The sequence below is a fragment of the Lathyrus oleraceus genome, chromosome 4, assembly GCF_024323335.1.
Source record: "Lathyrus oleraceus cultivar Zhongwan6 chromosome 4, CAAS_Psat_ZW6_1.0, whole genome shotgun sequence".
Lineage (NCBI taxonomy): Eukaryota > Viridiplantae > Streptophyta > Magnoliopsida > Fabales > Fabaceae > Lathyrus > Lathyrus oleraceus.
Genome location: NC_066582.1, coordinates 291,742,490 through 291,886,668, shown reverse-complemented (window position 1 = coordinate 291,886,668; position 144,179 = coordinate 291,742,490). Strand labels below are relative to the sequence as shown.

Genomic DNA, 144,179 nt, shown 5'->3' with positions numbered 1-144,179 from the left:
ATTTGTGGGATAACCCCTGAAGGTTCATTCCGATTACCTGTACTGACCCACTTTCTTTGATGATGTTAGCTTGGAAGGATCTCAGGGTTTCCCATTCCTCTAATTGCTGTTACTTCGGATCTTTATCCGCGTGGTACTTTTACATTTTTCCCGCATTTTACTGCTTTCCTAGCTGGAAGACCTCGATAGGAGGCAATGTTTTGTGTTTACCTCAAGATACATGTTTTGTGTTTTGTGTTCGTATCCCTGCAGGTAGCGCGGTTCCTTCATCAAGGACTGCCTTTTTGCCCTCGAGCATCCCAAACCCTAAAACCCAAAGCAACACGTTAACTCCTTCTACTACAGGCGAGTAAGTCTCCAAAGGTCGAGCATCCGGTAGATTGCGTAGTGACGTCGTTCGCCCAAAACCCAATCCATAACCCCGTAGTTAGCCGAACTACGTTTTGCTCTGATTCTCAGGCCAGATGAGATACGTAGGCATAAGATGCGATGTCTTAGCGAGCACACATCCCCCCAACCCATAGGTGAGCCGAGCTACGAAGACTCTGATTCTCATATTCAGATGAGATACGTATGCAGTGGATGCGACATCCGCGCGAGTCATTTTCATTTAACCCTTTTTTTTTGGCAAACAGCACAAGATAAACCCACACCCTTTAGACGAAAGCTACAAAAGTGGATCCCGTAGAGTACTACGGATGCGTAGGGGTGCTAATACCTTCCCTTCGCATAACCGACTCCCGAACCCAAGATTTGGTTGCGAGACCCCGTCTTGTCCTTTCCTTTTTCAGGTTTACTTCAAGCGTTTCCTTTCCCTCCCTTGGGATAAATAACACACGGTGGCGACTCTTCTGTCTTTTTCTTTCGCCGGTTGTGTTTTTTTCGCATTCCATTTTTCAAGTTGCGACAGCTGGCGACTCTGCTGGGGATAGACAGAAGTTGACCTCTTGCTGGTCCATCTGCCCTAAGCGAGTCCCTCCTAGCTTTTGTAGTTTGTTTGTTTGTTGGGTGTTCATGCTTTTGTGCAGTTATTTATTTACCTGCTTTACCTTATTGCATTGTGTATATATCATTGCTGTTTCTGTTGGCTGGCTGCTTGGTGATCTTTGTGAGATGAGTTCTATACCCGAACTCGAGTGCACTTAAGATAGGAGAATGGCATAGTCCTGTCAACTTGTGTGGAGTATTCCTTAGCGAGTTGACTTGCAAGCCCATTCACTTGGTGGAGGTCATGTTGAGATCAATAATGTCACATAAGTAAGTTGTGGTTAGACATTACTTGTTCCAATATAGACCTAAGAAGCCAAGGACCTTAGTTTACCAAACCCATCTTGGCCTATTCGTAGGACGTAGTGCGAAAGTCGTTCAAATGTAAGATTTGATACGATTGTTACGCGATACTACACTCATAAGAGTCTCTCTTGAGAATATTGTTGGAATACGAGTAGTCGTTCCTCTGATAATATCCGAAAGATGGGATTATGACTATGGGAACCTTTTGTAGAACATGTTTGGCAGGTTTAAACCTTAGTACACTCCTTTTGGGTGGTTCTTAACCTAAACTCCATGCTCGTGACTTGCAACAAACCCTTGATTCATGGTTAATCCGATCGGGTATCCTTAATATCAATGAAACTCGGGTGTTGATAAGGTGTAAACCATAATCCACCAAAATGGGTGGTTGATATTAAGGATAACATGATCCATCCCATGACCTTTGTTTGGTGTGCTCTTAATTTCTCTCCAGACAGTGCAACCTGACAGATGTTCAAGCGAATCCATCAATTCTGATTGACATGCCTTTGCATTGCATAACATCATCTGCATATTTGCATCCAACATCTCATGCTTATTCATTTGCAGGGTATTCCCTTTCAAAACGGGGGTGCCTTAAAACTGAACAAGCAGTGCATCGCATACCATGCATATTAACCCTTGTCTGTTTTGCAGGTGTCACCGCAGTGTCTAATGTTTGTTCCCTGTATCAGGCAGTTATTGGTCCCAAGCAAGTTCACAGATACCCGACAAAGGAAAACCGTCCACGACTAGCGATGGACCAAGTACAGAAAGAGCTGGCTGATATGCGTGAAAGGATGGATCAGTTCATGACATTGATGACTGGTATGGCAGCAGGCCAAGAAAAGCTGAGGGAATTGGTTGAGCAACCGAGGCCCAATCCAGATTTGGAGATACCAAATGTTGAGGGAAACCCTGGTAACCCTGGGAACGCTGATAACCCTGTGAACACTGGTAACGCGGGTAACGCAAATGCTGATGGAAACCCGGGTAATGTTGGCAACACAGGGAATGTTGGAAATGGTATTGACGGAAGGTACAATGTGAATCAAGGAATTCGGATTAACGGGCACCCCGTTACTGAAGATTATCAGTGTGATCAATTTTCTTTGCACGACGAGGCCCTCGAGACCACTCGCCGTATGGATGAGCTTGCTGAGAAGCTCAAATCTTTGGAGTCTCAAAATTCCTTAGGCTTTGATGTCACAAATCTTGGTCTGGTTCAGGGAGTAAGGATTCCTCACAAGTTCAAACCCCCTACTTTTGAGAAATACAACGGGGCTTCTTGCCCACGCACTCATCTCCAATCTTATCTGGGAAGGTTGGGAGCTCACACGGAAGATGAAAAGCTGTGGATGTACTATTTTGAAGACAGTCTAACTGGAGCTTCTCGTGAATGGTATTCTCATTTATCTCGTACTACCATCAAGAGCTGGAAAGACTTGGCAGAGGCTTTTGTCAAGCAATATCAATACAACTTGGACATGGCTCCAAATCGGACCTTGTTGCAAGGTATGTCCCAGACTGCCAAGGAAACCTTTAGAGAGTATGCTCAACGTTGGAGACAGATTGATGCGACCGTCCAACCCCCTATGTCTGAAAGGGAGATGGCGGACATGTTCATGAACACTCTTCAAGGCAATTATATTGAGAGATTGGCTGCTTGCCCGTCAATCAGCTTTGCAGAGATAGTAATTGCTGGAGAAAGAATCGAGAGTCTGTTGAAGATGGGCCGAATTCAAGACAATAGTGCTTCCAACTCATCAGGTCCCAAGAGACCGTTTGCTGGTAACGGTCAGCGAAGAAAAGAAGGCGAGACAAGCGTTGTGTATGCCGGCAGAGGCAGGGGTAGAGGACGCCCTAATTATTATCAAGATCAAGTGGCCGCAGTCACCATTCCAACATCTGTTCCTCAACCGCAATATCATCCGCAACAACAACCCAGGTACAACAATCAAGGAGGTAATCTGGGTCAGCAGAGACACTATCAACAACGTCCAAGGCAGGCGGACCGGGTCATCGAGCCAATCCCAATGCCTTATTCAGTATTACTTCCCAAGCTGATTGACATGAATCTGGTTACATTGAGAACTCTGGCCCCGCCAATCGATCCCAATAATTTGCCTAGAGGTTATGATGTCAACGCCAGATGTGCTTTTCACTCTAACGCACCTGGCCATACTACAGATAATTGCAAGGCTCTTTAGTTAAAGGTACAAGATTTGAGAGATGCCCAGGCTATCAATTTTGCTCCGGTGCCTAATGTTATCCAGAACCCGATGCCGACTCACGGCGGGCAGGGGATTAATGCTGTCGAAGTGGTTGAAGCTGGTAATGCCCAAGGCTGGGGCAAATTTGTGGAGCCAGTCATCAAAGAAGACAAGTTTGGATTGGGGTATGCTCCGGGATCTCAGAAGAATGAAGCCGGTACTTTCTCCAGCAGGGGCTTGGTTTCTCCCCACATCGTCAATGCTGCAGATGAAGACAAGGCTGACAGCGACTGTGACTTAGATAGCTGGATTCGCCCGTGTGTCCCGGGAGAAAAGCTCGACAATTGGTCATCTGAAAAAACCGTTCGGGTTACTCTACTGAAAGAGTGATTTTTATTGTTTTCCTTTTATTACATGCATAATAAAGTCTTACACTTTGCCCAAGGTGTAATGACTCATCTGTAGGGCCATCTATTTAGTTACATTTCGCAATTATTTTTATCATCAATAAAGGACGGCTTTTGCAAACAATTTTGTGTTCTCTTTCTTTCAGTTTTTTTTTACTTTTTACAAAAAAAATGGCAATGTTTCTTTTTTCGTTTTTCCTTTCTTTCAAAAAAAAATCTCTCATTCTAAGGTAAAGCATGATCCTCCATCATGCAGAGTCGACCACTCGGATCTCACTGCTAACGACACTGCTATGGCCAAGTATGACTTCGACAATCCTATCTATCAAGCCGAAGAAGGGGCTGAGGAAGTTTGTGAATTGCCTGAAGGGTTAGCCAGATTGTTGAAACAGGAGGACCGAGCTATTACACCTTATCAGGAGATGGTTGAGACCATCAACGTTGGTACCGAAGACGACAAGAAAGAGATCAAGATCGGGGCAAGTCTACAGGCCGAGAGGAAAGACCGTTGATCATGTACTTGACTGTGTTAGAAAGGTGAATGGGTTGTGTGCTCGGTCAGCATGACGAGTCAGGTCGAAAAGAGCATGCAATATACTACCTTAGCAAAAGTTTACCGACTGTGAACAAAGATACTCATTGCTCGAGAAAACTTGCTGCGCTTTGGCATGGGCTGCTCGCCGACTAAGACAGTATATGTTGACTCACACGACTCTATTGATATCAAAAATGGATTCAGTCAAGTATATTTTTGAAAAGCCAGCACTTACCGGAAAAGTTACTAGGTGACAAATGATACTGACAGAGTATGACATCCAATACACTTCACAAAAAGCCATCAAAGGAAAGTGTCTTGTCAGACTATCTTGCAGAGTAACCGATTGATGATTACCAACCTATGAGGTTTGACTTTCCTGATGAGGACATCATGTTTCTCAAATCGAAAGATTGAGAGGAACCACTCCCGGAGGAGGGGCCTGACCCTGAATCCAAATGGGTTATGATGTTTGATGGGGCGGTCCACGTCAATGGTCGCGGAGTTGGTATAGTGTTGATCACACCGGAAGGGGGTTCATATGCCATTTGGTGCCAGAATAACTTTTCCCTGCACCAACAATGAAGCCGAATACGAAGCCTGTATCCTAAGACTTGAGGAAGCCATCAATATACAGATTAAAACCCTGGATGTATACGGGGATTCAGCTTTGGTCATCAATCAAACCAACGGGAAATGGTGCTATGCTGGAACTACGTACCCAGAATTGACGTATCTCGGTCAGAGACGAATGAAGAAAGCATTTGGTCAGAAAGTGCGCCCTCGGGAGTATCGAGTCGGTGAATTGGTACTCAAAAGAATTCTTCCTCCCAACACAGACCACAGGGGCAAATAGACACCGAACTATGAGGGTCCATACGTGGTTAAAAGAGTTTTATCTGACGGAGCTTTGACGCTAACAACCATGGAGGGCGAAGGATTCCCGTCCCCTATCAACTCAGACGCAATTAAAAAATACTTCGCATAAAATAGACCCGCTGGACGATAAAAAGAATAGTCCAGGAAAAAAAAGGGCATCCCGACGAACCAAAAAAAAGAATAAAGAGGTTCGGGCAAAAATTAGGGATATATAAAAAAAAAGAGTACACCCGGTGAGTCGAAAACCCAAAAGGGCGGCTCAGGCAAAAATGGGTATCCCGGTGGATTGAAAACCCGAAAAAGGGGGCGATCCAGGCAAAAGTTAGGGAATAAGCGAATGACTGTGATCTGAGTTCATCAGTGTTATATCACCGTTTCATTCAATCCGGCAATCTTCGAAGGTTAAAGATCGACTAATCATCCACTTCAGAAAGCAAGATGAGCAGAGCGTCTTGAGGACATACGAGCCATAGCAGAGTCGAAACTCAGTGGGACCCCGTTTCCACATTGTCATTAGGATAGTTCTCTTTTTATAGCGATCACCTCTTTTCAGGGATCAGCTTCCTGATACCCTCGCCTATTCCTGGCACAAATTTTCTCCCCAGTAAGAGTCGAATAATTCAGTTAAAGAGCCTCTTTATTTTTCATTTATCAGTTTGTTTGCAAAAATGTCCGAATTTTTGATAAAACATATTACATATGAACATAATGGTGGCTTTTGCAGATGATTTGCACAGGAAAACATTTAAAATTGCTTTGAATGTGCTTAATCCCGAACGGTGAATTCAAACCGAGTAATTCCCCCGAGGCATACGTGTATTTTTGGTTGCAGGTCACAGGAACCGGACGCCAAGTCATGAATCCTCATCCCCAAGCAGTTGACAAAGTCTCTCCTCAGCAGAGCATGTTCCCCAACAGAGTTGACAGTATCCAGACTGTCTATCCCCAGTAGAGTTGACAGTATCCAGACTATATATCCCTAGTGGAGTTGACAGTGTCAGACTGTATCTTCCTGGCAACAGCGGAGTGGTTGCATAACCAACGGACAAGAGGGTGGTGTTCCCAGTGTTCATCTCATCCCCAGCAGATTATTTTTAACAGATTTGTTAATCCCCAGCTTGAGGGCGATTAGCAAGTTCATATCCCCAGCAAAGGTCGTTTCCTACGACATTTCCCCAGGAAGTGTTTTCCCCACAGACTCTCCTCACAGAGCCTCGCCGAACAAAGTTTCCATAGTTGATACTCCCCCCCGCAAGGTCAACTTTTCAAGCAGCCAATTTATTTTTGGTGGCTCATTGGTCCCGGCAGACGGATCATTCCCCACAGAGCATTCAAGGATTGATACAGCGATCTGTTCCCTACCGGAGTTTGCTTCCCCAAGCAGATTTCTTTTTACACCATGCATAACATTTGCATTTGCATGCATATCATATCAAGCATACACATAAGCTGATAAACAGGTTCTTCCAAGCAGACTGAAGAATTACTTTACAACCAAGGTCATGAGATCCAGCCAGAGGATCAAGCGTGAGTGATCCAGCCTGAGGGTCGTTTTGAAGATTCAGCCTGAGAATCGTTTTCCAGTGATCCAGCCTGAGGGTCATTTTGAAGATTCAGCCTGAGAATCGTTTTCCAGTGATCCAGCCTGAGGGTCATTTTGAAGATTCAGCCTGAGAATCGTGTTCCAGTGATCCAGCCTGAGGGTCCATTTCGAAGATTCAGCCTGAGACTCGTGTTCCAGTGATCCAGCCTGAGGGTCATTTCGAAGATTCAGCCTGAGAATCGTGTCCCAAGAGTCAGCCTGAGGCTCAATTTGAAGATTCCCTAGTGAAGTCGCCTACAAGCTTTATTTCCCCAGCAAGCCTAAGTCTAATTGAGGAGTCGTTACAACATGTTCTAGCCCGAAGAATATGTACGAAGCCCAAAAGTGGAATATTCTCGAAGCTACATATCTAATATGAAGGTTGGGTTTAGATTTCAAAAGAAGGTCAACCAGCGCATGCCTCAGATGCGGGATTCTAATGACGGGAATTTATCATCAAAACAATCCAGATCTAGCCAGAAGATCGAAGTAGATTCAGCCAGAGAATCGAAACAAAGGAGATCTAGCCAAAAGATCGAAGAAGATCTAGCCAAAAGATCGAAGTCAGGACTAGCCCGAAGACCGGAAATAGATTCAGCCAGAGAATCGAAACAATTCAGATCTAGCCAGAAGATCGAAGTAGATTCAGCCAGAGAATCAAAGGAAATAGATTCAACCCGAGAATCGAAACGGAGGAGATCTAGCCAGAAGATCGAAGAAGATCTAGCCAGAAGATCAAAATCGTATCCAGCCCGAGGATCAAAATTAATATCCAACCAGAGGACTAAATTGAGTATAGGTTCAGCCAGAGGATCGAAACTCCAGATTAAGCCAGAGGATCGGAAGAAAAATAAACAGCACGGTGTATTTCCGCGTTTTTGTGGTGTTCTCGGAGCGCAAATTTTCGGTCTATCTTTGGTATTCAATCACAGCTCACCCCGTTTGTCTGATAAGCTGTTCGCTTTCATCCTACTCGGTTTAGCTGATGATTGAATAGGGGCAGCTGTAACACCCCAAAATTTGCCCTCCTCATTCATGCATTCATTTAGCATTTCATATTGCATTTCATCATGTCAATCAGAATTAGATCCGGAAAAAAAAAACGAAAAAAAATAAAAATAAAAATAAACGAAAAAAAAAAAACGAAAAAAGAAAACGAAAAAAAAAATTATTAATTAATTAATTATTTAATTAATTAAATAAATAAATAAAATATAATAAAAAAATTTGGACTTGGACCTTTCTCAAAAGCCCATTAAGCCACCAATATTAGCCTATAAATACTAGAGTTTCATTGAAACAAAAGCCACACAGAAGAGGAGAAGAAGGGAAGAGAAGCAAAATACTCTGAGGTTTCCTTGGAATAAAACCCTGAGGAAAAAGATAGTGAGAGAAGACCTAACGGAGTTCAGAGCAGCCTCCAAACCCCGAAGGGAACTCAGCTACACAGAATCGCCTCTGCCTCACATAAACCCTGAAGATTGTTTTGTAAACCTCACGGGTGCAACTCAATTTCAATCAAGCTCTCCAATCAGGTTTGCCTTTATTCCCATTACCTTTTGCTTTGAAGTTGAATACTCTGAATGTATGAGGTATGATGGATGAATTTCATTAGGTTTTTTCGCCCATGGGTTTAATATGTATATGAATGTATAAACAATGCCTTGAATGTTTAACCGTTTAATTTTTGAGTGTATGCCACAGGGTTTGAGGTTTCTGAAACCATACTGTTATTCATGAAAAAAATGCTTATGGTGTTTCACTAACCCTTTTGTTGAGTTTTTGTGAGGGCTCACATGACTTTTGCAGGGATAACTTGCGTGGTTTCCCACTTTATTTGTGGGATAACCCCTGAAGGTTCATTCCGATTACCTGTACTGACCCACTTTCTTTGATGATGTTAGCTTGGAAGGATCTCAGGGTTTCCCATTCCTCTAATTGCTGTTACTTCGGATCTTTATCCGCGTGGTACTTTTACATTTTTCCCGCATTTTACTGCTTTCCTAGCTGGAAGACCTCGATAGGAGGCAATGTTTTGTGTTTACCTCAAGATACATGTTTTGTGTTTTGTGTTCGTATCCCTGCAGGTAGCGCGGTTCCTTCATCAAGGACTGCCTTTTTGCCCTCGAGCATCCCAAACCCTAAAACCCAAAGCAACACGTTAACTCCTTCTACTACAGGCGAGTAAGTCTCCAAAGGTCGAGCATCCGGTAGATTGCGTAGTGACGTCGTTCGCCCAAAACCCAATCCATAACCCCGTAGTTAGTCAAACTACGTTTTGCTCTGATTCTCAGGCCAGATGAGATACGTAGGCATAAGACGCGATGTCTTAGCGAGCACACATCCCCCCAACCCATAGGTGAGCCGAGCTACGAAGACTCTGATTCTCATATTCAGATGAGATACGTATGCAGTGGATGCGACATCCGCGCGAGTCATTTTCATTTAACCCTTTTTTTTTGGCAAACAGCACAAGATAAACCCACACCCTTTAGACGAAAGCTACAAAAGTGGATCCCGTAGAGTACTACGGATGCGTAGGGGTGCTAATACCTTCCCTTCGCATAACCGACTCCCGAACCCAAGATTTGGTTGCGAGACCCCGTCTTGTCCTTTCCTTTTTCAGGTTTACTTCGAGCGTTTCCTTTCCCTCCCTTGGGATAAATAACGCACGGTGGCGACTCTTCTGTCTTTTTCTTTCGCCGGTTGTGTTTTTTTCGCATTCCATTTTTCAGGTTGCGACACTCTCCTTTCTCTCTTATTTTTCTTATCTTATCTTTCTTGAAAACTGTTTTGTTCCAACAGTTGCTTATGTGCATTTGAGTATTCCTTTATTTTGTTCGTGTATTTTTTAATCTCCCACTCGTGTTTATTTTGATCACGTAGTTGTTCTGTTGTGTAATTGTTTGTCATATTGCAAATATTGTTGCATTTGACATGTCTATCTTCGTATATCTGAAATATATCCTTATTATATGTTTAGCTCATTTGTTTCTTTAGATTATCATTTATGTTACGGTTTATTTTTCTTCTAGGCTCGTTAACACCTATCTCTTGTTGATCTTGCTAACGAGGGAGAAGTTGTAATGTGAATCTAGATTTAACTCATGCATTTTATGTTGTTTCTTGCTTTTGTACAATGTTTTAGGGGGGGCTCGTGCAAATGAAGGAAAACATTGATCACACTTTGCTTATGCTTAAAGTCGACTCAATTCCAACTCCAAGCTTGCAAAGCATTAAAAAGGGGGAGGCTGAAGTTGCGTTGTCTCTGCCTCATGGGTTTATGTTTTTATTGCTTGTATTTTAGCTTTGTCTCCCCCTCTTGGTTTTATATTTTGATTGCTTGTCTTTTACCTTTTGGTTTTGTTTATATCATTATTGAGTCTCGTCACAATTGCACATCATATGATTGATTTTAAACCTGTTTTTACGCATGCATATATCAAAGTGTTTGGTTATAGTTTAAGCAATATGCTCTAAGTCAACTTGTTTAGTTTTTGGATCAAGAACTATACTTGAGAATGAGTTGTGTCATGACAATATTAGAATCTCAAAAACACTTTACATTTTACAAAAATTAAGATTATAGAAGTGTGATTTGAATCACACTATTACATGACTCGAATCAGGATTACAAAATATCCAATGATTGCTTTCATGTTGCCGTGATTGGAATTACAACATCCATGATTCGAATCACAACTGCTTGATTCGAATCACATACTGCCTGATTCGAATTAGACAAGACCGTATTTCCATGGTTTTGCTTATGTAACTCTGATTTGAATCACATGCTTTCATTACCTGGATCATGTGATTCGAATTAGGGAATGTGTGACTCAAATCATATAAACATGTTCTCATATGTTCTTGCTTCTTGATTCAAATCACTTGATATTTTGACTCAGATCATACACAACTTTCACTCATTTTTGTGTTAGATCTCCAACACATATAAAAGCATTTTCACTCAAAACCTTTCATAATGTTGGAAAACAAACACTTCCATTATTGATTTGAAATTTCACAACAAACTTGCTCTCTCATTTTCAAAAAAAAAATTGAATATGTTTTAAGTGTTTTGAAAATAAATTATTTCATCTTATTCCTTGTTCTTTTTTCGTTTTCGTGTGGATCTAAATCTCAACTTTTGAGTTATGTGATTTAAGGATATTATGTTATTGTGGTTAACCTTTCTTTGAAGAATTCTTAATTTTTTAGAGTTTTGCAAAGTATGTGTGATTGTGGATGGTTTTGACAAGTCCAACAAAATAGAATGAGGTTATTCTCTTTAGATTTACTTTGATAATGTTGTGTGAAAGCCTAGGACAAAGTGAATGTTCTTCTCAATCTTCGGACATGCCCAGACTTAATATACTAGTATGATGTGTTAGATGATAGACTTCGATCTATGGGGGGTGAATAAATCATAAGTTAAAAACTTTGAACAAAAACTATTTTGAAAAATTTATGGCGAGCAAAAGTGACCCGGATATAAATATCTAACCCGACTACTATCGAAAAACTCGGATATGTGTCATACCCCAAAATTTGCCTGTTAATTTTTATGATAAATTGATTCATGCATGGCATTCATTTCACATTTGCATTCATTCATTAGCATACATTCTCATATAAATTATAATTTTAATTTATTTAATTATGTGATACAAATATAAAAAATAATAATGATTTTGGTTATCTCTATGATATAAATCAATTTTATATATATAAATAAAATAGTTTTAATTTAATGATAAATAAAAATAGATTTGAATTTTAATTGTATAATTAAAATTTTAAATTAATTTTATTTGTTAAAGCTCGTTAAATTATAATAACTATTTTTTATAATTTAGTGACTCATGTTCCATTTATTCATTATTTATAAATAGTATTTATTTAGTAATTCACGTTTTTTACTTAATAAAATTTATTTATAAGAGTAACATTTTTTTAAAAGCCCATAAATTAAAATAATTTTGGTTGATATAAGTAAGAATAATTTTGATTTTTTTTAAATGATGAAAGTAAAAATAGAAATAGGTTTAAATTTTAATTCAATTATGTAACTAAAATTTAAATTAATTTTTATTTGTTAAGAGTCATTTAAATTATTCATTATTTATAATAATATTTGTATTTAATAAATATGTATTTATAATAATAGATATTTAAGACCAAATCCAAACCAAAAATATATAAATAATCATAGCATTATTTATCATATGATGGTTTTGTTTATAAAAATAATTTTGGCTCTAATTTAATAACAAAATTTAAATTTTAATTGTGCAATTAAAGCTTTAAATTAATTTTATTTTTGGTTTATCTTAAATTGCATTTTATTACAATTTAGAAAAGTGAAGTTTGAATGACTCCATGCCTCACGTGGAATTTGAACTTTTGAAATACCAACCCATGCAAAATGTTAGAGCTAACTCTCCTAAATTATATGGTGAGATCCTAAAATATATGAAGGGATTCAAATATTTAGCAAGGTTAAACCCTAATCCACACCATTATAAATACTTCATATGGCTGCAGCGAGAAAAAGGACGGAAAAGAGGAGAGATACAGCAGAAGAAGATACACAAGGCAAGGCAGAAGCAAGAAGATTCACGGGCAGGGAAAAGAGAAGCAATCATAAAGCACTCATAGCATGAATAAGAACAACACACATACAGTGAGCAAGCTAGAAGAATCAAATCTCCAGTAAGTGTTCATTAGGGAATTTGCATCCAGCATGATTACCTTGCAATACTCCTTAATTCATGCATGAATAATATTGGTTTAATATATATATTGAGATGATGTATTCATGGTTTGGTGGATGTTGATATTGCTTTATTCAAGTATGCATATGTTCTTGATATGTCATAGCATGTTGGAGAAATTCTGTTTGCATGATTAAAGAATTATATCAGCCATTTAATTATTATTATATGAGTGTTGTTTCTAGCATGATTATGTTTATTTCGCATGCTGTTATTACATAATAATGATGATGATGATATAATGGTGATAATATAAATCCTTGGTTGTCTTTAACATGTATGTGTAAGGTTTGTTTTTATCATTATCACTTGCAGTAAAGAGAACTAATACATGACTAAAATAATATAAGCTTCTTGATTTGTGCATGGCTATTTTTATTATTGCATGATGATTACATATGATCTTATTTTATGTGTGTGGTTTGATATAAGATGAAGTTACAGGTTTGTTATATTCACATGAAAGAAACAGCATGAGAAAAAATAAAGTAGCTTGCTGTAAGAGAGAAAGTTGTAACATGCATGGTGGTGTTGTGTCAGAATGGAAAAATCCATGTAGAATTAATATATATTTTAATGAAGGCGAATAAATAATGAATGGACCAACATGGCTCGTTGGTAGCTCCCCCCTCACTGCAACGTAGAGGTCCTGGGTTCAGTGTTTTTACTATGTTTACTCCCTTTCCACTATAATTAATTCACCATTATTTTTCTATTATTAAAATAAAACCCATTAATTAATTTTCTAATTAATATATTATATTAGTTATTTAAACTACCATAAATTCATAAAAAAAAGTTTCTATTATTATAGACTACAAATATTCTTAATTCATTCTTAAAGTTAATTTATTTATTTCATTTGTCATGAACTTTCTATGCCCTTTTAATTTTGTACTCGTTAATTAAGATATAGATATTTTATATCCCCTTTTAAATTATGTACCCCCCATCCCGAAGCCATGTAATAGCGTAATCTTATTTTTCGCACTTTAATTTTTCCATACTGTGAATATAACTGTCTACATGTATGCTAATAGGATTGCATGGAAAGATAAATAATTGAACTTAGATAAATTAATTCAAGATAATATATCTGAATCCAATCATTTCCACACTTGCACCTCTAGGGTAACCCTCTCTTTGTTGCCTTACGATATTACGATCATGTCCCGCGAATGTGGGGATACCCTTAACAAAGACCCTTTCGATTAAGTCATCATCATCCCTAAACAGATAAGTCATAGTCCCTTCGATCAAAAGGTCAATGTCCCTACAAGATAAATCATAGTCCCTCGAACGTTGCCTTCGAATATATGACCTTGTCCCTCGAACGTTGCCTTCGAATATATGACTTTGTCCCTCGATGACCCTTCATTGTAGCCTACGATTAAATGATGATCGTCTCTTTGAATGCTAAGGTATCCTTACAAATGTTGCCTTCAATGACCAATCGACGACCCCACGATGTCCCTTTACATCCAAAGGATAAGACTACTTACTTCTCAATAGTGAGGACAGTTTTACCCTCCTAAGGATAGGAAATACCTATAAAGACCTTGGTTAGGTATAACTCTTAAATGCTTGCTCACAGCTTAAAATACTTTTCACACCTCACACTTTTTAAAACATCTTTTAGAAAATCACCACTTGGTATACATTCGCACCAGAATCATCGCCGAGTTATATTTTTCTAAACATCTTTCAAAATCAAACGAGATAAACACTTTGTATACATTCGTACAAGAATCATTACAAAGTTAAACTCTCCTTTCAAAATATTTTCTAAACACACCACATTTCTCAAACACTTTCTCAAACAAGGAAAACATAAGTGAGTTAAGCAATTAAGAGCCCATGGATAACCATGGATACAAAGGGTGCTAACACCTTCCCTTTCTATAATGTACCTCCCGAACTCAAAATCTAATCAAGGTCTTTCCTGTTCTTTTCCGCCTTTCCTTATTGGATAAAAGAAAAGTCGGTGGCAACTCTTGCTATCCGCAACATAGCTTTTCAAAGCAAAAACACAAAGTCAATTCACCGTATCACAGAACTGGCGACTCTGCTGGGGAATCTTAAAAAGAGAGGTTACCTTAAAGATAAGATCACTTATGTTTTCGAATTGTTTCTTTGTCTGATTTACTTTTAAGGGATTGTTTGGGTATTCTATGCCAGAGGGAAAGATCCTACACCCGGATCTAGTGTACCTTAGGTAAGTAGCAAGAGATCATCACGACTGTCCGGCGTATACTGGAATGATTAAAATGATGGCTACGGTTAATGTGACACTTTGGATGTCCTGATGTTCCTCATGTTTACTTGAGGAAAAATTTGGCGTCTGCGTGGTGTCATCAAAGCATTAACCAGACCTTTAGAACCCTAATTGACTCATCCTAGCCATTAGAAAGTAGTGAGATAACTGACTTCGGTTCTGACTGGGGTTGGTTGATACTCGATACTACACTCTTTGAGATTGGACTTTAGGGAAATTTTGGTCAACCGCTTGGTGTTGCACTGAAGTGGACTTAAGGAAAGGTCAATGATTTGAGATCTTTCTAGAACCCGGTTACTATTCTAGGACAGGTTGAACCAACCAAACTTCAGTGGGGAGGGTACTTACCTATGGAACTCATGGAAGCCTTAAAACCTAGGAATGATTGTGGTGTGACTTGTTTGAGCTTGCTACTTACTTGACATCATAACATCATGACATCATGGCATTGTACTAACCATTTCGAGGACTTAGGGATTTAACTTTGCTCTGTTTTGTAGGGCAATGGCTTCCAGGAAGACCATCCGAATCAATTTTGTAGTGACCTCTCCTCAACTCAAGGATTTAGTGTCAGAACTTCCCGATCATGCTCAGTTCATCAAGAAACATGGTTATCTCCTCAATTTAGTTACCACCGGTTTCAAGGAAGATATGATGAGAGTTCTATTCCAGTTCTTCGATCCTAAACATCATTGCTTCACCTTCCCATATTATCAGTTGGTAGCCACATTAGAAGAATTTTCCAGGTTGCTTGGGATACCTATCCTTGATCAAACACCTTTCAGTGGTTTAGAAAAGATTCTGAGGTCTGAAGAGGTTGTCGCGGCTTTACACATGACAAAGTCCGACATTGAAACTAATTGGGTAACAAGAAGTGAAGTTAAGGGTTTAATTGCCAAATTTCTGATAAATAAGGCCCGAGAATTCCTAAAAGCCATGAGTGTCCACGCTTTCGAAGATGTTCTAGCATTACTAATCTATGGTTTGGTGCTATTTCCTAATCCGGATCAATTCATAGACATGAATGCTGTTAAGATATTTCTCACTCATAACCCTGTGCCCACCTTTCTTGGAGACATTTTGCATTCCCTTCACACTCGTACTATGAAAAGGCAAGGGACTCTCATGTGCTGCGTACCTTTATTATCTAGGTGGTTTATTTCGCACCTTCCTCAATCAGTCTTGAAGAATGAGCAAAATTTGAAATGGTCTCAAAGGATAATGTCGCTCTCCCATTCAGACATCCATTGGTGTCCCCAACCCAAAGAAAATGTTATCATCATTGACCGTTGTGAAGAGTTCTCTAACGTACCACTCCTGGGGATAAGAGGAGGTATTACGTATAATCCTGCTTTAGCCCTACGTCAGTTTGGTTATGCTCGAAGAGATGGTCCACATGAAATAATTATCCAAGGCACTGTGTTTGACTATGACAACGATTCTCAAGGTCTCCAACAAAGGTTTGTACGAGCTTGGGGCATGGTGAAAAGAAGTACTTTAGGACAGAAAAACTCTATTCCTATGGAACCTTATCTCAGATGGGTATGCGCCAGCGCTCGTGAGCTTATCATGCCATATCTTGCAATCGGACCTCTGATTGTTGAACCAAAAGTTGAAGGAGGTACCCCTCAGATCATTCCTTATCCAGATATGCCTACCAATGTTGAAGAATTGAAGAAATCTTAGATCCAGTTGAGAGAGGAAAGGGATACTTTTGAAGCTCAGTTCTGTGCTAAAAGGAAGAAAGTATTAGAGCTCACCAGCCAGCTTAATGAGGAACGAAGTCTCAATGCATATCTCCGCCCAAAAAGAAGCCGTCCCTGGGAGACTTGAGCTTTCATTTTTTCTTGTAATGAACATTGATTAAAGAAATTATAATAAAAGTTCCCTTTTGGTGGTTTACGCAAAGTTAAATTCCAAAAGTCCTTGAAAACCTTTCATACATTGCATAGCATAACATAACATTGCATAACAGGTACTCTAAAGGATCAATGTTCTCACGGTCTTCCTCTCAAACAGAAAAATGGCCCTCGAACAACCTGTCAAGGATCTCCAGGCTCAGAATGCTCAATTCCAGGAGATGATCTTGAACTTATCCAAGGGGCAGGAGGAACTGAAGACTCTATTGCTCGAGAAGAAGAAAGACAAGAAATTTGTGAGTTACATTAACCCGGGAAGAAGGCTTAAAGGACAGGCTCCAGGAGTCAAGATTGGAATTCCGAAGGATAAAAAAGATGAGACAGAAAATGATTCGGAAGATGAGAATGCTGATCCCTTCAACCCTGAGGACGACTATGAAAATTATGAAAATGAACAGTACTCTCCGAAAGATGATAAGTATAAGTTGCTGGAAGAACGTATGCTAGCTATGGAGGGTCAGAAGGCGCCCGGTCTGGATTTCGAAAGCTTAGGTCTGGTCTCTTATGTGGTCATTCCTCGCAAATTCAAGGTCCCCTCTTTCACTAAGTATGATGGTGCGTCTTGTCCTCAGATGTATCTGAGAGCTTATGTGAGAAAGATCCAGCTGTATACCACTGATAGGAAGCTATGGATCCATTTCTTCCAAGAGAGTCTGTCTGGCACACAGTTAGAGTGGTATTATCAACTCGAGAGCTCTAACATCCGCACCTGGACTGATTTAGCAACAACTTTCTACAAGCACTACCAGTATAATTCTGAATTAGCGCCTACTCGGCTACAGTTGCAGAATATGACTATGGGCTTTAAAGAAAGCTTCAAAGAATATGCTCTAAAATGGAGAGACTTGGTTGGCAGAGTCAAACCCCCTATGACTGATCGAGAATTAGTGGACATGTTCATGGGTACACTGACTGGCCCATTCTACAGCCATCTATTGGGAAGTTCCTCATCGGGTTTCACTGAACTTATATTGACGGGTGAACGTGTTGAAAGCGGCATTCGAATTGGAAAGATACAGGCGGATACCTCTGCAAGCACCAAAAAGTCCTATCAGGGGAAGAATGAATCAAATGTTGTATACGGTCAAAGGGGTCATAACAAGAAAAATCATGACTATACTGTTGGAGCAGTTACGATTGCAGCACCGCCATCTCAAAACTTCCAACACAGACAAGACAGGCCAAGAAGGCAGTTTACCAAGATCAATATGACTTTAGCACAAGCATTGCAGGGTATGCTAAAAGCAAATTTAATTACCCTCAGAGATCCTCCTGCAAATCCCAACACTACTTCTCCTCGTTATAATCCCAATGCCAGGTGTGCATATCACTCTGATAGCCCCGGGCATGATACAAACGATTGTTGGTTGTTGAAGAATAAGATTTAGGATATGATCGACGTTGGAGAAATTGAATTTGATCCTCCGGAGACTCCTAATGTCATCACTGCTCCTATGCCTAATCATGACAAGACTGTTAATGTTGTGGATGACAATTCTCACATTACTAATGTAGCTGACTTAGCATCTCCTCTCCTGATCATCAAGAAGAATTTATTGCAAGCTGGTTTATTTCCGGGTTGTGCTGAAAATTGCGATCTTTGTATACTCCACCCAATGATTGCTTGAAGTTGAGGAATGGTATTCAACGGCTGATGGATGATCGTATAATTCTCTTTGAAAAGATTCCTAAGGTGGAAAACCCTATTGAAGAAATATATGTGATTGCTAGGTCCAAAGTTCCAGTGAAGATTACCACTACTAGAGTGCCTGTGAAGATTACTGTTGAGCCCAAGGTAGCTCCCCTAATTATTACTGCACCTGGCCCAGTACCGTATTCCTCAAGCAAAGCCATTCCGTGGAATTATGGAGGTGATGTTTACATCCACGTCATAAAGCAAGATGATAATTCTGCTAATCCTAATGACGTTGACATTGTTGGGACTAGTAAAATTACTCGAAGTGAAAGGATCTTATCTCCAGAAATCTCACCTCCAGCCCCTGAAACTCGAGGAAAGGGACCAGTAATCAATCCTTCTCAGTCAAAGACACCAGTCGAAGTTACTACCGAAGATGTTGCCAAGCAGGAAATGGAAGAAATGCTGAAAATCATCCGTAAGAGTGATTATGATGTGGTAGAACAGCTGGGGCATACTCCGTCTAAAATTTTGATGTTATCCTTGTTGTTATCTTCTGAATCTCATGCCAATGCGTTGATAAAATTCTTGAAGACTGCTCATGTACCTCAGGAGACATCTGTCGATCAGTTAGAAAATTATGTTGCTAACTTGGCTGTTGATAATGGCATAGGCTTTTCTGATGCTGACCTGACACCAGTAGGAAAGAATCACAATAAAGCTCTGCATATCTCCATTGAGTGTAAGGGGATCATCTTGTCTCATGTGTTGATCGACAATGGCTCTTCTTTGAATGTGCTACCGAAAGCTGTGCTCGATAAGCTTGACTGTAAAAGCATTGAACTCAAACCTAGTGACGTTGTGGTGCGTGCTTATGGTGGTGCGAAGAGTGTTGTCCATGGTGAAGTGGTTCTCCCTATCAAGATAGGACCTCAAGTCTTCAACACTACCTGTTATGTAATGAACATTCGTCCTGCCTATTCTTGCTTGCTGGGACGCCCTTGGATCCATGGGGCAAGTGTTGTAGCTTCGTCTCTCCATCAAAAGCTGAGGTATCCAATAGAGGGCAAGATTGTCATTGTGTGTGGAGAAGAAGAGTATATTGTCAGTAGTGTGCATACCTTCAGATACGTCGAGATGGATGGTGAATTCTTTGAGACTCCTTTTCAGTCATTTGAAGTAGTTCCTCCGACCAGTCATGTCCTTAAGCCAACTTCCCGTGTGCCCAAGGTTATTCGTGCTCCTCCTGCTATGATTTCTCTGAAAGATGCTCAAGCCGTGGTTGAAGATGGTGGTCGTACTGGCTGGGGTCAACTGATCGATGTACCGTACAAGTCTGATAAATTTGGCCTGGGGTTTAGCTCTGAAAAGATAGTCAAAGATCGGATTAATGTTGTAGAAGATGCTGATAGCGATTGCGACTTGGATAGCTGGATTTTCCCAACAATTGGAGATGGATTCAATAATTGGAAGGCTGAAGACACTATCCCGATTTCCTTTAGTCATGAGTAATTGTTATTGCTTATTTTAGCGTTTCAAATTTTGTAATTTTTATTATGAACAATTGAACTTCTTAAAGCATTGTGTTTATGCCCGGGGCACAATAGCTAATTTGTTAAGGGTTTTGTCATTTTCATAAGCATATTCACATTCAATAAATCAATGGACTTTTTGCATTCAAATATTGCGCTCTTTATCTTTCCTGTCATCTTTCAAATAAGTTATGTTTTCTTACACACACTCATGTAACAAATTGCAGATCCATATCCACTCTGGATCCTGTTGATAATAATTCTGCTACTGTTAATTATGGCTTTAAAAATCCGATCTACCAAGCCGAGGATGGAAGTGAGGAAGATTGTGAAGTGCCTGGAGAGCTTGCCAGACTGTTACTGCAAGAAGAAAAGACTATACAGCCGCATGAGGAATCAATTGAAATTGTAAATCTGGGTACTGAAGTAGACAAGAAAGAAGTCAAAATAGGAGCGGGCTTGGAAAACAGTGTCAAAGAAAGATTGATTCAGATGTTACATGACTATGTAGAGATTTTTTCTTGGTCTTATGAAGACATGCCAGGACTGGATACTGATATAGTAGTACATTGTTTGCCGATGAAGGAAGATTGTCATCCTGTTAAGCAAAAGGTTCGTCGCATGCGTCCTGAAATGTCTGAGAAAATCAAAGCCGAGGTTATTAAACAATTTAATGCAGGTTTTCTAGCTGTTACTTCTTATCCTCAATGGGTTGATAATATGGTACCAGTGCCAAAGAAGGATGGTAAGGTGCGAATATGTGTAGATTACAGAGATTTGAATAAAGCAAGTCCCAAAGATGACTTTCCACTTCCGCACATTGATGTTCTGGTAGATAACACCACTCAACACAAGGTATTCTCATTCATGGATGGATTCTCAGGTTATAACCAGATTAAGATGGCACTTGAAGACATGGAGAAAACTACGTTTGTGACGCAATGGGGCACTTTCTGTTACAAAGTAATGCCATTCGGTTTAAAGAATGCAGGGGCAACATACCAGCGTGCTATGGTGGTTTTATTCCATGATATGATCCATCATGAAATAAAGGTATATGTGGATGACATGATAGCCAGATCTCATACTGAAGAAGAACATCTCAATCATTTATACAAACTGTTTGAGAGGTTGAAGAAATACAAGTTGAGATTGAACCCGAACAAATGCACCTTTGGAGTAAGATCCGGTAAACTCTTGGGCTTTATTGTCAGTGGTAAAGGAATTGAGGTTAACTCGGCTAAGGTGAGAGATATTCAAGAAATGCCAGTTCCCCGTACAGATAAAGAAGTTAGAGGTTTCTTGGGACGCTTGAATTACATTGCCCGATTTATCTCCCATTTGACTGCTACTTGCAAACTCATCTTCAAACTACTGAGGAAAAATCAAGAGATAATATGGAATTATGAATGTCAAGAAGCTTTTGACAAAATCAAGAAGTATCTCCAAGAACCTCCAATTCTGATGCCACCAGTTGAAGGAAGACCTCTAATCATGTATTTGACCGTGTTAGAAAATTCAATGGGGTGTGTGCTGGGGCAACATGACGAGTCTGGTCGAAAAGAGCATGCAATATACTACCTTAGCAAAAAGTTTACCGACTGTGAAATAAGATACTCACTGCTTGAGAAAACTTGTTGTGCTTTGGCTTGGGCTGCTCGCTGACTAAGATAGTATATGTTGAATCATACCACTTTATTGATTTCTAAGATGGATCCTATCAAATATATATTTGAGAAACCTGCTCTCTCCGGAAGAATAGCAAGATGGCAGATGATTTTAACAGAGTATGATATCCAGTATACTACCCAGAAAGCAATCAAAGGAAGCGTGTTAGCTGATCATTTGGCTCATCAAGCAGTTGATGATTACCAATCTATGAATTTTGAGTTCCCTGATGAGGATGTTATGCTTGTTACTGATTACGAAGAACCTGGACCGGATGAAGGACCCGAACTGGGATCCCGATGGACTATGGTTTTTGATGGATCTTCTAATGCATTGGGCAATGGTGTTGGTGTTGTAATTATTTCTCCCAAGGGTTACCATACGCCTTTCACTGCTAGACTATGTTTTGATTGTACCAATAATATGGCTGAGTATGAAGCATGTATTTTGGGACTCAGAGCTGCTATAAACCTGAGAATCAAGTTTTTGAGTGTGTACGGAGACTCAACCTTAGTAATCAGTCATATCAAAGGAGAATGGGACACTAAACATCTGAATCTCACCCCTTATCGAGAGCGGGTGTTGACATTAATCCCATACTTTGAAGAGATTACATTCGAACATATTCCACGAGAAGAGAATCAGTTGGCAGACGCATTGGCTACCATGTCATCTATGTTCAGAGTTAGATGGGACAATGAAGCTCCCATGATCACCATTGATCGATTAGATGAACCAGCATATTGTTATGAACTTAATGCTGATGAAGTAGAAGAGAAACCTTGGTTCCACGAAGTAAAAAGATACTTAGAAACTCAGGAATACCCTGAAGGGGCATCCATCAATGACAAAAAAATTCTGAGGAAGTTCTCCGTTAAATTCTTTTTGAGTAATGGAGTATTATACAAACGTAATCATGATTCGACTTTGCTTCGCTGTGTGGATAAAAAGGAAGCAGAAAAGATTATGAAAGACATGCATGACGGTATTTTTGGGACTCATTCTAGTGGACATACGATGGCCAAGAAGATTCTGAGATCAGGGTATTATTGGTCTACCATGGAAGCTGATTGCCACCATCACTCCAGAACTTGTCACAAGTGCCAGATCTATGCAGACAAAGTACATGTACCTCCTGCTCCGTTGAATGTGTTGACAGCCCCTTGGCCCTTTGCAATGTGGGGCATTTATATGATTGGAGAGATTAAACCTACTGCTTCTAATGGACATTGTTTCATTCTTGTTACTATTGATTACTTTATGAAGTGGGTAGAGGCAGCCTCATTTGCTTCTGTCACCAAGAATGTGGTGGCACGGTTCATCAAGAATAGTCTTATTTGTCGGTATGGCATCCCTGGAAGAGTTATCACTGATAATGGTACTAATTTGAACAACAAGATGATTACTGAACTCTGCACGCAGTTCAAAATAAAACACCATAACTCTTCTCCGTACCGGCCAAAGATGAATGGCGCCGTAGAAGCTGCTAATAAGAATATTAAGAAGATTATACAAAAGATGACAGTAACATACAAAGACTGACATGAGATGTTACCATTTGCTCTTCATGGTTATCGCACTTCAGTACGCACTTCGACAGGGGCAACTCCTTTCTCTTTAGTCTACGGAATGGAAGCCGTTTTACCAGTGGAAGTTCAGATTCCCTCTCTTAGAATTATGAAAGATGCGGGCTTAGATGAAGATGAATGGATTCAGACTTGACTCGATCATATCAATTTGATTGATGAAAAGAGACTTGCGGCTGTTTGTAATGGACAGATATATCAGAAGCACATGACCCAGGCATTTAATAAAAAAGTCAAGAGACGGGTGTATCAAATTGGCGACTTGGTGATAAAGCGTATCATTCTACCACAAGGTGATCCTAGAGGCAAATGGACTCCCACATACGAAGGGTCATATGTAGTTAAGAAGGTATTCTCTGGTGGAGCCATGATGCTTGCTACAATGGATGGCGAAGATTTCCCGCATTCCGTGAACGCGAACATAGTTAAAAAATACTACGCATAAAAGAGACCCGCTAGGTCGACATATCTAGGAAAAAGTAAGGGCATCCCGGCGAACCAAAAGGGTTCGGGCAAAAATTAGGGATAAACATATAAAAATGTACACCCGGCAAGTCGAAAACCTGAAAAGGCGGCTTGGGCAAAAAAGGGTATCTTGGTGGACTGAAAACCTGAAAAGGCGGTCCAGGCAAAAATTAGGGATTAAAGCGTATGACTATGTCTTGTTCTCGGTCAGCTTCACCAAAGTCAAAGAGACTGAACAAGCCAATCACTTCTATCCGACAGCAAGAGATGAGATGCTTGAAGACATAATAGCAGTAGTAGAATTAAAATCAATAGGACTTTTTTTCATAGCTATTTTTTCTTTGCTTTCTTGACAATTTCCTCTTACTAGGATTTCTGTCTCTTTGTATTAAAATTGTTTGTTTATAGGCCCTCTTTCAAAATCAATACAATTTTATTTCCAAAAAGATACTTTTGTTTTACTTTCTCCGTTTTGTTTGCATAAACGTCCATTGATTTTATTCGAATTAATATATGCATTTGAATATGATTGATGTTTACCGAAAATACATGCATAAAATAGAAATAGCAATTACTAAAAGACTTTAGGATCAAGGATAAGGTTTAACCATGCGTTCTAACAAATCCGGTTGCAAATCCTATTCGCCAGCAAAACCAGTTATTCCCAGAAGAAATTGGCACTACTAGACAGACTGGTCATCTCTTTTATCCCCAGTCAGGTTCTGTTGAATATTTCTACCATCAGACAGAAATCAAATATCCCCAGCTAAGTAAGGGTCATCAATACAAATATCTCCAACCAGAATATCGGGATTTATTTTCCCATGGCAAAAAATTTCAGACGCATAATTCATTCATGCATCATTTCACAGCATATACATGCATGCAATGTTCGCATTTATTTTCAAGAGCATAAAACATCTCATGCATCATGACATGGCATGAGGCTAACTCTTTTTTTTTTCAAGTTAATTATCCTCCTGATACAGTCAAAATAAAGATTCATCCAGACGGATATCTTTATCGATTACATTCAAGATTCAGATACATCTTTCAGATATAATCCATATGAATATTCATTCTGACAAGCATTCTGATATCCTCCTAATGATGGCATCTTTAAGCCCATCCCAGACATTTATTGCAAATACAACATATACAAATATTATCAGATATAGCCTAACGTACGACTCATTCTGATTCAGCCTAACGTATGGTTCCTTCAACTGTTCCAATACGGTCTAGCGTACGACCCATTTGGATATTCATCCCCTCATATACTACCTAGCGTACGGTACATTCTGAAATGTAGTCTAGCGTATGACTACCCCTTTTATCATCAGATACATCCTAATGGATGGCTCATTCTGCTACTCAGATACGATCTAGCGTATGATCCATTCTGATCTTTTATCCTCAGATACAGCCTAATGGACGGCTCATTCTGCAACTCAGATACGGTCTGTACGACCCAGTCTGGCTCTTCTCATCAGATACTACCTAGCGTACGGTACATTCTGAAATGTAGTCTAGCGTACGACTATTTTTTATCGCCAGATACAGCCTAACGGACGGCTCATTCTACTACTCAGATACGATCTAGCGTACGATCCATTCTGATCTTTATTTCTCCAGATACAGCCTAACGGACGGCTCACTCTGCTACTCAGATACAGTCTAGCGTATGATCCATTCTGATCCTTATCTCATCAGGTTCAGCTCACCCTAATATCACCTAATGGATGACTCATTATACGGTGTAGCGTACGACCCAGTGTGACACCCATGTCTTCAAATATGGTCTAATGTACGACGCACTCTGAAGCTCTCATCATCAAACTTTCTGGATGGCATCTTTAAGCCCATCTCCATCAAGACTATCTTTTAATTAACAAGTGCAAATTTTTGGGGCATTCTAAGTGTTCAATAATCTTCCACCTCCAGATCACGAATGGCGTACATACCATTCTAATTCTCTCGGTTTAAGAATATTGAACAGGGGCAGTTGTCATACCCCAAAATTTGCCTGTTAATTTTTATGATAAATTGATTCATGTATGGCATTCATTTCACATTTGCATTCATTCATTAGCATACATTCTCATATAAATTATAAATTTTAATTTATTTATTATGTGATACAGATATAAAAATAATAATGATTTTGGTTATTTGTATGATATAAATAAATTATATATATATATATATATATATATATATATATATATATATATATAATATATAATATATATATATATATATATATATATATATATATATATATATATAATATATATATATATATATATATATATATATATATATATAAATAAAATAGTTTTAATTTAATGATAAATAAAATAGATTTGAATTTTAATTGTATAATTAAATTTTAAATTAATTTTATTTGTTAAAGCTCATTAAATATAATAACTATTTTTTATAATTTAGTGACTCATGTTCCATTTATTCATTATTTATAAATAGTATTTATTTAGTAATTCACGTTTTTTACTTAATAAAATTTATTTATAAGAGTAATATTTTTTTAAAACCCCATAAATTATAAAATAATTTTGGTTGATATAAGTAAGAATAATTTTGATTTTTTTTTTAAATGATGAAAGTAAAAATAGAAATAGGTTTAAATTTTAATTCAATTATTTAACTAAAATTTAAATTAATTTTTATTTGTTAAGAGTCATTTAAATTATTCATTATTTATAATAATATTTGTATTTAATAAATATTTATTTATAATAATAGATATTTAAGACCAAATCCAAACCAAAAATATATAAATAATCATAGTATTATTTATCATATGATGGTTTTGTTTTTAAAAATAATTTTGGCTCTAATTTAATAACAAAATTTTAATTTTAATTGTGCAATTAAAGCTTTAAATTAATTTTATTTTTGGTTTATTATTAAATTACATTTTATTATAATTTAGAAAAGTGAAGTTTGAATGAGTATTCCATGCCTCACGTGGAATTTGAACTTTTGAAATACCAGCCCATGCAAAATGTTAGAGCTAACTCTCCAAAATTATATGGTGAGATCCTAAAATATAGGAAGGGATCCAAATATTTAGCAAGGTTAAACCCTAATCCACACCATTATAAATACTTCATATGACTGCAGCGAGAAAAAGGACGGAAAAGAGGAGAGATACAGCAAAAGAAGATACACAAGGCAAGGCAGAAGCAAGAAGATTCACGGGCAGGGAAAAGAGAAGCAACCATAAAGCACTCATAGCCTGAATAAGAACAACACACATACAGTGAGCAAGCTAGAAGAATCAAATCCCTAGTAAGTGTTCATTAGGGAATTTGCATCCAGCATGATTACCTTGCAATACTCCTTAATTAATGCATGAATAATATTGGTTTAATATATATATTGAGATGACGTATTCATGGTTTGGTGGATGTTGATATTGCTTTATTCAAGTATGCATCTGTTCTTGATATGTCATAGCATGTTGGAGAAATTCTGTTTGCATGATTAAAGAATTATATCTGCCATTTAATTATTATTATATGAGTGTTGTTTCTAGCATGATTATGTTTATTTCACATGCTGTTATTACATAATAATGATGATGATGATATAATAGTGATAATATAAATCCTTGGTTGTCTTTAACATGTATGTGTAATGTTTGTTTTATCATTATCACTTGCAGTAAAGAGAACTAATACATGAGTAAAATAATATAAGCTTCTTGATTTATGCATGGCTATTTTTATTATTGCATGATGATTACATATGATCTTATTTTATGTGTGTGGTTTAATATAAGATGAAGTTACAGGTTTGTTATATTCACATGAAAGAAACAGCATGAGAAAAAATAAAGTAGCTTGCCGTAAGAGAGAAAGTTGTAACATGCATGGTGGTGTTGTGTCAGAATGGAAAAATCCATGTAGAATTAATATATATTTTAATGAAGGCGAATAAATAACGAATAGACCAACATGGCTCGTTGGTAGCTCCCCCCTCATTGCAATGTAGAGGTTCTGGGTTCGAGCCCCCAATGTTTTTACTATGTTTACTCCCTTTCCACTATAATTATGAATTAAATTTTCATATATCACTTAATTAATTAAAATTGGCTATTTTGAATAATAAAAATCTAATTATATTTTTTTTCTCTTTTCTTTTAAAATTTCTATCAATTTAGTTTAAGTTTTTCCATAAATTCATAAAAAAAAAAGTTTCTATTATTATAGACTAAAAATATTCTTAATTCATTCTTAAAATTAGTTTATTTATTTCATTTGTCATGAACATTCTATGCCCTTTTAATTTTGTACTCGTTAATTAAGATTTAGATATTTTATATCCCCTTTTAAGTTATGTACCCCCCATTCCGAAGCCATGTAATAGCGTAGTCTTATTTTTCGCATTTTACTTTTTCCATACTGTGAATATAACTGTCTACATGTATGCTAATAGGATTGCATAGAAAGATAAATAATCGAACTTAGATAAATTAATTCAAGATAATATATACGAATCCAATCATTTCCACACTTGCACCTCTAGGGTAATCCTCTCTTTGTTGCCTTACGATATTACAGTCATGTCCCGCGAATGTGGGGATACCCTTAGCAAAGACCTTTTCGATTAAGTCATCATCATCCCTAAACAGATGAGTCATAGTCCCTTCGATCAAAAGGTCAATGTCCCTACAAGATAAATCATAGTCCCTCGAACGTTGCCTTCGAATATATGACCTTGTCCCTTGAACGTTGCCTTCGAATATATGACTTTGTACCTCGATGACCCTTCGTTGTAGCCTACGATTAAATGATGATCGTCTCTTTGAATGCTAAGGTATCCTTACAAATGTTGCCTTCAATGACCAATCGACGACCCCACGATGTCCCTTTACATCCAAAGGATAAGACTACTTACTTCTCAATAGTGAGGATAGTTTTACCCTCCTAAGGATAGGAAATACCTATAAAGACCTTGGTTAGGTATAACTCTTAAATGCTTGCTCACAGCTTAAAATACTTTTCACACCTCACACTTTTCAAAACATCTTTTAGAAAATCACCATTTGGTATACATTCGCACCAGAATCATCGCCGAGTTATATTTTTCTAAACATCTTTCAAAATCAAACGAGATAAACACTTTGTATACATTCGTACAAGAATCATTACAAAGTTAAACTCTCCTTTCAAAATATTTTCTAAACACACCATATTTCTCAAACACTTTCTCAAACAAGGAAAACATAAGTGAGTTAAGCAATTAAGAGCCCACGGATAACCATGGATACAAAGGGTGCTAACACCTTCCCTTTGTATAATGTACCTCCCGAACTCAAAATCTAATCAAGGTCTTTCCTGTTCTTTTCCGCCTTTCCTTATTTGATAAAAGAAAAGTCGGTGGCGACTCTTGCTATCCACAACATAGCTTTTCAAAGCAAAAACACAAAGTCAGTTCACCGTATCACAATATGCATATATTGAATCAAAGTGATGAAAACAACAAAAAATTAATCACAATCAATTGAATACAATACTACAAGTAAATACTATTTCCAGTGATAAAATGCACAAAAACATTATTGAGTCAAATTATCGAACACCTTATGTGCAATCGATTTCATTTGAAATATGTATCGTTTGGTTAATCTTCAAATCCAATCACAATCTAATTGATTGTGATCACCTCAACAAAACCTCTTTCAAGAGGTTTATAAAAAATTTATCCAAACGTATTGATCGCACAATCGATGAATTCAATAATTTTCAAGTGAAAAATAAAAGAGAGAGAGAGAGAGAGAGAGAGAGAGTACACAAGGACATGTTTAGGAAATTCCCCAACCAACCTTGCTATGGGTACGTCCTCCCTCAATTCAAACTTGAATTGAGATAATGAAATTAACCTTACTTTACAAAAGTAGTATACAAGAGAAATGTATCAATCCAACCCTAAAAATCCTAAGTTTGATGTTGATTATTACACTTTCTTTTCCCTTGATCTGAGCTTGATCAAGTAACCCAACAATGCCAATTTAATTCATCGTACCACACTACTCCTTTGCAATAACCTTTTGTTCTTCAAAGCCTTCACTCGACCGAATCCCAATTGTGAATTATTGTCACCCAATATTTACCAATATTACCCACCGTCCCACGCTACTCCTTTGTAAGAAGTTTTCTTTCTTCGAAGCCATCACTCGACCAGATCCAAGCGGCATAACCTTGTCCAAAATTTTCAAATCCCTAATTGATCTTAAAAGAAAACCCCAACTTGATTTTCTTATTTGAAACCATCAAAGATCTCAACCCAATTTACAATTCAATCAACTTAAATTGGACAATATCAACCGATTATATATGGCACCCAACGAAAGTATGATTATGTGTAGTTTGTTTATGTGTATGTATATAATGTAGGTTGGAGATGATGCGAACTATTTGAAATCCCGGTTTTGTGTAGGTTTACTCTAGAACCTTGCTATAAATGATGCATGCATGAAATATATATATATATATATATATATATATATATATATATATATATATATATATGTAGGCAAGTTGGAGGCAAAAAGGAATGCAAAATACTTGAAAAGGAATGCAAATTTTCAAGATTTTTAATGCATGTGTCGACCTATGTAAGTCATGTGACGACCTGTTCAATGCATGTGACGACCTGTATAGGTCATGTATCGACCTGTATAGGTCACGTGTCGACCTATGGAGGCGGCACATCAAACAAAAGCTACATGCTTAAAAATGAGGTACATGTGCCGACCTGAAACTCGTATGTGTCGACACATAGAAAAATATGTCTTCTATGTGTCGACCTATAACACGTATTGTAGCGGGGTTTTCGTTACCTTTAGGTTTATTGACTAAACCAAAAGTCAACATACAATTCGAGTCGTCACCGCACTTTTGTTTGTCCAAAGGAAAGGCTAAAAAGCGAACAAAAGTCAAGTAAGAAGTTTTTCAAATCAAAAACTAATAAAAATTTCAGAGATCTAGGTAAGGGGGTTGATTACGAAATGGGAAGGTTTTACGCACCCAAAACATCCTTAGTACTCTAAGGGAACCCTTTTTGCAAATATGTGTTGTAGGTTGGCATTTGTGAAAAGATTTGTACAAAAGATTAGAGGGATGAGAAAAGAATAGATTATATTTACAAATTTTGTTATTTGAATGGATGAACCCGTTGCCTACGTACCATCACAAAGGAGGATCAAAACCTCGTAGTTCGGGGTAAAAATCTCAAATATTGGTGAATTGATTTGATCAAAAGCCTTAAGGTCTTTTGTTATCAACGGGAGAAAACTCAATCTAAACCAACAATCCACCATGCGAGGAAGGCTTCAACATGCTAGTGAGGGATTAACCCTATAATAAGCATGGAAGACTTATAATCCAATCACTAAGGATGAGGTAAGATTTACATAAATCACTACGATAATTCAAACATATGACTAATAATTATGAAAAAATTTAACAAGTGGCCATTGGAACCACAAAAACAACTTGAAGTGAGTTATATTTACATGTTAGACTTATTTACAAAATGAAGTCAAGGTTTGGATTAACATTTATTCACACTGAGTATTTATTGAAAAGAGTTTTGAAAAGTCAATGGCATAAGGCCTAGGTTTCTAATTTGAAATAAAGTCAAAGTTTTGAAAATGATTTTTGGCTTGGTTAGAGTGGGGAGAAGAAGAGAAGGGCTAGTCCTAAAAGCATGCAAAGATAAGAGAGGAAAGATAAACCCTTGGAGTTCCTTTTCTTGAAGTCATATAGATGACTCAAGATGATCATTTCCTTTGGACTTAGCAAACAAATAAGCAATCATACAATTGAATTCAAGCTCCTAGGATCTCCATTTGGCTTGTCTCTCAACTTGACTACTCATGATAATGGTCCTCCTTTCACAATTTTAAGATGGGATCCCTATCACACAAAAACAAACATTAAAAAGTTCATAACACAATAAAGGGAATGGACAAAGAATAAGTTTTGGAGAAAAAGTCCTTTAAGATCAACTTTGAACTTTAGCATTCTAAAGGCATGAGGCCTAGTTGCTCTTCAACAATTTTGCATTCTAAAGGCATGAGGCCTAGTTGCTCTTGAACTCCTTTAAGCATAGGTAAGTCCTAATTCTAAGTCCTTTCTCCTTTTGCATTTGGTTCACACAAATCAAACACAAAGCAACACAGAATATCAATATATTTATGTACAATAATTGGCTCAAATGAGCAAAAGAAAAATGACATAAACATAATATATGTGCTCAAGTGAGCAAAGAGAAAATCAATATGAATAATGAGCAAGAAATAAATGTCATTAAAAGTAAATGACAAGAAATTAAAAGCTCAAATTAAAGTTAGTAGTTAGTAAAGTTATGTTAGCTTGTCATAAGACAATGTAGCGCTATGTTAAGCAATCGTAAGTGGAGTAATGTAGTAGTCACACCTATCTGAGGCCGGTCAATAAAAATATAGGCAAAGAAACACAAGTTAGAGATCATGACTAGTAAGTCAAGCTCCATAAACTTGTCATGCCAAAACAAAAGGGGAAGGGCCTTGTATTGACTTTAGGTTATTTGCTTGACCAAGAAGCAACCTATCTTGGACACAAAACAACTCACTTGATCATGGATCAAGTTGAGTTTGGTTTGGATCAAAGAAGGTTAAACCTCTCATTTGTCAAGACCAACCATAAGACTTTAACTCAATGACCATTGATGGAATGAAAGGGACGAAGATGAAAGGGAGGGGAAAAGAAGACAACCACCAAATCCACTTGATCAAATGTGAATCAAATCATCATCAATCAACACCAAACAGAAAAGAAATGAAGATAACAAGTCAACAATATTTTTTTTGTATTTTTTGAATTAAAATAAAATGCAAATAAAAATAAACAAATGAAGGTTGAACCTCAAATTCAATTCAAATCAACTTCAACAAATCCAATTAAATTCTCATAGGTTTAACATAGTCAAACAAACTTTGACTAATTTTCTCAACAATTTTTGAAATCAGAAAGCAATTAAAAACAATTAAAAATAGCACAATATGAATTAAAATCTCAAATAATCTCAAATCAAATAAGAAATTGATGAGACTATTTTTCATTGACTTATCATGATCCATAAATGCTAGGAAAATAGTTTCGGATTTTTCAAAAGTCAGAAAGTATTTTAAAATAAATTAAAACTATTAAAAATCAAATAATCCATAAAAAATATCAAATGAAGTCACAAGAATGATTAAAAATCAGAATATAAAACTAGATTTTTCAAGATTTTTTTTGGAGTTGGTCTCATATTTTTATGACTTCAAATGAAATTTCTATGAATTTTTGAAAATAAAATGAATTAACTGAAAATAAAATGAAAATAGAATAAATGGAAAAAACCAGCGCCACGGGATGTAACTCATTAATTGACGTGGCATGGATAAATGGTCCAGATCATGAGGAACACGGTATGCTTGAGTCAAGCGCGCCATAACATGAATTAAATAAAGTAAACGCAATGAAGGATCAAGATTAAAACGTGGAAACCAGATCCAAGGGCCAGGAGGATGCACACATGGTGGTGGTGGTGGAAACCGCCATCTTCTCCGGCCAGACAACAAATTTTGGCCACCAGTTGCAGGAAAATGAAACTCAATAAAAATTAAAAACAAGGCCATGGAAATGAAGCTCGTGTGATGGAGATCAACATTATACCAATGGATCTTCCTCACTCTTATTATAGTGAGAAAAATGTGAAGTGGAAGATCATGGTGTTCCAACTGTTTGCTCACGAAATGATGAATTGAAAGCACCAATGGCTTACCTCAAGTGTGAGGACTTTAGAGAACCACACAAACACAAGAATGCTACATTGAATTGAGAGTTCTAGATCCAAAAAGTTTGAATATGTACCTCTGAATTGAAGCACTTCAGGCCACGAATCCTTCAAGATTCTTGCTCCTCTTTGATCTATGGATGTAGGGGAAATGAAAGGCCAAGGAATTAGGCTTTGAAGTTCAGCTAATGATGTTGAATTTCAAGCTCGAAAGTGAGAATTTTTTTTGAACAATTCCTTTGGTATGTCTATGGTTTCAGTGCTGCAGCAATTTAGATCTCCAAAAGGTTGATGAATGAATGAGAAGGAGTGGTTATTTATAGCTGAAGGTAGTTGAATCCCACGCTTTGTTCATGTGCATGGCCATTTGAAAAATTTGCTTGCATGGGCCTGTGCGAGCGTGTAGAAGGCCCAATGATGAATGAAACATCTTGCTGATACCACCTGAAGATCATTTGGACGTGCACTTTGAATGGAGAAAGCTTGCACATTAAGTTTCATCATAACACATTAAAATGCACCTAAATGAAAAGAATTTTGAAACTCACAAATGATAGATCCAAATGAGTAATGTGAGTAATGGTTGGAAAGCCCTTGAAACAAGGAATACAAGTCATGTTGGGAAAATATTCATTTGGAATTTAGAAATTGATGAAAACTGGTTGTGAAAATCCAAGTACAAAACATATTCAAGTCATTTTGAAAAAGTTTACCAAAAACAAGCTTAATCAAACCCCTCTATTTGCATGATGAAAGATTCAAATGGAAAAACCTCCAACATCAAAGTTGCAGATCTTTTCAATATGATCAATTTAGACTCAAAGTTTGCATCATTAAGATTTTATATGACAAAGTTATAGGCATTTGAAGTTGGGTATTTTTTCAAATTCAATGAATTAGGTCCAAGATGACCTATAATGTTTTGTGTTATCACATGTATTTATTTTAGGATTATGAAATTTTGTCCTACATAAAATTTGAAGTAGATATATTAATATTTCTAATTCATTTGGTCTCACCTAAAAATCATAAAAATTAAGGAGGTTATGCTCTTGGTAAGTTGACCCAAAATTAGGGTTTTCGTCAAAATGACCTATAATGTTTTGAAATGAATGATGACCTTACAAGTTTCAAATGGATTTTTGATGAAAATTAAAGTTGTTCATATGGTTCTTAGGAACATTGTTTCTCTTGGGGTCATCTTCATTTTACAAACACATCAAAAGGTATATCTCAGTGATCCTCAGTTGAGTCAAATGACTTGACTGATAAACTTTTCAAGGCCAAACTTCCAATCTTGATGAATAAATGATTGAGGATTCTCAAATAGGCTCACATATGCATAAAATTATGAATGAAATAACTTCCCTTGATTAAATTTGATCATAGGTTGAGGTTGCTTCATGGGCAAGGCACAATTAAAGCACATTGGAATTAGGGTTTCCTTGGGAAACAATCCTCAAGTCCCTTGGGTTATCTTGATCACATTGGAAAATTGAGATACTTGGGAGACATATATGATGTTTAGATACTTGGTGGACCATTGTCGTGCTTTTTATCATCTTCATCTAGCCATTCCGTTGGGCTTATGAGCCTCCTAGGAGCATTGGAGCACATGATCACTTAAGCTTCAAAACAAAAAGAGTTAATGACATATTTTTGTGCTTTTGGTTAGTAATCAAATAAGAAAAGCAATAATATACAATACAAGCATGTTTGGTGGTCTCAAACCACTCACACAAGTCCCAACCCTAGGGTTAAGGAGTCAAACATGCTATGATACTTGAAGCAATACACTTGTGCAATAACATGACGCCATGAGGGATCTTAGGGTCAAAATTAGGGTCTTACAGATGCCCCTATTTAAGGTCGTTCTAGCCAGAGATATGAAGGTTAAAATCTTCGTCTCGACGAGATAGAATGAGCTTAAATAATAAAAAGGACGAATTTTGGTCCCTAAGAGACCTCATGATGCAAATGTATGCATGCAAAAATAGAATCTTCATGGTGAATACTCGCCACGAAGGAAAAGAAATCAGGAGAAACTGAAAATCCATAGGAGTAACACACTCACTAGAGGACAGAGACTCTGGGGGGAAATAAGGTAAAAATGTGTGAGCGGGTCACGACTTGAAGACTTGCTGGGAGACACGAAGGGATTCCACGAAAATAAATCGATGGAAAGACTCGAGCTGACGCAAAGATGCATGTATTGGGGAATACGCCAATACAGCAAAACTATCCATAGAGGATACATCGGATAAACATCCGGACTAAAACGGGGACGTCCACAAAGGACTCAGCTGAGAAAGAAACAACGAGATATTACCGGTTACTGGGTAATAAACTCAAAGAGAGACATGTTATCAAAAACACCGGTTACTGGGTGAGAGAACAACACGCTCAGGGAGAAAGAATATTTAAGACTGGTGTAAGGGTGAAAGATATCAATCATCCAAAACATCTGAGGAGGACCCAAAAGGCACATCTCATCTTAGGAAAATCTGACTCCACAGGGGACTAAAAGTCATAATAGGGAGCAGAAGGAAGGAACACCAGGGATACCGGTTACTGGGTATATAATAGGTGACTAACCAGGCGTGAATTGGGAACATATCCAAGACACTCATCATCCAAAAGGAGGGATGAAAAAGCAAACTCGACTTATAGGATGTGCATTCGATTCCATGAGGGATACAAATCTTACTCGACTAGGGAAGAAAAAGACTTCGACTGAAGAACGCATGAGATATATTATCTATTACTGTTATAACGTAGATAACATACTCGCATGGAAGATTATCCATAACCGGTTACTGGGTTAATGAAAGATAAATCGACCAAAAAGAAATGACATCGGGATACCGATTACTGGGTATATAATGATGACCAATCAAAAGGAGAAACAAGCATCACCACACAAGGGTAAATGAAAGATGACTCGCCGGGGACAAATTGCATGACAAAAGCAATTATCCAAGAGACATATCACCGGTTACTGGGTGATATACTCAAAAACGAAGACATATCAATACCGGTTACTGGGTAAAGATAACCAACAAAGAGGGGATTACATCTACCGGTTACTGGGTAGAGAACCACAGAAATAGGACTTACAACTACTGGTTACTGGGTAGAAGGCCACAAAATCCGCTGGGGAAAGGATGAAAAATTACTAGTTACTGAGCAAATGAACCAATAAACCACAGGGAACTGCAAGGGATAACAAGAAAGGAAGTCAATCTAGGAACAAACTAGAAAGACATAATCAAACAAGACTCAACCCGGTGAGGATATAACTCAGGGTAGTAACTCCCATCCTAATACACACTTGGGGAGGAAACTGAAACAATAACCATCCACGAGGACATAACTTAGTGGGGAATAAAGAAGGAAATAATAGACACTTTATGCCTAAGGGGTTGACTCTATATGGAGAGATCAGACATAAACATCTGCTTGGGGAAGAACATTTCACCAATAGCAGCGGATAACAAACAAAGATATATGGCAAATAAATGCAATCATGAATATCTGAATGTTATGATTATGCATGTATATGCATGATTTGTGTATGATTAATGCTGACAAACAGACATATCTAACACAAACAAGTCCGAGAATCACGAACAGACACCCGACACAACATCTCAACAAGAAAGGGGCAAAGCCTACTGGAGAACTCAGTTTGGGAACGACCCGAGCAGGATGAAAATAGATCATCGGGGATATCAAACCATATCCCAAAGCTACACTCGCTGAGGATACAAAGAAGATGTATTCAAGAGCAGCAAAAGAAGATGATCAAACAGAGAACTCAAACTCTGGTGGGGATTATCTCTGGAAGAAGAATAAACACGGGAAGACGTCGACCACAGATAGGGATAGGCAAAGTCACAACCTCCAACTACAAGAAACAACACCCTGCACAGGAGGAGTCTTCCAGGGGAAAACAATTCTGACATAAGGAAGATGCAGAAGATCTGCCCGACAGATTCCATCAATTCTCTCGGGGATAGGTGGTTAAAACAATAAGATCTATCGGAGAAGAAACTCTGTCGGGGAAGCTTATCAAGGAATGATGTGAAACTCCATGGGGAACAACCACCAACCAGATATGCTTCAATCAAAACACTCCCTTCTAACTGCTGGAGAGGAAACTCTGCTAAGGGGAGCAATCCAAACTCGGATCAGGCAACCCTACTGGGGATAAGCTGCAAATGTTCTCGACGAGACTACCCTGGCTGAAGAAATCGGAAATGAATCCTTCGTCAACAAGCGACATGCTAGGGATGAAAAGGGAAACAAGCCCTTCATCAATTGCTCTAGGCAACTTGTAACACCCTTCTAAAATACCCCAAGTATATAATTAAAATAACACATATCAATCAGAGTAAATATGCAATCAAGGGTGTCACACAACATTTCACACCATAATAACTGTCATACTCTTTCATTAACTCAAAACATAAAACATTTGCACAATACGCAGCGGATAGAGATCAAATCGATCATTCAAAACATGCAACATACTACATGTAAACTGGTTCAACAATTATCAACAACAATATTAAAAATGTTCCCTCCCGATGTTACATCTATCAGAGCATGACCCACTTAGGAGACTACACTAGACTCCAAGCATAAGCTTCCACTCAACTCATTTGTTCGTTACCTGAAAAATAGTTGTAAGGGTGAGTTCCTCAATCGATACAATAAGCATTATAAATCATCATGTAATGCTAAGTAATTTCACACATTTCATCACCCTAATCGTAACATACATCCAGTAACGGCACATCTACTCAAACATCATACTTAATAGCAACACAATTCCACTCCTCAATTAAATTAAATATCCATACACCAAGCCAACAAAATGCAACTCTAATGAGACTCGACTCGTCATGCATGTGGTACCATTCGGAGTAAAACTCCCAACTTAAAATCATTGCCATTTTATTGGGCATCAAGGCATAAGCCTTCAACTTTCAACTTAAAATTTGCCAATCCAGGCCAACGTGGTGTGAGCAAAGCTCCGACTTAATGCATATGAATGTACATGGCATACACGACTTTAAACTGTCGACAACATAATAATAATAGCAATACAACAATGTTTTCAACAACATCAACTTATAATCAACTTTGGCTCACCAAGCCTACAACTCAGTATTTTCAACAACTTTCCATACACGGAACAACTCAGCAACATACTTGTATCAACACTTCATAACATAAATCCAACAAAATTACTCATCACAATTAACGATAATAGGCCAATCACCAATTAGGTTCACAACATTAAAAATATCAATTTTTCAAATTTCCAACAGTGTTAACCGGTTAACGCCCTGGGTTAACCGGTTAACGCAGGACAAAACACACTTTCTGGCAAAACGCAACAGTGTTAACCGGTTAACGCCCTGGGTTAACCGGTTAACGCAGGCAAAACAGCACATTTCCACAAAATATAACAGTGTTAACCGGTTAACGCCCTGGGTTAACCGGTTAACGCAGACAAAACAGCAGTTCCTGCGCTAACACAAGGCAGAATGCAGAGTTCTCCGCATTTTCCGCCGTTGGAGGACTTCCGGACCTCCGATTCAATTTCCGTAAAAAGCTATATGTTCGGGGGAACGCGACTCACACAATTACGGACTCAATTACAGCTTTAATACAACTTATTCATCACAATATTTCAGCATTCAACATCCCAATTAGGGTCACTTCAACGGTTTATCACTACCCATGACATGTTAATCTATAATACCCAGTAAACGACGATAAACCCCCCTTACCTGAGATAATCCGGCAATCTCTAAGCTTCAAGCTTTTCCGTTCTTCAACCTTTGCTCTCTAGCTCTTCCTCTTTGCCCTTTCTCCACTTTCCACTTTTCAGCCGCTTCTCTGTTTCACGTGAAAACTCTTTACCAAAAAAAATGAAAACCCTTTTCTCTTATTCCAACTTATATATTTTCCACTAATTATTATTCCAAATAATAATAATAATAATAACCCAATAATTCAATTTATTTAATTAAATTAATAAATATATTATTAACTTAATTTAAATAATTCTCTTATTTTATTCGGGGTGTTACACAACTTCCTGCTGAGGAGACAATTATCTGGAAAAATAGCTCTGCAGGGAACACATGCTTACCTCGCTAGGGACTTCTACTCATGCTGGGGAAAGACAAACTTCCTCGTGAGTAGATAGCATATCAACTTTCATCAATCTATAAGGGATTTTAGGTCAGTCCGCACAAGGAATAACAACCATATAATTGATAAAACACAAATGCTAATGCCTTATATAGAGGGATACACGTCTCTGAAAGATCAAGGCAAGAACTGGAACAGAAAGGATCATCCACAGATCAACCATACAACCAATCATGGTTTGCTAAGACTCTGCGGGGGAAACAAGCACGTATGCACAAACAAACTATTCGGGAATGTGTTGGATGAACATCCACAAATTCTGCTAGGGGAAAACAATCCAATAAGATAGATCAATCCACTGCCATCAAAGAGAACTTCTCATACCAAACTCTTTGGGAAACTGATGATGTACTATTCTTTCAGCGCTCGCTGGGGAGACAACTTGAAAGCTAATGAAGAGGATATAAAAATGCTAGAATATGAACAAATGTCTTACCTTTTGGTGATCATACTATCCTTGGGAAAGTACTGAGGACATTTCACTTATCCTTTCAGTCATTGCAAATGTTCATTCTGTTTTAAAATAGTTTATGTGTGAAAACTTTATTTGTTTAAAACAATGATATTTATCAATTAAAACATGCAAACATTTGTTAAACTGAAACAAATAGGAGTGCAAAGAATTGGATAAAGGCTCAAATTTATTTAAGAGAATGGTAGTCCGCAAATGGCGAGGCTCCATGGATCTTTACAAATTTGAAATTGGTGATATACATGGAAAAAGGACTACATTGAACATAATGACCATTTCTCCACCAACTCTGAATCCACTGTATTTGAAACTTCAGTTGATGATGACTGAGCGACAATCTTTGACAGATAACAGTTGTAGAACAAAGTCTTGTCAGGATGCAGTTACTTGCCAAGAATCCTTAATTTTTGCCTAGATAGCCCCAGGGTGAGGTACTCAATCTAGCGGGATATATATATATATATATATATATATATATATATATATATATATATATATATATATATATATATATATATATATATATATATTTCCATGTCTCTAACTTTTGCCTGGATCGCCCTTTCGGGTTTTCAATCCACTGAGACGCTCATTTTTGCCTAAGTCGCCCTTTCGGGTTTTCAACTTAGCGAGTTATTCTGTTTTTTATTTTAGGCGAAGTATTTCTTGACTGCATCTGAATTCACAGGACGAATGAAATCCTCCCCATCCATAGTTGTAAGCAACAAAGCACCGCCTGAAAAGGCTCTCTTAACAATGTATGGTCTTTCATAGTTTGGAGTCTACTTTCCCCTGGAGTCGGGCGTGAAAGACAAGACATTCTTGAGTACGAGGTCACCTTCTTGGAACACACGAGGATTGACCTTCTTATCAAAGGCTTTCTTCATACTTTGTTGATATAACTGAACATGGCACATGGCAATTAATCTCTTCTCTTCAATCAAATTCAGCTGGTCATAACGACTCTGAACCCATTTAGCCTCAGTCAACTTGGATTCCATCAGGACTCTCATTGATGGGATCTCAACCTCTATAGGAAGCACAACCTCCATGCCATATACAAGGGAGAAACGGGTTGCCCCTGTTGCAGTACGGACAGATGTACGATAGCCATGCAAAGAAAATGACAGCATCTCATGCCAATCTTTGTACGTAACAACCATTTTATGAATAATCTTCTTGATGTTCTTATTACTAGCCTCAACAACCCCATTCATCTTGGGTCTATAAGGAGAAGAATTATGATGTGTAATCTTGAACTCGCTACACATCTCTTTCATCATCTTATTGTTCAAGTTGAATCCATTATCAGTAATGATCTTGTTTGGCACACCATATCGGCATATGAGTTGGTTCTTGATAAACCTCACAACCACCTTCCTGGTCACACTTGCATACGATGCCGCTTCAACCCACTTGGTGAAGTAATATGTGGACTCTAAGTGTTGGCAGCAATTTTGGTAAAACAAAGAGTGTTCACAAGATGTTATGTGTGATGTCTTAACATGAGATATCCTATGTACCTGCTGGAGTTCAAGAACATGTTCATGCAGGATTGTTTTAGAATGCCACATACAATGACAAGGCTTCTGATATTGGATGTACCTGCCGGAGCTTAAATGAAAGACATGTTCATGCAGGATTGTTTCAGATGACATACACAAGGTCATGACATCTGATATGGATGTACTTGCTGGAAGTTATAAAAGGAATTATTGGATTATGTAGGATTTTTCTAGGATGTCAGACCCGATGTCATGACATCCTGTACACAGAACATTCAGTATGAATGTCTGGTGTTTTGTGATTGCACAATTAATGGCAATCTTTGTATGATTGAAGATATGATTAGCTGGCGCATTCAATCATGGATTACAACCAAATTTACTTATTTTCCAAGGAGATCTAACCAGCTGTTATAAAAAGATTTGATTGGAAAATAGATTTAGGGTTTTCAAGATGTCAAAGCCCAGCTGGATGCTCCTATAAAAAGGGACTTAGAAAACCTGTTTGAATACACAACCAATACTGAGCGAAATTTAGAGAGAGAGTTAGGGTTTGTGTCTGTTTAGTCGTAAGACTTATAGGTCATTCAAGTCATCCATTGATGATTGAATTGGACTGATTTGTGGTTGTAATTTGTCACTCTAAAGCTGTTAAGTAAGAGTGTGTGTCTTCTTGATCAAAGCTGTGAAGCAAGATCAAGAGTGTGTCTTCTTGATTGAAACTGTGAAGTAAAATCAAGAGTGTGTAATTGAAAAGTATTTTCTTTTCACAAGGGATTGTTGTTTAAAATCACTGGTGTGTGATTGTAGGGAAGTGAGTGGGTTCTCATATCTAAGAGTGCTTAGGTAGAAATTGCACGGGTAGAGATTAGGTGAGAAAGACTGTAACTTGTTGAAGTGTACGGAGAGTCTTTGAACTAATTCTATTTTAGTGAATTTCCTTCCTGGCTTGGTAGCCCCCAGACATAGGTGAGTTGCACCGATCTGGGTTAACAATTGCTTGTGTTATTCGCTTTACCATTCTGTATTTTTTATCCATTCTGTGTTAACAGATATTAGTGTCGTGACATTACCTTCGACATCTTATATCTGATACCAGAATTTCATAATCAATAACCACGAGAATAAAACGGTGACCATTTGACGCCTTATGTTCAATCATGTCAATTCCCCACATGGAGAAAGGTCATGGTGAGGAAATAACATTCAGAAGTGTCAAGGGAACATGAATCTTATCCGCATAAATCTGACACTTATGATATTTCTTCACAAACTTGCAGCAGTTAGACTCCATTGTCAACCAATAGTAGCCTGCTCTCAACATCTTCTTTACCATGGCATGTCCATTGGAATGAGTACCAAATGAACCCTCATGGACTTCAGTCATCAACAAGTCTGCTTCGTGTCTACCCATGCATTTGAGCAAAATCATGTCAAAGTCCCTCTTGTAAAGCACATCACCATTAAGGTAAAAACTGCCAGATAATCTCCTCAGAGTCTTCTTATCTTTAACAGAGGTCCCAGGCGGGTAAGTCTGATTCTGGAGAAAACACTTGATATCATAATACCATGGCTTATCATCTTTCACCTTCTCAACTGCAAACACGTGAACCGGTCTATCCAAGCGCATCATGGTAATATTCAGGACTTCATTCCAATAGTTGACAGCAATCATTGAAGCAAGCGTAGCGAGAGCATCTGCCATCCGATTCTCATCTCGAGGAATATGATGAAAGTCAACTTTAATAAAGAAAGTTGAAATCCTCCTCTCATAATCTCTATATGGGATGAGGCCAAGCTGATTCGTCTCCCATTCACCCTTAATCTGATTAATAACCAGGGTCGAATCGCCATAAACATCAAAATGTTTGATCCTAAGATCAATACACTCTTCCAAGCCCATAATACAAGCCTCATACTCTGCCATATTATTCGTGCATTTAAAAGTTAGCCTTGTTGTAAAAGGAAAATGTGTGCCTTGAGGAGTAATAATCATTGCCCCAATACAATTCTTTGGACCGTGCTCATTCCTCCCTTTCCTATGAACTTTGCGCCAGACGCGAACCATCCTACCCTTCAAGTTTTGGGGATCTTTACCCTCTTGAAATAAGAAGCTTTCCAATAAAATTTTGTTAGGTTTATCCTTTAAGGGGAACCCAAGATGACGGCGAGCCAAAGCAGGGTTGTAGTTAATTCCACCATATGTACCAAGAAGAGGTACATTGAAGAACTTACCACAAGAGCCAATAATCTGAATGCCATCATAAACACGATTATACCAAGAGATATCATCATTATTGAGAGACATAAGTCTCGTGGACCATCGTAGACATCCCTTATTCTCCTTGAAGGCAAACGTCTGAGGCAAGTGCAAAATAAACCACTTGTACAACAAAGGCAGACATCACACAATGGAACCACCACCCTTTGAATTTCTCATATGCAAAGAGAAATAAGTGTCACCTAACAGAGTCAGAACGGGATTAAGAGAAGAGAAAATCCTAATAGCGTTCACATCCATGAAGTTGTCAATGTTGGGACATAACACTAGCCCATAGATGAGAAGTACAAGTATGGCTTCAAAAGCTTCCTTACTCATGGCCTTCTTAAACAAAGTAGATTTGGTAATCAGAAAATCAGACGGGAGACCTTGAATTCCACCTTTGATAGTCATATTGGCAACAATGTCAGATACATCCATATGAAGCATGTCAGCAATCTCTTGAGAAGACGAAATCTTCTCTAAACCACTGAACAACAACTGATCAAGAATAGGTATACCCACATGATATGCATACTCCTCTAGTGTAGGCAAAAGCTGAAAGTCCGGAAAAGTGAAGCACCGATACAGAAGATCGTAGAACTGCACCAACACACTCATCAGACCTTCATCCACCTTGGTAGAAAGAAGAGACAGAAGCTTCCCATGGCGAGCTTTGAATTTCAAGGGCTCTAATACATAAGATGTCAAACTCCTTAACTCTTTCAAGTCGGGTTGTCTGAAACTGTACTTCTTCGTATTCCTTCTTTGCTTATCCATGTCTGAAAATTTGCAAATAGACCTTTTAAGTTCCTTGTAAAATCTTTATTGTTGATGACATGAATGCGAATGAATGCATGGATGCAACAAACACACTTAAGGATCAAGCAAGTCACACCACACAAAGGTCACGAGATGGCTCAAGTCATCATCAATATCAATCATCCATTTCGGTGGATTATGGTTTACACCTTATCAACACCCAAGTTCCATTGATATTAAGGATATACGAGAACGGATCAACCGCGAATCACGGGTTTGTTATAATCACGAGCATGGAGTCTCGGTTAAGAACCACCCAACGGGAGTGTACTATGGTTAAACATGACAATCATGTTCTAAAAAGGTTCCCATAGTCATCATCTTATCTTTCGGATATTATCGGATAAAACGACTACTCGTCCTCCAAAAATATTCTCAAGAGGGACTCTTATGAGTGTAGTATCGCGTAACAATCGCCTCAAGTCTTACACTTGAACGACCTTCGCACTACGTCCTAAAATAGGCCAAGATGGTCTAGGTATCTAAGGTCCTTGGCTTCTAAGGTTTATACTAGAAAGAGTAATGCCTAACCACGACTACTCGTGTGACATTATTGATCCCAATAAGACCTCCACCAAGTGAATGGGCTTGCAAGTTAACTTGTTAAGGAATAACTCCACACAAGTCAACAAGACCATGTCATTCTCCTATCATAAGTGCACTCGAGTTCGGGTACAGAACTCATCTCACAAGAAACCACCAGGCACTCAAGCAATTAATATATCAAGCAATTCATACATTACAAACAATACATTCATCCCAAATTCTCACAAAAATATGTCACAAATAAATATAGACATACAACACATACAAGCAAAAAGTAGGCTAAACCCACTAGAGATTACATTTATCCCCAGTAGAGTTGCCACTTTTCTGTAGCGGGGTTTTCGCTACCTTTAGGTTTATTGACTAAACCAAAAGTCAACATACAATTCGAGTCGCCACCACACTTTTATTTATCCAAAGGAAAGGCTAAAAAGCGAACAAAAGTCAAGTAAGAAGTTTTTCAAATAAAAAACTAATAAAAATGTCAGAGATCTAGGTAAGGGTTGATTATGAAATGGGAAGGTTTTACGCACCTAAAACATCCTTAGTACTATAAGGGAACCCTTTTTGCAAATATGTGTTGTAGGTTGGCATTTGTGAAAAGATTTGTACAAAAGATTGGAGGGATGAGAAGAGAATAGATTATATTTACAAATTTTGTTGTTTGAATGGATGAACCGATTGCCTACGTACCATCACAAAGGAGGATCAAAACCTCGTAGTTCGGGGTAAAAATCTCAAATATTGGTGAATTGATTTGATCAAAAGCCTTAAAGTCTTTTGTTATCAAAGGGAGAAAACTCAACCTAAACAAACAATCCACCATGTGAGGAAGGCTTCAACATGCTAGTGAGGGGTTAACCCTATAATAAGCATGGAAGACTTATAATCCAATCACTAAGGATGAGGTGAGATTTACATAAACCACTATGATAACTCAAACCTATGACTAATGTTAAAAATTTTAACAAGTGGCCATTGGAACCACCAAAACAACTTGAAGTGAGTTATATTTACAAGTTAGACTTATTTACAAAATGAAGTCAAAGTTTGGATTAACATTTATTCATAATGAGTATTTATTGAAAAGAGTTTTGAAAAGTCAAAGGCATAAGGCCTAGGTTTCTAATTTGAAATAAAGTCAAAGTTTTGAAAATGATTTTTGGCTTGGTTAGAGTGGGGAAAAGAAGAGAAGGGCTAATCCTAAAAGCATGCAAAGATAAGAGAGGAAAGATAAACCTTTGGAGTTCCTTTTCTTGAAGTCATATAGATGACTCAAGATGCTCATTTCCTTTGGACTTAGCAAACAAACAAGCAACTACACAATTGAATTCAAGCTCCTAGGATCTCCATTTGGCTTGTCTCTTAACTTGACTACTCATGACAATGGTCCTCCTTTCACAATTTTAAGATGGGATCCATATCACACAAAAACAAACATTAAAAAGTTCATAACACAATAAAGGGAATGGACAAAGAATACGTTTTGGAGAAGAAGTCCTTTAAGATCAACTTTGAACTTTAGCATTCTAAAGGCATGCGGCCTAGTTGCTCTTCAACAATTTTGCATTCTAAAGTCATGAGGCCTAGTTGCTCTTGAACTCCTTTAAGCATAGGTAAGTCCTAATTCTAAGTCCTTTCTCCTTTTGCATTTGGTTCACACAAAACAAACACAAAGCAACACAGAATATCAATATATTTATGTACAATAATGGGCTCAAATGAGCAAAAGAAAAATGACATAAACATAAAATATGTGCTCAAGTGAGCAAAGAGAAAATCAATATGAATAATGAGCAAGAAATAAATGACATTAAAAGTAAATGACAAGAAATTAAAAGCTCAAATTAAAGTTAGTAGTTAGTAAAGTTATGTTAGCTTGTCATAAGACAATGTAGCGTTATGTTAAGCAATCGTAAGTGAACTAATGTAGTAGTCACACCTATCTGAGGCCGGTCAATAAAAATATAGGCAAAGAAAAACAAGTTAGAGATCATGACTAGTAAGCCAAGCTCCATAAACTTGTCATGCCAAAACAAAAGGGGAAGGGCCTTGTATTGACTTTAGGTTATTTGCTTGACCAATAAGCAACCTATCTTGGACACAAAACAACTCACTTGATCATGGATCAAGTTGAGTTTGGTTTGGATCAAAGAAGGTTAAACCTCTCATTTGTCAAGACCAACCATAAGACTTTAACTCAATGACCATTGATGGAAAGAAAGGGATGAAGATGAAAGGGAGGGGAAAAGAAGACAACCACCAAATCCAATTGATCAAATGTGAATCAAATCATCATCAATCAACACCAAATAGAAAAGAAATAAAGATAACAAGTCAACAATATTTTTTTGGTATTTTTTGAATTAAAATAAAATGCAAATAAAAATAAACAAATAAAGGTTGAACCTAAAATTCAATTCAAATCAACTTCAACAAGTCCAAATAAATTCTCATAGGTTCAACATAGTCAAACAAACTTTGAATAATTTTCTCAACAATTTTTGAAATCAGAAAGCAATTAAAAATAGCACAATATGAATTAAAATATCAAATAATCTCAAATAAAATAAGAAATTTATGAGACTATTTTTCATTGACTTATCATGATCCATAAATGCTAGGAAAATATTTTTGGATTTTTCATAAGTCAGAAAGTATTTTAAAATGAATTAAAACTATTAAAAATCAAATAATCCATAAAAAATATCAAATGAAGTCACATATTTTTATGACTTCAAATGAAATTTCTATGAATTTTTCAAAATAAAATGAATTAACTGAAAATAAAATTAAAATAGAATAAATGGAAAAAACCAGCGCCACAGGATGTAACTCATTAATTGACGTGGCATGGATAGATGGTCCAGATCATGAGGAACACGGTATGCCTGAGTCAAGCGCGCCATAACATGAATTAAATAAAGTAAACGCAATGAAGGGTCAAGATTAAAACGTGGAAACCAGATCCAAGGGCCAGGAGGATGCACGCGTGGTGGTGGTGGTGGAAACCACCATCTTCTCCGGCCAAACAACAAATTTCGGCCACCAGTTGCAGGAAAATGAAACTCAATACAAATTAAAAACAAGGCCATGGAAATGAAGCTCGTGTGATGGAGATCAACATTATACCAATGGATCTTCCTCACTCTTTCTATATTGAGAGAAATGTGAAGTGGAAGATCATGGTGTTCCAACTGTTTGCTCACGAAATGATAAATTGAAAGCACCAATGGCTTGCTGCAAGTGTGAGGACTTCAGAAAACCACACAAACACAAGAATGCTACATTAAATTAAGAGTTCTAGATCCAAAAAGTTTGAATGTATACCTCTGAATTGAAGCACTTCAGGCCACGAATCCTTTAAGATCCTTGCTCCTCTTTGATCTATGGATGTATGGGAAATGAAAGGCTAAGGAATTAGGCTTTGAAGTTCATCTAATGATGCTGAATTTCAAGCTCGAAAGTGAGAATTTTTTTTGAACAATTCCTTTGGTATGGCTATGGTTTCAGTGCTGCAGCAATTCAGATCTCCAAAAGGTTGATGAATGAATGAGAAAGAGTGGTTATTTATAGCTAAAGGTAGCTGAATCCCACGCTTTGTTCATGTGCATGTCCATTTGAAATTTGCTTGCATGGGCCTGTACAAGCGTGTAACAGGCCTAATGATGAATGAAACATCTTGCTGATACCACCTGAAGATCATTTGGACGTGCACTTTGAATGGAGAAAGCTTGCACATTAAGTTTCATCATAAAGCATTAAAATACACCTAAACGAAAAGAATTTTGAAACTCACAAATGATAGATCCAAATGAGTAATGTGAGTAATGGTTGGAAAGCTATTGAAACAAGGAATAAAAGTCATGTTGGGAAAAAATTCATTTGGAATTTGCAAATTGATGAAAACTGGCTGTGAAAATCCAAGTACAAAACATATTAAAGTCATTTTGAAAAAGTTTACCAAAAACAAGCTTAATCAAACCCCTCTATTTGCATGATGCAAACTTCAAATGGAAAAACCTCCAGCATAAAAGTTGTATATATTTTCAATATAATCAATTTAGACTCAAATTTTGCATCATTCGGATTTTCTATGACAAAGTTATGTGCATTTGAAGTTGGATATTTTTTCAAATTCAATGAATTAGGTCCAAGATGACCTATAATGTTTTGTATTATCACATGTATTTATTTTAGGATTATGAAATTTTGTCCAACATAAAATTTTAATTAGACATCTTAATATTTTCAATTCATTTTGTCTCACCTCAAAATCATAAAAATTAAGGAGGTTATTCCCTTGGTAAGTTGACCCAAAATTAGGGTTTCAGTCAAAATGACCTATAATGTTTTGAAATGAATGATGACCTTCAAAGTTTAAAATGGATTTTTGAGGAACATGAAAGTTGTTCATATGGTTCTTAGGAACATTTTTTTGTCTTGGGGTAATCTTAAAAATGATAAACACATCAAAAGTTATATCTCAGTGATCCTCAGTTTAGTCAGATGACTTGACTGATCAACTTTTCAAGGCCAAACTTCCAATCTTGATGAATAAATGATTGAGGATTCTCAAATATGCTCACATATGCATAAAATGATGAATGAAATAACTTACCTTGATTAAATTTGATCATAGGTTGAGGTTGCTTCATGGGCAAGGCACAGTTAAAGCATAATGGAATTAGGGTTTCCTTGGGAAACAATCCTCAAGTCCCTTGGGTTATCGTGATCACGTTGGCAAATTGAGATACTTGGGAGACATATATGATGGTTAGGAACTTGGTAGACCATTGTCATGCTTTTTCTCATCTTCATCTAGCCATTTCATTGGACTTAGGAGCCTCCTAGGAGCATTGGAGCACATGATCACTTGAGCTTCAAAACAAAAAGAGTTAGTGACATATTTTTGTGATTTTGGTTAGTAATCAAATAAGAAAAGCAATAATATACAATACAAACATGCTTGGTGGTCTCAAACCACTCACACAAGTCCCAACCCTAGGGTTATGGAGCCAAACATGCTATGATCCTTGAGGCAATACACTTGTGCAATAACATGATGCCATGAGGGATCTTAGGGTCAAAATTATGGTCTTACACGTATGTGTTGACCTGTATACTGTTTTTCCCATAAAAATTTATTTTTAATGCATGAAACCTTTTCTAACCCATTTCAAAGTGTTTTTATACTTCCTAATGCTAATATGCACATTAAGACTCAGAGGATATCGTCTAATATACTTAAACGCCAAAGTATCATAGTTTTCACATCATACAAAATACATCTAATGAAAAGTTGCACTCACATACTCCCTCTTTTTGATGATGGCAAAACTCGAGACAATGGGTTTCGTGTTTTCATGAAGGCTCCCCCTCAATGTATGCATCCTAACTTTATCTTACAGATGCTTCTCCCCTTTTGATAACATCAAAAAAAGACAAAGCAATCCATGAGAAGTATCTTATATCACACATATACGAACATACCACGCATATGCGTTTGCAAAGATAAGATTATTAATAAAACATCACTCACGTATAATGATGTAAATATTGAAAATGGCAAAACATAAATAAACGTATTTAAAGCAAAAATATAACATGATTGCCACAACTCATGCCAAATAACATATACAATAAACATGAAAAATAACGGATACAATGAAATAAAAAACTTTTGAGTTTCTACAAAAGCGACACGTTTATGTGACATATACTTTGTGTGCTCCCGAATGTTGCATACGCATGTGCTATACCAAGACGATTACATGGATTTACCACCACTCAAACCAAAAATAGAAATGTTATCATAACCATGACACACTACAAGAATTTCATTTACATTATAACATGTTCAAGCATATTTCATGCCAGAATAGATAAACAATAATGTCACATATACCATGCAAAAACGAATAATAGATACCAAACTTATACACTAAGAACATATTTCAAGTATGGAAGAAGAATAACACGAAGTCACTATAAGCATATAAATTGGCATACATCAATTAAATTTTTTGGAAGTGAGTGTTCATGAATTAGTTCATACATCAAGCACATCAAGCATTTGGAACATATATAGCATGTAAAAGTAAAAGGCTTACTTTCAAAGAGGGAAAATGGGACAATATTACCTTGCTTATGAATTGATGAAAGATGCACTCATATGTGATTGAACTTCCAAGGAAATTTAGAGCAAAAGTATATAAAGTTCATGCAACAAATCATATTTAGGCAAGATTTAAGATATAAAGTATGCCCAATTTCCTTCGAATGTTGAAAAACGGTTCAGTTGCAAGAGGTTTTGTAAAGATACCCGCAAGTTGATTTTTGCTATCAACATGCTCAAATACGATATCTCATTTTTCAACATGGTCACGTAGGAAATGGTGATGTATCTCAATATATTTAGTGCGAGAGTGTAACACCAGATTTTTGGTTAGATTAATAGCACTAGTTTCGTCACACATAATAGGAATGTGTTGTAGTTTAATATCATAATCAAGTAGTTGTTGTTTGAGCCACAAAATTTGAGCACACAACTAACGACTGCTACGTATTCCACCTCGACAGTTGACAAAGCAATATAAACGCATTTATTGCTATGCCGACTTACTAAGGAGTTTGAAAACATGTGGCAAGTTCCACTAGTACTTTTCCTATCTGATTCGCAACCGAAAAAATTAGAATCTGTATAACCAACCAAATTACAATCACTTCCCTTGGAATACTAAAGCTCATACTTAGATGTAGCTGAAGACATCTAAGAATACATTTACGACTTTTAAATGTGATTCCTTAGGATCTGATTAATAACGAGTGCACATACACACGCTAAGCATAATGTCTAACTTAAATGCAGTAAGATATAAAAGAGATCCAGTCATACCTCTATACTTTTTGACATTAACATCCTTACCATTTTCATCTTTTTCCAAATTTCCATTTGTGGGCATTAGAGTGTCAATTGATTTTGCATCTTCTATACCAAATCTCCTTAGCAATTCGTTGCAACATTTTGTTTGACACATTAATGTCCCTTTGTTGAGTTGCTTGATTTGAAGACCAAGGAAGTAGTTCAATTCCCCTACGAGACTTATCTCAAACTCACCATGCATTGGCTTAGAAAACTCCTTGAATAATTGCATGTTAGTGGAACCAAAGATGATATCATCAACATAAACTTGAACAAGAAGAGTGTGTTTTCCTTGATGTTTAATGAAAAGTGTAATGTCTACCTTCCCTATAGAGTATCCTTCATCGATTAAAAACCTACTAATTCACCAATGCCAAGCTCTCGAGGCTTGTTTAATACCATACAAAGCTCGTTTTAGTTTTTAAACATGATTAGGATACTCATGATTTTCAAAATCGGGAGGTTGTGAAACATACACTTCCTCATTAATATATCCATTAAGGAATTTGAAATTACTTGAAATCTTTTAAGCAAGCATAAAATAATAACAATATAGAATACATGTGAAGATATTAAGATGAGTTCACTAAAAACATATAAATTGAAACACATAATGGTTATCAATTAAAATGATAGGAAACGAACACTCATATCATGTATCATACACCAAGTATATCATATACCTTTGAAGAATAAAAAGGTAAAATAAATGACTTACTTACAAAGCATAAATTGAAACGATATTACTTCGTCGCATGAATAACGGAGGATGCACTTGCATTCCACAAGGAACTCTCAAACGAAAGTTGGAATAAATGCAAAACATGACATAAAACCTTTTGACATCAACGCTTATACCCTTTTCACTTTGACAAAGTACTAGATAATGTGATTTGTAATGTATCCAAGAAAGTTATTGATTTGATGATCATCTTTTTGATTAAACTTTCATTCTTGTCATTTTCATGATAGTTATCTTGCTCCTCGCCAGGTCTCATTGTTTTAGGTTGATCAATCCCTTATTCGATGTACTTGAGTATGTCTTTTGAAGATATACCTATATCATGAAACAAAATACCTTTTTCGACATTTATAGGATATGAAGCATTAAAAGTAGTCTACACACTTTTACCAATTAATGAACATTAGTTGTTGTCTTCTTTGGTCACACAACCCTTCTTCCTTGCCACAAAGTCAATGAAATAGGGAGATGTCACCAATATCATGTCTTGATCATCCACAAACGAGATCCTATACTCTCTTCATAGAGCTAAGGCATTTATCCTGCAAGATCAACAAAAAGTGCTAGGTACCTAATCTTCACTGGGTCTTTGAGGATATGTGAAACCTTGGTTTCCTTTGGGAAACCATTGAAAAACACCCTTAGAAGCAAAGAGTATCATAAACTTAAATTTTTGAATTGTGTTACCTTTCTTGCAATAATAATGACAAGATAAGTTGTGCTGAAATGTACTTTTGCTATTCAAATTATTTTCAACAGAGTTATACCTCGTATAAGGATTATAAGAAGGCATCTTATATTTAGCAATATCAATAACAAAAGTGACATTTGGTTGTAATGCCTTGTTTAATTTAGCTTGAAGATTATTTACCTCTTTTTGCCAAATGTGACAAGTTTCACAACCAAACCATGAAGCTTCTTTATCCTAATTTTTATCTTTTAGAATATCTAACATAAATTGCTTAAGAGCTTTCATATTCTTTTCGGTTTCTAAAACTTTAGCTTTTAAATGTGAAAAAATTCTTTTGTTTGAAGCTAATCTTTTAAACCCATCTACAACTTCTCTATGTAGATTTTCAAAAGTTTTTTGTAATTGAGAATAAGATAATTCATTAGCAGATTCAAGCTTAGAATGACTTACATTCTCTTTCTTCTTTTTGTTGGTCATGAAGAAAATCTTGGCCAATTCTGTAACACCCCGATAAAAATAAGATAATTATTTAATTTAAGTTAATATTATATTTATTAATTTAATTAAATAATTGGAATTATTGGATTATTATTATTATAATTATTGGAATAATAATTATTGGAAAATATATATAAGTTGGAAATAAGAAAAAGAGTCCCATTTGGTAAAGAAAGGGTTTCACGTGAAAAGCAGAGAAGCGGCTGAAAAGAGGAAAAGGGCAAAGAGACAGAGCAAGAGGAAAAAGGTTGGAGAAGAGAAAAGCTTGAAGCTTAAAGATTCGCCGGATTAACTCAGGTAAGGGGGGTTTATCGTCGTTTAATGGGTATTATGGGTTAACATGTAATGGGTAGTGATAAGCCATTGATTTGACCCTAATTGGGATGTTGAATGTTGAAAAATGATGTTGGATAAGTTGTGTTAAAGCTGTAATAGACTCTGTAATTGGAGGAGTCTTGATTTCCCGAAAGTGTAGCTTTTTACGGAATTGAAATCGGAGGTCCGGAAGTCCTCTAACGGCGGAAAATGCGGAGAATTCTGCATTCTGCTTCGTGTTAGCGCAGGAACAGCTTTCTGTCTTGCGTTAACCGGTTAACCCAGGGTGTTAACCGGTTAACACTGTTGTGATTTGTGAAAATTGCTGTTCTGTTTGCGTTAACCGGTTAACCCAGGGCGTTAACCGGTTAACACTGTTGAGTTTTGCCAGAAAGCGTGTTCTGTGTTGCGTTAACCGGTTAACCCAGGGCGTTAACCGGTTAACACTGTTGGAAATTGGAGAAATTGATATTTTAATGTTGTGAACATAATTGGTGATTGACCTATATCGGTGTGTGATATAGTAGGGATTATTTCCCGTTGTTTTGAGTAGGATAGGTATTAGTAGAGTGTGCTAATACTGTGATTGAATTATTTGGCATGACATGATATGATTATGTGATAAATATGCTGATGATGTGTGAAAATATGCATAATGTTGTGAATGTATATATTATGTATGTAATTGTGGATGGACTGTTTTATGGCTTAGAGTGTGAGCATATGTCCATTGTGGATTGTTGTTGATGTTGCATGCTAGGTGATTTGGCATAGCATAATGTGGCCTTTATGGTGGTAGCTAATTCCCATGGTGAGGAATTAGTGATGTTAGTCATTTTGGACTGTTGTTGATGTTTGCATGCTAGGTGATTAGCGTGCATAGCATGGCCCTTGGGGTGGTAGCTAATTCCCATGGTGAGGAATTAGTGATGTGAGTCACTAGGTCTCAAATGAGTGGGACTAGTGAGCTTGGTAGCCGTACCTGGATTTGGTCGGTGAAGTTGAACTATATGTTCACGAATAGTCGGTACCGCATGCATGGAGTCTCATTGCATAATGTATGTATGGCGTATAATATGAATGGATGTATTCCAATATTATACGTGTGTTTTGTGTTGGTGTTGAGTATGAATTGAGATTATACGTGTGCTTTATGTTGGTGTTGAGTATGATGTTTGAGTTGATGTGCCGTTACTGAATGTGTGTTATGATTAGGGTGATGAAATGTGTTAAATTACTTAACATTGCATGATATTTTATAATGCTTATTATATCGATTGAGGAACTCACCCTTACAACTATTTTTCAGGTAACGAGCAGTGATTGAGTAGGAGCTAGTGCTTGAAGTCTAGTGTAGTTCCTTAGTGGGTCATGCTCTGGTAGATGTAACATCGGGATGGGATGTTTTAAATGTTTTATTGTTGGTTGTGAACCAGTTTACATGTAATATGCTACATGTTTTGCATGATTGATTTAATCTCTATCCGCTGCGTATTGTGCAAATGCTTTATGTTTTGAATTAATAAAAGAGCATGACAGTTATCATGGTGAATGGTGTGAAGTGATTGTGTGACACCCTTAATTGCATATTTACTCTGATTGATATATGTTGTTATTTAAATTAAACTTTTGGGGTATTTTAGAAGGGTGTTACATTAGTGGTATCAGAGCATAGTCGGTCGAGTCGAGTCGTAATTATTCTGTTCCCCTGTATGTGATAGGTGTTGTGTAACCCTATCCGTACTTATTGTTTCATCTTGTTGGGTACTCATATAGAGATGGCTGGAAGAAGTAGAGACGATGCTGCGATTGCTGAGGCTCTGGGTATGCTAGCTGGAGTACTTGGGGGAAATCCGAATGTTGTGGGAATGGGAGCTGCTCGTCAACTGAGTGAGTTCCAGAAGAACAATCCTCCAATGTTCAAGGGAGCATACGATCCAGATGGTGCTCAGAAGTGGTTGAAGGAGATCGAGAGGATCTTCCGAGTGACTGAGTGTGCCGATAACCAGAAGGTCAGGTTCGGTACGCATATGCTGTCAGAGGAAGCAGATGATTGGTGGGTTGCTACCCGCACTGAGTTGGAAGCTGCTGGGAGTGCTGAAATCACTTGGGCGGTGTTCAGAGAGAGATTCTTGAGGAAGTACTTTCCAGAGGATGTCAGAGGAAAGAAAGAGATAGAGTTCTTAGAATTGAAGCAGGGCAACCGGTCTGTTACTGAGTATGCTGCTAAGTTCACAGAGCTGTCGAAGTATTACACTCCCTATGATGAGGCTACAGGGGAATTTTCAAAATGTGTGAAGTTTGAGAACGGGTTACGTCCCGAGATCAAGCAGGCTATTGGGTATCAGCGGATTAGAGTGTTTTCCGATTTGGTTGACTGTTGCAGGATTTTTGAACAGGATACCAAGGCTAGAGCAGAGAGCTATCAGCAAAGGGTTGATAGGAAAAGCAAAAATCAGAATGATCGTGGGAAACCGTATGCAGTTGGCAAAGGTTTCCAGAGACAGAGTGGGATGAAGAGGCCTAGTGGGGGAGACTCCAGTGCCCCTGCTAAGTGTTACAGATGTGGTCAGGCTGGACATCGTTTCCATGAGTGTACCAGTGCTGAGAAGAAGTGTTTCAAATGTGGCAAAGGTGGTCACTTGGCTGCAGAGTGCCGGTTGAAGACTGTGACTTGTTTCAACTGTGGAGAGGTGGGTCATATCAGTCCACAGTGTCCTAAGCCGAAGAAAGAGAATCAGTCGGGAGGCAAGGTCTTTGCTTTATCGGGTTCTGAGACTTATGCAGATGATCGTTTGATCTGAGGTACGTGTTATATTAATGGCTTTCCTCTTGTAGCTATTATTGACACAGGTGCGACTCATTCCTTTATATCTTTGGATTGTGCTGTGAAACTTAAATTAGAGATATCTGAGATGCATGGAAGTATGGTGATTGATACTCCTGCGAAGGGTTCAGTGACTACTACTTCAGTTTGTTTAAATTGTCCTTTGAGTATTTTTTGGTAGAGACTTTGGGATGGACCTAGTGTGTCTTCCACTTGTGCAGATTGATGTTATTCTGGGTATGAACTGGTTGGTGTTTAACCGAGTTTCTATCAACTGTTTTGATAAGACTGTGATCTTTCCTGAGATTGAGGAAGGAAAGAGTTTGTTTCTATCAGCAAGGCAGGTGAATGAGGCGGTAGCAGATGGGGCAGAGTTGTTTATGCTGTTAGCGACTTTGGAGGCTAAAGATAAACTGGTGATTTGCGATCTAGCTGTGGTGTGTGATTTTCCTGATGTGTTTCCTGAAGAAGTGAATGAATTACCGCCAGAGCGTGAAGTTGAGTTCTCGATTGATTTGGTACCTGGTACTAGGCCGGTGTCGATGGCTCCGTACCGTATGTCTGCTGTTGAGTTAGCTGAATTGAAGAGTCAGTTGGAAGATTTTTGGATAAGAAATTTATTCGTCCGAGTGTGTCACCGTGGGGTGCACCAGTGTTATTGGTTAAGAAGAAAGAAGGTACTATGAGGTTGTGTGTGGACTACAGGCAACTGAATAAAGTGACGATCAAGAATCGGTATCCTTTGCCGAGGATTGATGATTTGATGGATCAGTTGGTTGGTGCGAGTGTGTTCAGCAAAATAGATTTGAGATCAGGGTATCATCAGATACGTGTGAAAACTGAGGATATTCAGAAGACTGCTTTCAGAACAAGGTATGGACATTATGAGTATTCTGTGATGCCTTTGGGTGTGACTAATGCGCCTGGAGTATTTATGGAGTATATGAATAGGATTTTCCATCCGTGCCTAGACAAGTTTGTTGTGGTGTTTATTGACGATATTTTGGTGTATTCGAAATCTGAAGAAGAGCATGCTGAACATTTGAGAGTGGTTTTAGGAGTTCTACGAGAAAAGAAGTTATTTGCTAAACTGTCCAAGTGTGAATTTTGGTTAGAAGAGGTTAGTTTTCTTGGTCATGTGATTTCCAGAGGTGGCGTTGCTGTTGATCCTTCTAAGATAGAAGCGGTATCTAAGTGGGAAGCTCCGAAGTCAGTTTTTGAGATAAGGAGTTTTCTTGGACTTGCAGGTTATTATAGGAAATTCATTGAGGGATTTTCTAAGTTGGCGTTACCGTTGACGATGTTGACTAGAAAGGGGCAAGCGTTTGTTTGGGACTCAAAATATGAAGAAGGTTTCCAAGAGTTAAAGAGAAGGTTAACTATTGCTCCTGTTCTGATATTACCAAGTCCGTCAGAATTATTTGAGGTTTTCTGTGATGCTTCATTGTTGGGTTTGGGTGGTGTGTTGATGCAGAATAAGCAGGTTATAGCTTATGCTTCGAGACAACTGAAGGTTCATGAGAGGAACTATCCGACACACGATTTAGAGTTGGCAGCAGTGGTATTTGTTCTGAAGTTATGGAGGCATTACTTGTACGGGTCAAGATTTGAGGTTTTCAGTGATCATAAAAGTTTAAAGTATTTGTTTGATCAGAAAGAGCTGAATATGAGACAGAGGAGATGGTTAGAGTTTCTGAAGGATTATGACTTTGGTTTGAATTACCATCCGGGTAAAGCAAACGTAGTGGCTGATGCATTGAGTCGGAAATCATTGCATATGTTTATGTTAATGGTTAAGGAATTGGATTTAATTGAGCAGTTTAGAGACTTGAGTTTGGTGTGTGAGAGTACTCACAATAGTATTAAATTGGGAATGTTGAAGTTAACGAGTGGTATTCTGGATGAGATTAGAGAGGGTCAGAAATCCGATATGCTTTTGGTTGATAAGTTGACTCTAGTGAATCAAGGTCAAGGTGGTGAATTCAGAGTTGATGAGAATGATGTTTTGAAAATTGGTAATCGGGTGTGTATTCCGGATGTTACCGAACTTAAGAGGAGTATTCTGGAGGAAGGACATCGTAGTGGCCTGAGTATTCATCCTGGAGCTACGAAGATGTATCATGATTTGAAAAAGTTATTTTGGTGGCCGGGAATGAAAAGAGAAATTGCGAGTTTTGTTTATTCTTGTTTGAGTTGTCAGAAGTCAAAGATTGAGCATCAGAAGCCGTCTGGGCTAATGCAACCGTTGGCTATTCCAGAGTGGAAGTGGGATAGTGTCAGTATGGATTTTGTTTCTGGTTTACCGAGAACGATTAAGAATTTTGAAGCTATCTGGGTGATTGTTGATAGATTGACAAAATCGGCTCATTTCATTCCGATCAGAATGGATTATCCGTTAGAGAGATTAGCTGAGTTGTATATTGAGAAATTGTAAGTTTGCATGGTATTCCGTCGAGTATTGTTTCGGACAGAGATCCTAGATTTACATCGAAGTTCTGGGAAGGTTTGCAGAAGGCTTTGGGAACTAAGCTGAGATTGAGTTATGCATATCATCCGCAGACTGATGGTCAGACTGAGAGGAAGATTCAGACACTGGAGGATCTTTTGAGGGCTTGTGTTTTGGAAAAGGGAGGTACTTGGGATTGTTATTTACCTTTGATTGAGTTTACCTACAACAATAGTTTTCATTCGAGCATTGGTATGGCACCGTTTGAAGCTTTGTATGGTAGGAGATGTCGAACACCTTTATGTTGGTATGAGTCCGGTGAGAGTGCTATGGTTGGACCGGAGATTGTGCAACAAACTACGGAAAAGATTAAGATGATTCAGGAGAAGATGAGGATTGCCCAGAGTCGTCAGAAGAGTTATCACGACAAGAGGAGGAAGTCACTTGAGTTTCAAGAGGGAGATCATGTGTTTCTTCGTGTTACTCCGATAACTGGGGTTGGTCGAGCTTTGAAGTCGAAGAAGTTGACACCTCGATTTATTGGTCCTTATCAGATTTTGGAGAGGATAGGGGAGGTAGCCTATCGTATCGCTTTACCGCCGTCACTTGCGAATTTGCATGAGGTTTTTCATGTGTCTCAGTTGAGGAGGTACATTCCTGATCCGTCGCATGTAGTCCAAATAGATGATGTACAGGTGAGAGATAACCTGACTGTTGAAACATCACCTATGAGGATCGAGGATCGAGAGTTGAAGCAGTTGCGGGGTAAAGAGATTGCTTTGGTAAAGGTAGCTTGGGGAGGACCAGCAGGTGGCAATGTGACTTGGGAACTTGAGAGTCAGATGAAGGAGTCTTATCCGGAGTTATTCGCTTGAGGTATGTTTTCGAGGACGAAAACTCTTTTAGTGGGGGAGAGTTGTAACACCCCGATAAAAATAAGATAATTATTTAATTTAAGTTAATATTATATTTATTAATTTAATTAAATAATTGGAATTATTGGATTATTATTATTATAATTATTGGAATAATAATTATTGGAAATATATATAGTTGGAAATAAGAAAAAGAGTCCCATTTGGTAAAGAAAGGGTTTCACGTGAAAAGCAGAGAAGCGGCTGAAAAGAGGAAAAGGGCAAAGAGACAGAGCAAGAGGAAGAAGGTTGGAGAAGAGAAAAGCTTGAAGCTTAAAGATTCGCCGGATTAACTCAGGTAAGGGGGGTTTATCGTCGTTTAATGGGTATTATGGGTTAACATGTAATGGGTAGTGATAAGCCATTGATTTGACCCTAATTGGGATGTTGAATGCTGAAAAATGGTGTTGGATAAGTTGTGTTAAAGCTGTAATAGACTCTGTAATTGGAGGAGTCTTGATTTCCCGAAAGTGTAGCTTTTTACGGAATTGAAATCGGAGGTCCGGAAGTCCTCTAACGGCGGAAAATGCGGAGAATTCTGCATTCTGCTTCGTGTTAGCGCAGGAACAGCTTTCTGTCTTGCGTTAACCGGTTAACCCAGGGTGTTAACCGGTTAACACTGTTGTGATTTGTGAAAATGCTGTTCTGTTTGCGTTAACCGGTTAACCCAGGGCGTTAACCGGTTAACACTGTTGAGTTTTGCCAGAAAGCGTGTTCTGTGTTGCGTTAACCGGTTAACCCAGGGCGTTAACCGGTTAACACTGTTGGAAATTGGAGAAATTGATATTTTATGTTGTGAACATAATTGGTGATTGACCTATATCGGTGTGTGATATAGTAGGGATTATTTCCCGTTGTTTTGAGTAGGATAGGTATTAGTAGAGTGTGCTAATACTGTGATTGAATTATTTGGCATGACATGATATGATTATGTGATAAATATGCTGATGATGTGTGAAAATATGCATAATGTTGTGAATGTATATATTATGTATGTAATTGTGGATGGACTGTTTTATGGCTTAGAGTGTGAGCATATGTCCATTGTGGATTGTTGTTGATGTTGCATGCTAGGTGATTTGGCATAGCATAATGTGGCCTTTATGGTGGTAGCTAATTCCCATGGTGAGGAATTAGTGATGTTAGTCATTTTGGACTGTTGTTGATGTTTGCATGCTAGGTGATTAGCGTGCATAGCATGGCCCTTGGGGTGGTAGCTAATTCCCATGGTGAGGAATTAGTGATGTGAGTCACTAGGTCTCAAATGAGTGGGACTAGTGAGCTTGGTAGCCGTACCTGGATTTGGTCGGTGAAGTTGAACTATATGTTCACGAATAGTCGGTACCGCATGCATGGAGTCTCATTGCATAATGTATGTATGGCGTATAATATGAATGGATGTATTCCAATATTATACGTGTGTTTTGTGTTGGTGTTGAGTATGAATTGAGATTATACGTGTGCTTTATGTTGGTGTTGAGTATGATGTTTGAGTTGATGTGCCGTTACTGAATGTGTGTTATGATTAGGGTGATGAAATGTGTTAAATTACTTAACATTGCATGATATTTTATAATGCTTATTATATCGATTGAGGAACTCACCCTTACAACTATTTTTCAGGTAACGAGCAGTGATTGAGTAGGAGCTAGTGCTTGAAGTCTAGTGTAGTTCCTTAGTGGGTCATGCTCTGGTAGATGTAACATCGGGATGGGATGTTTTAAATGTTTTATTGTTGGTTGTGAACCAGTTTACATGTAATATGCTACATGTTTTGCATGATTGATTTAATCTCTATCCGCTGCGTATTGTGCAAATGCTTTATGTTTTGAATTAATAAAAGAGCATGACAGTTATCATGGTGAATGGTGTGAAGTGATTGTGTGACACCCTTAATTGCATATTTACTCTGATTGATATATGTTGTTATTTAAATTAAACTTTTGGGGTATTTTAGAAGGGTGTTACATTAGTGGTATCAGAGCATAGTCGGTCGAGTCGAGTCGTAATTATTCTGTTCCCCTGTATGTGATAGGTGTTGTGTAACCCTATCCGTACTTATTGTTTCATCTTGTTGGGTACTCATAATAGAGATGGCTGGAAGAAGTAGAGACGATGCTGCGATTGCTGAGGCTCTGGGTATGCTAGCTGGAGTACTTGGGGGAAATCCGAATGTTGTGGGAATGGGAGCTGCTCGTCAACTGAGTGAGTTCCAGAAGAACAATCCTCCAATGTTCAAGGGAGCATACGATCCAGATGGTGCTCAGAAGTGGTTGAAGGAGATCGAGAGGATCTTCCGAGTGACTGAGTGTGCCGATAACCAGAAGGTCAGGTTCGGTACGCATATGCTGTCAGAGGAAGCAGATGATTGGTGGGTTGCTACCCGCACTGAGTTGGAAGCTGCTGGGAGTGCTGAAATCACTTGGGCGGTGTTCAGAGAGAGATTCTTGAGGAAGTACTTTCCAGAGGATGTCAGAGGAAAGAAAGAGATAGAGTTCTTAGAATTGAAGCAGGGCAACCGGTCTGTTACTGAGTATGCTGCTAAGTTCACAGAGCTGTCGAAGTATTACACTCCCTATGATGAGGCTACAGGGGAATTTTCAAAATGTGTGAAGTTTGAGAACGGGTTACGTCCCGAGATCAAGCAGGCTATTGGGTATCAGCGGATTAGAGTGTTTTCCGATTTGGTTGACTGTTGCAGGATTTTTGAACAGGATACCAAGGCTAGAGCAGAGAGCTATCAGCAAAGGGTTGATAGGAAAAGCAAAAATCAGAATGATCGTGGGAAACCGTATGCAGTTGGCAAAGGTTTCCAGAGACAGAGTGGGATGAAGAGGCCTAGTGGGGGAGACTCCAGTGCCCCTGCTAAGTGTTACAGATGTGGTCAGGCTGGACATCGTTTCCATGAGTGTACCAGTGCTGAGAAGAAGTGTTTCAAATGTGGCAAAGGTGGTCACTTGGCTGCAGAGTGCCGGTTGAAGATTGTGACTTGTTTCAACTGTGGAGAGGTGGGTCATATCAGTCCACAGTGTCCTAAGCCGAAGAAAGAGAATCAGTCGGGAGGCAAGGTCTTTGCTTTATCGGGTTCTGAGACTTATGCAGATGATCGTTTGATCTGAGGTACGTGTTATATTAATGGCTTTCCTCTTGTAGCTATTATTGACACAGGTGCGACTCATTCCTTTATATCTTTGGATTGTGCTGTGAAACTTAAATTAGAGATATCTGAGATGCATGGAAGTATGGTGATTGATACTCCTGCGAAGGGTTCAGTGACTACTACTTCAGTTTGTTTAAATTGTCCTTTGAGTATTTTTGGTAGAGACTTTGGGATGGACCTAGTGTGTCTTCCACTTGTGCAGATTGATGTTATTCTGGGTATGAACTGGTTGGTGTTTAACCGAGTTTCTATCAACTGTTTTGATAAGACTGTGATCTTTCCTGAGATTGAGGAAGGAAAGAGTTTGTTTCTATCAGCAAGGCAGGTGAATGAGGCGGTAGCAGATGGGGCAGAGTTGTTTATGCTGTTAGCGACTTTGGAGGCTAAAGATAAACTGGTGATTTGCGATCTAGCTGTGGTGTGTGATTTTCCTGATGTGTTTCCTGAAGAAGTGAATGAATTACCGCCAGAGCGTGAAGTTGAGTTCTCGATTGATTTGGTACCTGGTACTAGGCCGGTGTCGATGGCTCCGTACCGTATGTCTGCTGTTGAGTTAGCTGAATTGAAGAGTCAGTTGGAAGATTTGTTGGATAAGAAATTTATTCGTCCGAGTGTGTCACCGTGGGGTGCACCAGTGTTATTGGTTAAGAAGAAAGAAGGTACTATGAGGTTGTGTGTGGACTACAGGCAACTGAATAAAGTGACGATCAAGAATCGGTATCCTTTGCCGAGGATTGATGATTTGATGGATCAGTTGGTTGGTGCGAGTGTGTTCAGCAAAATAGATTTGAGATCAGGGTATCATCAGATACGTGTGAAAACTGAGGATATTCAGAAGACTGCTTTCAGAACAAGGTATGGACATTATGAGTATTCTGTGATGCCTTTGGGTGTGACTAATGCGCCTGGAGTATTTATGGAGTATATGAATAGGATTTTCCATCCGTGCCTAGACAAGTTTGTTGTGGTGTTTATTGACGATATTTTGGTGTATTCGAAATCTGAAGAAGAGCATGCTGAACATTTGAGAGTGGTTTTAGGAGTTCTACGAGAAAAGAAGTTATTTGCTAAACTGTCCAAGTGTGAATTTTGGTTAGAAGAGGTTAGTTTTCTTGGTCATGTGATTTCCAGAGGTGGCGTTGCTGTTGATCCTTCTAAGATAGAAGCGGTATCTAAGTGGGAAGCTCCGAAGTCAGTTTTTGAGATAAGGAGTTTTCTTGGACTTGCAGGTTATTATAGGAAATTCATTGAGGGATTTTCTAAGTTGGCGTTACCGTTGACGATGTTGACTAGAAAGGGGCAAGCGTTTGTTTGGGACTCAAAATATGAAGAAGGTTTCCAAGAGTTAAAGAGAAGGTTAACTATTGCTCCTGTTCTGATATTACCAAGTCCGTCAGAATTATTTGAGGTTTTCTGTGATGCTTCATTGTTGGGTTTGGGTGGTGTGTTGATGCAGAATAAGCAGGTTATAGCTTATGCTTCGAGACAACTGAAGGTTCATGAGAGGAACTATCCGACACACGATTTAGAGTTGGCAGCAGTGGTATTTGTTCTGAAGTTATGGAGGCATTACTTGTACGGGTCAAGATTTGAGGTTTTCAGTGATCATAAAAGTTTAAAGTATTTGTTTGATCAGAAAGAGCTGAATATGAGACAGAGGAGATGGTTAGAGTTTCTGAAGGATTATGACTTTGGTTTGAATTACCATCCGGGTAAAGCAAACGTAGTGGCTGATGCATTGAGTCGGAAATCATTGCATATGTTTATGTTAATGGTTAAGGAATTGGATTTAATTGAGCAGTTTAGAGACTTGAGTTTGGTGTGTGAGAGTACTCACAATAGTATTAAATTGGGAATGTTGAAGTTAACGAGTGGTATTCTGGATGAGATTAGAGAGGGTCAGAAATCCGATATGCTTTTGGTTGATAAGTTGACTCTAGTGAATCAAGGTCAAGGTGGTGAATTCAGAGTTGATGAGAATGATGTTTTGAAAATTGGTAATCGGGTGTGTATTCCGGATGTTACCGAACTTAAGAGGAGTATTCTGGAGGAAGGACATCGTAGTGGCCTGAGTATTCATCCTGGAGCTACGAAGATGTATCATGATTTGAAAAAGTTATTTTGGTGGCCGGGAATGAAAAGAGAAATTGCGAGTTTTGTTTATTCTTGTTTGAGTTGTCAGAAGTCAAAGATTGAGCATCAGAAGCCGTCTGGGCTAATGCAACCGTTGGCTATTCCAGAGTGGAAGTGGGATAGTGTCAGTATGGATTTTGTTTCTGGTTTACCGAGAACGATTAAGAATTTTGAAGCTATCTGGGTGATTGTTGATAGATTGACAAAATCGGCTCATTTCATTCCGATCAGAATGGATTATCCGTTAGAGAGATTAGCTGAGTTGTATATTGAGAAAATTGTAAGTTTGCATGGTATTCCGTCGAGTATTGTTTCGGACAGAGATCCTAGATTTACATCGAAGTTCTGGGAAGGTTTGCAGAAGGCTTTGGGAACTAAGCTGAGATTGAGTTATGCATATCATCCGCAGACTGATGGTCAGACTGAGAGGAAGATTCAGACACTGGAGGATCTTTTGAGGGCTTGTGTTTTGGAAAAGGGAGGTACTTGGGATTGTTATTTACCTTTGATTGAGTTTACCTACAACAATAGTTTTCATTCGAGCATTGGTATGGCACCGTTTGAAGCTTTGTATGGTAGGAGATGTCGAACACCTTTATGTTGGTATGAGTCCGGTGAGAGTGCTATGGTTGGACCGGAGATTGTGCAACAAACTACGGAAAAGATTAAGATGATTCAGGAGAAGATGAGGATTGCCCAGAGTCGTCAGAAGAGTTATCACGACAAGAGGAGGAAGTCACTTGAGTTTCAAGAGGGAGATCATGTGTTTCTTCGTGTTACTCCGATAACTGGGGTTGGTCGAGCTTTGAAGTCGAAGAAGTTGACACCTCGATTTATTGGTCCTTATCAGATTTTGGAGAGGATAGGGGAGGTAGCCTATCGTATCGCTTTACCGCCGTCACTTGCGAATTTGCATGAGGTTTTTCATGTGTCTCAGTTGAGGAGGTACATTCCTGATCCGTCGCATGTAGTCCAAATAGATGATGTACAGGTGAGAGATAACCTGACTGTTGAAACATCACCTATGAGGATCGAGGATCGAGAGTTGAAGCAGTTGCGGGGTAAAGAGATTGCTTTGGTAAAGGTAGCTTGGGGAGGACCAGCAGGTGGCAATGTGACTTGGGAACTTGAGAGTCAGATGAAGGAGTCTTATCCGGAGTTATTCGCTTGAGGTATGTTTTCGAGGACGAAAACTCTTTTAGTGGGGGAGAGTTGTAACACCCCGATAAAAATAAGATAATTATTTAATTTAAGTTAATATTATATTTATTAATTTAATTAAATAATTGGAATTATTGGATTATTATTATTATAATTATTGGAATAATAATTATTGGAAAATATATATAAGTTGGAAATAAGAAAAAGAGTCCCATTTGGTAAAGAAAGGGTTTCACGTGAAAAGCAGAGAAGCGGCTGAAAAGAGGAAAAGGGCAAAGAGACAGAGCAAGAGGAAGAAGGTTGGAGAAGAGAAAAGCTTGAAGCTTAAAGATTCGCCGGATTAACTCAGGTAAGGGGGGTTTATCGTCGTTTAATGGGTATTATGGGTTAACATGTAATGGGTAGTGATAAGCCATTGATTTGACCCTAATTGGGATGTTGAATGCTGAAAAATGGTGTTGGATAAGTTGTGTTAAAGCTGTAATAGACTCTGTAATTGGAGGAGTCTTGATTTCCCGAAAGTGTAGCTTTTTACGGAATTGAAATCGGAGGTCCGGAAGTCCTCTAACGGCGGAAAATGCGGAGAATTCTGCATTCTGCTTCGTGTTAGCGCAGGAACAGCTTTCTGTCTTGCGTTAACCGGTTAACCCAGGGTGTTAACCGGTTAACACTATTGTGATTTGTGAAAATTGCTGTTCTGTTTGCGTTAACCGGTTAACCCAGGGCGTTAACCGGTTAACACTGTTGAGTTTTGCCAGAAAGCGTGTTCTGTGTTGCGTTAACCGGTTAACCCAGGGCGTTAACCGGTTAACACTGTTGGAAATTGGAGAAATTGATATTTTAATGTTGTGAACATAATTGGTGATTGACCTATATCGGTGTGTGATATAGTAGGGATTATTTCCCGTTGTTTTGAGTAGGATAGGTATTAGTAGAGTGTGCTAATACTGTGATTGAATTATTTGGCATGACATGATATGATTATGTGATAAATATGCTGATGATGTGTGAAAATATGCATAATGTTGTGAATGTATATATTATGTATGTAATTGTGGATGGACTGTTTTATGGCTTAGAGTGTGAGCATATGTCCATTGTGGATTGTTGTTGATGTTGCATGCTAGGTGATTTGGCATAGCATAATGTGGCCTTTATGGTGGTAGCTAATTCCCATGGTGAGGAATTAGTGATGTTAGTCATTTTGGACTGTTGTTGATGTTTGCATGCTAGGTGATTAGCGTGCATAGCATGGCCCTTGGGGTGGTAGCTAATTCCCATGGTGAGGAATTAGTGATGTGAGTCACTAGGTCTCAAATGAGTGGGACTAGTGAGCTTGGTAGCCGTACCTGGATTTGGTCGGTGAAGTTGAACTATATGTTCACGAATAGTCGGTACCGCATGCATGGAGTCTCATTGCATAATGTATGTATGGCGTATAATATGAATGGATGTATTCCAATATTATACGTGTGTTTTGTGTTGGTGTTGAGTATGAATTGAGATTATACGTGTGCTTTATGTTGGTGTTGAGTATGATGTTTGAGTTGATGTGCCGTTACTGAATGTGTGTTATGATTAGGGTGATGAAATGTGTTAAATTACTTAACATTGCATGATATTTTATAATGCTTATTATATCGATTGAGGAACTCACCCTTACAACTATTTTTCAGGTAACGAGCAGTGATTGAGTAGGAGCTAGTGCTTGAAGTCTAGTGTAGTTCCTTAGTGGGTCATGCTCTGGTAGATGTAACATCGGGATGGGATGTTTTAAATGTTTTATTGTTGGTTGTGAACCAGTTTACATGTAATATGCTACATGTTTTGCATGATTGATTTAATCTCTATCCGCTGCGTATTGTGCAAATGCTTTATGTTTTGAATTAATAAAAGAGCATGACAGTTATCATGGTGAATGGTGTGAAGTGATTGTGTGACACCCTTAATTGCATATTTACTCTGATTGATATATGTTGTTATTTAAATTAAACTTTTGGGGTATTTTAGAAGGGTGTTACAAATTCGACACTTGAATTTGAGCTTTTATCACTTGAAGAATTACTATCATTCTCCCAAGCAACATAGGTTATTCTAAACTTGCTAGATTTCTTATGATGACCTTTCTCTTTGTCTTTCTTGATCATAGGACACTTCGGCCTATAATGACCGACTTTTTCATAATTGTAGCATGAACTTCTAAGTTTAACTTTCTTATTCTCATCTTCTTTTGAGGAGTTCAATATCATTCTATAGTTGTTTAGGTTCTTGTTGGAGTACTTGACTCCATATTTCCACATGTATCTATTGTACCTTTTAATGAACAACCACATATCTTCATCATCGAAATTCTTGTCATCTCTTACTTCACAATCACTTTGCTCATTGTTTGAGGACTTTGAGCTTGAAGTATTTATAATAATAAACTTGTTCTCTACCTCCTCATCTTTACCTTTATCTTTCTTTACCTTTTTCTCATGCTCTTTTTTCATGTGTTTACAAGCAATTGAGTTCTTGCTCATATTCTTCTAGTTTGCCAAATAAAGTTGTGAAATCAAGTATTTTAAGCTCATTTGCTTTTTTTATTACGGTGACATTGGGTTGCCATTCCCTGTTAATACACCTTAAAACTTTATTAGTAGTAATATCATTGGAAATATGCTTACCTAGAGCATTCAGTCATTTATAATACGTGTGAACCTCTTTTGCATGTCGGCAATGGTTTCACCATTCTTCATGCAAAATAGTTCAAACTCTCGATTAAAGGTATTGATCATAGCTTCTTTGACTTCATTAGTTCCATCGTGGGAAACTTCTAATGTGTCCCACGTAGCTTTGGCGATTTCACAATAGGGAACATGATAATATTCATCAATACCGAGTTCAGATATGAGAATATTTTGTACCTTCCAATCATGTGACCATAATTTATTATCATTATCATTCCATTGATCTTCCAGTTTTGGTACGACAACACCTTCACCATTGGTCATTGTAATTTGATTAGGATCGTTGATGATGATGTCCCAAATACCTTTATCAACCTAGTTGATATGTATATGCATACAAGCTTTTCAATAACCATAATTTTCACCGGTGAATATGGACGCTCTATTGTACACCCCTTTAGGTTCGGTGGCCATTTTCTGATAAGTGAATATTGAAGCACGAAATTAACCGGAGCTCGTGATACCACTTGTTAGACAATATGTTTCTATATAGAGGGGGGGGGGGGGGGGGGGTTGAATAGATCACAAGTTAAAAACTTTGAAAAAAATTGTTTTGAAATTTTTTATGGCGAGCGAAAGTGACCCAGATCAAATCATCTAATAGAACCGCTATCGAAAAACTATGATGTGTGTATATTGACTCAAAGTGATGAAAATGAAAATAAATTAACCGCAACACTTTTAACCACAGACAATTGAATACAATACTACAAGTAGAGACTATTTCGAATGATAAAACATACAAAAATACTATTGAGTCAAATTATCGAACACCTTGTGCGCAATCAATTTCGTTTGGAAATATGTATGATTTTATTGATCTTCAAATCTAACCACAATCTAATTGATTGTGATCACCCCCGACAAAACCTCTTTCAAAAGGTTTATAAAAAATTTATCCAGACGTATTGATCGCACAATCGATGAATTCAATAATTTGAAAGTGAAAAATAAATAAATAAATAAATATATATATATATATATATAAGAAGGAAAAAAGGAATGCAAAAGATTTGAAAAGGAATGCAATTTTTCAAGATTTTTAATGCATGTGTCGACCTATGTAAGTCATGTGTCGACCTTTTCGATGATCTACTGACCGATATAGGCCATGTGACGACCTGTATAGGTCATGTGTCGACCTATGAAGATGGGACATCAAACAAAAGCTATAGACTTTAAAAATGAGGTACATGTGCCGACCTGAAACTCATATGTGTCGACACCTAAGAATTTTTTTCTTCTATGTGTCGATCTATTGCATGTATGTGTTAACTTGTATACTGTTTTTCCCATAAAAACTTGTTTTTAATGCATGAAACCTTTTCTAACTCATTTCAGAATATTTTTATGCTCCCTAATGCTAACACGCATATTAAGACTCAGAGGATACCATCCAATATACATAAACGCTAAAGTATCATAGTTTTGACATCATACAAAATACATCTAACGGAAAGTTGCACTCACATTATCGAGGAAAGATCGTTGTAGAACGGAGACTTTCGAGTAGCATTCTTGGCGTTGGAAAATTCAACACGATTTTGAGTGAAGATTTTACGAGGATTCAATTTGGATACCGCGTACAATTCAATGGAGATTCAGATAGAATATTTTTATATTTACATCATTATTCATTTAATGATTGTACTGACCATCTTGTAATTTGCCACAAACTATAACGGAAGACCACAAATTTTAAATGGAAAACCATTGGGGAGTAGAGTAGGCTTAATAAGGACGATAATCGAACCATTGTACATCCGACATACTCTCTTCTTTCTATTTTAATTTCTTAGAATTGCATATTTAAGTTGTTTTTATCACTTTCATAGAATTGTATAGTGTTAAGTTATTGTCTTAGTAGCGATTTATCATTTAAACATATGTTTTGTTAGACCGACAATATGAATTTCTCTCGTTGATTAAGATTTGAGATTATTGTCTTAGAATTCTAATTATATTAATTATGCACATTTACAATTCTCGTCTAAATTGATATTAATTCAACACACTATTCTGATTCTGATTGATTTAGTTAGTTCATTGATTCAGTCTATCCTCTTTGTATATCGATCAAAGTGTTTTGTGTATATACCGTCCAATAAACATAATAGATTTTATATGCATTTTACTTTCACAAACCGTTTCCTAAACTCAAAGAAGTTTTTCATACTAAATTGATTTTTAAGTCAGACAAATATTTTAAGAGACTTATTCATCATCCTCAAAACCTTTGCATTATTGTATTCTCGTCAAAACAATATTTACTCCATTGCCTCAATTTGTTAGCATAATTAATTGTTTGAATTTGTTAAATAAAAAAATTATTATAAAGAAAGGGGAAGACCATATGAATTGGCAAGAGGGTACTTACAAAATATGTTTAAAAAATTTAACCAAATAAATTCAAAATGAAACAAAATTGGAGAGTATATATTCATATTGAGCTCCAAACCAAATTATTTTTTTATCTAACTTTAAAATTATCTTTTAAAAATCTAACATTACTCATATTATAGACAAATAAATGTTTCTAACAAAAAAAATGAAATATAATTATGGGAACATAGAATTCAAGAATGATGAGGAAAAAAAATCAACATAAGTTGTTTAAAGGAAGATTAAGTGTTTTTTTATTATTTTAATTCGCCTCTTAATAGATTTAGGGAGAAAAAATATCTATAAAAGGTGTATGATAAAATATTGATGGAATTATTCAATTTAACAATTATAAGTATTTGTTGACCATGAACCATATGGTATAAACATCACCTTAAATTAATTCTTAAAATATGTAATATATATATATATATATATATATATATATATATATATATATATATATTATATATATATATATATATATATATATATATTAAATATAAGTCTTTAAATTTATATCAGATTTTAATTATTAATAGATTTAATCAAACAATTATATTAAATAAAATAAAAAGTATAAACAAGTATATGATTATTTGCTTTTAAAAAAAATAAATTTTCATATATAACAGGTTGATTTATTCTTATTAATATTTAAGATTTAATATAAGACTTTTAAACAGATTCTAATTATATATATGTACAATTTTATTTTTTATTTTTACGTAACTGTTATAAAAACAGAGAGTTTTTTTTAAGTAACTGTTACGATAACAAAGAGTTTTTACGTTCAATGTTTTATTTTCATTCCTACAAAAATAAAATAAAACCATCTTATTTTCATTCCTACAAAAATAAAATAAAACCATCTTATTTTCATTCCTACAAAAATAAAATAAAACCATCCATACAAAATATAAACAAAACTAACATTTTGCTTTAACGAAGAGTGGGTGGAGCTATCAATAAATAATCATCATCAATCAATATATATAATGCACGCACGCTACGGAGAGAATTTAGCATAACACGTAGACGGAGGGAATTTAGCGCTGCTAATAACACAAACGCGCGTTTCCAAAAAGAAAGAAAAATCGAAAATAGAATAACAAGGGCAAAATTGGCAAATCAGAAATTAGGGGGTTGAAGTTGAAATCGTGGGTTTTCAGGTTCAACGTTGAAACGAACACCAATCGAAGTAGCGTTTGCGCCTGAGATTCTTGTTCGTATTTTGAAGAGAAAGACATTGATCAACAGAGAAAAATCATTGAAAGAACAGAAGAGAGAATCGATTGCATGAAATATTGAAATTGTAGGGATAATGAAGGGATGGGATGGGATTCAATCTTCTCTCTCTTCTCGATCGAGTTCCTCGATGAGCCATCGAGTTCCCTCTCAATCGGTTCGACTCGGACGAGTCCAACCTCAGGCTCCATCTTATCGCACCATTTTCTGTAACGATCGTGATTCCAATCTTCTTGTTCGATTCAAGGTTCGTTTCACTGATTGCTTCTTTAATTTTTTTACTATCGTTTGATTTGAGGGTAATTGATGTTGTTTTCTCATTTCTGTAAAGGTTTAGAATATTTTAGTGTTTTAGTAAACTTCATTAATTCTTAAAAGCAGTTTTAGTAGTTAGTTTAATGATATTAGATTAGTAGATTAAAGATCCAGGGCGAGTTCTGCTTCGTTGAGTTGATATGTCTGTGGATTAAGCAAAGTGGAGTTGTGATTGATCTTCAAAATGGTTGAAGATGAACTGCGTGTAGAAATTTTGAATAATGTATAGGTTGAGGATGTTTTAGTGTTTTAGTAAGCTTATTGATTCTAAAAAGAAGGTTTAGGGGTTAGTTTATTGATTAAACTGAAGTTTAGTTATATTGAAGATCCAGGGTGAGTTATGCTGTGGTGAGTTGAAAAGTCTTTGGATTAAGCAAGTGGTGTTAGGATCTATCTTCAAAATGGTTGAAGTCAAACTTTGTGTGTAGATATTTTTGAACCTGAAATGTAAACTCTGAATAAACTATTGTTTTCTTTCTACGAGATTTATCTAATGAACTACTAGGGTAGTTCGTGAGGATTGCATTATTGCAGTAGGAGTGCTTTTTTGGTCTCACAATAATAAGCATAGATTTGCAACCAAATAAAGTAAATAGAAAATAGAGATAGTGAGTAATTTATTCTTGCATTATTCTTTTCAAATTATTGTGAAGAGTAGGTTACTCTTGGTTCCCTTATATTTTGCATCTCTCTTTTATTCTACACTAAGCTCTCTTGTATTGATAATGCGAAAAGCACTGCAGCAAATTCCAACATGTCATGTCATCAACTTAACGGATTCTGATTTTTGAGTACTATTCCTTGCTTGATTAATAGAATTAGCTTTGTTGAGGAAAAAGGAAGAATACATTCTATGATCCTCATTTAAAAGATTATTTTGATGCCAAGGGGTTACTATCCAAGCATTTGGGGAACCTCCCCTTAATAGTTAGCTATCAAGAAGAAGAACCAAGACACTTAAATACTTTACTAAGCATCCCATAAAACTGATGTGAGACTTAGGCATCCCATAATATCAAGTCATAGCACTGTCTCTGAGAACCAATGTCCTACATGTTGCACTCTACAACTTTAATTGACTTTTTTAGTCAGCTGAGACCTTGGAAACCAACTCTAATGCTATCTTATAAGCAACCAAGCACTTGGGGAACCCTCTTTATAAGCAACCAATGCAAGTATCGATCCTAACTTTATGTTTCTTACTTTCTTACCACCATCAAGATTCTTTTGACCTCCTGGTCAAAAGCCTCTTGATTCTCCCTATTTTCTCTTTGGATACCTTCCAAATCCCTATGGCCATCTTGTTTCACAAGTTGATAGTACTAGCTTCCAGAAATAGTGGATTTCTTTTCATGTGAGATTATATTGTGTATTTCGCATTCCTATGTCTTGTGATTAGATTGGATTTGATTAGTTAATATCCATTATTTCAGGGAAATTCAATATCGACCACAAAATACAACTTTTTCACCTTTCTGCCTAAAGGATTATTTGAACAGGTAAGTTTCTCTAAGCTTTTGATTTTTGTCCACATTTTTATTGTTTATTGAAGGTAAAGTCATGCTTGTTTTTAAACGACGGGGTCTATCCTGGCCTCATTTATCAGGGTTTTTATGTTTTCTCAGATGATAGAAATTCCTGTTTGTCCTGCAGTTCAGGCGGGTGGCTAATCTCTACTTTCTTACAATCTCAATTTTGTCAACCACCCCAATTAGGTATGTAAATGCTAGAAAATATTGTATTTCAAGGATTGCTTTGCAATATCCAAGCTTAATTGTGATTCATGAGCTTCTAGTCAAACTGGCGCAGTATCATTTTGCCATGCTTTAATTAATTAATGCAAAAGTCATTATCAGTAGTATATACTTTTTCGTATGTTGATGTTTTCTCTATTTTGAAAGTATTTAGAGTCTAATTACATAATTTCTGATGTTGTAGTCCTGTCTCTCCAATAACTAATGTGCTTCCTCTATCTTTGGTGCTTCTCGTTTCTCTTATTAAGGAAGCTTTTGAGGACTGGGTAAGAATATTATTCACTCTCTTTGAACATTGCTTTCTTTTTGGTATGTTTTACTTAAGTTTTTGAGAGTAGGGGATTCCAATTTCATCTTTTGAATCGACATAAATAGGAAATTCCAATTAAGGATGTTATAGGAGAACGCTGAATTAATATGTATATAGGTATAAGGTGTAAACATTTTATCACACAATGCTTCCAAGTTTCTGAAAGTTTATTCTTGTTTCGTTTCAAAATATGATAATGACTTCCATATATGTAATGAAAGGGGATTATGCATGCATAGATGTATGTTTATTTTGATGACATCATTTTTGCAAATTACTGAGGCTTTCTCATAAATTGATTTATTCCGGTGGATTTCACAGTGTATCCCTCTTATTAATTTGTTTTCCCCTTAAATTTCTTACGACAGAAACGTTTTCAAAATGACATGTCCATAAACAATAATATGATAGATGTTTTACAAGACCAAAAGTGGGTGCCTGTACCCTGGAAAAAGTTGCAGGTCGGAGATATTATCAAGGTGAGTGTGCAGTCTTTTATGTTTCTGTGCTAGATTTAATTTTGTCTTGTATATGATCCTAATTAGAATTTACAGCCTCAAAAGAAGGGTATTTATAATGATCATTAATCCTATGCTTATGAACTTTCATTAGATGTTGGTTATCATGTCCTTGGTGGCTGCAATCCTCCTAACATATGTTCAAAATATGTTATGACCCTATTATATTCTATGTTGTTATTCTCGATTAGCGGCGTAGAGTGCCGGAATCTAAATCTGCTAATTCAGAATAGCAGAAAGCAAGATGACCAATATTCTAAATTTAGTTATACATTAAATAATTTATAGTATATACATATTAATAATTTCCTTTTTGTTTACTTACATATTACTGCTGCAATCCCTAAATAAAAGTTCCTTTTGGAAATGTTTTTTGTCCCTAAATATAAGTCTCATTTCAAATTACTAGATGCATTTTTTTTAAGTATACCCCTTATTAATACTACTAAGTGTCTTGAGACTAAAAGCAGACAGGACTAAAAAATAATACTTCATTCTACTCTGATATTCCGGACCAAAAGCAAACAGTCCTAAATAAGATAAAATAAAACCACGGAGAATAAATTCATATCTCAGCTGGATTCTCCTACATATAACATTAATTAGTAATGATTTCGTTAATATTTGTATTTTTCTCCACCCTATAAAATTATTATAACTTTCTTAATAATTTGCTCCCATACCTTTGTTTGTTTTTGTTTAGCTCCTCAAATTATTTACCTTATCATGTTTGTTACCTGGAAAATCATATGAGACCACATACTGTCATCAGAACTTGATTGGTCAAAAATCTTATTTTTAAGGATTCTTCCATTTCTTGTAAAAGTCCTCGGTAATAAATAGCAGTGTTCTTGTTATATTTTGTTAGAGCTCTCAATGTTGCTCATGATTCTCTTGGAATCTATGTAAAATATTCTTTTATTTGATTGAATGATTATTACAACCGAATTAGATCTATTTATAGATCTTTTCTGATAACCTAATCTAGCAGGTAAGGGTTTGGGACTTACTGACACATGTTAGTCAGTTTGTTAGGGTGGTTACAACTGTTTCTAACTGTGTTAGTTACAATGGTTACAAAGTGCTACTATAATGCATTAGGCCTACAGTAAGCTCTCACAAGCTTGCTGTTAGTTAGACTTAATCTATTCCTTTAATATAGTTGTTCACATATTTTCTTGAACAGTACGATTAGGCATGCAGGTATCTATTGGGATAGTGAAAAAATGATTTTGTTGCAGGTTAAGCAGGATGGATTCTTTCCTGCAGATTTGCTTTTCTTGGCCAGTACGAATGCAGATGGTGTCTGCTACATTGAGGTTTATTTATTTAATTATTTGTTTGTTAATATGTTTCAATCTAGTAAGAGTGTTTTCTTCATGTTCTTATCAGTATATGCCATTTATCAATATTGAGTTTGGGTGACAGACTGCAAATTTGGACGGGGAGACCAATTTGAAGATTAGGAAAGCATTGGAAAAGACCTGGGATTACCTGACCCCAGAGAAGGCATCCGAGTTTAAAGGTTTGTATTTTAATTATGATGTCCCTTATTGCAATTATTTATTTGCTGTCTAAGTTCTAGGATACATACACCATCAAACCTTTCATCTTTTAATGTATTTTTGTTTCAAACATTTTTATTAAAAGGATTTTTTCCTGACATTATCATAATTTTTGCTAATCTATCTAAATAACGTTGTTTCAAACATTTTTATTAAAAGGATTTTTTCCTGACATTATCATAATTTTGGCTAATCTATCTAAGTAACGAGTGCATGAATTCAATTTAATCAGTTCACTGTGCATGTTAGTTACTATGAATTGGCTACGTTCCTAGTTTCTTTGAGATATACTACTCTGGTCACTATTTTAAGTAAATATTATTTTTTCAGGTTCATTGAATAATTTATGTATCTGGTATAGATATAGACCAAAATCATTAATTATTCAATAAACTTGAAAATGGAATCTTTGCTTATAATAGTGCCGGAGGGTGTAATTCTGATTTCAATATAATGTGACTACAATGACGTACAGAATCTTTCATACTGTTGGATTTTCCTTGTTAATTTACTCCATTTTCCTGTCTATTTACCTTCCTCAAAAGTTGCTACAAATTTATAATCTCCTTTCTTATTTGTGCATTTAACTGTTTGTGTTCATGTTTACATTCACCATTCTTCAGTGTCAGATCAGCAGTGAATTCAGGCTGCATATAAGTAATGTAAAATTGTTTAATTGATTATCATTTATCATTAGATGTAAAGATCCTCCAGTTAGACGGAGTATTCACTTGGGGGTTCACAATGACTAAAGTACTAGTAACTCTGCTCATAAAATATTGAATTATTTACTTGTCTTGTTAATTGTTTCTAAATTTGTTGTATTTTTGTAATGGAAATTTCTAATCTGCGACTTGCTGTTATTGAAATTTGGCATGTCTCTTAAAAATGATTGCTTTTCATTTTATTTTTTTTAGAACATATTATTCCGAAGTCTATGCAGTACTCTTTTATTATTAGGGTGATGGGTTCCAATGATAAGTTCATCTATTGTATGTTCTGACAAGCATTCTTGTTGCTATTTGCAGGTGAAATTCAATGTGAACAACCAAACAATTCCTTGTATACATTTACAGGAAATCTTTTGATTCAAAAGCAGACACTTCCACTAAGCCCAAACCAGATTCTTTTGCGAGTATGCTGTGTTGTTTCCTTTCCCTATGCTTTTTGTGTTTTCTTGTTATGCTTTTTGTGTTTTCTTATTGTAGCTTCGTCTATTATTCATAAGCTAGCCATAATTGTTGCATTTGACAAATTAAGTGAGTGTTTTTTCTTTGTTAAGATTGTTTTTGACATTTTATTTTCCAGTACTATATCATCAATAGATGCTTCTGTTTTGTTTACTTAGTTTGTGATATTGAGCAAGCATTAATTTATTGAATCCCTTCATTTTCAGGGATGCAGTCTCAGAAATACAGAGTATATTGTTGGTGTTGTTATTTTTACAGGGCAAGAAACAAAGGTATGTTGTTATATATGACGTCAAATGTTACTGCCTCCACAATTTTCTAGCCCTTGTCTGCATTTAGTCAAAAATAGTTATTAATACTTGTAATGCGCTGATTGTTGAAATGTTACTAGTGACATAGCTCTGTTATTTTGGACTTGTTATGCTATTACTCCATCCTGAATGATTTATTAACAAAAATTAACTAAATCACACATATTAAGAATGGTGGTTATACTAGTTAATCACATATATGTGTGAATTGTGCTATCTTGGATGGGAATTGTCTTGTAATATTCTACTATCTCTTTCATTAGTTTATGTGTGAATTATGCATGCTCTGCCATGTGTGAAATTATGTTCTGTTCTAAACCTGATAATTTCATCAATAAAAGTCAATTTCTACAGTTAAATTGTATTTTGTTACTACTCTCTAATAGTTTCTTTGTTGTTTTTTCTCTGTGAACGCCTCTTGAGGCTCATTGTTGCTGTGATTTTGGTCTTTTGTCACTTTGATCGCATCACAAGGTCTGCTGGTTCAGTATTTGGATATTCGGTCACTGTGTTTTTTGTGGTTGTTTGTACTTTTTATTATTTTGGGTCATTATTTGATTGCTGTCCAACATGTTTCATCTCTAGCCACACTGTCTCATTTCGGCAATTCTACCGTTTACCTATCTATCTATCTATCTATCTATCTATGTGAGATCATGGTTTTTAGATTCTGGTGCTTCTGATCATGTAGTTGTTAATACCTCTCTTATCTTTAACTTGTCACCTCCTAAAATACCTCACAACATCACTCTTTCTAATGGTTCTTAGGCACAAATTACTAGTATTGGTCGAGCTTCATCTTTGCCATCTCTATCATTTAGATGTTATTTGTACCTAGTTTTCTTTTTAATTTGATTTCAATCAGTACCTGCTCTCTCAATTATTCCATAACATTTTCTTCGGGTTCTTAATTTATACAAGACCGAAGTACGAGAGAGACAATTGGAACATGATCTGAATCACAAGGTCTTTATTACCTTCATCCTCATCCGTCAAGTCTGTTGTCTTTCTGCATCTCTGGATATGATTCCTTGTCGTTTCGGTCAATATGTTGGTTCCTTAACTTTCACATTTAAAGACTCTTTATATGAGCCGTGTGATCTTGGCAAACATGTTCGGACGTCTTTTTCTAGTTGCACCTATAAAAGACTCTGGTCTTCACTTGATACTGTGCATTCTGATATTTGGGGATCCTAGCTGCATGCCTTCTAATTTAGAATATCGGTAATATGTAACTTTCATTGATCATTTTTCGCGATGTACTTGGATAACTTTATTGACGTATCATTTATAATTATTTGATGCATTTCAGAGGTAATAAAGATTCAATGTGGGAAAGCAATTCAAGTTTTGCTATTTCACTTTAGGATTTTATTTTGATATCTTTCACGTTGCTGTGGCAGCATGTTTTCCTTCTGTAATTGTTAAATGTGTATTACAGATATTTTGAATGACATTGCAGGTGATGATGAACTCAATGAATGTTCCTTCCAAAAGAAGTACACTGGAGAGGAAACTTGACAAGCTCATACTCACTCTCTTTGCAACACTTTTTATGATGTGTTTTATTGGAGCCATTGGCAGGTATGTGAGCTAAATAACGAGTTTGCTGGACCACTTCTAATCTGTTGCTAATGTTTAGGCAGTGCTAGGAAGGGTTGGAATTTGTTTTGTATGAACTCTATTAGATTTATTGTTTTAATTACTGTTATTAATAACAGTGTTTTGATGGACAATACATGACATGTCCCATAACTTGAAATTTTATTTTTTAATTGAGTTGAGATTTTAAAGTAAGCAATGATTATGAGTCCTACTATAAGTATTAAATTCATAAAAATTGTAGTCACTGTCAATTTTTATAAAAATCTTAATATAATAATAGCAAGTCTGTTATTATAACTAAACTTTCTCCGAAATTATGTAATTACAGAATGGGAAGTTGAGCAATATGCGCTTCTTAGATTTTAGTTTAGTTTAGTTATATGATATGGTTTATTGGAAAAATAAATGAAATTTTGAGAAAGTGATGTAATTCCTTACATAGTAGTAGTATATATTTGTGAATGATATTATTTAAATTTGTGAATTGCAGTGCTATTTTTGTAAACAAAAAATACTTTTATTTACATCTTGATTCATCAGAGGAGGGCTCAGCACAGTTCAATCCAAAAAACAGATTTCTGGTAACGTGGACTTGCTCTGTCAAGATAAATAGCCACCTCTGCTCATTCTTTTTCTCTTAACTTATTTGCTAATTCTGAGTCTTCTGTTGTCAGGTTTTTATTCTGACTATGTTTACCCTTATCACTCTGTATTCAACAATCATCCCAATTTCACTTTATGTGTCTATAGAGGTTTGTGTCTCGGTCATTTGATTTTATATTCTCCAAACTTTCCATGTCTTTGTAAAGAGAAAATGTTATTTATTTGTGTTATTGTATCAGATGATAAAATTTATTCAATCAACTCAATTTATCAACAAGGATTTGGGAATGTACCACAGTGAAACCAATACACCGGCATTGGCTAGAACTTCAAATCTGAATGAAGAACTTGGACAGGTAAGTAGCTCCCACGTGTTTTGCTTGTAGATGTAAAATAAATATTCTTGATTTAAAAGGAAGAGAGTGAAAGAAATAGTACAAGATAGATATACACAAAATTGTGGAGGTTTAAAGGCAAACACAAAAGAAATAAAAGAAGAAAGTAATATAAAGAAAGGTTTCTGAAATAATAACGACTTTTTAAGAAAGTTGGAATGAAGGTGGTTTAGTATTGCGAACGGTTACATCTCCATCAGGTTCTCACTGGGTCTGAAACTATCCTTTCAAAACGCCTTCGCTGAATCTCTCATGATTTAGTTATTTTCATAGTGAAAGAAGTATTGTTTTCACTTATTGCTTTTGCACTCCCGAAATCCACTTTAGTTGCTTGTTTTTTAAGTTCATTTCCCATCACTTATCTACTCTACCTGAAAGCATTTTCCTCTAGTAAGTTTTTATATTGAGTATAACTCATTCTTATAAAATCGACTTGTAAAGTGAGGGGTGTCACTCTTTATAAACTCTAATCTGCTCGAGATACTCTCAGTTACAGCTGGCGCCTTTGCCAGATGACATGCTGTTAGTTTCAGTTAGTTTCTGTTATAACATGTAGTTAGTTTCTTTTATAATGGCTCTTTGAATTCAGGAACTGTTCTCTTGATTTTAGGGAGTTATTTTTGTTATAACAGCTCCTTGAATTCAGGAATTGTTCCTTTGATTTTAGGGAGTTAGTTTAGCCTAACTACAACTCTATAAATAGAGTTGAATCCATTGTACTCAGTAAGAATGAAAAACATAATAATACATTCTGATTTTTCAACATGGTATCAGAGCCTTATCTTACATAATCAAGCCTTATCTTTAATCTATGTGGGATTTACGTGTTCCAACACACTCGCATGCATGCAAAATTTTATATTAGAACTGGTCTCTGTAATATGTAAAATATTTGATTTAAGTCCACTAAATCCTAAACCCTATACTAAAATCAAATATTTTTAATATTATAGAGACCAATTCGAATACAAATAAATTTGCAAGAACTAAAATAAAAGATCAAAGATTAAAAACAGTATAAAATATTTGCAAAGACCAAAATCAAATAAAAAATTGCAAGAACTAAAACCAAAAAGTGATATATTTCCAAGGACCATTTACATATTTAAGGCTTTGTTAAAATATGCTATTCTAAATCTAATGGGGGCTCACTAATGGACTAATGAGCCAAATATAAATCACTACTAATAACTAACAATATATTATTTACAACAGTAATGATCCAAACAAAAAACTGCAGTAAAGGAGCAATATTCTGCAACGAAGGTGGAAAAGAAAAACAACAGAAACTACAATGCTAACAACTAGGGTTTATGCAAAAGCAAGTTCCCCAAAATTGGAAGTTCGTATACCATGTAGAAAATATATTTGATATATTTCAAAGTTGTAAATAAATTACATACTCTAATTCGTTTGGATAGACTATTCTAACCCTAATAGGTATGATTAATGGGCCAGATACAATTATTACTTATAATAATTACAAATATACATTATTTACACAATAAGTTTTCATATTATTTTGTTATTATTATTATTATTAATTTTTCTCCTATTTAGGATGTTGGGTCTTGTATTATTGTAAATAAGGCTAGTGCTTTTTTTTTTGTATCATCTTATAACAAACCATAGTCATAATTCAAAGTCTTAGTTGTTTCTCTTTCCTCTTAATCTGAAAGCCTATAATTTTAAAAGAGGCCTTTTCCTTTGTTGTCTCAACATCTTTTTTTTATTGTTTTAAATTACAAATTGAATAAATATGAAGTGGTATCTTATGAAAGATGATACATACATTTTTGGTCCATGTGTATGATTGAAATGCAAAATATAAATTGTTTTGCAGTTTCTGTATATTTTTCTTGTCATATTTCAATGTTAATACAAATTGATTTATTAGGTGGAATACATTTTCTCTGACAAAACTGGGACCCTAACAAGAAACTTAATGGAGTTCTTCAAGTGTTCAATAGGAGTAGAGGTCTATGGAAATGGCGTGACTGAAATTGAGAGAGGACTAGCAGAGCGCAATGGCATGAAAATTGAGGTAGTACTCTTGTTTATTGTAAGAAAGTAGATGACCTGTTTTGAAATAGTACAATTATGTCGTATTATTTCTCTACAGGAAAATAGACCACCCCATACTGTGCATGAGAGGGGTTTCAATTTTGAAGATGCCAGGCTTATGAGAGGAGCTTGGAGGAATGAACCCAATCCTGATGCCTGCAAAGTAAATAATTTTGCTTTACTTTGAATTAGTGGTAGCAGTTTATTTTATCTTTAAACCTAGTCTTGAGTTTTTGATTTGTGAGTTTGATCCTCGCTGAGTAAAAAGGTTCTTATGTACAACCATCTATATTTTTTAATGGAAAATCAGTTGGCTTAATCCGTGCTTGCTTGTTGCATGTTATACATAATCTATTGGTTCACATTTGTCCTAGAAATTATACATGATTTCTCTCAATTGTAACCACCTGGCACGAGTTCCATATAAAATTTGTATGTCTGAGGTGGATACTTAAAAATCTGTAATTTCTAATTAATGTATATGGTTTTATTTTATTTTATTTATGTATTGCACTATCACCCTCATTTGTCACAGGTTGCATATAAAGTTTGTATGTTATGCTTTTATTTTATTCTATTTGTGTATTGTACTGTCACCCTGTCATGTTCTATAATTTTAATCCTTGTATCTATATCATATTATATGCCCTGTTATGTTCTATAATCTAAATCATTGTATCCGTGCATTTCATATGTATGTCTCTGTCGTATAAGTACTTCCTAGGTAATACTTAGGTCCTATACTTTAGTGACTATTTTCCAAATACATTTAGCACAACCTAGATCCTCCAATTTTTAGAAAAAGTTTATTCACGTTGTTTAAACCTGTTGCTAAGGATCGTACACAGTTAAGCATCAAACCTGATTTCATTACATTATGCCCAATTTAGTACCATTGTTTAGTGTGTTGTTAAATATTATATTAGATAAAGTAATATCCCTTTTATATACATGCGTGTGTAGGAATTCTTCAGATGTCTTGCTATATGCCATACTGTACTACCAGAGGGTGATGAGCAGTCCCCTGAAAAGATCAAATATCAAGCTGCATCACCTGATGAGGCTGCTTTGGTTATTGCTGCAAAAAACTTTGGTTTCTTCTTCTACAGGTTCAAAGTTCAAACTTATTGATTATTGCTGCTTTCGATATTCCTGGTAACAATGTGACACGGAAAGTAGTGGAGAGTGGGAAAGGCGCATATGGTTAAGGACTAAACCTCCAACATTAACATTGGAACCAAGTTTTGAGAAATTGGACTGGCACCAATTTAGCTACATCTGCCGATTTATTGGCAGTTTCCTCTTTTTAAGAGGACGGGGATCCTTTGTCCAAATTTTTAGTCTCAAATATAAATTATATATCTTCATTCCAATCTTGTCTAATGTTTTTATTGGAAAAAAATAGGTAAAAGCTGTTATATTTTATTTGTCAGTCTTAGGCTGGTTTATATAGTGAAGATATAATTATTACAATTTATTTTCTTCTTAATGGAGAATAAAGAAAAATAAAGGTAGTATTAAAGACAATAATAAAATTGGAAATAATATATTTTCTAACACCCCCCTCAAGTTGGTGCATAGATATCTATCATGTCCAACTTGTCTATCAAATACTTAAAAGTAGGCCTTGTCAAACTTTTGGTCAGGATATCCGCAGTTTGTTGATTTGAAGTCACGAAGGGTAGATATATGATTTCCGCATCTAACTTCTCCTTTATGAAGTGTGATCAATCTCGATATGCTTGGTTCTGTCATGTTGAACTGGATTATGAGCTATGCTAATAGCAGCTTTACTGTCAGAGTACAATTTCAATGGAAGCTCAATTTTCATCTTAATTTTTTCTAGGACTTTAAGGATCCATAATCCTTCATAAATACCTTGAGACATAGCTCTAAACTCGGCCTCTACACTACTCCTTGCTACAATTCCTTGTTTCTTGCTCCTCCATGTCACAAGATTACCCCAAACATAGGTACAATATCCAGAGGTTGATCTTCTATCTGTGATTGAACCTGCCCAATCGACATCAGTGAAGATAGACACATTTTTTTCACTAGCCTTCTTAAAAAATAATCTTTTTTCAGGATTTCCCTTCAAATATCTCAGTATCCTATAGACTGCCTCAAGATGTTCCTCGAAAGGAGAATGCATAAACTGACTCACTACACTAACTGAGAAAGCAATATCAGGTCGGAAGTGTGACAAATAAATCAGTTTCCCAACCAATCTCTGATATCTCCCAGTATCAACAGAAACATTACCTTCTCCCCAAAGTTTAACATTAGGATCCATAGGGGTATCTGCAGGATGGCATCCACTCATTCCTGTTTCTTTCAACAAATTATTAATGTATTTCTGCTGTGAAACCACAATATCATTTTTTGACCGAGCAACCTCCATACCTAGAAAATATCTCATGAATCCCAGATTCTTGATTTCAAAGTCTATTGCCAATTTCTCTTTTACTCTTGCCATTTCCACTGTATCGTCTCCAGTAAGGAACAATATCATCAACATAAACAATCAGGACAACAACTTTCCCATCGTGGGAGAATTTTGTGAACAAGGTGTGGTCAACCTGTCCTTGGATGTACCCTTGTTTCTTCATGGCCTGAGTGAATTTTTCAAACCAAACTCTTGGGGACTGCTTTAATCCATACAAAGACTTATTTAGTTTGCACACATTTGATCCAAATTTGTTTTCAAAGCCAGGAGGAATGTCTATATATATTTCTTCTTCTAGATCGCCATTAAGAAAGGCATTCTTAACATCTAACTGATGCAAAGGCCAATCCATGTTAGCAGCAAGAGACGAAAGAATTCTGACAGTGTTCAATTTTGCAACAGGAGCAAATGTCTTTGAGTAATCTATACCATAGGTCTAAGTAAAGCCTTTAGCCACCAAGCGAGCCTTGTACCTTTCAATTGACCCATCTGAATTATACTTCACAATAAACACCCATTTGCATCCAACTGTCTTCTTGCCATCTGGTAGTGACGTAACACTCCAAGTTTTGTTCTTTTCTAGAGCTTTCATCTCCTCAAGTACAACTTTCCTCTACTTTGGAATTTCTAGAGCAACCTGTACACTTTTTGGAATTTCTACACTAGACAATTTTGAAGTGAAGACAGACATAGATGAAGACAAATTTGAATATGATATAAAATTGGACATGGGATGTTTAGTGCAAGATCTGACAGGTTTTTTAATGGTAACAGGATCATCTATATCAAGATACAAAATACGACTCTCAGAAACAGAGATAGACTTGCCTTTTCTTTTGTTAGGAAATTGATCATTCCCCGGTTCAGATTTCTGGTAGTGTTGAGATGTGGACTTGTCCTTTTCTTTATGGTGCTTTTTCACAAAAACCTTTCCAAGTCCTGCTTCCTAATTCAAATTTGTTTTGTTGAAGTGACTCATTATTTTGTGGCATTTCAATTAGATCATCATTATCATTGTTTTCAGGATTCTCATTGTTTTCTACAAGAGAAAATGTAGGCTCGAATTCACAAGGTTCCTTACTCATGACAGGAGTAAGATCAGATAAAGAATCGTGGTCATTTTCTGTTGGTACAGGTGTAAAAATCTTAGAATTTTGTGATATTGGTAAAGATAAGTTATTTAAAAAACTCATGTCCTCAATTTGAAACGAGTCTTCGTTTATCTTCCCCCCTTGAAGATGAGTGTCATCAAAAAAAGATTTATTTTCAAAGAATGTAACATCCATGAAACGTTTTCTTATTTTTTGGATCAAAACATTTTCTTATTTTTTGGATCAAAACATTTATATCCTTTTTGGGTTAGGGAGTAACAAAGACACATTTTATAGCACGTGACTCAAGTTTTCCAACATTTTTATGTTCATGAACAAAGGCCCTGCAACCAAAGATTTTAAAGTCAAATCAGTTAAAACACGAGTACTAGGAAAACATTCTTTGAAGACGTTAATAGGAGTTTGAAATTTGAGAATTTAGGAGGACATTTTGTTAATTAAATACGCAGCTGTTGAAACAGCGTCGCCCCGCAAATAATTTGGAACTTTATTTGAAAAAAGGTGGAGCTCTAGCAACCTCTAGTAAATGTCTCTTTTTCCTTTCGGCCACTCCATTTTGTTGAGGAGTTTTAAGACATGAGCTTTGATGTACAATCCCATATTTTAGAAAAAAATCACCCAGGATAGGGTTAAAATATTCTTTGCCATTATCACTTATAGAGATTTGGATATTTGTTTGAAATTGGTTCTGTACCATTAAAACAAAATTCTTTACAGTTTGACAAACATCTTGACAAACATCTGATTTCCCCTTTAACAAGTACACCCAACATACTCTTGTATGGTCATCTATAAATGTGATAAACCATTTTTTGAGAGAGTGTACTTGTACGGTAAGGGTCCCAAACATCACTGTGTATAATAGGTCGGATTTGTGACAAATAAATCAGTTTCCCAACCAATCTCTGATATCTCCCTGTATCAACAGAAACATTACCTTCTCCCCAAAGTTTAGCATTAGGTATCTGCAGGATGGCATCCACTCATTCCTGTTTCTTTCAACAAATTATTAATGTATTTCTGCTGTGAAACCACAATATCATTTTTTGACCGAGCAACCTCCATACCTAGAAAATATCTCATGAATCCCAGATTCTTGATTTCAAAGTCTATTGCCAATTTCTCTTTTACTCTTGTCATTTCCACTGTATCGTCTCCAGTAAGGAACAATATCATCAACATAAACAATCAGAACAACAACTTCCCATCGTGGGAGAATTTTGTGAACAAGGTGTGGTCAACCTGTCCTTGGATGTACCCTTGTTTCTTCATGGCCTGAGTGAATTTTTCAAACCAAACTCTTGGGGACTGCTTTAATCCATACAAAGACTTATTTAGTTTGCACACATTTGATCCAAATTTGTTTTCAAAGCCAGGAGGAATGTCTATATATATTTCTTCTTCTAGATCGCCATTAAGAAAGGCATTCTTAACATCTAACTGATGCAAAGGCCAATCCATGTTAGCAGCAAGAGACGAAAGAATTCTGACAGTGTTCAATTTTGCAACAGGAGCAAATGTCTTTGAGTAATCTATACCATAGGTCTAAGTAAAGCCTTTAGCCACCAAGCGAGCCTTGTACCTTTCAATTGACCCATCTGAATTATACTTCACAGTAAACACCCATTTGCATCCAACTGTCTTCTTGCCATCTGATAGTGACGTAACACTCCAAGTTTTGTTCTTTTCTAGAGCTTTCATCTCCTCAAGTACAACTTTCCTCTACTTTGGAATTTCTAGAGCAACCTGTACACTTTTTGGAATTTCTACACTAGACAATTTTGAAGTGAAGACAGACATAGATGAAGACAAATTTGAATATGATATAAAATTGGACATGGGATGTTTAGTGCAAGATCTGACAGGTTTTTTAATGGTAACAGGATCATCTATATCAAGATACAAAATACGACTCTCAGAAACAGAGATAGACTTGCCTTTTCTTTTGTTAGGAAATTGATCATTCCCCGGTTCAGATTTCTGGTAGTGTTGAGATGTGGACTTGCCCTTTTCTTTATGGTGCTTTTTCACAAAAACCTTTCCAAGTCCTGCTTCCTAATTCAAATTTGTTTTGTTGAAGTGACTCATTATTTTGTGGCATTTCAATTAGATCATCATTATCATTGTTTTCAGGATTCTCATTGTTTTCTACAAGAGAAAATGTAGGCTCGAATTCACAAGGTTCCTTACTCATGACAGGAGTAAGATCAGATAAAGAATCGTGGTCATTTTCTGTTGGTACAGGTGTAAAAATCTTAGAATTTTGTGATATTGGTAAAGATAAGTTATTTAAAAAACTCATGTCCTCAATTTGAAACGAGTCTTCGTTTATCTTCCCCCTTAAAGATGAGTGTCATCAAAAAAAGATTTATTTTCAAAGAATGTAACATCCATGAAACGTTTTCTTATTTTTTGGATCAAAACATTTTCTTATTTTTTGGATCAAAACATTTATATCCTTTTTGGGTTAGGGAGTAACAAAGACACATTTTATAGCACGTGACTCAAGTTTTCCAACATTTTTATGTTCATGAACAAAGGCCCTGCAACCAAAGATTTTAAAGTCAAATCAGTTAAAACACGAGTACTAGGAAAACATTCTTTGAAGACGTTAATAGGAGTTTGAAATTTGAGAATTTAGGAGGACATTTTGTTAATTAAATACGCAGCTGTTGAAACAGCGTCGCCCCGCAAATAATTTGGAACTTTATTTGAAAAAAGGTGGAGCTCTAGCAACCTCTAGTAAATGTCTCTTTTTCCTTTCGGCCACTCCATTTTGTTGAGGAGTTTTAAGACATGAGCTTTGATGTACAATCCCATATTTTAGAAAAAAATCACCCAGGATAGGGTTAAAATATTCTTTGCCATTATCACTTATAGAGATTTGGATATTTGTTTGAAATTGGTTATGTACCATTAAAACAAAATTCTTTACAGTTTGACAAACATCTTGACAAACATCTGATTTCCCCTTTAACAAGTACACCCAACATACTCTTGTATGGTCATCTATAAATGTGATAAACCATTTTTTGAGAGAGTGTACTTGTACGGTAAGGGTCCCAAACATCACTGTGTATAATAGGTCGGATTTGTGACAAATAAATCAGTTTCCCAACCAATCTCTGATATCTCCCTGTATCAACAGAAACATTACTTTCTCCCCAAAGTTTAGCATTAGGAATCTGCAGGACGATATCCACTCATTTTTGTTTCTTTCAACAAGTCTATAATGTATTTCTGCTGTGAAACCACAATACCATTTTTTGACCGAGCAACCTCCATACCTAGAAAATATCTCATGAATCCCAGATCCTTGATTTCAAAGTCTACTGCCAATTTCTCTTTTACTCTTGTCATTTCCACTGTATCGTCTCCTGTAAGGAACAATATCATTAACATAAACAATCAGAACAACAACTTCCCATCGTGGGAGAATTTTGTGAACAAGGTGTGGTCAACCTGTCCTTGGATGTACCCTTGTTTCTTCATGGCCTGAGTGAATTTTTCAAACCAAACTCTTGGGGACTGCTTTAATTCATACAAAGACTTATTTAGTTTGCACACATTTGATCCAAGTTTGTTTTCAAAGCCAGGAAGAATGTCCATATATATTTTTTCTTCTAGATCGCCATTAAGAAAGGCATTCTTAACATCTAACTGATGCAAAGGCCAATCCATGTTAGCAGCAAGAGACGAAAGAATTCTGACAGTGTTCAATTTTGCAACTGGAGCAAATGTCTCTGAGTAATCTATACCATAGGTCTAAGTAAAGCCTTTAGTCACCAAGCGAGCCTGGTACAAGTGTAAAAATCTTAGAATTTTGTGATATTGGTAAAGATAAGTTATTTAAAAAACTCATGTCCTCAATTTGAAACGAGTCTTCGTTTATCTCCCCCCTTGAAGATGAGTGTCATCAAAAAAAGGTTTATTTTCAAAGAATGTAACATCCATAGTGACACATTTTCTTATTTTTTGGATCAAAATGTTTATATCCTTTTTGGATTGGGAAGTATCTAACAAAGACACATTTTATAACACGCGGCTCAAGTTTTCTAACATTTTTATTATCATGAACAAAGACTGTGCAACCAAAGATTTTTAAAGTCAAATCAGTTAAAATACGAGTACTAGGAAAACATTCTTTGAAGACGTTAATAGGAGTTTAAAATTTGAGAATTTTGGAGGGCATTTTGTTAATTAAATACGCAGCTGTTAAAACAGCTTCGCCCCACAAATAATTTGGTACTTTATTTGAAAAAAGTATAGCTCTAGCAACCTGTAGTAAATGTCTATTTTTTCTTTCGGCCACTCCATTTTGTTGAGGAGTAGTAGGACATGAACTTTGATGTGCAATCCCATTTTTTAGAAAAAAATCACCCAGGATAGTGTTAAAATATTCTTTGCCATTATCACTTATAAAGATTTGGATATTTGTTTGAAATTGGTTCTGCACCATTAAAATAAAATTCTTTACAGCCTGACAAACATCTGATTTTCCCTTTAACAAGTACACCCAACATACTCTTGTATGGTCATTTATAAATGTGATAAACCATTTTTTGAGAGAGTGTACTTGTACGCTTAGGGCCCCAAACATCACTGTGTATAATAGAAAAATGTTTTGATGGTTTATAAGGTTGTATTGAAAACTGGGAACGATGATGCTTTGCAAATTCACATGCTTCACATTTAAATGAAGAAAAGTTTTTATTGTGAAATATCTTAGGAAACAAGTGTTTTAAGTAATGAAAACTAGGATGACCTAATCTTAAATGCTATACCATAATGTTGTCATCTTTATTATTCAAAACAGGAAGAGACTCAAAGCAGGAACTTATTGTTTGTGAAAGTAATTGTGATGCAGATCCAATGTCAAGGTAGTAGAGTCCTCCACTCTCCTTAGCACTGCCAATCATCTTTCCCGAGTTCAAATCCTGAAAGACACAGTGAGAAGGGAAAAAATTAGTTTGACAATTTATATCTTGGGCTAATTTACTCACAAATATTAAATTACAAGATAAATTTGGAACATGAAGGACATTTTTAAGAGTTAACATTTGAGACAACACAACTGACTCTTTACCTGTAATGATTGAAAAAGAGTCATCTGTAATTTTTATTTTTTGATTACCGGCACATGGACTATATAAAGAGAACAAAGTAGATTCACCTATCATGTGATCGGAGGCTCCTGAATCTACTATCCAAGTATGACTGGGACTGACACTAAAAAATACAAAATTACCTTTTGTTGCTATAGAGCAAGAAGGGGTTGGAGACTCGAGGAGTTTGTACAGTCTGTCTAGTTGCTCCATAGTTGTTCCATAGTGAGTGGAAACTGAGACGGAGGAGGTTGCTGCCCTTGATCAGAATTACTAGCCTGAAATGCACGACCACTTTTCTTCTTCTAGTTAGGAGGTTTACCTTTGAGCTTCCAACAAGTTTCACGTGTATGCCATTCGCGGTTGCAGTGATCACACCAAGGAACTTTGTCTGGCCTTCTTCCCTCGTCAAGATTCCTAGTAGCCAGAGCTGAGCCTTTAGATTCAGAATTTCGCTGTGTCTTGCCTATCATAATTCCTTGCCGTGCCTCTTCCCTTCTTATTTCTGCAAAAATTTCACGAAGAGTTGGCAATGGTATTTTTCCTAAAACTCTACCTCTTACCTCATCAAGGTCTTTATTGAGCCCAACGAGAAACATGAATACACGATCATTTTCTTGCCTCTTGAGAAACAAAACACTGTCTTCTGTACACCTCCAATTGTCATCATAACAAAGATCTAACTCTTGCCATAGTGTTAACAGTTCATTGTAATACGCAGTTACACTCCTGTCACCTTGTTTCGCATGCCATAATTTTGATTTTAAACCAAAAATTTGAGAAGAGTTTTGAATATCAGAGTATGTTTCCTTAACAGCTTCCCACACATCCTTTGCGGAAGGTAAAAACATGTAAGGCTTACCTATTCCAGTTTCCATAGAGCTTACCAGCCACGCAATAATCAAGGAGTTTTCCGACTTCCATTGTTTGTAACGAGGGTCTCCTGTTGCCGGTTCAGCTACTGCTCCTGTTAAGAAATCAATTTTTCCTTTGCTATCCAATATCAATCGAACGGTTTGAGCCATTCATTATAGTTATTCTCATTCATTTTAGGGATATTGACCTTGAGGGAGTATGAGGAACCCTCTTTATCATTACCGCCTATGTTGGAATAACCGTCACCAAAAACAATGTTGTTCCTGTTTCCATTGTTGCCGTCATTACTGCCATTGTTTATGACCACCGGTGGTTCCTCATGTACACCGTTTCCGCGGCCACCGCCGTTTCCGTGGTCGATGTCCGATTCAGGTTGTGGTTGGTCGTCATGGTTGGATCCAGTGTAGGCCTGTGATGGGGAAGGCCACCTGTTGTTGTCATTCGCCATAGGAGGCTAAACGGGTATGTGAATTGGGTCGAACAAAAAAAAATATGTTGAGGAAATTTTTATGGTAACCCCTAACTCAACAAAAATATGTTGAGGAAAGCTTTATGGTAACCCATAACCCAACAAAAATAGGTTGAGGAAAACTTTTACGGTAACCCCTAACCCAGTGCTCTTGATACCATATTGGAAAAAAATAGGTAAAAACTGTTATATTTTATTCGTCAGTCTTAGGCTGGTTTATATAGTGAAGATACAATTGTTACAATTTATTTTCTCGTTAATGGAGAATAAAGAAAAATAAAGGTAGTATTAAAGACAATAATAAAACTGGAAATAATATATTTTCCAACAGTTTTTTACATTTATGACCGTAGACATCTACATGTTTATCCTAGAGTGTTAGTTGTTTAAAACTGTCAGCCTGTTAAGATGTCCCACATTAGATGAATTATGACTTTAAAATGTTTTTATTTAAGTGACAGACATTCTCCACCTTTACAAGAAGGTTTTGCAATGTTGAGTTAGGCTTAACCGACCAACCCAATGTCCAAAATGGCCCGTTGGGCTACCCACCACCGGGCCACTCCGGTCACACTCCAAATGTCCAGTCTTATGCGTGAGAGTGTGTGTTGAGAAGTCCCACATTGGATGAAGCATGAATTGAAAATGTGATTATTATGTGGTTCACATTCTCCACCTTACAAGCCAGTTTTGTAAGGTAAAGTTATGTCAGCCCAAAATCTAAGAGAATCAATAGAAAGAGAAACAAAAAAAAACTGAACCTTTAGATTATGCCAACTTCCTGGCTTTTGGTTTATTGGTATTTAATGAAATTTTTTAGATTAGTAAACCTTCTAACATAATTTGTTGGGAACAACACTTTATAGGTTGATTGGTTTATGCTTGCTCTCTCTACCAAAACCGTGACTATTTATTTCAGGTTTCTCTTTAAGCAATTAAGTGAAAAACTGTCACAGAATGAGTACATCATCAAGTAGAGAAGTAACATGGCAACTAGAGGAATAATAACTTGATATTGGTAATAACTTTGAATATTACTGAATAACTTGATTGTAGTTTGATATTGATGTATACAAAAGCCTAAACACCAATCCCTGTTTACAGAGATATGTCAACTCAATCCTGAATAAATAGAAAAACCTGGAAGTAAAATTATCTGACAATGCAATAGTACTCAAGTTGTCACAAAATAAAATTGGAATCTTGAAAGGAACTTTCAAATAAATGAGAAGGGACTGAATCTAGAAAACTTCAGAGTCTGTGTCTGCCTCAGTGCTTGAAGGAGCTACCAAAGTTTGTCTCTTGGACAATTGAAAGACTAAATTGGGACACCAAGATAGACACATGGGCCAGAGGTGGATTTTCTATCGTCAAGATCTGCACCCCAATCTGCATCAAAAAAGGCTACAAGGGACAAAATGCTACAAGAGACAAAGGAAGATATGTGGAGGTAGGTTTCAACAGTAAACGATGATACGAAAAGCCTTTGAGGTAGTGTAAGTGCGTTTTACAGTGTCCAGAGACTCTCAAGAAGCTGTAATAGGAATTGACAGCAAAATTAATTTTTGGCCTTGTAATGGTTGCATACTGCAGGGCACACACAATAGAGTTGTAGAATGTAGGATCTGCAAGATAATTAGAACCATATTTTGATAGCTTTAGATTGGAGACCATTGGTGTGTGAATGCCCTTTGCACCAGTCATGTTTGCTTTAGCAAATAAATCTCTGATGTAATTGTCCTGAGAAAGGAATAGTGCACCATTCAGTACCAAAACTTACTCTCAAAGGTGGTGCCAGACCACACGTTCTGCCCGATTCTCAAAAGTCACAAAAACTCTAGCCATCAGTCACTTACGACTGTCCCCTTAACAGTCCAATACACACAACCCAAAGTGTTAGAATAACTCCACCATCAGACTCGCCGTCACCATATTGGTCTGTCCCTGAAGCCACCGCGGAGCAACACGTGCCACCACATGTGTGTTTCCCTCCTACCATCTCGCGGGCGCAAAAGGGCCACATGCCATCGTCAGACCTCCAACAAGGTCTCCGCAAGTTTCCTTTATGTTGTGCCATAGTTTGGCCAGTGGGTCCCACTCATGTGTTTTCTTTGCATTTTGGCACTGTTCAAGTGTCTTTGGTATTTTTCAGTGACTTTTCTGCATTAATCTCTTTGATACTGTTCTTCTACGGTTTTCAAAGATGAGTTTTGATTTAGATCCATAAAAAAGGGACAAGTCTGGTTCCTTTGGTACGAACCTTGTTTCCTTTTTTTTCTCGGGCCATCCCAGTATAACCTCTGAGTAACTCAACGGTGAAAATGACTTAAATTGGTCGGATGCTGTAAACATGTGGTTTCTTGGACAAAAAGCTTTTAGATCATCTCACTTAGAAGGCGGCAAACATTGCTCCAGGGCCGCTGGAAACAAGCAGACTGTTAATTGGTCTTTTCTATGTCAATTATTGAGTCTTCGCTGTTGGTCTACTTTCGCTCATATACAACATGTTATTATATTCAATAGAAGGCTAAAAATGTTTATTCTAATGATATCCAACATATCTATGATTCATAATTCGGCCAACCTTCAGAAGATGATGGAGGACAACATCATGTCTTATGCTATTGAACACATCAAACAATGCACAATGATTTACTTGTGAATCTCCTCCCAAACCTGATGCAATTGAACGAATCGAACAACTCACAAAAATGTACATGTGAATCTCATCCCAAACCTGCTGCAATTGAATGCACTGAACAACACACAAAAATGTACTTGTGAATCTCCTCCCAAACCTGATGCAATCGAACACATCGAACAACACGTGACTAGTGAGAAGCCAAGTGAACAGTAGCACATCTTGTTCCCATATCAGATACACGGGGTTCTCGACATTGTTGCTCCTATCAGCTTACGAAAGAGAGCGAGGATGGGTCATAGGATTCACCAGATGACGGTGAAACTTACGAGTTTGTGTGATTCCTTCAAGCTATTGCTTCTAGGAGCTAAAATTGTTTTCATCCAATTTGAGCCTTATTTTCTGAGCTAATGTCTTGAAGTTGTTCTTCGAAGTAGAAATCAAAGGTGTGGGAACAGATTCACGATTGGTTTGATTGGAATCACCTTCAGAAAGAAGTCGTGGCTGGGGAACAATTTTAGGCTTATGACCCATGTAGCCGACCCCACTAGTGGAATAAGGCTTGGTTGTTGCTGTTGTTGATAACATATTAGAAACTGAAACAGTGATTGAAATTTGGGGAGAAAGAGAAAGAGGGGGAAAATAGATTGCATTCTCTGATTTGTATTTGCTCAAATCAGTAATTAGTTACAACATAGAGAGCAATGGGTATAAATACCCATCTAGGGACTGCACAGTTAGTAACAAATCTGATGCCTTGTTTGGCTAACTGTGCTGTTACACTATTAGCTCCTAGTCTTGCCTTGTATTGATTAAGTGTGCCATCCGATGATTTATGCAAGACCGTATTGATCCACCTGCAACCGACAGGTTTCTTGTCTCTTGGCCTCTCAACAATCTTCGAAGTTCCATTTCTTTAAAGTGTTTTTATCTCCTCATCCGTAACTTAACCCAATTTACATCCTTCAACACCTTTTGCACAGATGATTGGTTATCACAGTCAACAATGTTTTGGGATCAGTCATATCCATTCCTCTATCCGGGATCGATCACACTAGCATCAAGTAGGTTCAATTCTTTTTAAATTCAGTTTCCGGATATAGCTTGCATACACCCATTTTCCATGTCTCTCGTTTCAGGAAGGTAGTGTGAGACAAGGAGGAGTGGGGGTATTTAGAGCAAGTACTGGCTCAGGGGCACAGGCAGCCAGTTTATGAAGCTACTTGAAAGCATGTCTCTTTTATGACAGAGCAGATTCCTGGTTTTAGTTTAACCGTGGGAACAAGGTTTCTGTCCAGGGGAGTGTTGCTAGGGACCAAGAGAGAAGGATATTAAATGTGTGCACTAAAAGGAAGATGGAAGTTGGTCGGGTAGAGTAGAGAGATGTCTTGATTCTTTTGTAATGAAACTGACTTGTCAGAATTCTGTAACAGAATTCTCTTCTTTGGCAGAGCTTGCTCTGCATAAATAACGAGTTCTTGGAGATTTCTTTTTTGTTTTGTTGATTCTTTATTTTCTCTTCATTCCTAATATTTGAAAACTATAGTCCAGGACCTATCATTGTGTGTCTGGATCTTATGCTAGACAAATTTGTTAAGCTTTCAAGGGTATCTTACATATTTCGATTTAATTTATTTATCTTCATTACGAATTATATATTTTCTTCCTCCTTCTGTAGGCCTCCATTTATTATTACAATTTCTTTATCAAGAATGAGGTTAAGTCTGCTCTACAATCTTTTGGCTGAGTATGAATTGAGCTATTGTGTGAGATGCAATGGCAGCATGAGTGCATTACTACTATAAATTATAAAACCCTAAATTTCTTTTTTCGCTTACTAGTTTCCCAATAATAGAGCTGCTTGATTTTGAGATATTTTCTATTTTGAGTTGATGCTAATCCGATAGATTCTTTCAGGCGCACACCTACGACAATTTATGTTAAAGAATCTCATGTTGAGAAGATGGGCAAAGTTCAAGATTTATCCTATGAGATTCTCAATGTGCTCGAGTTTAATAGGTAACCTCCCTCCAACTGATACATAGTTTAAAGGTCTAAACTTTTTATTCTGACAATACTTGTAATCTTTGCTTGGTTTTTAGTACAAGGAAGCGTCAGTCAGTTGTATGTCGTTGTCCTGATGGAAGGCTTGTACTATACTGCAAGGTAATAGTTTCTTGAGGTTTAACCATGTGATTTACAAGTTGCTTGGGTTTGGCTAGGAGGATGACATCTTCTGAAGAACTTGCTTTTCACAGGGTGCTGATAATGTAATCTATGAGAGACTGGCTGAATACAACAATGATATCAAGAAAATCACTAGGGAGTATTTGGAGCAATTTGGATCTTCTGGACTGCGTACATTATGCCTGGCTTACAAAGAATTGCATCCAGATGTTTATGAGAGCTGGAATGAGAAGTTTATCCAGGCCAAATCTTCTTTACATGACCGTGAAAAGAAATTAGACGAGGTACTGTTTATCATAACATGGAAGCTTTTCTGTGCATAATTAGTATCAATGTATTTATATTTTTTGCAATAATTAGTGTTAATTAGTTAAATTGCATTCTAAACTATTCTTTTGATGATAGTTTTTCTGTAGTAGTTTGTCAATTTGGTCGCTTTTTTTATTTTTTTTTCAGTCCAATTCTAACCTCATTGGATTCTGAAAGCTAAAATTGCAAGCGGCAGCTGTGCTGTTCTGATGAATTTGTGCTTTATACCTGTTGATATTTGTAAATATAGTGTTAAGAGTCCCACTTATAAACACATGTTCAGCTCATATATTATCCGATGTGGGACTCTTAACACTATATATTTACAAATATCAACACTCCCTCTCAAACTTGAGCATATAAGTCAAATGCACCAAGTTTGTTACATATATGTATGCCAATTGATCAGTAGAGTTTAAAAAGCTTGTGACGATGTCACCTGACTCGATCTTCTCTCAGACCAAGTGACAGTCTATCTCAATATATTTGGTCCTCTCATGGAAGACTGGATTTGAAGCAATGCGCAATGCAATTTGATTATCACAAATAAGTGTCATTGGTGTTGCTTCTTCAATTTGAAGTTCCTTGAGCAACTGTTTTAACCAAATAAGCTCACATATTGCCATTGCCATGGTCCTATACTTTGCCTCGGCGCTTGATTCTGCAACTACGTTTTGTTTCTTACTTTTTCAAGATATAAGATTTCCTCCAACCAGTACACTATCCAGAGGTGGATCGTCTATCAATGGATGATCCTGCCCAATCAGCATCAGAGATCCAACTATCTGAGTATGTCCTTTATCTTCATACACCAGACCTTTTCCTAGAGTACATTTGATGTATCTTAGAATCCGGATAACAACATCCATGTGTTCCTGACAAGGGGAATTTAAGAATTGAATTACCATACTAATTGCAAAAGAAATGTCTGGACGAGTGACTGTGAGATAATTCAACTTTCCAACCAATCTACTATACCTTCCTGAGTCAGATAGACTCCCCCTGATTGGATAGTAGTTTGACATTTGGATCCATAGGAGTATCAGCTGGTTTAGCATTCAACAAACCCGTTTCTTCCAAAATATCCATAGCATATTTCCGCTGAGAAATCATCAAATCATCTTTAGATTAGGCTACCTCAATACCCAAGAAATAACAGAGTTTACCAAGATATTTTGTCTGAAATTGATTTGAGAGATGTTGTTTTAATTGGAGTATACCCGACTGATCACTATCAGTTATGACAATATCATCTACAAACACAATAAGATAAATACACCTTGGATTGAGTGGCGATAAAAAAACAGAATGGTCAGCTTCAATACGGATCATACCAAACTGTTGTACTACAGTTTTGAGTCTGCCGAACCAAGCTCTCGGAGATTGCTTAAGACCATAAAGAGACCTGTGTAACCTAGACACCATATTCGATGACTCCTCCTGAGCAACAAATCCAGGTGGTTGCTCCATATATACTTCCTCTTCAAGATCACCATGTAAAAAAACATAAAACATTTTTGATGTCAAGTTGATCACCATGTAAAAAAACATTAATAACTGCCGGAAAAGGTGTGAGAGTACTTTCTGGAATAGGTTTTGGAGTTACGTGACTGGGTTCGAAATATGGAACAAACTTGGAGAAGGTAACATCAGCCGATACGAGGTATCGTTATAGAGTATGTAAATAACAACGATAATCTTTTTGGGATCGATGATAACCAAGAAACACACTTTGGTGATTGAGCTGATAGTTTATCAAGACCAGGAGAGAGATTGTGTGCAAAACATGTGGATTCGAAGACTCGGGGAGGAATTGGGGGAAGTGGGAATTGGGAAAAAAATGTTGAATGAGGGATTTTATTGTTAAGGACAAATGAGGGCATTCGATTTATAAGGTAACATGCCGTTAGCACAACATCCTCCCAAAATCGAAGTAGAACATTACCATGGAGAAGTAGGATCCGAGTGGTTTCTACGAGATGCTGATTTTTGCGTTCGGCTACCCCGTTTTGTTGAGGTGTGTGAGGGCAAGATGTTTGATGGAGAATATCATTGCGTGACATAAAATTTTGAAATTGTTGGGATAAATATTCACGGGCATTGTCACTTCTTAAGGTACGAATAGATACACCGAATTGAGTTCTTATTTCTTGATAAAATTGTTCAAAAATAGAAAATAATTTATATCTATTCTTCATTAAAAATAATCATGTGCAACGTGAAAACTCATTAATAAAGGTGACAAAATACCTAGACTCAAGAGTAGAGACAATATAGGGACCCCAAACATCGGTGTGAATTAAAGTAAAAGGGGACGAAGCTCGTTTATTGACTTGATTGGGAAACTGACTACGAGTGTGTTTCCCTAACTGCCACAACTCACAATGTAAATTAGATATCTTCGATAAATTTGGCACCAACTTATGTAGTTTGGAAAGACTGGGATGACCTAACTGAGGATGAATAGTGAGTGGAGAATCTTTGACTGAGCATGTCTGACACTGAGGGGTAATAAAGGCCTTGAGACTCACATCCGACGCCAATCTTCCGTCCTGAACTTCGATCCAATTCCTTCGGATCGGTAACATGATCAGACACACCAGAATCAAGGATCCAAGGTTCAAGAGAAGATGATTGAGAGAGACAAGTAGATGAATTACCAGTGTGTGCTACCGAAGCAGTAGAATCTAAGTTCTGATAATTTTGATACCGCCTGAGAAAATCATCGTAGTTTGGCATAAAATTATGAGGAGTAGTCATGAGTATCTGAAGAGAGAAAATATCACGCAAACGGGTGAAAAAGACTGTTTGAACTGGATCACAATTTTCCGCAAGTGAAAAATAAAATCTGAGACCGGATCTGAAACAGTTGCATTATGGAGAGTGGGGCGGCTGGATCGGAGGAGACGCTTCTGCTGGTAGGGTTAGTTTGCTGGGAGATTGCCGGGAACAATAGCTACAACGGAGGCCGGCGGCGGCAGTGCGGTGGTGACTGAAGAATTTTGAAAATTGACGTCGGAATGAGTCACGACAGTGTATGGAAGACAAACCGGAGTTATGACACGGTTTGTCAAAAATTTCTCACCGGCAGACAGTGGGTCAACCGAGTAAAGTACGGTGAAATGTTGTCTCTCAGTCGGCTCTGGATACCATGTTAAAAAATGTGGTTAAGCCTAACTCAACCCTACAAAACCGGTTGGTAGAGTGAGGACTAACCCCACTTAGATCATGATGACTTAGAAGCTAAAACATCCATCTTACCATTTCTTCAGTTTCTTCTAAGTACAATATCTAAAACGATAGTAACTTGCTTCACCTTATTGATGTAAAATATCAAGTATAATTACAGTCTTGCCTATTTCAAAATCTGCGAGTAATCTAGAATTTTCTTAATTCTTCATTCCTAAGAAATTGATTGTTATTCTTCAACTTCAATGGAATTACTTAGTTCTGTTATAAGCTCTTATACCTCTAAAAATGAGACATTATACTTTGTAAGTAAATCATGAGAAATACTTAATTCCTTTATCTTTTCTGTTTTGTTCTCTCTCCCCGTACCATTTCTTACAGTATGGCATCCAGAGCCTAGTTTTGATCATGGCCTCAAATAATAATAATTTTCATCCATCCCCTCATCAATGGTAGCACCACTTTTACAAGTGTGCTATAAACTCATGTCCACAGGCAAACTACTTTATAAATTCGACATTGTCACCAGAAGCTTTGGTAACCTTCTCTCATGTGAAAGAAGAAAAAGAAAGATAATAGGAGAGGGATGATGAAGGTTGAAGAAGGATGAATGAGTGCCGCAGAAAAAACATGTCTGTAACGGCCTTTCATATGGAAAGGACAGCTAGGCTAAACAATTTTCCCACTAAAGAAAGAAAGCAAAAAGCCCAGATTACCCATAAAATGTTTTAATTTTAAAGGGTAATTTTGACTTTTTAAGTGGAAAAATAAATAAGATTGTCCAGAAAGCGCTCCGGACCGCGACTCGCAGTCCGCCTGCTACTGCAACCTGCTGAAACCCCAAACTGTTTGTCTACTATTTGATGAATGGCTTGAAAGGCCAACTGTTTGTATTACTAGTCTGCCAACCGTTTGATGAATTGCATAATGTTTAATTTAAAATGTCGTGCATATATAATAATTAAGAGTAAAGTCTTCCAAATTATATGTGTCGGAATTTCCGGCTTCATTGCGGTCTACCTCTAATTGCCTAATTCGGTATTTGACTTGTCTTCATTGTAGCCTCCAACACCTTCATTGTGTTGGATTTGAAAGAGTGGATTTAGTCTCATATTACTTAGAGATATGTCCCGTATAGTGTTTATAAAGCTTGGGTATCTCTCATCTTACTAGTTGGTTTTGTAGGGATGGGTTAGGCTTAACTCACACATTATAAGAATATGACATAAAAAGCAAAACATGTTTATCAAGAAAATTATTTATTGGTGTGAAGCTATAAATCATTTTATTTTTTTGTTTATCACTACTTTATATGTTTAATATTAAACAAAAAATATTTAATTTTAACCGGTCGGACCTTTAAACCTTGAACTGGTGAGCATACTGGTTCAACATCCAGTCTGTTTTTGATTACATCGTTCAAAACTATCTATCCTCTCTACCCATTTAGGGCTACATAAAGACTTTCTTAGAATAATCAAAATAACTAACTTTTAACATCTCTAATTATTCAATATTCTATATTCTAACAATATCAGTCAACAACCTCTGTAGTTTGAACATGGGTTGTCAAAATTGAGAGGTTAAGTAAACTTGCTGAGCCTATATAAACTCAACAGGTAGACTTGACTCATAAAAGTTTACCTGATAATCGATATATGACATATATAGATGATATATGTGATCATATATTAAAAAAACAACAATTCATCATTGTACTTGGTTAAGAAACTTTTTAATAGGCATGCTTTATACCACCAAAAAGAATAGTAAAATAAATAATTGAAATTGTAGAAAAACAACTCATATCGTTGCATAATATTTGTCCCTCACAACAATACTAAACTATGTATACATTTTATTAAAGCCAATATATACTACAATACATAAATAACTACCAGGAAAATTGAGAGTTTACATGCACCAGGTTTTTACATTTTAAGGCCAAATCAAATTTAAAATTGTAAACTCGTAAACTACCAGGAAAATTGAGAGTTTACTTAAACCCGGATAGTTTATCAAAAAGAGAGTTTACTTGTGCGTTAACCTCCCATTGGCGCTCCTGTTAATTTGACAGATACACTTTCCTATAGTCAAGTCTTATCCAATTCACCTCAGGCTAATGTGGCACCACAAGCCAGGTCTATGTTCTTAGTCTGCTCCTTCTTTTCACTTACCTTCTGTTTTCTGGTCGAAGTAGCAGTGAAATAAATATGTGGTTGTGGTGGCCGTTCTGGTGGTTGTGGTGGTGGAGGCTCAAATGCTCAATCCAGTACCATAGTGTTATAAGTTTGGACTCGATCATCTGTTATTATCCTTTTCGACAGAGTTTGCATGCTTGGATTATGATTTGATTATTTCCTTCTGATGAAGCTAGAGTATCATAGCTTCCAATGCTTATCATACTTTTCACTCCACTTGTTTTCTTCTTAGAACTATATATTGTATGAAACTAGAAATAATTGCCAGTGATAAATTCAAAAGCTGATAATTGGGTAAGACTTGGTGGTTGTTGTTTGTTGTTGATAAATTTACAAACTATGTGCGAAATCTCAAGTTATCAAAAATAAATTTGAGTGCATAATGTTTAGGCTTCATGGTAAAGTTAATATAAATAATTTTACACTTACTGATGCCTTTAGAAATAATACAGGTGGCAGAACTCATAGAAAATGATCTCATTTTAATTGGTAGCACTGCAATAGAAGACAAGCTTCAAGAGGGAGTACCAGCATGCATAGAGACTCTTCAAAGAGCTGGAATTAAAATTTGGGTTCTGACAGGAGACAAGATTGAAACAGCAATAAACATAGCATATGGTAAGTCCGTTGGAATTTTTGGATGGTTTTTAATTGTCCAAATATGATGATATATTTTTCAACCCAAAAAGTTGAGCTATTATTTTAAATATTTTTTCCACCACCTCTTGCCGCAGCATGCAATTTGATCAACAATGAGATGAAGCAATTCGTTATCAGTTCAGAAACTAATGCAATTAGAGAAGTTGAAGAAAGGGTAAGCTTCACTTTTTTATTACATGTTTTGCTCATCTTTTAGTGTATCCTAATATGAAAATTATACTGTTCTGTAATTTTTTAGGGTGACCAAGTGGAAATTGCAAGATTTATTAAAGAAGAAGTGAAAAAAGAACTGAAGAAAAGCCTCGAGGAAGCACAAAGCTATTTTCACACTTTATCTGGACCAAAGTTAGCACTTATAATTGATGGAAAGTGTCTAATGTATGCATTGGATCCAAGTTTAAGGGTGATGCTGCTCAATCTTAGTTTGAATTGTCATGCTGTTGTTTGCTGCAGAGTTTCTCCTCTACAGAAAGCACAGGTAAAATTCATGCAGTATGTCCTTAACTTTTTATTGAGTTGTTGCCTTTTACTGTTTTTCTTGTTTATATGTATAGTTAATGTTTCATTTTCAAGAAGTCTAACTGCCTAGTTGGATTTGGTTCTATTTGGCATATGAAATTTCACCAATTTGCATTTCTTATTTCTGCTTACAGGTCACAAGTATGGTCAAGAAAGGTGCAAAGAAAATAACTCTTAGTATTGGTGATGGAGCTAATGATGTAAGCATGATTCAAGCTGCTCATGTTGGTGTTGGCATTAGTGGAATGGAGGGAATGCAAGCTGTGATGGCTAGTGATTTTGCCATTGCACAGTTCCGTTACCTTGAAGATTTGCTTCTTGTTCATGGCCGCTGGTCATATCTGCGAATATGCAAGGTGTCGTTTTTTATAAACTAGTTAAGATTGTTTGGACTTGCATAGTATTTTATTTATAAAAACACTTGAAAAGTTGTTGTTTGCTTATTGCAGGTGGTGTTATATTTCTTTTACAAGAATCTTACATTTACTCTTACTCAGTTTTGGTTTACTTTTCAAACTGGGTTTTCTGGTCAAAGGTTTTATGATGATTGGAATCAGTCTTTATATAATGTTATTTTCACGGCACTGCCTGTGATTATAGTTGGACTATTTGACAAGGTAACCTATTCTCTCCAACAGTTTGTGATTTCCGGTTGCCTTGTGCTTCAATTTTTACAATACACTTTCTTTACGGATTGCATCTTTTGATTCATTACTTGTGCCTTTATCAGGATGTTAGTGCATCTCTATCCAAGAAATATCCCGCATTATACATGGAGGGAATAAAAAATGTCTACTTTCAATGGAAAGTCGTGGCTATATGGGCCTTTTTTTCTGTATACCAGTCTCTAGTATTCTTCTTTTTTGTGAGTACATCAACTTTAAGTGCTAAAAACTCGGATGGAAAGACATTTGGACTCTGGGATGTCAGTACAATGGCTTTCACTTGTGTTGTAGTAACCGTCAACTTGAGATTACTTATGATTTGTAATTCAATCACAAGATGGCACTACATTAGTGTTGGTGGAAGCATATTAGCTTGGTTCGTTTTTATTTTTATATATTCAGGGATTACCACTCCTTATGATCGACAGGTGAGTTCCCACCCCATCATTTTGTGTATGTATGGTGTGTGGAAAAATGAACTATGGCACTTCTTTACCCTTTAAAAGTATTCATAATAAGTTATTTTTAATTTGTGTGCAGGAGAATGTTTATTTTGTCATATATGTATTGATGAGTACTGTCTATTTCTACCTCACACTACTACTTGTTCCTGTTGCTGCACTTTTCTGCGACTTTGTTTATCAAGGGTGAGAAACAGATTTGAATGATTCTTATCTTTTAGTCTGTGATATTCATAAAGATGACAATATGCTGATGATGATGCGTGAGTTTAGTTACAGAACCAAAAGATCAAGATACACCAATATAAATAACTTATACGTTGGAAATTTTATATTCGCATTCCTACAAAGCTTTTTGTTTTTAAATATTTTAGTTAATGTTCTGGATGCCCAGCTTTCAGATGCAATAATTTTTTTTCTAAAATTTTAGCTGATAAAAAATTGCTGCAATATCATCTCTCATGGTACTCACACATTTTACACCAAATAAAACTGTTATTTTATTGTGGCTGCAACACAATATTGAGGGTGACTAGATAGATTATAGTCAATAGTTTGAGGTAGTGAAAGATACAAAACTATAGGACAAACTATTAAGTGAGACTACTAGCCAAATATTTTATCTTTAGATTCAATATATGACAATAACATGACATCAATTCACTGGTGTAGCTTTTCTCACCTAGTGAAATTGATGTTGTTGTTGATGTACACTATAAACAGATAAACGGTGATCTCTGTGTTGGTTCCTGCCACCTGTTTTTAGGACCACACTGGCTTTTATATTCATTTTGCTTCATCTGGTTACAGGGTTCAAAGATGGTTCTCCCCCTATGATTATCAGATTGTTCAAGAAATACATAGACATGAGATTGATAGCACTGGTAGGGCACAGCTGCTGGAGATAGGGAACCAGCTTTCACCAACTGAAGCAAGGAGCTATGCCGTATCTCAACTCCCACGAGAGATATCAAAGCACACCGGATTTGCTTTTGATTCACCTGGTTATGAGTCATTTTTTGCTACACAGTTTGGCACTTATGCTCCACCAAAGGCATGGGATGTAGCAAGACGGGCTAGCATGAGATCGCGGCACAAGACTGAACAGAAAAAGTAATTTGGTGTAGGATGATTGTACATTACATAGTTTTGGTTTTCAATTGAGAGCCAGCCATAGGAATTCTGTAAATTAGAATGTACCATATTAAATATTTGGTCATTTTCATGTAGCATAATTGTGTTTTGTTTTATCTTTTTGTGGAATTAGAGCAGGATTCTCAGATGTACATTTCACGACCTTTAGTAATTCATAGTCAGTTTTGTGAAATGTAGATTACAACTTTTGAGAATTTATTTTAATAGTTGATTTTGAGGAGTTCAGTACTTTTTATTTGTATTGGATTTACTATTTATTATTTACAATACCTGTAATGTTGAACTCTTGAAATTTATATTAAGTGTTTGATTTTGAGAACATTTTACTCTGTATGCTTGCTGTTCATCCCAGATATAAAGAGTGACTTTTTATCTTTGCGTCGTGATCTGTGACGTTGACATTCTAAACCTGCATAATTCAAAGGGGTGGATGATCAGTTATCATATTATTCACTAGCCATATCTAGGTCGATTAAAAACATTGCTCTAATCATACCATTGAAAAATATTAGCAACATATTGGTTAATATGCTTTATTTTCAATTGTGTTGCATCCGTCCATGGATAGATAGATCTCTTGAGTTGATTGAGATTTTCAATAGATTTGCTTGCAGTTTGGATTGAGATTTTCAATAAACGCCACCATTCACGCTGGTGTATTAACCACCCAAGGCCTCTGCTCTTTGGTCAACCACTCAACTAGTAGCTTCTCAGCCGTGGTCTACCGTGACACTTTGTAATTGCAAATCTCACACCTCAAGGTTCTATTCTTTCCTTCAGTGCCCGAATGACTAATTTGCAAATCTTTGTGAGACATTTTCCTTTTTCAAAGACCAATTCAGACATGACAACTAAATTTAGTACCCAAATATTTGTAAATTTTCATCCCATAGCTTCAGTTCAGTTGAGTCCTTCAGAAATATACAAGATAATTTCCCTAGAAGGAAAAACACTCTTTTGAAGCTTCAATGATTGTAAGAAAACCTTACCAACAAATTTATTTTCCCTTTTAGTTTGAATGAAGCAGATGAATAGGCTTGAGAAATATAATCATGTAGTATGTGAAATATAATCAAGTGTGAATTGATACTTTCTGAGTTATTATTTTTTATTTTAAAAGTACTAATGAATTGGTGTATGTATGTCTTCATAGGTTATTTTAGGGTGTTAGAATTACAAATATGGCTCATGATTCTCTTGGAATCTAGACTAGATTTTCTGATATATTTATTGTTAATAATTGCAATTGAAATTGATTTTGATCTTCATGACCTGTGTTAGCAGGTATCTAAGTCAAATATGACCGACACGCATCAATTCTTATGGTGGTTATAACATTTCGAATTGTCTTTAATTACATGTGTGTTAGTGTGGATAATGCCTAGAAAGCTCTGACGGGCACAATCTAGTTTCATCAATATTTTAATTTTTTTTTTAAAATACTCTTAAATTTTTGAGATATATCTCCGGACGCATTTCAAACACATCAAATCATGTTGATTTTAAGTTATGATCAAATTATGTGATTGAATTTTCTCCAAAAATACATATCGTAAATCTTACAAATATGTATTTTCGAATCATACTGAATCAGAAACAATTACAGAAATAGAAGAACGCGTAATGAAAAATAAAATTAACATTGATAACATAAACAACGAAATATTATATAGGTGATCATTAACATAAATCGGACATTACATTTCAACATCTAGGTGGACGTTCCAACGTCTTCATAATATCTTCGATCGATCTCGCAATCGTCGCATCCAACTCGATCAAAATTTTTGTTTCATAACAGAAAAAATATTCCATAGAATCCTTAAATCTGGACATGTCTTCAACTCAAAGTTATCGAACTCAATCTTTGTGTCATTGTCAATCGAGGGTGACAATATTTAAGTTTTACAATTTTGTGATTGTCAGAGTATGGTAGAACATTCTTCACTATGTATTTCAGATTTGTAATAGGGGTGTATTCATTGAATTAAATTCAATTGAGTGGTTTGCCTCGTTAAATTACATATGTGACACGTCAGTTGATGTTCATTATGATGTAATGTGATTTGGTAAGAAATATGAGATGAGAGTCCTATACTTATAGTAATTTTAAGTCAATATGGATCTTAGAAATTCTATCTTGTACCATGGGATGTTTCAGAGATGCATTTTCGGTACCATCCTATTATGTTATTTCAAAGATGTATTTCTGGAACCACTCAACACAATAAAATTCAGAAACAGATAGAAACAAAATATGTATTGAAATGGATTTTTTTTTTGAAAACTTAAACATGTATTGAAATCGCATTAATACTAATACAAGATTGCATACACAATATGTCTAACTACATAAATACATTGTTGAATAAAAGCTAAAATGAATCGAAACATGTGTTACCGGCTAAAACTATATATATGGTGACACCCCTTCGACTTTTGTATGTTTGTTTCTCTTTCAATCTCCCTCAATTTGGTGAACTCTTACATCCTTTCCAAAAAATGATCTAGTCAAGTCTAGGCTTTCTTTGATGAATGAGTTGTGTCACTCTGGTGATGTCAGTGGTATAGGGCATCCTAGTTTCAAATAAACTCGAACAAAGTGTTGCATTTTTGAAAGCCACCAAATACACATAGTACGATCATTTGGATTCGGAGGTGGACCAACATGTAGGGGAAAAATGTTTATGAGAAACCGTATCTTGTCAGATAAATACACACTCTTTCATACATATTAGTTATAAGATGATCCATTTTAGGGAAGCACATTCATTTTTCTCCGGTCCCAATCCACTAATGCAAGGAGCAAGAGATTCATAAATTGCATCAATATTTTCTTTTTTTTTTCTATATAGCCGTGTGTATGATTCTTTATGGGCCTTCAACTCTTTAATAAGTTGAATTCCAAAAAATTGATGACTAACCTCTCCTTTACCGAGCAAAGAAGAAACAACTCCATAACTGCAGTTACATCACCCTCAACATTGACGACCAGTTCAACGTATTTGTGCATAAAAATCGGCATCTCGTCGATGAGTTGGATTTTTGGATGAGGTGATTTGCTAATGCCAGCTCCTTTGAAAACACATTTTTGAGATTTTGGAGTTTAAGAATTCGAAAAAAGTTTTTTCAGCCTCAAAATCTTCCTCAATTTCTCTTTGATTTGGAATTTTATATTTTCACCGACTTTCAAAAATCTCTCTTGTATCACTTCCCATTCTGTCAAGATAAAGATATTCAATTTACCGTTCTTCATCGCACCATCATCATCATCATCAAACCCGAGCCTTTTTCAATGAGTGCAAACCTCATCCATTAGTATCGGGATATCAAGTTTCACCTTCTTTGAAATTAGACAAGCACACTTTGAGGTATCAAAACCTACATTCTTAACTCGTTTGCCTTTTCCTGAAAAATAAAATTTAGTCCTATTGAAGATATGTTTTCGACCAACTGAGAATATAGATTGTTGTCTTTGAATCTGTGTTCCAACATTGTGATGCTACGACTAAATGATGTATATATCTCATTATGCGGGTTTTTGATCATTTGGTTCACATAATACCAATCTCTATACAAATCACCCTTACTATTTCCCAGCCAATTCCTTAGTGTAGCATGAGCAAAATCAACTCGGTTAGTTGTTGTATTTTCAAGATGTATATCTTGATTGATCCAAGCACAAACAATCTTTTCCTTTACTTGGTCCATAATTGTACTTTTAACATATTTCAACAAGTTTGAATATTTCTCACAAACCTTCTGAAATGTATAACAACATCGACATATACCGTGAGTTTTACTTGACTTCTCACATTCTTTGTGATGTGATACCTATAAAGTAATGTGTAAGAAGTAAGAAAGACCATTGTAGCTGAATTCATCAAAGCGGTATCACTATTGGTGATAATTACTTTCGGCGTGTCTTCTTTGTCCTTAAACATTGCCCGACACACTTCTAAAGCCCAAGTAACATTTTCCTTTTTTTCCCTCTTCTGAAATGCAAACCCGACAGAATAAGTCTTCTCAGTAGAGGTAACACCAACAATTTCTAATAATGGAAGTTTGTACTTGTTGGTCTTATAAGTTGAATCTATGATGAACATAATATGAAACATGTTGAACAACTTTATGGAATCAGGATGAGTCCAAAATATATCTCGAGCCATTACTCCATCCTCGCACGTTCGGTACCTAGATAGATAATTGTTATAATCCATAAGTTTGAACATGAATTTCAATTTTATCCCCCTACACCTTGTTGTTAAGGACACAAATATTGTAGCTTGATATTTGAGATATTTCCGGATATTTTAAGTTTCAAAGTTACAAGTATATTTTTGGGCTGCACCATATTCAATGTCATGTCTGAACTAATTTCCGTCTCTTCCGGCATGAGGCGATGTGCAATTGGATGACCAACTAACTTTTCACACATGTCATAGTTATGTAAACCACATATCACATTAAATTATCATTTGATATTTTTGAAAAAAGATAATCACACAACTTAAAGGGACACTCACATTTTCTTGAATCAGTGTCATCTCATTTGAATTTCTGATGAGGAGTTATATACTTCTCACTTTTTTCATGTCTCATTGTCACAAATGCAACTCTTCTATCTTAACCATTATCGAAACTTCCAATTATAAGACTATCATACCAAAAAATTTACCATATCCTATACAACTTTCATTTGATCCATGACCCTACTACACATGCATGATTTCATTGTTTCATCACCATAATTTCATTAACATTCCTAATCTAAGGCATTTTACACGGACTCAAGGCATGATACTCACACCTGAGAAAAATTGGGTTTTTTCCGGATAAAGCTTCAAAGGGAATTGTACAACAAAGCATAAAATCTATTTTTTAGTCTGTGTAACTGGTTACCCAGATTCTATGTAACCGATTACACCCCTTTTAACATAGGTTCCATAGGAAATTTTTAGTCTTTGTAACTAGTTATCCAGGAACATGGTAACCGGTTACACCTGCGTAACGAAGGTTCCCCAGGCCATTCTTGGTATATGTAACAGGTTACCCTGGATCCTAGTAACCGATTACACTGCGCAGACATCAGCAGTAACTTTATTTTTTTACACAAAGTAAATCCTTTTTCACACACTTAAACCCCTTTGCTTCCTCTATAAATAGAGCATTATCCCCCTCATATTTTCAAGCTTACATCCACTAAACCTCTGCCCAAATCACATTCAAAGCTCTCACTTTTACACCTAAAACCCAAACTCAGTTAACCCCTCTTTTCTTCTTTGAACCACCAAACCACCATGTAAAAATCCACCCTCTTCATACAACAACATCGGTAGCAAACTTGTAACCTTTATCCACATAATCACTCACCACACCATATAAAGATATAACTTCCTTTTCTTCCATTTTCCTACAACAACAACCATAGCCACCCTCTTCCAAGCTTTTTGCTTCATTTTCGAACTCAACACCACAACAACTCAATTTTTTCACATAACACATTTGGTAATGATTATAACTCAAGCTTATTAGCATTTTGGTTCTGTTTTGTGTTTGGAAATGAGGTTTCACTCATGGGTTATTTTTTGAGAGTGCTTTGAATCAAGTTAGAGACAAGTGGGTTTTGTTTGATTTACACTCTCTTTGGGATTTTTGTTCTTATTCCCTTTCATTTATCATTTTCTATCACACTTTATTATTATTGTCATTTCTTGTTTATTATTTACCTATTATTATGATTATATTTGGTTGATGAAATCTATTAGATCATGACCATGGTTGTTTAGGATTGATAATACCTTTGATGTTTCAAACCTATTAATGAATAATCAATGGATCATTCATGATACTTTGAGGCATTGATAGGTTGCCTCTATTTCAACCATACTTGAGTCATTTGATGCATAGATGAAATCATGTTTGTGTATACTAACTTGCTAATCCATTTTTCTTGTTTTGATTCCATTAACTACTAACTTCTAACATTTATATTATTGCACTTTATTTCCTTGCTATTTAAATTCTCCCAATTTATTTTCCGCAATTTATTTTTATTATTCATTTTACTTCAGAAACTTTATGTTTATGTCCATTGTCATCCACTCATATATCATTTACATTGTGCCAATTTATTTGTATTCTTACCACATTGTATAATTAAAAAGCATAAAAAGGAAAAACAACTTATAATCATTTGAGTCATATAATCTTCTATTTGTCAAACTATTGATAGATGGACTTGGGGTTGTATAACTTTCATTGTTACAAGTCTATTGTTAGATGATCATTGATCATTTTCAATACTCTACATCAATGATAAGTTATCCCTTGATGCGCCATATTTTGAATCTTTTTACCTATGGATAGATAATCCTTAAATGTTTACCTTGTAGATATTATTAACCATTAACTATATTTCACTAACTTTGTTTACTATTAACCTTTGTTATTGCGATTTTGTTACTATTGACTTATGGTTTGTTTCATGTCATTCATACTTGCTAACCATTGTTATTGTGATATTATTATTGTTATCTTGTGATTTACTTTTATGTAATTATCTTGTAACTTACATTCAAGTACTCATTATCATCATCATCATTGTATATACTCGTCATGCATGTTTATTTATTGTTCTTTACTTTATTGTCATCATACATTAAAAACAAAAAAAACATGATAAAATTATAAGACCAAAAATATGCATTTCACTTGCAATCAACCATTGAAATTATAGGATTTAACTTAAGACCCTTGCTTGGAGACCTTATCCTTAATCTTTTGACACTTTGCCTTAACGTTGGATTTCATCCGTAACTTAGATACCGGTTGTATGAATGAAATCATGGCACTAACTTAGGGAGACATGTTTGTAAGACCATTATCCTTTGTTAAACATAGGTAACTTTTGCACACATAAGGCTTTCTCTTGAGCTACCTTAAAATGAGATCCTTTATTTTCTTGTTGGTTACTTTATATATTCATTACATTATCCAATTTCATAATCAAATAAACAAACTCTTGATTCAACGTTAAGTGATATTTTCATAATCAAATTCAAAACACTTAAAATTATGATTAGTATGGTGCATCACAAGCCTTAAGTGGTGTAGAATGAGTAAGAATAAAGCATTCCTACCCCTACTCTGATTATTTTGGACATAAGATGCTTGACTTGTTGTCTAGAGTTTTCACCTTCGCCCATAGACTTTAGTGCAGTCTAATCATAAACATTATTTTCATAAACCCTTGTTCAAGGTAAAAATAATACAACCCATCAAACCTTATTTTGTGCCTTAGGGCACCACTCTGAAACCCTTTTCTCAAAGGTAAAATCAACCAACACACAAACATTTTCTACTCCGAACTACAAAGCTCTAATTCCACATTACCCGATGAGTGATACATAGGCACAAGGGCCACAATCCTTGGCAAGCACAATAATAAAAAACTCAAAACCCAATTCTTTTACACTCTTTAGAAAATAAAAAGAAATAAACGTGATAAATACCCACACACGCATTCAACCCAAATGGTTCCCGGGAGTACCATGGACATGAGGGGTGCTAATACCTTCCCCTTAGGTAACCGACTTCTGAACCCAAATCTCGATTGTGAGACTGCTTCTTTATCCTTCCACTTCATGTGTGCATGTTCTTTCTCTTTGAGGGTTTTATCGACTATTTCCCCTCTCCTCTCCGGTAGAGGAAATCAATTAAAATTCGGTGACGACTCTTTTATTTTGCCTTCTTTTTTAGATTGAGGAGACATCCTTTAGTTTAGTTCCAAATTTGGTTATCGTGAAATACCAGTAGTGACAACTAGCGACTCTGCTGGGGAAACGGTTTTTCCTAAGCAAATCTAGCCTAGTTTAGGTTGTCTTTTTGCGCACGTGGAAGGTTTCTCTCGTTTTTTTTGTCTTTATATTCTTTTATTACTTTTTTTACTAACTGTATATATTATTCTTTATTTGTCTGTAACCTTGGCTCTATGACGATGGATACAAAGGAAATGGTTAATAATGATTGCAATGAAATGCTCTGTATGAAACACTCTCCATCCAAGTCTGGGAGCTTACTTGAGATAGGAGAGGTTGAGTAGTATTGGTCCACAGGGAGCTTTCCTCGTGAAGGGTCGTATGAGAACCTCACTTAGTGGTAGATTCTCTTAGAGGTATTGATAACCGTCGAGCTTTCGGTGTCAGTATCCTTATCTCCATTAGAGCCCGTGACATTAAGACCCCCATTTTAGAACATTTAACCTTGGTAGGACTAGATCGATGGTCGCGTAGTATAGGTCCCCGAGGAATTTTCCTCGCGAGGGTCGATACAAAGATCTCGCTTAGAGTTGATTTTCTTGATGGAGCTGTCACCTGGCAAGTAAATTGACATAGGCGGCAGACAATCAAGGAAGTCCACGACTCTAAGAGCAGTGTCTTACATCAAATTCCTCAAAATCCCTAGATCTTGCAAAGTGAGAACCTTGGTTCGAAGGTAGTCATTATTAAACCACATTCCTCGTCATAGTGACCTCAGATTATGAAACCGTGCCTGAGTTTCATTAAAATCATTAATTTGCTCGCCCATTCATTCATGCATCCATACATCATAAACAAACATCACATTCATGCATCATTTATATCTCACAAACAATACCGCATACCATCTTCCGTTTCTAACCGGCTAGCTGATTTCCCGACGTAGGCTCAGAACTAGAAGCATGTCTCAAGCCACTGTGGAAGAAATCCAGCAAGGCCAAGCTGCATTGAAGGAAGAGATCAACCAACTGAAGACTAATATGAGCTTGGTTATGGAAATCTTACAAACAAGGTTGAAAAAAAGGCAATCCCACACCAACTTCCATGATGGTTTAGTCTTTCCTATACATCTGTCCGACTCCACCTCACGTCATGAGTTGCCTTAAGGATACCATTCCCAACCCAAACTTCTGAGGCTTCCTAATCAATAGTCATTGTTTGTTCCTCATCTAGCTTCGAAGAACCAAATGTGGAATCAAAATTGGTACTTAAATCAAAGGCAGAACTCTTATGCTCAACGAGGCCAAAAAAATAAAAGAGGCCAGAGAAACAGTTCGACCCAATTCCTATGTCATATGATCGAATTCTCCCTCTTTTGCTCAACAGATCATTGATGCAGTTAAGACATACTGGACTACAACATGAATGCTAGGTGTGAGTTCCACTCTGGAGCACCCGAACACTTGATCAAGAGTTGTAAGATCTTCAAATACAAAGTTCTGGAACTGATTGATTCAAAGGCTATCACATTCACACTAAACGACCTGAATATACTGAGCAACCTCATGCCTCCACATGAAGGAACTTCTGCAATGTCGTAACCAGTGCCAATGGATAAGGAACAAGAACCTGAATAAGAGCCTCTTGTGGGATTATCACACATCAGGTTCTGCAAGCATGATGGCACCGATCTACGGTTGAAACAAGGCTAATCACGCCAACAATTATATTGTCATTCATTTGTTTTCATGTGTAATTTTCTTGCTTGTTATTGTAATATTCACTCTTAAAAAACCTATTTTTGCAACAATGTAATGAATATTCAAGTTTTAAGTCAATCCGGTCGTGTTCACTCTTATTTTACTTTTGTTAAAAATTGAAACTTAAAAGGAGAATGATGAAAATAAGGTACACTAGCTCACTGCATGTATGCTTTTAAATAAAAACCTTGCTGATGATGTAAGGCATTGCTTCAAATCCCCAAACACTGGAGGTATAAGGATGTAACCCCTAGTTAACCCCTTTGAGCTTAGAAGTAGGAGTTTTCTTTAAAGCAGAAAAACCCTCACGTTTTCAACCCGGGGCAGAGTAGTCTTCAGCTAATTTGACCACGCGTTCAATTCTTAAAAGGCAAAAGTAGGGAGTGTCCTATTTGAGGATCAACCACATCCTAGGGATTGTCTTGTCTAAAGGACAACCATCTTTTCCCTCAGAGAGGTCGAAATCACAAACCCAATGGTTATCCCTCATCAACAAAACAAGTGAGGCAATCACAAATCCTTTTAAACGAAATGAACAAATGTCACGCAATTTTTTCCATAAAAAACTCTAAAAAAAGAAAGAAGAAAGTCCGCTAAGTCGAAACTTGAAAACAAATGGCTTAGTTAAAAATTAGGGTATCCCGATGGACTGTAAGCAAAAAAATCAGTCTAGTTAAAATTAGGGAAGATAAAAAAAAAGAAGAAAACTCACTAAGTCGAAACTTGAAAATAAGTGACTTAGGCAAAAATTAGGGTATCCCGATGGATTGTAAGAAAAAAAAACTGGCCAAGCAAAATTAGGGAAGTTAAAAATAAAAAAATCAAGAGAGGAATCAGAAAAAAAAAATCAAGAGAGGAATCGAAAAAAAAAATCCTCAGCAAGAACATAGTCGTGTGACTGCAAACAAAAAATAGAAAGGTAAGTGGTTGTCACTCCCGAAACCTCATGGGTCCTTTTACTGCCACTCCCATCGCTCTAAGAGGTGAATGTCTGTGTCAAACTAGTTGAACATAAGACTAAAGGGTATCAAGGAGAATGGGCGAGCTAAATAAATTTTTGAGCCGTAAATCCTTTGTTTCTCAGACCTTGAACTAGCCCGTGTTACAATCCTCAAAAGACTTAATTGAAGAAAGACCTATTTTGAAAGCATATTGCATTAGAGCGTGTGTCAAAACTGACTCCTATTTGCTTTGCTAAGTATCAATATGACTTTTGTAACTAGTGGTCCATTCGCTATACGTCATCTTTTAAGTGAACTTACTTGGATTTCTAAAACTGACATAAACATAATATTAACATAAATAGTTTTACTTGTGAATTAGCATTGACATCAAGAGCGTTTTCACAATGAACATGAGTTAAGGAGTTTTGATCACCCGAAAAAGGAAAATTCCCCGAGGACTCCGATGAGAAAAATCTATCCTTTTAGATTAACCCCACTAAGGGGGCAAGACATATAAGAACTCTGTTGAGCAAACCACTTCAAGATCCAGTCAGTCCGGGACAATCATGCTGAGATTAGGCAAATCTCTCTAAAGACAGTTGGCCAGGGGAATTCCCTTAAAGATCAACCAGTCAGGAGAAAAATCCCTTCAAGGTTCGTACTAAGTCATACCACCTTATAAGAATGAGAAAGTCAAACCACTCCAAGAGAGGGATAAACAGGGGCAGGCAAACCCAAGACACCGGGGTAGAACAAATCAAGCTCACTCTATCAAAGGCTTGCTTCATAGCTTGTAACTGGGGCAGTTCATGCAGATACCTAACAGATTATGGCAAGACTTGCCATGGAGAGGAGGCATTTCTTTATATCTTCAATTTTCTTGCTCAAATTAAGTGTGAGGCATCAGAAGATCCAGACCAAGCTTACTACATCATCTAAGTTCAAAGAAAATATCGAGAAGTCATGCTAAACATATCACCCCATAACTTGTCAACAATGATCCTTAAAGCCAAGCAAAAATATTTCCCAGTTTCAACCATTCTTGACCCACCTCAGGGGAATTCGTTGAACTATCTAAAACCATCGCATTAGTCATTACACACCAACCTTGTTGCTTCTCTCATACATATCAGGCATCATGCATAACATGAAGCCCTTCCCCAACAAGAATATTAAAGTCAAGCCTCACTTGATATCTTCCAAAACCCAAATCTATTTGGAAAACTCAAAAAATCCAATCACCATCAAATCCAACCTGATCTCATCCAAACCAAAATCCAAAAGCCCATTCATTATTAGAACCTCCCAAAACAAATCTCTATCATTAACCATAAAGCTCAACCATATTTGGCATAATCCATAGATGATACTTCTTTCCATCAACCCTTTTGATGACAATGTTCCAAACCCCTTTTCCATCAACCCTTTGATGACACCATCAATCCATAAATGCCACTTCTTTCCATCAATCCTTTGATGACGATGTTCCAAACCCTTTTCTATCAACCCTTTGATGATGATATTCGCCAACAATCTCTCATTGGAAATAAAAATAAATCCCTACAAAAATCCAAATTCCTAGTTGCACTCCCACATGCATTGTATGCATCACTTCATGCATAGTTTTCCATCCAAAAATGGGAAGTTCCACGAAGCTCAACCATACTTGGCACAATCCATAAACCTTTCATTTTCATATTCCCCAACATCCCGAGCATACATCGTCATTCTGCATACATCAGCATTTTGCATACATAACATTATATCATGGTAAACTCTTCAGAATTGGGGCATGCATGTTTAGCATAAGTTGGATTCAAGCCTTTCTTGAAAGTACAAGGATCCCCATAAACAACCCCAGTAGGATTCCCCAAAATATCTCCTATTCATTTTCCTTTTGCAAATAATGTTGGCGCTTTGTCAGTACCTTGCCTTTCGCAAGTCCCCTCTGCTCCTTGCACGGGAAAATCCCTTTTTTCCCTCTTACGAGTCTCCTCCCGGCCTTTTGCACGAGAGAGTTTACCTTTGTCAAAAATTTACATGTTAAGCAAAGATGAGAGGTTGGACGATTGACATATTCTCTTATCATTTGTTTTGAAACACCTGACGTAGGTTTGCCATGTCCCGAGTGGTAGCCATATTTCAAAAACTTCATCCCTGTTGTTATGCTTGAGGGATATAGTGAGGTTTTCGTACCTACTGCAAGGTTTCCTCTACCTTGTGTATGATAATCACCAGCTCTATTCACTTGCCTTTTGTAAGTTTCCTTTTTCCTTTTATCGGGGAAGTCCCATTGCCTTTTGCATATGAGGTATTTCTATCTGATTACCTTTTGTAAGTTCCCTCTCGCCTTTTGCAAGTCTCATCGCTGCCTTTTTCACGAGAGAAGTCACATTTGTCAATTTTGCATGTAAAGAAAAAATGAGAGATTGAACGATTGACCTATTCTCTTATCATTTGTTTTGAAACACCTGACGTAGGTTTGGCGAGTCCCGAGTGGTAGTCATATTTCTAAAACTTCATCCCTGCCATTGTGCCTGAGGGATATAATGAGGTTTCCGTACCTGCTGCAAAGTTCCCTAAACCTTTGGTATGACGATCATCAAGTCATCTTTACACCTACCTCTTGCAAGTACCCCTTTGCATTTTACATTGTCATCAAAATTGAAACCTTCCCATCCTTTGTTAGGGATTGACATTTTCAAAATTCAAACCTTCCCAGCCGTTGCTAGGGATTGACATTTTCAAAGTTCAAACCTTCCCAGCCGTTGCTAGGGATTGGAATTTTCAAAATTCAAACCTTCACATCCATTGCTAGGGATTGGCATTTTCAAAATTCAAACCTTCCCAACCGTTACTAGGGATTTTACTTCTTTAGATTTCAGATATTCCAGCCATTGCTAGGAATCGTCACCAAACTAAAACCTTACCAACCGTTGCTAGTGATTGACTTCTTTAGATTTCAGGTGTTCCAGCCGTTGTTAGGAATCATCACTGAACTAAAACATTCCCAATTGTTGCTAGGGTTTGACTTCTTTAGATTTCAGGTATTCCAGTCGTTGCTAGAAAGCGCCGCTGAACTAAAACCTTCTCAGTCGTTGCTAGGGATTAACTTCTTTAGATTTTAGGTATTCCAACCGTCGCTAGGAAGCGCCACTGAACTAAAATCTCCCCAACCGTTGCTAGGGATTGACTTCTTTAAATTTCAAGTATTCTAGTCGTTTCTAGGAAGCGTCATTGAACTAAAACCTCCTCACCCGTTACTAGGGATTGACTTCTTTACATTTCAGGTATTCCAACAATTTCTAGGAAGCGTCATTGAACTAAAATCTTCCCAGTCGTTGCTAGGAATTGACAACTTAAGAATTCAGGTATTCCCAGCCTTTGCTAGGAGTCGTCACCGAAACTTAAATCTTCCCAACCGTTACTATGGATTTTCATCATCTTTTGAATAAGGAACTCATCTCTAGTGAAGTCATTGTCCCCCTCACCTTTCTTCTTGACCTTTTGTCATAAAGCTTCTCTCTTTGTTTTTCATTTGAAGAGATACTTATGTTGCACATCATAGCATGCAATGCATATCATACACATCATGACATAACCATTATACAACTCACCCATGTTCTCCCCACAGAATACCATATACAATCCCTAACATATGACTTCATACTCAAGTTATTCGCCATCCCATAAATAACCTTTCACCAATACCCATCACTTCACATAACATTCATTCATTCTCAGTAATGCAAATTTCAGGATATTTTTGTATTCAACCATCTCTTACCTTGAATGTGTGAAAGTCGTTGCTATCCATACATTCAGGTCCGAGAAGATTAAATAGGGGAAACTGTCATACCCTTAAATTTACCCTACCCTATATAACTTTCATCTGATCAACGGCCCTACTACATATACATGCTTTTATTGTTTCATCACCATAATTTTATTAACATTCATAACCTAAGGCATTTTACAAAGACTCAAGGCATGGTATTCACACCTGATAAAAAATGGGGTTTTTCCGGATAAAGCTTCAAAGGGAAATGTACAACAAAATATCAAATCCTTTTTTTAGTCTGTGTAACCAGTTACCAAATTCTGTGTAACCGGTTACACCCCTTTTAACATAGGTTCCATATGAAATTTTTGGTATGTGTCACCGGTTACTCAGGATCCTGGTAACCGGTTACACCTACGTAACGAAGGTTCCCCATGCCATTTTTGGTCAGCGTAACCGGTTACCCTGGATCCTGGTAACCGGTTACACTACGCAGAAAACAACAATAACTTTATTTTTTTTACACAAAGTGAATCTTTTTTCACACACTTCAACCCCATTTGTTCCTATATAAATAGAGCATTACCGCACCCCCATCATTTTTTCAAGCTTACAAACACTAAACCTCTTCTAAAATCACATTCAAAGCTCTCTCTTTCTAACCTAAAACCCAAACTCACTTAACCCCTCTTTTCTTCTTTGAACCACCCAACCACCATGTAAAAATCCACCCTCTTCATACAAAAACATCAGTAGCAAACTTGTTACCTTCATCCACATAATCATTCACCACCACCATATAAACATGCATTTTCCTTCACTTTCATTTTCCTACCACAACAACCATAGCCACCCTCTTCCAAGCTTTTTGCTTCATATTCAAACTCAACACCATAACAACTTAATTTTTTTTTCACATAACACATTTGGTAATGATTGTAACTAAAGTTCATTAGCATTTTGGTTCTCTTTTGTGTTTGGAAATGGGGTTTCAGTCATGGGTTATTTTTTGAGAATGCTTTGAATCAAGTTTGAGACGAGTAGGTTTTGTTTCGTTTACACTCTCTTTGGGATTTTTGTTCTTATTCCCTTTCATTTATCATTTTCAATCACACTTTATTATTATTTTCATTTCTTGTTTATTATTTACCTATTATTATGATTATATTTGGTTGATGAAATCTATTAGATTATGACCATAATTGTTTAGGGTTGATAAAACCTTGAACGTTTCAAACATATTAATGAATGATCAATGAATTATTCATGATACTTTGAGGCATTGATATGTCTCCTCTATTTCACTCATACTTGAGTCATTTGATGCATATATAAAATCGTGTTTGTGTATACTAACTTGCTAATCCATTTTGCTTGTTTTGATTCCATTAACTACTAACTTCTAACATTTATATTATTGCACTTTATTTCCTTTCTATTTAAATTCTCCCAATTTATTTTGTGCAATTTATTTTTATTGTTCATTTTACTTCAGGCACTTTATGTTTATGTCTGTTATCATCCATTCATATATAATTTACATTGTGCCAATTTATTTGTCTTCTTACCATATTATATAATCAAAAAGCATAAAAAGAAAAAAAACTTATAATAATTTGAGTGATATAATCTTCTATTTGTCAAACTATTGATAGATGGACTTGGGGTTTTATAACTTTCATTGTTACAAATCTATGGGTGCGCTATTGATAGATCATTTTAAATACTTTGCATCAATGAGAAGTTATCCCTTGATGCGCTGTATTTTGAATCTTTTAACCTATGGATAGATAATCCTCAAATGCTTACCTTGTACATATTATTAACCATTAACAATATTTCACTAACTTTGTTTACTATTAACCTTTGCTATTGTGATTTTGTTACTATATACTTATGGTTTGTTTTATTTCATTCATACTTACTAACCATTAATATTGTGATATTATTATTGTTATATTGTGATTTACTTTTATGTCATTATCTTGTAATTTACATTCAGTTACTTATTATTATCATCATCATCATTGTAGAAACTCGACATACATGTTTATTTATTGTTCTTTACTTTATTGTCATCATACATTAAAAACAAAAAAAAACATGATAAAATTATAAGACCAAAAATATGCATTTCACTTGCAATCAACCATTGAACTTAGTGGATTTCACTTAGGACCCTTGCTTGGAGACCTTGTCCTTAATCTTTTGACACTTTGCCTTAACGTTGGATTCCATCTGTAACTTACATATCAGTTGTAAGAATGGAATCATGGCACTACCTTAGGGAGACATGTTTGTAAGACCATTATACTTTGTTCAACTTAGGTAACTTTTACACACACAAGACTTTATCTTGGGCTACCTTACAATGAGACCCTTTATTTTCTTGTTGGTTACTTTGTATATTCATTACATTACATAATTTCATAATCAAATAAACAAACCCTTGATTCAACGTCAAGTGGTATTTTCATAATAAAATTCAAAACACTTAAAATTACGATTAGTATGGTGCGTCACAAGCCTTAAGTGGTGGATAATAAGTAAGAATGGAGCATTCCTACCCCTACTCTGATTATTTTGGACACAAGATGCTTGACTTGTTGTCTAGAGTTTTTACCTCCGTCCATAGTCTTTTATGTAATCTAATCACAAACATTCAAACCCTTGTTCAAGGTAAAAATAATACAACCCATCAAACCTTATTTTGTGCCTTAGGACACCATTCTGAAACCCTTTTCTCAAAGGTAAAATCAACTAATACATAAACATTTTCTACTCAGTACTACAGAGCTTTGATTCCTCATCACCCGATGAGTGATACGTAGGCACAAGGGCCATAATCCTTGTCGAGCACAATAATAAAAAACCCAAAACGCAATTCTTTTACACTTTTTAGAAAATAAAAAGAAATATACGAGATAAATACTCACATACGCAGACAACCTAAATGGTTCCCATAGAGTACCATGGACTTGAGGGGTGCTAATACCTTCCACTTGCGTAACCGACTTTCGAACCCAGATCTCGGTTGCGAGACCGATTCTTTATCCTTGCACTTCATGTGTGCATGTTCTTTCTCTTTGAGGATTTTATCAAATATTTCCCCTCTCCTCTTTGATAGAGGAAACCAAATAAGATTTGGCGGCGACTCTTCTATGTTGCCTTCTCTCTTTGATTGAGGAGGCATCCTTTAGTTCCGTCTCCGGTTTCGTTATCGTGAAATCCCGATAGCGACAAACACCAAACCTTAATTTGAATGCCCATGTATGAATCCATTGAAATATATGATCACGAAATTTAAACTCTTGTGAATTTATAAATTGGTTGCCAACATCTACCTCCTCACACTAACACATTTGACATCTGAAGACACAATAGGTTTGGGAAAAAAACCGAGTGCATCATATCTAAGGCAAACAATAATAGAAAATATTCGAAGACATATTCAAAGAGAGTTTGAAAATGAAAACAGACAGACTCCAGAAATGCACTTCTGGAGGAATTCATACAGAACCCAAAAATGCACTTTCGGACGTAGCATAACCTTTTCAGCTACAAAACAAGATTAACGTGAGCAATGAGGAATAAAATAAATGATCTTTACATTTAATTCCAACTTTATTTGCTCCTTTTGATGTGATGAAACACAAGATTAAAGTTTTGGAGTGCAAATCTTGATTGAGAATGAAATGGTTTTTAGTTAGGGTTTTGGGAAAAATGGTTATGGAGTTTGATCATATAGGTTGTTGTTTGAATAAATATCACGTTTGACATTTTATCAAAAATGCATATTTGGAAATGGCTGACATTAGAGGTGGCAACACGGGTTGTGGCCCGCCAGGACGACTCGTGCACTCGCTGAAAAATGGCGGATTGTGTAACACCCTAAACTCCTCACTTAATTTATCGCGTGAATTAAATATAAAATAAAACCACGTAGGGTGGAACATATTCATAACACACATGACCTGCTCCGTAACACGGGTTTCAAAAATAAATTTCAATACGCACATTTGTAATAAGGATGTTTACACGACATTCCACTTATATGAATCATACCTGGGATGTTTACACGATATCTCACTTATTTGATCGGTATTATATATTCCCATAATAAAACATTTATAACTTGTCACTGCATGCTCACTTCCATTTTAAAGTATAATCGCAACGGAATTATCATCACAATTATGGAAGATAAAGCAAGTAATAACATCTAGTCTCAACTTCAATTGTAATAACAAAATAAGAGAGTTGTAATCAATCAACTCAACATCTTAAGAATTCTCAACAACAAAATTAGTCTTATGACTTCAACATAATCAGACATAAGGAATAAAATAAGCGTTTAGCCCAACCTGATGTTACAAGATCAGAGCAAGGTACAACTAGTAAAAGCGACAAAATAAATAAGTAATCCAAGATCTACTTTCCACTTACTTCACCAACACTACTCTTGAGTATCTGCATGATGCCCATGTAAAGGCAACATTCGAACACAAGGGGTGAGAATTCATTTCAATAATAACGATATAGAATGAAGAATAGAGTACAATATTTACACAATCATGCACAATAATATATCACATTCTTACATCCAAATCGTAATCAACATCATACACGACAACATCGCAATTATCATCAACATCATACAAAACGACATCTCAATCATCATTAACATCATATGCAACAACATCTCATCCAACAACACATCAACAACAACCAATACAAATGCAACGCTTATGCAATGTACTCAACACTGACTTGACATGCATGTGATACCAAATATGAACACTCAGGTTCATCTCACTCCATGATCCCCACCATAGGATCGATTCCTTCTTGGAACCGGTGCACACCAAAATCGCTACCATCATCATAGGCAACACTTCACTAATCCCCCATAGTAGGAATTAACTACTCGCACCCGATCCATCACAATGGGATCGAGGCTCACCAAAACTCATTACCATTAACATAGGTAATGCTTCACTAATCCCCCATAATAAGAATTAGCTACTCACACCCGATCCATCACCATAGAATCGAGGTTCACCAAAATTGGACCAAAGCCTGTACACCAAGATGCATGACTCTCAAATAACATGCATTAAAACAACAAGGTTCACCTAAAGGATCCTGTAAGACCCCAAATTTGACCCTAAGATCCCTCATGCTATCTCATCATATGCATTAACATTGGGATCACATCTTGGCATCCTCCTCACCCCTTATTCATTGAGTTTGCATTGGGAGAGATCACCAAGCACATTTGATTGTATCTTACTTCATTTTTCTTTGTTTACTAACCAAAATTCAAAAAATATGTGAATGTATAGTTTGTTGTTTTTGTAGGTAGTGTACATGCTCACCTATGCTCTATCAAGCTCATATCTAGGGTTTGAGACCCTCAATGCAAGGAGCTCAATCAAGATTGGTCTACATTGGCTCTAAACATCATATATGGATCCCCATGTTCTTCATATGTTATTTTGATCAAGAAATCATTAAGGGTTTGGAGTTGGTTTGCCTTGGAAACCCTAATTTATCTGGGTATCTTGTGTGACTTCTTCAACAAGTTTCTTTAACAATTGATCAAATATTTAAAGGGATACTTCACCTTATATCATCTTATGCATATATGATCCTACATGAGTCCCCAAAGTCAAGAGAATGTCAAGCTAGCAAGTTGGTTCATGGTGGTTGACCAGAGAAAGTCAACTGGTCAAAATTGGGGTTCCCTAGACCGTATCTCCTACAATTATTGTCATATGAAAATTATTCTAAGACAAAAATTACTAAAAATGACATTCCAAACAACTTTCATGTTGAGGTCAAAGGATAGTCTTGCTTGGAAAGTCATTTTTTATGGTGAAAGATTATAGGTCATTTTGTCTGAACCCTAGTGTGGAGGTCAACTTCCCAAGACCACAACTTTATCATTCTTTATGATATGAAAGCCATTAAAATTCCATGATCAAATTCAAGATGTCTACTTCTACTTTGATGTTTGGAGTAAGTACAAACTCAACTTGCAAATGCATGTGCCAAGAGTAAACATTATAGGTCATTTTGGGCCATTACCATTGAACAAGTGATTTTCCTCAACTTCTAAAATGCATAACTCCTTCATACCAAATCCGAATGAGGTCAAATTTGAAGCGCAAATTGAAGACATTTGAAAGAGCTACAACTTTGTGTTAGATGAACCAATACAAGTATGGATGAGATTAGGTCCACCCTTTGATTATTTTCTTTTTGTGTGTGGTATGTTTTAGGAGTATGTTCATTATACCATATCTCTAACATGCATTAACACCAAAATTTCTATTGCCCGACCTCAGATAGTTGTGACTTCTACATAAGTCCAATTACGATTGCTTAACATAACGTTAAATTTTGACATAAAGGCATAACATTCTAGTAAGTGAGATTATAAGTCTCCCCCCTTTCATGGTATCGTGTGGAAACTTGGCCTTTGTTACTTCCTTTGGAATATGTATTGGTTCAAGGATACATGCTTGTGAATAGAGGGTTGAGTGTTCTCCAAAGAATGACTTAAACAATTGAAAAGCAAAACTCCACTAACATCTAATCAAGTAACATTTGACTAACTTTTATTATAATTGCTTTTAATTTCAAGTCATTTACTTTGTGCAATTTAAATTTAAGCCATTTATCATTTGCCATTTTACATATCATTTAACTTGTTTATTTTTATGTTATTTTCACTTTGCTCACTTGAGCCATATATTGTGATTGTATATACTTGTTTGTGTATATTGTTTGTGTTTGTGGTCTTAGGACCTTAACATACATAATAAACAAAAACCCGTAAAAAATGTTTGTGTGGCCTGTTGGATTTAATCTGAGCTTTGGACTTAGAATTAGGCAACATTCCCTATGCAAAAGGACTTGGCCAATGCCAACATTTCTGAAACCAAGTTCTTGTGATTTGAATTTTCATCTGATGCAAGTATTGGGATCCACTTAAGTTCATCTGCTACATAGTCTTGATGCAAAATTCACTTTGAACTTGTGTCTAATGCCTTATTCTAAACCAATCAAGGAATAGTTCATCTGATACAAGGGAAGGTTAAGAAGAAGATAATGAAGTTGTTTGCTTGGACGTGGCTATTTTTATTTGATGTCTTGCTCTTCATATTGATACTTATTTATTGATATTGCATGATTCTAAAGTCCAAAGGAAAAGTGGGTTTCTATGTGACATTCTTGTCTTTTGGATTGCATCCCATTGGTCATATCTTTTCAACTCTTAACTTTTAAATTTTTGCTTAGGATTAGTCTCTTCATCTCCTCCCATTTCTTAAATTTCAAATCTCTCCCCCTTTTTAAAATTTTCTTTGCTTGTGATTTCTAACCTTAGACTTTATTGCAAACTAGAAACTTTGGCTTTGTGCCATTGCATTTCTAAACTCTTTTCTCAATAAAACTTGTAAACGAATATAATCATATTGACTTAAAATTTCAAAAGATAAAAAGAACTAACACTAATTCAAACTCCTTTAGGCCCTTTGTGCCTCTTTTAAATTTAAATTTTTGTTAAAAGCAATCCACTCACTTTGAATCTGATACCACGAACTACGAGGTTTTGATCCCTCATTTTTATGTTGGTACGTAGGCACAAGTCCGAAGGTCTTGTCAAACACAAAAATATAATTAATTAATTCTTTTCTCATCCCCACACTCTATTTATTGCAAACATCCTTTTATACCAAAACACATGCACACATAAAAAAGGACTCCCTAGGAGTACCTATGACACTTAAGGCGCTAACACCTTCCCTCTGCGTAACCAACCCCCTTACCTGTAATCTCTGGCATTTTATTAGTTTTGATTTGAAAACTTCTTATCTTTGGGTTTTGTTCGTACTTTTCTCTTTTCCTTTGGAAACAATAAAAGCGCGGTGGCGACTCCGGTTTTATTGACGTTAAGTTTATCCATAGCTTAATGGTCATGAATTTACCGCTATAAAAATTAAGTGGCGACTCTGCTGGGGAGTAGTCCTCAGTGGGTTTAGCCTACTTTTTTATGTGTGTATATAATTGTATATATGATGTTTGTATATTTGTTTGTATCATATAATCTGCTTGTTATGCTTGGTGATCTCTGAGTGGTGAGATAAGTTCTAACCCAAACTTGAGTGCAATTAAGATAGGAGGATGGTATAGTCATGTTCGACTTTTGTGGAGTAGTCCTTAATAAGTTGGCTTGAGACCCATGTACTCAGTGGATAACCTTTTGGAGTTATGAATACCACACAAGTCGTTTGTGTTTAGGCATTACTTTCTCTGATTTGGGGTTCGAGAAGCTGAGGACCGTAGAACATTTAACCCAACTTGGCCTATTTAGGACATAATGCGGAGACTATTCAAGTGTAGACTTGATAACAGTTGTTACGCGATACTACACTCAGACGAGTTTCTCTTGAGAATATTATGGGTTGATGAGTCATTCACCTTAACCTATAATATCTGATGAATGAAATTAAGACTCTGGGAACTTTTTAGAACATGATCTACATGCTTTATCCTTAGTACACTCCTTTGGGATGGTTCTTAACCCGACTCCATGCTCGTGACTCACAATAAACCTTTGATTCTTGGTTGATCCAATCGAGTCTTGTCAATATCAATGGAACTTGGGTGTTGATAAGGTGAAAACCATAATCTACCAAAATGGATGATTGGTCTTGACAATGACTTGATTCATCCCTTGACCTTTGTTTGTTTTCGATGTGTGTGATCCCTTATTTATGATTGTTGCATTCATGCGCATCATGACATTCATCACACAAAAAGTAACTTCAAGGAACTCAGATTTTATTTGCAAATATTTTTAGACCATGGATTGTGGACGAAGGAACACTAAGAAGTATAGTTTCAGATGTCCCGACTTGAAAGAGCTAAGGAAGCTATCATCTTTTGTATTAGATCCCATGGACATCAAGCAACATCATGGGAAGATTCTATCCTTGTTATCTACTAATGTGGTCGAAGGACTCTTGAGAGTGTTGGTTTAGTTTTATGATCCTTTCTACCGTTGCTTCACTTTTCCTGATTATCAGCTTATGCCTATGTTAGAGGAGTATTCCCATCTCTTGGGAATACCCGTTTCTCTCAAAGTGCCTTTTAGTGGATTGGAAGAGAATCCCAAATCTCATATTATAATTGAAGCTCTTCATCTGAAGAAGTCTGAGATTGAGGCTCAATGGGTGACGAAAGGAGGAATATTTGGGTTAAATTATGAGTTCCTTATTGGGAAATCTACTGCCTTTGTTCAAGCCGCAAGTGTGAATTCTTTTGAAGCCATCTTTGTGTTGCTCGTCTATGGTTCGACTTTATTCCCCAACATTGACGGTTTTGTTAATGTTAATGCCATTAGAATATTCTTGATTAGGAATCCTATACCTACTCTGTTGGGTGATATGTATTTCTCTTTGCATCTAAGGAATTCTAAAGGTGGTGGGACTATTGCATGTTGTGTTCCTCTTTTGTACAAGTGGTTCATTTCGCACTTGCCTCAGACGCCCGCTTTTGTGGAGAACAAACAATGTCTACGACGGTCTCAAAGACTTATGTCTCTCACTAATGATGATATAGTTTAGTATGATTCTTCATCGAGTAGCTTGGATATTATTGACAGTTGTGGTGAATTATCTAATGTGCCCCTCATTGGCACACAAGGAGGAATCAACTACAACCCTGCTTTGGCCCGTCGTCAACTTGGGTTCCTCTTGAGAGACAAACCTAATAACACTCAGTTAGAAGGTCTTTTCTATAAAGAGGGTAAAGATCCCCAACATTTGAAGCAGAAGATGGTGCACGTTTGGCATAATATGTATAGGAAAGGAAGATCCGAGCTTGGTTCGTGCAACTGTGTAACTTTGGAAGCCTACACTTCTTGGGTGAAGAAGAGAGCTTTGGAGTTGAATGTGCCTTATGCTTGTGAGAGACCTATGTCTATGGTTGTGGCTGAGCCATTAACTCTCCCTAACCAAGATATAGAGGAGTTGGAAGACGCTCTCTCCAAGAAGAAGCAAGAGAAAGATATGTGGGAAGAGCGGTTCCATGCTTTGAGCCAAAAGCATGAAGAGTTGCAGTTTGAGTCGAAAGACAAAGATGCACTTATTGAGATTCTTGAAGACCGAGAAATGAAGAGACAGAGAGAGCCAGAGGGTCCATCTTACTCTAGTATGCCTCAGCCTTCCGGCGCTTGGAAGAAGGTTGTTGATCAGCTTGTCCTTGAGAAGGCTCGGATGAAGACTTCTTTTGAGTCCAAGATTCGATGCATTCGAAGGAAGTACACGCCTGCAGCCAGATCATCTGACACTGTTGTTAGAGGATCGTTAGGATGATTAGTTTCCTTTTCTCTTGTATTTGTATTTTGGTTTCTGAAATTGTACTCAGTGTAATCCCTCCAAATTTTATGAATAAAAGAGATTTTTATGGTCAATCAAAGTATTACTATTATTATATATTTGCAAATAAAATTGTATGTTTCTTGAAAATAAAATAAAACATTGCATTTCATGCATCATTTGCATAACAGGTTTCCTTCTGCCAGATGTCTTATCGGCTATTATCCTGTGCTTCAGCTAAGCTAACTCACCGATACAACACTCACGCCAATCAACCGAGAATCATGGAACATTTTGAACAAGAGAACCGAGAGTTAAAGGATGAAATTGCTCGTTTGATCGTTATGATGGAGTCTGTTCTAGCTGCTCAGAATCAGCCTTCTCCAGCGGCTGTAACTCCTCCTCCTCAGAGGACTGTCATTTCAGAGGTTGCTACCTCAACTGTGCATGCTGCTCAGTGTGCTCCAGCCATGCCTGCCGGATTCCTGTGGGGAATGCTACCGAACTTTGTGCCTGAATGGTTTGCGCCTACTTTTGCTTCGGCATCTAGTCGAGTCACGTCTGTTCCGCCTCCAGTTGTTCACACTCTGCCCCGTGTTGAGGACACCATCTACCATTCCGATCCGTCTAAGGGTCCGGATGTTTATAAGAAGATGGACGAGATGAAGGATCAGTTCCTCAAGTTGCGAAAGGAATTGAAGACGTTGAGAGGGAAATATTTATTCGGTAAGAGTGCTGCTGAACTTTGCTTAGTGCCGAATGTTAAGATCTCGATGAAGTTCAAAGTCCCTGACTTTGAAAAGTATAAGGGAAATACTTGTCCACTTAGCCATCTTGTCATGTATGCTTGGAAAATGTCAATGCAAACTGATAATGATCAGTTATTGATTCACTATTTCTAAGACAGCCTGACTGGTGTCGCTCTGAGGTGGTACATGGGGCTAGATAGGGCAAGTATTCGCACGTTCAATGATTTGAGTGAAGCTTTTGTGAAGCAGTATAAGTATAACATGGACATGGCGCCTGATAAAGACCAACCGAGGTCTATGTCTCAAAAGGACAAGGACACGTTCAAAGAGTATGCCCAGAGGTGGAGAGAGCTTGCTGCTCAGATCAATCCTTTGTTGGAAGAGAAAGAGATAACTAAGATTTTCCTTAAGACCCTGAGTTCGTTTTATTACGAGCGCACGATTGCTAGTGCCCCCAGTTATTTTACCGGAATGGTAAACATGGGGATGAGATTAGAGGAAGGAGTCCAAGAGGAACTTTGTTCTAAGGAAGAGGTATCATCGATCAAGAAATATGGGATTAGTTTCTCCAGAAAGAAGGAAGGTGAAACCAATGCAGTATCAGTAGGGAGGCAGAGGAGGCCTCATGTTAAAAGAAATCCGCAACCGCGTCATTATCATCATCAAGTTTCATCAGTTATTCCAGTATTTTCAAACAATCAGTCAACACCAGTTCAACAACAACGTCAACAACAGCCTCAACAAAGAACAAACACCACCACCAACACCAACAATAATCATCAAAAACAAATTTTCGAGAGGAAGAAGGCCACTTTTGACCCTATTCCTATGTCATACACTGAACTCTATCCATATTTGGTTCTCAAGAACCTACTTCAGCCAAGAAATCCACCGCAAATTCCAGAACCACTTCCATGGTGGTATAAGCCAGAACTCCACTGTGCCTTTCATCAAGGAGTTCCCGACCATGATATAGAGAACTGTTACCCATTGAAGTATGAGGTCCAAAAGCTAGTGAAGAGTGGGATGGTGTCCTTTGAGGACCGTGCACCGAATGTGAAAGCTAACCCTTTGCCCGCTCATGGTAATTCCTCTGTTAATATGGTAGATGGTTGTCCCGGAGAGTTTAAGATCTATGACGTCCGTTTCATCAGAAGGTCCTTGGTAGAAATCCATAAGGACATTTGCATGGTGAGTGATTGTGAGCATTGTAGCGGTGTATTCGTTACTTTATGATTTATTGATTAAATCAAAAGCAAAGCATACAAAGAAATCGAGTCGCCACCGCATTTTTATTTATCCAAAGGATTGGCTAAAAAGCGAACAAAAGCCTAAGAAGTTTTACACATAGAAAACTAATGAAAAGATCAGAGAATCTGGGTAAGGGGTTAATTACGCAATGGGAAGGTGTTAGGCACCCAAAACGTCCTAAGTACTCCTAGGGAGCCCTTTTCACACTTGTTGTATAAAAATGTTTATTTGTTTATGACATATTGTGAAAACATGATTGGGAAGATGAGAAAAGAATATACAAGTTATTATTTTTTGTGTTTGAACGGATGAACCCGTTGCCTACGTACCTTCCATGAAAGGTAAGGATCAAAACGCCGTAGTTCGGCTAAAAAATTTCCAAAATATGAGTGGGTTCATTTTAAAACAAGAGCACTAAGGCTTTTCATTATCATCGGGAGAAAACTCAACCAAGACCAACAATCCACCATGCGAGGATAGCTTCAACATACTAGTGAGGGGTTAACCCTATAATAAGTATGGAAGACTTACAATCAACTCACTAAGGATGTGGTAAGATTTACATCAACCACTATGAGAATTGAAACCTATGGCTAATGTATGAAAACATATCAACAATGGACAAAGCCACCAAAACAATTGAATGGGTGAAGTTAATTGATTATGAGTATTCACAAAAGGATGGTCAAAGTATGATTAGAATTCAATTCAAAGAAGTGTTATGAAAATGAAGTTTGAAAAGTCAAGGACTTAAGGTCCAGGTTTCTAATTTGAAAAGACATGAAAATGTTTGCACAATAGATGTCAAAGTTTTGAATTAACAATGTGAAAAGGGAATTTTTGGAAACAAAAGGGTGTGGATGAAGGAGTGTTAAACTTCCTAGAAGTTCACCTCTTGAAGTCATATAGAAGATGATTCAAGTGTGTCCTTTGGAATGAAGCAACAAAGCAAGTAAGCAAATAAAAGCAAGGTGATACCGGATGCCAATCAATGGACTTATACCAATCTCACAAACAAAGGTGGATACCGGATACCAATCAATGGATTTACACCAATCTCCTAAAACAAACAATGATACCGGATGCCAATAAATGGACTTATACCAATCTCACAAAGCAAAACAAAACATGGATATCAGATGCCAATCTATCTAGGCTTATACCAATCTCCAAAGGATGATCATAGGAGTACAAATGCCAACAACATGGACTTACAATTGCATCCTCACATACAACAAACAAACAAGAGCAATAAGCAAAGGGGATACCAGTTGCCAACAAATGGTCTTACACTCAATCCCTTCCAAATCATAGGAACAATGGCCAATGAATGGACTTACAGTTGATTCCTCAATGGACAAACAAAGATGTCACAGAGATATGAAATGATGATCATACAATAATGAACAATTAATGATGATAAATGCACAAAGGCAAACAAGCAAACATGTATAGATGAATCAAGCAATCAATCAAACAAAGTCATTTAGCACACACTATATACAAGCAATTTGGCTCAAGCAAAGGGTAGACTTTAAAGTCAACTGGAATGGGGTAAGTTGTGCTCTTAACCTTAACATTTGGAGTTAAGGTGAAGCAGATGAAAGGATATGAGGGGTGTGCCTCATGGCTCTTATCCCTGGTCAGGGAGAGCTTCAAATGATAGAAGGTGTGGGAGTTCAGAAAGTTGGAACTCTCTCCACAAGAGAATGACTCTATAGATCTTGGGTTAGTATCCACAATGCATCAACATGTAATGTGAGCAAAGGGATGACACACTGAATAGTAGGAGATGGACTACACATCTCTTTTATCTACCAATTGCCTTATCAAAAGGACTTTTCCTGCTTGGGGACAAAGATAAACAATCACAAGCATTGCCTCTTAAGGAGGACTTCAGACAGGTGCCTGGCCACATAACAAGCCAGGTCTTCCAGACTACATGAAGAAGAGAAATTATACCTAATTGGTTAAGCAACCAAGTAAAAGCAAGTTCAAAATGAACTTAAGCAACTAATGCACCTGTGGAAACATCAAACAAATCAGTATATAACTCAGATAAACAACCAACAGTTAATGCAACAGACAACCAATATAGGCAAAGGCATAAGCCACAAGTCAATCCCAATTGAATCAACATCAACCTACAAAACACACATTAGTAATCAAAAGAAAATATCAAATGCTCTCAAGATGAGGCATCATCAATTGTGTAACTTGCATGTGCAACCTGAAACAAAGCTTCAAACATGAGAGGCAAACCACTAGGACAAGGCCTACGGTCAAAGGGGGAGAAATAATTCAAAACAGAACATGAAAATTGATAAGAATCAAGATTAATCAAATTAGAACATCATCCAAAAGGTCTCATGTCAATATCAATTACCAAAATAATTTTATAAAGCAATCATGGCAAAGCATGCAAGTTGAAAGCTCATTGAAGCAAAAGAATGATCAAATGCATATTAATTCCAGAATGGCTCAATAAATCTCAAGAAAAATCAAGGCTAAACCGGACACATCAAATGATCAACACACCAAAAATCATGGCATTTGGACAAGTATAAGCATGGCAATCAAATTCCATAAGGCAATGTAAGCACAAGCAAGCTCAAAGGAGGCACAAATTGATACATCAACTTAGGGCAAGCCTAAAACAGAGAGAACAAATGATAAATGACTCAAACCAAAGCCACAATAAACTTCAATGTGTCTAGAATCAATTTTCAAAATTTCAAGTTCATATGATAAACATCAAGCATTTCACAAATCATCTAAGTTCATGACTATCCAAATGTCCACAAATGACAAGCCAGAAGGAAAAATATCAAACAAATCAGAAATGAATCCAAAAAATCTACAAAAATTCACGATCAATCCTAACATCCAAAAGAAGTAACATGCAAAAAAGCAGATCATTTGGCATTTATTTGGCATGGTAAATAAAATCAGAAAGTCAAGCAAGCAAAGGTGTGAAGCACATTGTCACACCTACATTAATCATATCATAACTCATCAACCAGAAATGCTAAAAATGCAAACTCTATACCAAAAGATCATGCAAAGTGTCTAGTTTAAGCATGCGAAGTTTCAAAATCATTGGATCAAAACTCATCATTTCACAATCAAAATGGCAACCAAGGTACAAGATAGCACATGTATACACATTCCCTAAGCAAAATTAAAATCCATGCATGCACAATTTCTGGAAAAATCATCAAAAAATAGTAGACATGATAAGGAACACAGTGCAAAAAATCTCAGGCCAATTGGATTAATATTCATGGAGATATGAATTTTTGAATGAATGAAAAAAAAAATAAAAACATGGAAGCATGGTACATGAATAGCATGGAACATATGAAATAAAATGCAAACGGATTATGGATTTGGCTGAGCCAGGATTCGAAGTGAAGACGATTTTGAATTAAGGCGCCAGGTTAAACGCCGCGTTTCATTTAATTGAAACGCTGGCCAATGAGAAGCCGACACTTGGACCAACGCATGAAGAAAAACACCCAAACACATGCAGAGTACGCGGTGAGAGGATCAAACACGGTTTCTGGACAGAAACCCTAACATTCATACATGTTCTTCGTGTTCATCAGCCTCAAGAACAAACATCCACCAAAATTCACAAACAGCATACCATTGGATTCATCTCACATCATACATCATAGATCCACAACTAATTTAACCTAAATCAGCACAGGTTCAGAGAATCGAGCAAAGCAAGTTTCACATGTCAAAATTAAAATCAACATAACTACTTCAATATTGCATGAAATTAATGGATCTAAAGTTCATCATGATCAGCATTGAAGGATCTACACGATGCATACATCAATTTCATGTATTATAAGATTCGAAATCTAACCTTGCTGGAGAAACAGAAGTGGAATCGTGCAATTCAAGTCCTTAAATGCAGAAACAGATGTTCTTCCAAGCTTAGATGAATGAATGGATGAAGAATTATAGCTCAACAATGCTTGATTTGTCCAGAAATTTCAGCTTCCATGGAAGGATGCAAGGTTCAACAGTCTCGATTCTTGATGAATTCTCCAAGATCTTGCTTCAACAATCTTCAATTATGCATGCAGATGATGAACAAACCACGAACCAAGCAAAGGATATGAAGAATTCGATGAAAAAAGTTGAGAGAAAATTGAGAGAGAATTTTCAGATCTGAGATTTTGGAAGTGTTCTTTTTTGATTTTCTGTTATGATTATGGTTATATACCATCTGTTAATCATGTTTAACTTAAGCTCTAATCAAATGCTAAGTGAATTAGGGAAATGGGAGTGTTTATGCAAAATGTCAAGTTCACCCCTTATGCATGCATGGCAATGGAATAGTACCCGAGTTTCATTTGGAACAAGCTTCAAAATCTGTTTGGAGGCAAATGTAATTGGCAAAAGGTGAATGCAATGCACAATTTTCAAATGAGCACTTTCCCTCCAAAATTCAAATGAAGTTCAAATGAAAAATGCCAAAATTTCATGATGAGAATTAATGAAATGTAATGCATGATTTGGATAGAGCATATCAAGAGAGAAATATTCCAAAAAGAACCATTCCATTTGGCCTTTTGGTTCAAAAGTTATGCATGCTTGAAGTTCAAATTTGCTTGGACATGTTTTGATCATAACTCTTCACCCACAAATGAGAAATGGATGATCTTGGACTTTTTGGAAAGGTGAGAGCAAGATCTTCAACTTTCGTGTTGGACAAAATTTCATTTGAAGCTTTCTTGGTCATGTAATTTTGAGGAGGAGACCTTTCCATTTTTGGCAGTTTTGAATTACAGGCCACTTACTATTTTTGGCAACTTTTCATCTGACCTCAAATTCTCCATTGTTGATGTTTGAAATGTCAAATGAGACTTGTATGTACATGAATGAGGTCTCTCTAACCATCTCCCACCTTCAAATCCATGATTGAATGCACAATTGACTTATGTTGACTTTTCTAGGGTTTCAGTTGACCTAGCTGTGCTCAGATGAAGTTCAAGCCTCTACCACTTGAAATCTTGATCCAAAATGATGCCATGATTCATATGAACTCTTATGAATGATCATGGGGCCCAAATTCTTCAGAATGGCCATCATCTATAGCTCAATGACTGCCTTGACCTGTAATTGCTTCATCTGCAAGTAACAAGGTTAGATGACATATTTTTGTACTTTTTGATTAGTAAACAAATGAAAAACAATGATATACAAATGCAAAACATGCTTGGTGATCAAGAAACCACTCTCAAAAGATGACCCACCCACAGGGAAGGAGCAAAGTGCACAATGATCCTTGAGGCAATGATATGATATGATATGATATGATGGGGGATCTTAGGGACAAAATTGGGGTCTTACAGATGCCCCTATTTAAGGTCATTCTAGCCGGAGAAGTGAAGTTTAGAAATCTTCATCTCGACGCGGTAGAATGGGCTTAAATAACAGTAATGAGATAAATTTTGGTCCCTAAGAGACCTCATGATGCAAATGTATGCGTGTAAAAGACACAAACTCTGTGGGAATATGGTTCACACAGAAGAAAAAGACGATCCATCGGAGTCATACACTCACCAGGAACAAAGACTCTAACAAGACTCTTGTGGGGACTCTTATTGGAGATAGAAAGAAAAAGAAATGCGTGAGCAGGACACGACTCTGAATTAGGGAAAAAACTGACACCGCGTGAACAAAACACGACTGGACTGGAGACCTCACTGGGGAGTGAAGGACTCAAACTGGAAAAGAAGAAATCCAAAGGAAGACACATCCATTGGAAAGACACAAGCTGACTCAAATTATCCACAAAGGATACTTCGGATGAAAATCCGGACTCGGACCAAGGAACGATTCACAAAGAACCTCCCTGCCGGGGAAAAATTGCATATATTGGGAAAAACGCCAATACGGAAAAGGGTAAAAATCACCACAAGAATTCCACCGGGAGAGGTCTAACAAAGAGACTCTCCTGGGGAAACGCAACAAGATGAGGTGTTATCGGTATAAGGGTAACAAACTCAGGAAGAATGAATATCTAAGACCGGTATAAGGGTGAGAGATATCAATCAACCAACATCTGAGAGAGACCTGAAAAAGGTACATCAACTCAGGAAAATCTGACTCCACAGGGGACCAAGGTCATAACAGGGAGCAGAAAGGAGGGAACACCAGGGATACCGGGGTATATAATAGGTGACCGACCAAAACGTGAATTGATATATATGCCAAGACACTTATCATCCGAAAGGAGGGCTTGAAAAAGCAAATCGACTTACAGGATGGACATTCGAATCCGCAAAGGGAAGACGAATCTTACTCAAATAGGGACACAAACCCAAAGAGCGCATGAGATATAATATCCATTACCGTCAGAACGTGGATAGAATACTCGCATGAGATATATTATCTATTACCGTCAGAACGTAGACAATATACTCGCATGGAAGGAAACACCAGGGATACCGAGGTATATAATAGGTGACCTGCCGAAAACGTGAATTGGTATATATGCCAAAACACTCATCATCCAAAACACAAACTTGTTAAAGGACGGATATTCGATTCTACAAAGAATACGAATTTTACTCTACTGGGGAAGATCAACAAAGGATTCCAACCAAAGAGTGAAAGAGATATATTATTCATTACCGTCAGAACGTGAATAATACACTCGAAAAGGAAGAGACACCAGAGATACCGGTTAGGGCATATAATAGGTGATCAACCAAAAAGAGAGACAATCGATACCATAACAACAGGGTAAACGAAAGACAACTCACAGGGGATAAATTGCAAGCATCCGACAATTATCCAACAAACAACAAATCGATTCCACAAAGGAAATAACGAATCTTACTCGACCGGGGAAACACAAAAGGCTTCGACTGAAGAGTGCATGAGATATATTATCCATTACCGTCAGAACGTGGATAACATACTCGCATGGACGATTATCCACAACCGGTTACTGGGTTAACAAAGGATAAATCGACCAAAAAGAAAGGCATCGGGATACCAAAACTAGGTATATAAAGATAACCAATCAAAGGGAGCAACAATCATTACCAAGCAAACGGGTAAATGAAAGAAGACTCGCTGGGGATGAATTGTATAAACAACAATTATCCGCAAGGACTTGCTGGCGACTTCAAAGGGGATAACATTGCAAGCATACGACAATGATCCAGAAGACTGCTGGGGATACAATTGCTAGCAACCGACAATTATCCAGAAGCAAGAAAGGAATATCATCATCGAATAATGGATGAAGATAACCACAAAGAGTAACCATCATCAACTAGGATGAACAACAAGGTTAACTCTGCAAAGGGGAGAAATTGGGGTTTACAACTACCGAATACGGGGTAGAATACCAAAACTCTGGCTAGGGATAGGATTGCTAGCAACCGACAATTATCCACAAACAGCACAGACTCCGTTGGGAATAAAACCACAACAGCACAAATCCACCATCAACCAGACTGAACCACAAAGGTTTCCTCTGCTAGGGGAAAAGAGATAGGACTTATAACTACCGAATACGGGGTAGTAGCCATCAACTCTGATGAGGATAAAAGAAATTAGGGTTTACATCCACCGAATACTGGGTAGAAAACCAACAACTCCGCATGGGGAATGAAAGAATCACAATTCCGCACGGGAACAAAAATAGGGCTTATAACAAACCACAAGCTGCTGAAGAGCAAAAAAAACTAGGATTTACAACTACCGAAGATTGGGTAGAAAACCAAACAAATCTTGCTGAGGAATAAAAGGTATATAACCACAAATTCCACCAGGAAGAGGGAACATAGGACTTACAACTACCGGTATAAGGGTAGAGGCCCAAAAAGATTCCGCTGGGGATAAAAGAATTAATGCCGGTTACTGGGCAAATTATTCATTTATTCCACAGGGAAGCACAAGAAACAGCTGACAAATGCCAATTCGGGACCAAACCGAAAAGACAGACTGAATCAAGACATGTCCTAATGAGGATATAGCTCAATAGGAACATCCATTCCAATATATATGTTGGGAGGAAACGGAAGAAACCGTCATCCACGAGGATAATCTCAGTGGGGAATTGCAGAAGGAAAGACAAACACTTTCTGCTTATGGGGTTGACTCTATATGGAGAGATTTAAACACCCGACATCTGCTTGGGAAGATCTATTGAGATCTGTGAAACCCATAGCAGGAGACAACAAACAAGAGATATATGGCAAAAAATGCAACATGAATATCTGAATGTTTATGATTATGCATGAATACGCATGGTTTATGTTTGATGAATGCTGACAAAACAGACATATCTAACACAAACAAGTCCAGGAATCAAACGCCCGGTACTACACTTCCAGGGGAAAAACCAACTGGAAAGCCAATCTACTGGAGATCCACATGCTGAAAAGCAAAGATCTGCGGGAAGCCAAAGTTCAGAGATATCACCAAATCTCTGAGTAATGGATCAACAATCAACCCTACCGGGGTACAGAAAGTCACAACAGGCATAAACAGCCACAAAGACAAATCTGTTGGGGAAAAGGAGGAGTCCCACAATATCTGCAGGGGATCCTCAGTATCAACTGGGAAACAAGAGTTCATTGCACAAACGAGAACTACTATGAAAGCAACTCCGCGCAACTCCGCTGGGGAACAACCCTCTGAGGGAGAACAGATCATCCAAGTAGAATCTACTGCACAAACAACTCTACCTGGGGAGAACACAAATAGCCATTCCATCGGGAATACACCCGCTGAAGGAAAAACAGATCACACAAGTAGATTCTGCAACAAGCCATTCTACTGAGGATCAAAAGCAATCAGGGAATCAACCCAATCTCTGGATGCTAGACCGCCAACCGACCCTACTGGGGCAATAGAGGTTTCAACAAGCATAAACTGCCACAAAATCAACTCTGTCAAGGATACCAGCTCTGACGGAGATTCTGAGGGGATTATTGCAGATGCAATCCTGACTATGTTGGGAATACCAACTCTTTTGGGGATTTTGCATAAATACAATCCACCAAACCACAAATCTACTGACGGCTCCACTAGGGAAATCCACTGAAGAATCCACTGGGGATATGGAAGAGAGCTGGGGAATCAACCACTAAATGCTGACTCTTCTGAGGAGAACATCCACAACTGCTGAGGAGGAACATAATCACTACTCTGCTGAAGGCTAAGCGCTCTGATGGGGAGCTAGCAACAAATCTGCAGGCGACTGCGCTGAGGAAAGCGGTAAAGTATCGGGATATCAATCCACCCACCACTGAAT

General features: G+C 36.7%; 1 protein-coding gene across 1 annotated transcript; it reads left to right on the top strand.

Moving 5' to 3' along the window:
* The first annotated feature begins 73,396 nt into the window (after positions 1–73,396).
* LOC127075178 (phospholipid-transporting ATPase 3) lies at positions 73,397–108,476 on the top strand. The gene is made up of 27 exons (XM_051016657.1): positions 73,397–73,873; positions 75,375–75,440; positions 75,595–75,656; positions 75,880–75,961; positions 76,374–76,484; positions 77,765–77,842; positions 77,952–78,048; positions 79,117–79,223; positions 79,485–79,550; positions 81,052–81,173; positions 81,685–81,775; positions 81,869–81,946; positions 82,037–82,153; positions 84,090–84,236; positions 84,315–84,419; positions 85,220–85,365; positions 98,823–98,924; positions 99,008–99,071; positions 99,164–99,376; positions 105,244–105,409; positions 105,526–105,605; positions 105,690–105,929; positions 106,105–106,326; positions 106,420–106,587; positions 106,701–107,063; positions 107,176–107,282; positions 107,907–108,476. The coding sequence occupies exons 1-27, from the start codon at positions 73,703–73,705 to the stop codon at positions 108,211–108,213; spliced, it is 3,678 nt and encodes a 1,225-aa protein (XP_050872614.1). The 5' UTR covers positions 73,397–73,702; the 3' UTR covers positions 108,214–108,476.
* Positions 108,477–144,179: the final 35,703 nt, after the last annotated feature.

Excerpts from the sequence above, each read along its gene's own strand:
- LOC127075178 (XM_051016657.1), top strand. The coding sequence starts at position 73,703 with ATGAAGGGATGGGATGGGATTCAATCTTCTCTCTCTTCTCGATCGAGT. Across the intron at positions 75,657-75,879 it reads TTGTCAACCACCCCAATTAG|TCCTGTCTCTCCAATAACTA; the intron begins GTATGTAAATGC and ends CTGATGTTGTAG. Across the intron at positions 76,485-77,764 it reads AGGTCGGAGATATTATCAAG|GTTAAGCAGGATGGATTCTT; the intron begins GTGAGTGTGCAG and ends ATTTTGTTGCAG.